At 37.4% G+C, this 126,817-nt stretch overlaps 7 protein-coding genes and 1 pseudogene across 14 annotated transcripts; 2 read left to right on the top strand and 6 right to left on the bottom strand.

The window, feature by feature from the left end:
* Positions 1-18,299: 18,299 nt before the first annotated feature.
* LOC130744896 (inactive poly [ADP-ribose] polymerase RCD1-like) lies at positions 18,300-21,916 on the bottom strand. The gene is made up of 6 exons (XM_057597056.1): positions 21,177-21,916; positions 20,846-21,099; positions 20,403-20,518; positions 18,745-18,888; positions 18,606-18,665; positions 18,300-18,347 (listed from the first exon to the last, which is right to left on the bottom strand). The coding sequence occupies exons 1-6, from the start codon at positions 21,914-21,916 to the stop codon at positions 18,300-18,302; spliced, it is 1,362 nt and encodes a 453-aa protein (XP_057453039.1).
* A 537-nt stretch (positions 21,917-22,453) lies between these two features.
* Positions 22,454-25,842, bottom strand: LOC130746713 (uncharacterized). 6 transcript variants are annotated; one of them, XM_057599424.1, is made up of 5 exons: positions 25,537-25,842; positions 25,383-25,475; positions 24,637-24,795; positions 23,991-24,468; positions 22,454-23,011 (listed from the first exon to the last, which is right to left on the bottom strand). In XM_057599424.1, the coding sequence occupies exons 3-5, from the start codon at positions 24,709-24,711 to the stop codon at positions 23,007-23,009; spliced, it is 558 nt and encodes a 185-aa protein (XP_057455407.1). In that variant the 5' UTR covers positions 24,712-24,795; positions 25,383-25,475; positions 25,537-25,842; the 3' UTR covers positions 22,454-23,006. The 6 variants fall into 6 exon arrangements, with proteins under 6 accessions (XP_057455407.1, XP_057455405.1, XP_057455408.1 ...); XM_057599422.1 differs by having other exon boundaries at positions 25,383-25,447; XM_057599425.1 differs by having other exon boundaries at positions 24,637-24,790; positions 25,383-25,447.
* A 9,454-nt stretch (positions 25,843-35,296) lies between these two features.
* LOC130744895 (inactive poly [ADP-ribose] polymerase RCD1-like) lies at positions 35,297-37,962 on the bottom strand. Its single transcript, XM_057597055.1, has 5 exons — positions 37,196-37,962; positions 36,751-36,992; positions 36,275-36,390; positions 35,561-35,656; positions 35,297-35,350 (listed from the first exon to the last, which is right to left on the bottom strand). Exons 1-5 carry the CDS (start codon positions 37,960-37,962, stop codon positions 35,297-35,299), a joined length of 1,275 nt encoding a protein of 424 aa, XP_057453038.1.
* An 11,727-nt stretch (positions 37,963-49,689) lies between these two features.
* On the top strand, positions 49,690-52,113 carry LOC130746712 (uncharacterized). 3 transcript variants are annotated; one of them, XM_057599419.1, is made up of 3 exons: positions 49,690-50,034; positions 50,181-50,271; positions 51,851-52,113. In XM_057599419.1, exons 1-3 carry the CDS (start codon positions 49,892-49,894, stop codon positions 51,920-51,922), a joined length of 306 nt encoding a protein of 101 aa, XP_057455402.1. In that variant the 5' UTR covers positions 49,690-49,891; the 3' UTR covers positions 51,923-52,113. The 3 variants fall into 3 exon arrangements, with proteins under 3 accessions (XP_057455402.1, XP_057455401.1, XP_057455400.1); XM_057599418.1 differs by having other exon boundaries at positions 51,709-52,113; XM_057599417.1 differs by having other exon boundaries at positions 51,691-52,113.
* Positions 52,114-59,709: 7,596 nt separating this feature from the next.
* Positions 59,710-60,924, bottom strand: LOC130744894 (uncharacterized). Its single transcript, XM_057597053.1, has one exon. It carries the CDS (start codon positions 60,922-60,924, stop codon positions 59,710-59,712), a length of 1,215 nt encoding a protein of 404 aa, XP_057453036.1.
* Positions 60,925-98,873: 37,949 nt separating this feature from the next.
* LOC130744892 (uncharacterized) lies at positions 98,874-101,249 on the bottom strand (annotated as a pseudogene).
* Positions 101,250-113,628: 12,379 nt separating this feature from the next.
* On the bottom strand, positions 113,629-115,504 carry LOC130746708 (xyloglucan endotransglucosylase protein 6-like). The gene is made up of 3 exons (XM_057599411.1): positions 115,176-115,504; positions 114,912-115,012; positions 113,629-114,389 (listed from the first exon to the last, which is right to left on the bottom strand). Exons 1-3 carry the CDS (start codon positions 115,489-115,491, stop codon positions 113,775-113,777), a joined length of 1,032 nt encoding a protein of 343 aa, XP_057455394.1. The 5' UTR covers positions 115,492-115,504; the 3' UTR covers positions 113,629-113,774.
* Positions 115,505-123,155: 7,651 nt separating this feature from the next.
* LOC130744890 (uncharacterized) lies at positions 123,156-124,112 on the top strand. The gene has a single exon (XM_057597052.1). The coding sequence runs from the start codon at positions 123,156-123,158 to the stop codon at positions 124,110-124,112; it is 957 nt and encodes a 318-aa protein (XP_057453035.1).
* Positions 124,113-126,817: the final 2,705 nt, after the last annotated feature.

The following is a 126,817-nucleotide window of genomic DNA, read 5'->3' as shown; positions in this document are numbered from 1 at the left end:
TAAATTTTAAATGTTTCAATTCTCTAATATTTGTATCACTTCTTCACATAACATTTTATTACTAAATTTAATTTAGAAATGGATTTGGTTATAACTTAAATATTTGATATGTTTATAAAAGTATCCCAAGAAAAATTAATTTTTCGTTTCCAAAAATATATTTAAAATACATAATTTATTTCTGCTTTTCAAAAAAACTTAATTTATTTCTAAAATTTTGAATTAATTAAAAATATTAATAGTGCAAAAAAGTGGAACAACACGTCATATTGAATAAAATAATAATCATATTAGTACCAACCTGTCCCGAATAATAGCTCAAGTGGTAAGAGCTTGAAACATAAAAGTTGAGTGAGGGGTGAAGAGTCCAAGGTTCGAACCCTAAACATTTTTTTTTTGAAAGTGAACCCTGAAGATGGAAGATTACTAGCAACTAAAAATTATCTATAAAAAAAATATTAGTACCAACCTCTGAATAAGCGGTAGTGGTAGGATTCTATGGATTTATTTTGACTGTGGCTTTCATTTAGCATCTGAACAAAACAAAAAAAACAATAGAAAAATAAGAAATGTCAATTTAAGAACGCTTAGTTAGTGAAACATGAATAAAAAAGTGAACCAAAGGTAAAGTGTTAAAAGCATAGCAATTATAAAAGATTTGTAAATTGGTCTGCAAAATTATTTTAGTTTGGGGTTCTGTTACCATAAGTTTTTGAGCCATCCCAAACTGTAAAAATAGGCACAAAACTTTGTAAGTTTAGTTGCTCATATTAGACCTCCATGGATCTAATTATCTAAACATATCTTGTACTAAATAGCAACAAGTTTCATAATGAAATAAAAATGTAGGAACACGTTAAAACAACTCACATTGAATAAAATGATACTCATAACAATACCAACCTCTAAATGAGAAGCAGCGGTAAAACTATATGGATTTATGTTGACTGGGTCCCTCATTTGTCATTTGAAAAAAATCACTAGAAAAATAAGAAATATCAATTTAAAAATGCCGAAAAACAGTGACGATCTCACGTGCACATTATGGAGGAAATGAATCCACCATGCTTCACATGCAATGATTTTGTTGATTCTAACAGCTGGAAAAATATGCAACCTTTCAATCACCCAAAAATAAGCAAAATAGCATAAAATGTAGTTTTTGTTTTCATTCACCAAAAAAATAAGCAAGCTTCAATGAAAATGAATAAATGAAAAAAATGGACACAAATCACCATAGGAGTAGAACTGAAAGATTCAATTGAAAACATGAAAAAATTTAAATCACCCATATATCAAGGTAAAAGATAAAGGAGAAGAAAGTAAACACCATAATAAAATAAAAAACATGACAGAGATGAGAGACCAACAATTGTGAGAGAGAAGCTGGTTGGTTAAGACTAAGCGGCATGGCAGAGTGAAAAAGGATACACGAAAAAAGGATGATTGAAAAATGCAATTTAAATTGTCACCCATAAAGCTGTGTGGCAGCTTTGACTATTAGAAGGATTGAAATTTGGAAAGATTATGAATAGTTATGAATTCTTTTTATGATAGGGGAAAGAGAAAAGAAATTAATTATGTCTAAAAAAAATTTACCATGAAATAGATGTCAAAATAGAACATTTTTATATTTACACCAAATCAGTCAGCAATCATTTTTTTATTAATTGCAGGGGAGGAAAGAAAAAGAAAATAAGTCTACGGCAGGCAATTGATATACTTGAAAGAAATTTATTATTTTAAGTAAAAATGAGGTCTGCTAGGGTTTGTGTCTTTCACCCTAGGTTTCTGCGCCGCCTTTGCCTTTTTCAGACATAGACCAATCATTGCACACGCTCTGCCGTCGTGTCTCTAGCTTTGCGAGTACGAGGTTTCTAATTCTGCTCTCGTTTTCTCTACGGCTGGGGGTTGTTTTCTCACGAAAATCGCCCTATCTAGCCTTCCTTTCTACCACTTTCTGCATCTGGCACTACACCCTTTTGCTACAACCATGGCCGAAATGGCACTTGATGATCTGATCCCAGATTTTGAGTTAGAAGGAGATGAGCTGGTGGCTCTGGATATTGGAGAGGCTGAGTTGGACCCATCCCTGGGGGTAGACGTCTGGTTGGTGGGTAGAGTTCTATCACCAAACAAGATCGAACCGCGTGTGTTCCGTAGCGTCATGAAGAGATACTGGGAATCACGTAACTGCTTGGAGATCTGCAACGTTGGGTATAATCTCTTCTCCATCAAGTTTGGTTCAACGCGAGATCGCGACCTGGTTCTCAGGGGAGGCCCATGGTTCTTCAGTCGACAGTTAATAGCGCTGAATACTTTTGATATCTCTGTCAACCCTACAACCATTCCCATCACTCGGGTACCTTTCTGGATCCAAGTGCATGGGCTGCCGTATACCCTCCGCACGGAGAAAATGGCACGGTCTATGGGTGAATCCCTTGGAGGCTTTATTGACTGGGACAGATACGAAACTAATAGGTATGGGGTGTGCTTGCGCGTCCGAGCATGGCTACAGATTGGTTCGCCTCTGCGCCGGGGTCAGATGGTCACGGCAAAAGGTCGCCCTTCCTTGAAGGTTGCCTTCAAGTATGAAAAGCTGATAAACTTTTGCTATCGCTGTGGCAAACTTGATCATGTTTTTAAGGACTGTGACATGCCGGAGAATGGACAACCTAACAGATTCGGCAACTGGCTTAGGGCAGAGGGAGAAGGAGAGAGACGTCACGGTGTTCGCCGTGAGGAAGCTGGTTGCGAAGGGGATGAAGAGCAGTTTGAAAAGGGGGAAAACGAGGCTCTCATTGATGGTGTAGATGAGGAGATAAACAAAGATGGCAGCAGCTCAAAAGCTTTTAGCACCGGTACTAGAACACAGGACAGAAGTAATATGGAGCGTGCCTTGGGTGGTGGATCACGAGTTGATGAGCGGGGCAAGGGCGTGAAACAGATAGCAACAGAGGGCCCCAATGACAAAAAGGCTTTTATTTTTGGAAGTCATACCAATGGTGATAAAACAGTGGCACAAGACTCAAGGTACAAGGCTAGAGGAGTGGTTATCAGAGAAGGAGCAGCGCATGAGAAGGGTACTAAAAGTAACACGACTCCAATGAAGCGCCCGAGTGGATCGTCTTCCTCCATCCTAGGGCCTTTGAGCACAGGTTTCTCACCACCTTTGAAGAAGACAAATACTGATGATGGATTGGGATTGGCGGCGGCTGCGGAGGAGCAGTCCCGCCCACCTCAATGAAGATCCTAGCGTGGAACTGTCGTGGGCTTGGGAACCTACAGACAGTTAGGGTCTTGAAAAGGCTCATCCACTCAAAAGATCCCGATGTGGTTTTTCTTATGGAAACAAAATTGTATACAGTTGAGGCCCTAAAACATAGGGGCATTTGTGGTTTGTCTAATATTTTTCCAGTGCAATGTGCAGGGACAGGTAAATCTAGAGCAGGAGGGTTGTGCCTATGGTGGCGTAGCGATGTCCAGTTGGAAGTTCTTAATGCATCTTTGCATCATTTTTTGTGCAGAATATTGCACCCGGACGAGCAGATCCCTATGACCATGATTTGTGTGTATGGCTTTCCAGATGTCAGGCGTAAAAAAGAAACTTGGAATCTTATTAAGCGTCTGATGCCAAGCACTCCTATGGCATGCGTGTGCATAGGCGACTTTAATGATATCCTATCACCCTTTGATAAATTGGGAGGGGATCCGCCTGATATGGGCCATATTCAGTGGGTTAATCAATTATGCTCTGACTGTGGTTTGTCTGATGTTGATTTTTCAGGAAAACGTTTCACTTGGGTTAATAATAGAACAGCTCCGGGAACTATTGAGGAGCGCCTTGATTTGGCTCTAGTAAATGAGGAGTGGAATGCTCTTTGGCCAGTGACTTCTTTAGTCCATTTCCAGAGGCACCAATCTGATCATAGCCCTATTCTCTTATCTTGTGGAGCTCGCAGAGGACGGAAAGAACTAAAGAGGACCCGCTTATTTAGATTTGAGGAGATGTGGCTGCGTGAAGGGGAGGAGTGTGCAGAAGTGGTTACGGAAAGTTGGTGCAATAGTGGAGAGGATCTCCTGTCCAGGCTTTCTTATGTTAGCTCTGCTCTTGATGGGTGGGGGAAAGCCAAGTTTGGTGACTTGCCTAAAAAGATTTCTGTTCAGCAAGCCTTACTCCAAGATCTCCAGAGGAAAACCCAAACGACACAAGTGCAGTTGGCTTCTCAGGAGGCGGCAAAGGAATTGGACTCTTTGTTAGAAGAGGAAGAGATATGGTGGAGCCAGAGATCTAGAGCAACTTGGCTTAAGCATGGGGACAGAAACTCGAAGTTCTTCCACCAAAAGGCGTGCCAGCGGCGGAAGAGAAACATGATTGAACTTATCCGAGATGATAGAGGAAGAAAGTTTGAGGATGACAAAGATATTTCGAGTGTCCTGATGGACTATTTTACTAATCTTTTTGCTACTTCCCACCCCTCAGGGGTGGAGGAGCTCTCCTCTCTGGTTGCAGGTAGAATCACACCAGCCCACTTGGGTACCCTTTCAGAGGCTTTTAGTAGGGAAGAGGTGGAGGAGGCGCTTTTTCAAATGCACCCTACTAAAGCTCCAGGTTTGGATGGGCTTCCAGCTCTTTTCTACCAGAAGTTTTGGCATGTTATTGGGAACGAGGTAGCGGACTTTTGCTTACAGATTCTTAATGGTGGCTTATCACCAGGTATTATTAATCATACTTTATTGGTTCTCATTCCCAAAATAAAGAAGTCTGAACATGCAACTCATTTTAGGCCAATCAGCTTGTGCAATGTTATCTTTAAAATAGTCACGAAGACTATTGCAAATAGACTTAAACTGATTCTGCCTGATTTAATTTGTCAAACTCAGAGTGCGTTTGTTCCCGGGCGCTTAATCACAGATAATGCCTTGATAGCATACGAATATTTTCACTATATGAAAAAGAAAATTACTAGCCGGAATGGCATTATGGCACTTAAACTAGACATGTCCAAAGCATATGACCGTATTGAATGGTCCTTTCTGGAGGCTGTGCTTACAAAGATGGGTTTCCCGATATCCTGGGTAAGCCTCATCATGAACTGTGTGACATCGGTGTCCTTTTCTATCATGTTAAACGGAAACCCTCAGCCTAGCTTTGTCCCTGAGAGGGGGATACGGCAAGGGGACCCGTTGTCACCATATCTGTTTATCCTTTGTGGAGAAGTTTTCTCGGCTTTAATTGAAAAATCAATTATATCTTCTGACCTGAGTGGTATTAAAATTAGTCGGCATGCTCCTGTCATTTCTCATTTGCTTTTTGCAGATGATAGTATTGTATTTGCTCGAGCTAGAGTGGAGGAGGCCCAATGTTTAAAGTCCATTCTGACATCTTATGAACGAGCTTCTGGGAAAATGATCAACCTTGACAAGTCTATGCTCTCGGTGAGCCGAAACGTACCTGAGAATTGTTTCTATGAGCTTAAGCAGCTATTGAATGTAAAGGCGGTTGAAGGCTATGACAAGTATCTGGGTCTACCTACCATCATTGGTAAGTCCAAGACTCAAATATTTAATTTTGTCAAGGAAAGGATTTGGAAGAAGCTTAAAGGGTGGAAGGAGAAATTCCTATCAAGGGCGGGTAGGGAGGTTTTGATAAAATCAGTAGTTCAGGCAATTCCATCTTATGTAATGTCTTGTTTTATCTTGCCTGACGGCTTGTGTGCAGATATTGACCGTATGATCTCAAAATTTTTCTGGGGCGGTGATCCAACTCGCCAAGGAATACATTGGACCAAGTGGGAAAACCTTTGTAAGGGAAAAATGGAAGGTGGCCTGGGATTCCGCGATTTTAAAGCTTTTAATCTGGCCTTGGTGGGCAAAAACTGGTGGCGTATCTATACAAATCCCGAGTGCTTAATGGCCCGTGTGTTCAAAGCAGTATACTTTAATAATTGTGACTTGCGGGGTGCCAAGAAAGGCTACCGTCCAAGCTATGCATGGACAAGTATTATGAAGACAAGTTGGGTCTTTGAAAGAGGTGGCATGTGGCGTATTGGCAATGGAGCTCAAGTGAATATTGTTACAGACAACTGGGTGCCGGGGGCTACCTCAATTATTTGTAGGCAGGACCTCCTTGAGGGTTTGGCTCTATCAAAAGTGGAGGATCTAGTGGACAGGGAGAGACTTTGTTGGAGGAAAGACTTGATTGAATATGTATTTAGTCCACGTACAGCAGCTTTGATACTTACTATTCCCTTGAGTTTGCATGGTGGCCGTGACTTATTTTACTGGCCAGGTAATTCTGATGGCAAGTATTCTTCCAAGGCAGGTTATTCCTTTGTGCGTGAGCTGCAATCCCGTGAGGTGCCATCCTCCTCAGCAGCTGCACGGCACGGTCCCAGGTTCTGGAAGCGTTTTTGGGCAACCTCAGCTTTGCCCCGTTGCAAAGAAACGTGCTGGCGTGCTGTTTCTGGTTTTCTGCCGCTGCGTGAGCGTCTCTTCCGTCGCCATGTTGATGTTGATCCTGGGTGTGGGCTATGTGCAGCCGTTAGTGAGACGGAGGACCACCTGTTCATGTCTTGTCCCTTCGCTCGCCAGGTTTGGTTTGCTTCCTCGATGTCCCTTCGCGTGGATTCTTTCCCCAACTTTGCAGAATTCTGGCTTGCGGTTTGTGAAATGGATGACAGTGAAAGCTTGGCTCTGGTTCAGACCTTTGTGTATGCTATCTGGGAAGCACGAAACCGGGTTGTGTTTCAGCAGGGAGAGACCTCTGTTGCGCTTGTTCTACGGCGAGTTGCAGATCTGCATGGTCACGTCCGAGAGCCAATGGAGGGCCAGCGAATGCGACAAGCACAACTCAAAGCCACTTGGTGTCGACCAGCTCGAGGTATCATCAAATGTAATTTCGATGCTTCTTTTCGTGATGGTGGAATTGCAGGCCTGGGCATGGTTGCCCGCAACTGTGATGGCGAGGTGATGGCTTCCGCTTGTTCATCCCCAGTTTCCATAAGCTCTCCTCTCCTAGCTGAAGCTTTGGGGTTGCGGTGGACAATGCAGCTAGCTACTGACTTGGGCTTTCGCCGAATTACTCTTGAAACAGATTGTTTGCAGCTTTTTAATACTTGGAGATCACAGGAGGAGGGACGCTCTTATTTGAGTTCCATTATTAGTGATTGTCGCATTTTAATTTCAGCATTTGACTATGTTTCAGTTTCTTTTGTTCGACGCACGGGTAATACTGTTGCGGATTTCCTAGCTAGGAACTCAGATACTTATGCCAATATGGTTTGGGTAGAAGAGGTTCCATTAGCAGTAGTTTCTTTGATTGATGCAGATGTAATGAACTCTTTGCCTTCTGGCTTTTAATAGATCTGATGTTGAATTTCAAAAAAAAAAAAAAAAAGAATCAAACCATTCTTTTAAAAAAAAAAACACAATCCTATGTTGGAAAGAAAGACAAACGCGTCCTGTACCAAAGCAAGGAGTCCACGGCAACATGGTGAAAATCTTTTTAATCATGCCCAAGTTCTTTTTACACTCACACTCTTGTGTTTTAGAGTTGCAGTTCAAAGATGAAACTACAACCCGAAAAGTGATCACTCTGTTTTTGCCTCTCTCTGAACCTAGTCAGCAATCATTTAAATTAGCGTCATTATTTAAAATTCAGATAATTGCAATTCCATTGTCCTGATTAATTTTATTTTATATAATAATATGAAATTTTTCAAAAAAAAATATTGGTGAAATTCACATTTAAGAATTCGTAAATATTTTTATCCAATAAATCAACTAATAGATTCAAAGAATTGGATAAGTTTGATCATTATAATTACTAATTAAAATTTGAATTTTTTGATTTGAAAAAAAATAATGTGAATAAATTTTCACATAATTATAACATATTTAAACATTTCTATTTTTAACCTATAACTAAAAAAAATCTATTTATAACTTATGAATTATTCAAATTATAAAATAAATAATTAAAATTAATTTAAAAATTATAGATTCTAAAAATTAAAGAAAATAAATATTTATTGGATTTGAAAATGTTCATTTTCTCATCATAATCATTTAAAAAAAAATACTAATTATATTTTAAATAATTACTTTAATGAACAAAAATTTAAAATTTAAATGTAAAATTAAGAAGAGCTTTCCCTCCAATATATTTTGAATTTTATATTTTAAGTTTGAATTTGAAAAATGTTTTATTATATTCATTGAATTCACGTATTAATTTATTTTTAGGCATTAATTTATTAGGGTCATTAATTTATTTTAAGGCATTACTTTAGGATGAATGTAGGCATTAAATTATTTTTAAATACATTGACTTTAGGTATTTATTGGGGTCATTAAGTTCAATTCAAAATGGTAAAATGTTTTGTAACGGTTTAGGTCTAAAATAAGAATTATTGTTTCGAAAGTCTGGAAATTATTTTTTAATTCAATTTATATTTAAAAATATTTGATTTCACAATAGATTTCCAATTTTATAATTTAACTTTTTTTATTGAAAATTTTAATGAGTTTAATGGATATGCACTGACAGTGTAAAATAGTTTTACACAGTCATCCAATCAAAGCATGCCACATAGGAGAGATAATTACATTTGACTTTAATTTTAATTAAAAGAATAAGATATTTAATTTTAATTAAGGTTATTCATAAATTTTAGGTATTAATTATAGTCATTAATTTAAATTGTTGGATATAATTTCTTCAAAAAATAATTATTTAAAGGATTTTTTATTTTTAACCTCCAAAATGTTATCAAAAGAATTAATCATATTTAATTTTAGAAAATTTTTTTTGATAGACAAATGTTAGTGGTTAGTTGTTAGTAAGTTAGAAAATCTCTTCAAATTGTCCTTCCAGAATTCGAACCCTGAACCTTCCTTTCCCCAACCATTATGTCCCCTAGCTCTTACCACTTGAGCTAACACTCGGGGACAATTTTAGAAAATAAACGACATTATTTTATTCGAAAAGCAACATTTTTTATTTTTTATGTTATTTTATTCGGAAAACAACATTATTTATGTTATTCTATGGAATTTTACTTTTTTTTTATAATATTTGTTATATTTTCAAGAATTTCAAGTAATATTTACATAAAATATTAAATTAAAATTGAAATTAAATATTGTAAATATGCATTAGGTTTTGTTATAGAAGGTTTAAAAGTTAAGATATTTAAATTTTAAAATATCAGATGATATTAAGTAGGGTGGGTCAAGGTCATATGTCATTCGTTCAAAAAAAAGGTCATACGTTGTAGCAAAAAAGTGGACGTAATTTTTTTTTGAGGAAAACTTGATGATTTGGGGTGTGACCTTCTTTTATATATATATATATATATATATATATATATATATATATATATATGTGTGTGTGTGTGTGTTTATAGTATATAATTATAATTATAATATAAATGGGTATATAGTCATCCTCTAGCAAATAGAATTCAATTAAAACTTCAATTCTAAATTCAATTTTAGGAAATAAAAATACAACTAGTTAATTCTTATCATTTTATACATATAGAAGTATTAAAAATATAGGCATAGATAACATAATTTAGTTAAAAATAAATACTCACTTAATTATAGTTCTTTTTCTAGGCAAATAGCTATATAATTACTTCATACCATTGTTGTAAGGCCCTAGACCTTATTTTTGTAATGCTTTGATGATGGATTGAATAAAATGAGATTTTGGTTAAGTTTGAGTTTTGACAGATTTTAGCTGTCATCTTGTGTGAATTTTTAGAGGGACTTAACGAGGAAAAACTTTCTTCATGAGAGTTGTAGCCCTTTACGTTAAGAAAATTCTCGAAGTGGAATCAGATCATTCCGATCTCTGTATCTCGAGATATTTGCGTTATAGTGACAGTGGTTCTGGCTGTACAGTACCAGCGAATTAATTGAGTTGTTTTTCGTTTAATTCCGATTTAGCATGTGTTTTTACGTAAATGGGCCTAGGTTTTTAATTGATTTCAGACCTGATTAAGAGCTGATTAATGGGTCAAGGTTGATTAGGCTTGGGCTTAAGTGAAGAGAAGAAAATCAAACCCTAGCCCACTAGGGTGTGTGGCTGTCGGTTTTGCATGGGAAATAGGGGGGAAAACCCTATTTTTCATCACCATTCAGAATTAGAAACCCCATACAACTTTCACGTGAGAACACAGAGAGAAAAGAGAGAGAAGCCGAGAGAGACAAGGAGGAGGCCGCCGCTCCTAGCCGCCATCACCGCCGCTCGAAGCTTGCGCGTAGGAGGGAGAGTTCGCGAGAGAGAGTGAGATCGCGAGGAGGAGGAGGAAGAGAGGGTCTTGGACAACAGCTTTTGATTCTTTCTTCATCACCCTACTTCTGATTTCATCACTCTTAATCAAGGTAAGGGCTGGTCCTAGGACTTGAGTAGTTTGTTAGGGACTTGTTGCTATGTTTGGTTGTGAAAAATCTTGATTTTTGAGGGTTTGCATGAGGGTTTGGGTTGAAGGTTTGCTTGCTGTACTTTATGATATGAGACCTATGTGATTTGCTTTTTATTGCTGGAACATAGCTTAAAGCCTTGGGCTGAAAGGGTTTATAACTTAAACTAGAGGTGGAAGTTTCGCTGCCAGTCTCCTGTACTGGACAGCGGACTTCAGAGCCCATTTTCAACTATTTCTGGTCGTCAAAGGAAAAAGTGATTAAAATTAAAGTTGTATATTTTCGAAATAGCTTTCCATACATATAAAAATCATAATTTTTGGTTTAGTAATGTGGTCTGGAGGTTGTTTTTAGTAACTGTTACACCTGCTGTTTTTTCCTGTTCCCGACAGTAAGCTTTAAGGCCTAATATCACCTAATTCTGGGACTCAAATGAACAAGTGTTTAACTAGAGAGTTGTATATATTTAAAATAGCTTTCCAGAAAGGTATCATACGTGATTTTTGGTTGAAAGATGCATTCTGTGGCTCTGTTTTTGTGAAAGTTGTTTCTGCTGTCAATATGTTGAGTTGCGAAAATGATTTGAAGTTTTGTTTAGGAACATGTGTTTAGGAGATGTTGTGAGTTATATGCTATTAAGCTTGATTTCATGAGCCTTGGTACTTGCCTTGTGGTGCTGTTGTGACATCATATGCGTGATTTTATGTATATGACTATTCTTAAATGACTTCACACTGTTTAATTGGTTATTTGTACAAAAAGGGTCGCTGACATCATATGCCTCTGTAGTGTTTGGTGTTTCACGTGTTTTGTTTTCTGTTTTGCACAGTAGGGAAAAAAAAGAAATAGGATTCCCCCCCTTTTGTTAGTGTGGCTAGGGTTTTCATAACCATAGCTCCCTCTTTTGCAATCCAAACACACTTGGCCCACTAAGCTTCCTCTTAATCTTCTGATTATGATCTTCTGAGCCCACTAATCAGCCCAATTAACACATTAAACAAGGCTTTAACCCAAAGTTTTAAACTAGAGTTCGCAAGGTCTGGACAGTTGGATTGTCCATTAAATCACGAATATCTGGAGCTACAGACATCGGATTAACGCGAAACCACTTGGATGATTTTCTTAACTTAAAGGGATACAACTCTCATAAAGGAAGTTTTCCTAAATGAGGTCGTTAAGACCCTCTAAAAATTCACACAAGTTGACAGGAAGAATCTGTCAACCTTCAAACTTAACTTAAAAATTCATTTTATTCAAAGTTTTGCATAAATGACACTAAGACAAGTCTAGGGCCTTACAATACCACCCCCCTTAAAATAGTTTCGCCCTCGAAACTTAAGGGTTTACAAATAAATCGGGATGTGACCCCCGCATCTTATCCTCTAACTCCCAAGTTGTGTCGCCGGTCGCTTGATTCCATACGACCTTCACTAAAGGCACCTCCTTGTTCCTCAGGCTCTTTATGCTTCGGTCGACGATCTTGATGGGTGGCATCTCTATCGTCAGATCATCCTTCAACTGAATATCGTCTGGCGCAATCACATGCGAACCATCCGCCATGTACTTCCGCAATTGCGACACATGAAGAACATCGTGGATGTTGGATAGGAACGGTGGTAAGGCGATCCTGTACGCCACCGGTCCAACTCGCTCCGTAATCTGGTACGGCCCAATAAACTTCGGAGTAAGCTTCTTGGACTTGATTGTCCTTCCGACACCTGTCATCGGGGTAACCCGCACGAAGACATGGTCTCCGGCTTGAAACTCTAGCTCCTTCCGCCGGTTGTCGGCGTAACTCTTTTGGCGACTCTGCGCGGTCCTCATCTTCTCTTGAATTCGTCTGACCTCCTCGGTGGTCTGTTGTACCAATTCCGGGCCAATCACCAAGTTTTCTCCATCTTGATGCCAGCACAAAGGCGTACGACACCTCTGACCGTACAAAGCTTCGTAAGGTGCCATACCTATGCTCGCATGGAAGCTATTGTTGTAGGTGAATTCGATCAATGGCAACATCTCATCCCAACTGCCTTTGTGGTCCAACACGCAAGCCCTTAGCAAATCTTCCAGCGACTGGATTGTCCTCTCTGTCTGTCCATCGGTTTGCGGATGGTAGGCAGAGCTCAATCTCAATTTAGTTCCAAGGGCCTACTGCAAAGCTCCCCAAAAGTGAGAGGTAAACCTCAGATCTCTGTCTGACATGATGCTGGTCGGCACACTATGCAAACGCACAACCTCGGCCACATAAATCTCCGCCAATTTCTCCACCTTGTACTTCAGGTTGATCGGGATAAAATGAGCGGTCTTTGTCAAACGATCAACAACAACCCAAATTGCATCGAATCTCCGTCGAGTTAAAGGTAGAGCTGTCACAAAATCCATGGAAATACTGTCCCATTTCCACTCTGAAACATCTAACGGTTGCAGCTTCCCTGCAGGTTTCTGATGCTCTACTTTCGCCTTTTGACAAGTCAAGCATGTAGAAACATACTCAGCGACTTGTTTCTTCATCCTAGGCCACCAGAAGTGAAGTTTCAAATCCTGATACATCTTGTTCATTCCGGGATGGATACTCAATCTACTCTTGTGCCCTTCATCCAAGATCAGTTTCCTCATTTCTGCATCGTTAGGCACACAAATTCGTCCCTTGCAACGTAAAATGTTGTCGTTTCCAATAAAGAATTCTGGTGCTTTTCCTTGAGTCACAAGGTTTCGCCACTCAGCTATCCCTTCATCAGTCTCTTGTCTAAACTTTATCTCTTCCAAAATTACTTTCCTATAATAATATATTTGGATTTTTTTTTAACTATTTGGATCCTTTTTTACTTTTAGAAATTATGGGTTTAAATAAATTTAGGATTTTTTTTAATTAATAAATTTCATCAATCTTTCCAAATATCATACACTTAATACTTTTTAAAATTTAGTTAATGAATTTTAGAGAAAAAAAAAATAAATTAAAAATTAAAAAAATCAAATAAAAAAGAAGTGATTTACTCCTTCTTTCCTATCCTTTCTGTATTCTTTATTTTTTGATTTTTTTCACGTGATCAATTGTTGGAGAACTCCCTCATTCTGCACTCTCTCCCTCTCCAACGCTAAAACTCCCTTCAGGCATTAAACACAGCTCTATTTCCATCATCTCTTTCCCCAATTCGATTTTTTCCTAACCTAATCAAGCACGCGTGATGCTTCTCCCCACTTATGTCGATCCCACTCCCCTTCTCGAGATGTTCTCTCACCGCCGCTACCTCTATCCAATCTCTTTCCCCAACTTCTCTACCACACGTTTTTTATCTCCAGTTACTAGTGTGCATTCACACTACCCTCCCTATTTATTGTTTTCGTTTTCCAGGTTTGTGTCTAAACCCTAACTCGAATTTTGCACATACAGCCCCATTTTCTCTCAATATAAGGATCTTCTTGGTTATTCAAGACTCAATCAGCCCTTGGTTTGTTTCTCTTTTTCCTCTTTTGCCTTCCCGTCGTTTTCCATGGCTGTGAATGTTGATGGCGTCTCAAACATTGATTCTTTCAAGAGACTTTGAATGTCCTTCACCCTCCAAGGGGTTGATCTATCAGGTATCTTCTTCATTGCTGATTCTGATTATGTTAATGTTGAGTTTTTCTTTTGCCTAGAACTGAATCTGGTCCCTTTTCCTTTTCCACAGGACCTTTATAATGGAGAGCCTCTCCAGGGTCTATCCTAGAGGGTAGAGAAGGAATGTCTTGTCCAAGGTTAATTGTATTGCAGATGCTTTATATATGATTTTATTCTATGTTTTTGTTAGTTTGTATTTTCAATCTGTGTTGAATTTGTTGTTTAGATTTCATTTTCTTTATTCATTATACTCTGAGATTGTGAAGACTATTTGTTACTTTCCAGCTGATTAGTTTTTGGAGCTTCTATTCTGTTTCTAAGAGTGCAGAAGCTTTAAATTTCATGTATTTGCATAAATCTTTTGCTACCAAGCTATACTGACTGTATGCTACGGCTATTTAAATTTCATATCGGACATTTGGGTCTTTCTTGGAATAATCGTTCTTTCTTAGTGTTTTTATGGCTGGAGAAAGTAAAGGTCATTTCCCTATTTCATTCTTATTCATTTGAGTAATTTCTTTATCATTTCTAGGAAGCAGGACTCAAGGAAGTTGGAAATACATCAGTAATAAGTTAACATAAGGAAGTTGGAAATACATCAGCAACAAGTCAACAATTTTTATAGGCAATAATAATTGAAAATTTCCTCAATCCATACTCTTCGACAGATTCATAACTGGTGGATGTACTTGGTTTTGACTGTTATGTGTCTTCTTTAAATTGTGCAACTTTTAGAATGGGTTGTTTTTTGCTACTTTCATATTAGTAAAACAGGAGATGTATAATCTGATTTGAAAAGGTATATGATAGGTGCTGACCAAGATAACCATTAATATTTCCTCCAAATTGAAGAGTTTATAAGAAATTTTGCATTTGTAGGCCATTTAGTGGAAGTCTAGAAAAATAATACCTCTGATTTTGAATGTCGCAGGTATGTGATTGCACTAAGCTTGGATTGGAATCTTGGATCTATAGTTATTTTAGATCTGAATATCTTAAACATTTCATATTTTCGGTTGCTTCTATAAAGCTTTTAGCACATTTCGTATATCAAATATCAAACATGTTTATTTGATATACTTGCTGGAATGGTTTCTTTTTATTATCAATGGTTATGTTCATTTTATTATTTTTAGTTTTATGCTTTTCTTTGTCTCAACTCTCAACTCAACTTGAATGGTTCAATTAATTTGTTCACCTGCAATGCCATTACTTGATAGTTTTTGTTTCGGGCATGACCCATTGATATAGATGTAGATATCTCTGTACAGTTTTTATTGATCTTAATTTAACCCTTTCTTTGTACTTTTCCATAACTCTGCTTACACTTTTGATTTTATTTTAAATAATATATGAGTGCTTCTTCAATAGTTTTTTTTTAATTTCAATTATTTATATTTTAGGCTATAATCTCAAGAACTTTGTTGTGAGCTAGAACTTTGTTGTGAGCCTCTGAAGTGCTGCATAAGTTTGAAGGTGAGGTCCCTGCAGGGTTTGGTAACCTGACAAATTTTCAATCTCTACATACTCTTATTGATGGAGTAGTTGGCTATAAATTTTTAATATAGTCTATGAAGGATTTCATCTTAGATGAAGAGACTTTAATCAAGTTCTATCATTGGAATCTTAGTCAATATTTTTTTTGTACAGGTACAATTTAGAACTAGACCATTGAAGGATCCCAGTTTATGGGAGTCAGTCCAGCTGAAATGCTTTTGCTGAGTGACACTGGAGCTTTGTAGTGTGTTTGGATCTGGTGTTGAAAATATGAAATTTAAATTGTTCTGTATAGGAGCTTGAATTATGGGTTTAGGACATTTTTCTACTTTGTTATCAGTTAAATGTTTAGAAAATAAAAAATTGACTTTTAATTCCTTGAGGCAATTAACTGTCCTTTCTCCTTCACTTGGATTCTTTTTGTCTCTTTTCTTAACTTTTTTAGAATTTGTTGATCGGTTAGAGACCATACCAATGTTGGGCTGCTATCCATTAAATTAAATTATGATTAACTTTTGGTTAAATGAAATATAAATTCATAAATGAAGGTAAAAGCTATTATCTATTTTCATTTTTTTCTAAAACCATCTGTTTTTTTTTTCATTTCTATTCAAGTTACAAGGTAAAAGAAATGCCCACGAGGAGTTATAGTTTACATGTTAATAATTTTATGTAAAAACTAATATAAAAATTAATTTATTAATTACTTATTTTATTCCAAAATGGTTATTGTTTGAGAAAATACACGTAGGTTAAGAGCTCAGTAACTGATAAAAAATTTGACTAAAAATCTCTATTTAAAGTTGAGTTTGGTCAAAGGAATAGAATGTTGATTATTGGTTATGTGATTTGTGAGAATTGTGATTGGTGTGGATAGGAGGTGGTAGGTTGGAGATACCATAATAAATGAGGCTATATAGATGTGATGAATAGTCTTGAAATAAATAACAATCATTTTGGCAAATATGTAAAAAGTTAAAAGTTAAAACAACAACCATTTTGGAACAGAGAGTATGCATTACTAATTTTTCTTAATTGTTAAAATAATTGTAGAATTAAATATGTACAAATATTTATAATGTACGATAGTTTGACGATGAAATTAGGAATCATTAATATTCAAAATATTTGTTCATGTATAAATTACAAGGTTTAAAGCCCCACGAGGCGGAATGAGCATGAAAAACTACATAAAATAAAATTCTACTTACCCTTTTTTTCTTTGTAAACTACTGAGACTAACATTTTTACATGTAAATAATTTCATTTTATATCTAATTCAAAGATTTGATTTAATATAATTCAGTTTCCTTCACTTTTCAAGCTAATTTTAGAAATTAATATATATAAAAATATGATAATTTGATAATGAAAAAATATAGTCCATTGATTAAAAAATGTTAATTTGATGATATTTATTTATGTATAAATTATAGGGTTACAAGCTGCACGGGAAGAAATGAACATGAAAATAATATTATGTGCAAATATGAAGATTTTGGCCAGTTAAATCCTTTATTTTGGAACCTTTATATTTTTTAAATGGTTGTATGAGTTTAAATTACTATAGTTGAGTGACTCAATTTATGTTTTTGAATTATCTATACTCTTATGATGATTGTACTTTTATTCTTAGCATCTCAAATTTTTTATTCTCATGTTCAAATATAATAGTAAAATTTGCCGTGCAACGCACAGGTAGGAAATTCTAGTATGTATTAGAATTTGTCGTGTTGATGTGAAACAACATTACAATCCATTTTAAGAGAAAAATACATTCTTATCTTATTTATTGGATAAATGTGCGTGTGTATTTAGATTTCTATTGAACTTAACTATAATTTACACTTAAAAAAACAAAATTTGATTTCTCTAATGATGTGTTAGGATGTGTGTTTTTCTATGTTTATTTGGGTTGAATCAACTCGTGTTAGCACTCACTTGCTACTTTTATGAAATATCAAGGAAGTATGATGAGTTTCACTAAAGATATTTGAACACCTATTATAAATTTTGTTAAATGGATTTAGTAATGGGTGAAGGCTATGATGGCATTGGTGCCATTACCAAATTTACAAATGAAATTATACATTTTTTCTTATATTAACTAAAACATTATATAAATGCCTCTTTAGAACCTGCCTTGAATTTACTGCTGTAACAGTAGAAAAGACAAAGGGAGGGAGTTATTGCGGCTCGGGTTTTATGAGTGGCTAGAGATTGATCGCGGGGGCTAGGTTCCGGCGAGAGCGCGAATTTGGTGAGAGGGCTAGTCTGGATGAAGTAGTGTTTGATTTAAATTGCGTATTTGTTGCGAAGCTTGGAACATATGTGCGAGATGTGTTGGTGGATAATCTATTTTTCCAACAAGGTTGAAGGTGGGTGGTTAGGTAGTCATCACAAGATTATTTCATTTTTTCCTTAAATGTACTTAACGAAAATTGAAAAAAGAAACCAAAAGATCAAACATTCAATTTTCCATACCAAATATATTTGTATTTCTTTAAGAAACCAGAGTAAGAGCGGTCAATTGAACTTTTAAATCATTTAATTTTGCCACACTTCAATTCCTATTAATCTGAGCCCAAAAAAAAGTATATGCCAATCACTTTTTTTTCTCAATCATAACACTTGAACTCTATATTGTATATAGAAAGAAGACTAAATTTATAAGAGAAAACAATATAACAAGTTCATGTTGATTGTCAAACAAAAAGTTGACAGTAATTGGCTCATGCAAAGTTCTTCAATTTCTCATAGATTGTTAGTCTCAGCCTTCATTTTGGTTTGAGGCTTCCAATTCGCGATTTGATGGTATCTGAAAGCAACAATATAAACATTTAAGAGGCATTATCAGATAACCCAGAAGACTACACGTAGTATTTTTCCATTCGTTTTTAAAATATATGAAAATTATAACATATCATACTTAACAAATAATTTCCTATGGGAAGTAGCTAGTATGACCATTACATAAGACAATGCACAAGCACAATAATTTAAAAAGTCAAATCAAATTTTTGTCAGAAAAATATTGTACCCGAAATTGAAGACTTATTATTGTAGCTCTTAATACGGTATCTCCTATTATTAATCTCAACTCCTTCACAAAATCATCACGGGAAATTTGTTTGGCCTGAAAAAAATGACATGATATATTAGAGACATTTCACCAATGAAGACAGACTTGAAAGAATAAGATCTATTGAAAATACCTTGTATAATTCATGATACGCTCTAATAAGACTCATATCACTAGAAGAAACTTTGTCACTTAAAGCACCAATAAGCATAGGAAAAGGCAGCCAAGGAGATTTTGGAATTTTTAGGCTGCTAGCAATCCTAATGGCAGTTATTCCCTGATGTATCGCACAATAGAAAAGAGTTCATAATGTATACATTAAATCTAAACATTATAGGATTTAAAACCAGTAGAAAAATCTAAATAGCACAAAGTCACTGCAAGAATTGTGCACCAACATTTGAATATGTTAATCACGCAACCAACCTCACACATAAATAGATACATTCCTTAGGGTGTGTTTGGTTAGAGAAGAAAGGGAGTGGAAAGAAAAGTGGAAGGAAAGAAAGAGAAATGAAAGAAGGGGAAAGGAAAGTGAGAGGATTATTTAAGTTGTTTGATTTGAGAGAAACGAAAGGAAAGAAAGTGAAATTTTTTCTTTTCTCATGATTGATTTGGTTGATAGGGAGAGGAAAGAAAGAAGATATAATTGTGAAATGACTTAAATACCCTTAATAAAATAAAATAAATATATTTTAAAGAAATTTTATTAAATAAATGATATTCTTTCATATTTTTATCTTCCAATAGAAGGCAAAAATAACAAAATATTAAATAAGAAAAATATTACTGACCATTGTAATCCGTATTATTTTATGAAAATTCAAACTATGCACATAATTTGAGAGCTGTAAGAAAAAAAAAACTATCGTAAATGCTTCTAGCATTTATATACGATATATAAATACATTGAAGAAAAAATATAGATCAACACTATACATTATATGCGATATATTATTAATATCATACATTAATATGTAAAAGATAGTAGATTGGATAGCCAATATCAAATCAAATCTCAGACATAATTAAGAAGAAAATAATCTCATCGTACCAAAAAGAAACAATAGCATCTAAGTTGATATTAATATTAGTAGTTTTTACACGTTAACAAGTCACTTTAATATGATATATGCAACCTTGACAAATGTTTCAAAAAAAAAACCTTGACAAAAAAAATTGGTACATAGAACTTGTTTAATTTTGAAACAGGGGCAAATTGATCTTTCCAATTAAATTCACAAAAAGTGTTCTTTCCCTCACCTTTAAAAGTGCAACCAATCAATGGAATTATGGAAAGAAAAGTTTTAGGGTAGTTTTCTTTCCATCAACAATCTTTCCATTTCCTTTCCACTAAACCAAACACACTGTTAAGGTTGAGAAGCAAAGAAAAGTTTTAGGGTAGTTTTCTTTCCATCAACAATCTTTCCATTTCCTTTCCACTAAACCAAACACACTATTAAGGTTGAGAAGCATTAGGTGTGTCCAGTAACATAAAAAAATGTTTATATAATCATATCCTTAAAAACTGGCGACATATTTTCCGGTTCCGCCCATAACTTCTTGCACAAAGTAAAAGTATATCGAGCTAGGAACTTTTGAATTTTTTGTGAAAAACAACCACATCATCTTTATCATAAAGAGAAATTAAAATTTGAAGAAAAAATATTTAAATACTAGGTAAAAATGTGAAAGCATTCTTAGATGAGAGAAGTAGCCTAAAATTTCGTATTAACATTGCATTTGAAATCATGAAAAAATATAAAATGAAAATTTCATCAAGTAACTTACACTTTCCACTGAAGAGGATGATTGTAACTTGTCACCGAAACTATGACTAGTTGAATTGGCCCCATAAGAATTGGCACCGTAAACATCATTCTTTCCCACAATTCCACAAAAATGGCCTGTAAATTAAACAAAACATCATGTATTACCATACATATTAGCAGCATGAATGACTGGTTGTTTCATTGAACCATAGTGAAATTACCCATCTGTTCAATGTATGAGAGCTCAATCACGAGGAGATAAAATTTTATGGACGAAATTCTTATTCCTTATACCAAAATCTTTTAGATTTTTTTTTTATCCAAATAGAGGCAATAAAAAACTAGTTTTCAATTGATAAACTCATTCAATACTAATTACATCATACCAAAGGAAAAATTATGTCAATAACAAATATACAAAAATAAAATATAAAAATAAACTAAAGGAACAATGTATATTACCTTCAAAATCTCTAGAGACCTTGAAACTGACAATAAATTCTGGATAGATGTGAGTGTTTATGTTCATACTCCACACTATATAGTATCTTGGGCATTGGATACTATCCACCCCATTATCATATTCAGGGCTACTGGGTTGAAACTGGGTAGTGTCAGGGGCAATGTCAGGACGAATAGGCTCCATGTTCCCCATTATGACACGATAAAGGACTAAGTGTCGAACACCATTTTTGTCAATGTCACAATAACGTGCACTGTAAATATGAAATTTTTTAATTCTTTTATTAGTATGTAAAAGATGTTATTTTTCAAAGATCATATAAAAACTAACCTGGCATATGGGCAAGTAACATCTGCAAGAAGAACACCGGCGCCATATGTGCATTTGGTTGTAGATAGCGCACAATGTCCAAGTCCAAGCTTCACCATTTTAGATAACTCTCCTTCAGAAAAAGGAAGCCAAGCATATCGAACATTAGCATCTTCATGGAATTCTTTTGTAATTTTAGCTTGAGTCCGAAATAGCTCAAATCGGGCTTGCAATGATGCACCCGAGTAGCGATATGTGTCAATTATCTCAAAATTAGTACTACCAAAACTAATCATTCCATTAAGGAACAACTCTTGTACAAAATCCAAATCCAATTTCCCGTGTACAGATTCACTGTGAGCATCTAAACCTAACTCACCAACATATGCGTAATTCATTTTATCCTTCCTATTTACAACTTTTACTTGAGCTTCCTCAACTAAAGCACGAGACTCTCCCCTGCACTCTCTCAACTTGGATTCATCGATCACATTCACTTTGATATCAATATGTAATTTCATACCCTCATGTTTGAATATATAAGATTCTTCATCCTGAGTAGAAAGTACTTCAGGGAAAAAGCAACCATGTGCCTCATCAATGAAAGCAATGGGTTGTTGAAAACCATTTTTCAAGTTCATCTCAAACATGTGTAAAAAATCTAACATTAGATCACGACCATTTAACTGTATTTCCACTATTGTCTTATTTATTTCCAAATTATTCGTAACCAATTCAACAACGTCTTTAGGATAGTCCATCCATTCACCCTTATTCACTACTAAAAAAAAGCTATTTAGCGACGGGCAAAATCCGTCGCTAAATAAGCAAAAATCCGTCGCTAATCATTTAGCGACGGATCTGCATCCGCCGTGCAAAAGGGCGTAGCTAAACAATTAACGACGGAATATGATATCCGTCGCTAATAGCGACGGCAATATATCGTCGCAAACGTATTACTTTTCCGTCGCTAATGCGTTTACATGATTAACGCATATTTCCGTCGCTATTAGCGACGGATTGTTCCGTCGCTATTTACGACGGAATACATATGACGTTGCTATTTGCGACGGATTGTTCCGTCGCTATTTAAGACGGAACATAGCTTTCTGTCGCTGTTTGCGACGGAATTGGCCGTCGCTAACTTCCTGTAAAGTTCCCTCTCTAATTTATAAATGTTAGAGAGGGACAAAATCCGTCGCTAATTTCCCACTGTGTACATGACAATTTTTTTTTTTAGCAGTTTTTTTTTCCCTGTGCAATAACAATTCAATTTGAATATTTTCCCCAAATAGAAGTAATTCAAAATATACTTTTGATTTGAAGTTTCATATTTAAGATCATGTTCATCAACCTACATAACCATAGTAGTGAATCCATACATAGTCATGGTAAAATGTCAAGTATAATTAAAAACATAGTATCAAATACATATATTCATCTAAATCAAATGCCATCCAAATCATCCTCTAATTCTTCATCATCTATGTTATGCTGATTTGTAGGTGATTGTTCAACAGAGCGTGAAGCCATGCTTTGAGGAAAGCTCTCCAAGAATCTGTCCAAGTTTGCAAATTTTTCATCATATGTCTCCATTTTTCCCTTTAGCTTCTTGTTCTCCTCTGTTAAAGTAGAAACAAGATTTCTCATTGTCTCATACTCTGAGGGTGAGAGCCAAGAGATGACGTGGCCTTAGAACCTTTGAACTTTACAGCCTCTGCACCTAATCCATAAATCCGCCCCTTCTTGTTCGCACCCCCAACAACCTCCAAGTAGATTTCATCATTTGATTTTTTGTGGGCACCATCTTCATTCTCCTGTGAGTCTCTTGCAGCAATTTGTGTTTCAAAATCAATCTTCACATAAGATTTAGATATTAGACATCATGAAAACTGAAAACTACAGCAGTAGGACAATTAGAAAAATCAGTAGAAAAATCAGTAGGGACAATTAGAAAAATCAGTAGGGAAAAATCAATGGTAAGTTTGTACTCAACAAATTATTGACATAAGGAAAAATCAGTAGGGAAAAATCTATTTAGAGTTAAGTTTGTACTCAACAAATTATTGAATAATCAATCAACATATTTCAAGTAAATTGCATCAGTCTCAAATTTACTTCTATGTTCATTATTTCTGTATAATAAGAAGATTTACAAAGGAACATACGACAGATATAATACTAGTAAATTATACCTAAAACAACATTTAACTATACACTAACAAAAATTGAAAAATCCTTGTCATCAGTCTAAACCAAATATCTTGGCAAACTTCATTACTACTTGGGAACATAGGTGACATAATCCAAGGATAGTACTGTGATTTCATGGAAGAAGTATGTCATGGACATTCTTGAAAAAACCAGTCTATTGAGAAGCTTATAGAAATAAGCTCAAACTAAGTTATACGTAGGTCAAAACAACTTATAAGCGCTTATTCATAAGCTAATGTAAGCAACATATTAAAGTAAGGTCAAAACAACTTATAAGTACGTCATAAGCTACTTACATAAGCTCTCTCAAACACTTAAGTAAGCATTTAAACTCTTTAAACTGTATTAAAAGAATGCTACAGTGTAAATGTATTCATCAAAGATCAATTAACTAGGGATCTAAGATATAATCAATTAAGTAGGGATTTAATATCTACTCATTAGTCATGCATATGATTGTTAGAGAGAATCATGTCAAGTAATCCCATCCTTTTATTTCAAGTATATAGTTGCACTTATACTGCTCCTACTTATACACAGCAAAGTCAATCAAAAGTTCAATGGGGAACAGATGAAACTAACAAAAAAATTGGGATGAAATATGACAGAGTTTGTTCTTACCCTTATTTGGCTGCCTCTTGTTGACTGTATAACTTCCAACATAACCTGGAGAACATTTGGCAGAAACATCTGAAGCTACGACGCCAAGTCCATAACCAAAGGGATCAAATCCATCTGGCTCAAAATTCGAAGACCGATAAATGGGGTCATCATTAACTGAACTGCTACTGTAAAATTCAGAAAAAGGTCCATCAAAACCACCATTTGGCGCAGAGTAAGATGATGTTAGGGGTATATCAACATCACTGCTTCTTCGATACCCTCCAATCCCCAAACCACTATTGTTGTTTTCACCTCTAAAGCCGAGGTTGCCATTACTGAGTGATACACCAACTCCAGTGTTGCTAATTGTGTTTCCTCTAACTGTCCCATCCCCTAATCCAATGTATGCAGTGGAATTGGCAGAACTTGTTCCATAACTTAGGCCACCACTCCCATACAAATTTTGAGTCCCAGAGCTGAATGTGAAAGCATATTTCTGGAAGAAGGTATCAGGTGTTTTCCATTATAAAATCTACTAGTTAAGAAAAAATAAAACAGAAAAAAGGGCAGTGTAATGATTATTTAACTGCAAGAACACTAATAACCATGTTAAGTAAAAATATGAGTAGAACATAAAAGCTAAAAGTATGTAGTTCTTTGCTACCTGTACAGTAAGAGATGACCAATTTCTAGGGAGATTAAGGGTCACAATGTCTTTGGTTTCTTCACCAAAAGCCATGTAACCACATAACCCAAAAAGAATGTACACAAGTGTTATCCCACTAAAAGTTTGAGCCAGCAATTTTGGAAATTTAGATCTATCCTGCATAGAATTCATCAACCCAATTCAATTGCTCCACTTGTAATAGGCTAAAACAGAACGAGCATAATAAAACATCAAGCAAACAAAGCAAAGCACACTCTCAGAAACCAAATGTAAAGCATTTTCCAATGCAAGATTCAAGTATACGAGAGTGGCAAAAACCTGGTTCACCCAAATAAAAACCCTTAGAAACCCTATCACTGTAATAGTATAGCACTCCTAACTAATAACTTGTGAATGCTGAATAGTTAAGAATCATATGCATTGCTAATACTGAATACTTGTCTGTTGTTTTATATAGAAACATTTTATCAAATATATACCCCTAACATATGTATTCTTAGAGACAGACATCAAGTGCATCTAGAGAGTATACTTAAAATAAACAAATCTTTAGAATAAGTTTAATGGCCTCATCACTTGTACTTATCTAGGCATCAAAAATCAACATTCGGTTGGTTTGGCAGATTCCAGATTAAGAAATTATCAAATAAGAAAGCAATTTAAATTCATTCCAGTGAAACATTCAACAAGAAAACATAATGCACACAACCAAAATTGTTCAAATTGTAGAAGGATTGAACAACCTAAACACAAGTATCCCTTGCGTGAGCTGCTTAATAAGCTGGAAGCTGGTATGGATGAGCTTGAACTGATAATACAGGATAGAAATCGAGATGCTGTTGGACCAAAACAAAAAGAGCTTCTTCAATATGCATAACCCTAAAAAATCGATCATACCTTTTGTTGCTCCTTAAGCTCTGGCGATGGAGGATGACGGTTCAGACTTTTCCCTTAAGCTTGTTAACTGGCGATGGAGGATGACGGTTTGCGAGCGACGAGCGGCGGACACGCGAAGGGAAACCCATTCACCACCGCATACTGTGGATTCGACCACTGACTCCGGCGGAGGATCTAGCGAGCGTGAGGAACGGTGGTTATGGTGAAAGGGAACGACAACGGTGGAGCTAGCGAGCATGAGGAACGGTGGTTTCAGTCGAGAGGTTCCATCGATTGCTTCAGTTGTCTGTGCTAGGGAGAATGAGATTGGTAAAGTGTCTTTTAACCTATTAGTCTTTATTAAGTCAAATATATTTATTTCAAAGCATAACAAACAAAATATCAAGTAGTTCAAATGGCTAAGTAATTCCCTTTGACAAGCAAGACCCAGGTTCGAATCCTGGAGAAAACAATTTAATTTTAAAAACAATATATTTAGCGACGGAAATTATGTTATTATTCCGTCGCTAAATTCTTACAAACTTTACCGAGGGAAATAGCGACGGGAGGTAAACAGCGACGTCGCTAATTTACAATATAAAATAATAAAATGAAATTAGCGAGGGAATTTGCGACGGAAAACCAGCGAGGGAAACAATCCGTCGCTAAAACCGTCGCTAAATTTTAAAATTGAATATTTATTTTCAAAACGTCTATCCATCGCTATCCGTCGCTAATGGCGACGGATTTTTTTCCGTCGCTAAAATCCGTCGGTAATTCACGTTTTTTTAGTAGTGATTATAGAACATCACACGTTCAGGTCTTCCTCTCTTCTTATAACACAAATAATACCTAAGAAATGATTGCCCACTGTAAGACCGAATAATTGTCATTTTGCTTTCATCATCATTCAATCTCATTTTGTTGACAATGTTGCTAATAGGTGATGCAAATAATGGATCTTGACACATCATTAGTTGCGAAGCTCCATTTAAACGTGAAACACAATGAGTAGCTTGTTTTTGCTTCAACGTAATTCTAGCTTCCATTTCTGCATAATAGATGAGTATTTATGAATGCAATCAAATACAAAATCTTAGATGCAATAGTCAAATAGAACACAAGATCATGAGCATGCTTAAGGACATTATGGCAGTGATAGGGAAGATAATGAGATCAAGAATATTTGGTAGTCCTTAGATGTTTCAAACTTTTGAGAACACTAGACTAATATCTAGGATCATGTACAAAATTGACATAATAGATAGTGAGAAGTTAATTAATAAGAGAAATTTCTGTAAAATTTTAGCCTTCCTTTTCAAAGATTCAAAGTAAAACTAATTTAATTACGTAATTTATAACCTTCCTTTTTAAAGTTTTTATATTGATTTTAAAATATTTCATGATTTTAGAATTATTGGAGGAAATCCCAGTATTAAATTTGAATTTAAATTTTAAATGTTTCAATTCTCTAATATTTGTATCATTTCTTCACATAACATTTTATTACTAAATTTAATTTAGAAATGGATTTGGTTATAACTTAAATATTTGATATGTTTATAAAAGTATCCCAAGAAAAATTAATTTTTCGTTTCCAAAAATATATTTAAAATACATAATTTATTTCTGCTTTTCAAAAAAACTTAATTTATTTCTAAAATTTTGAATTAATTAAAAATATTAATAGTGCAAAAAAGTGGAACAACACGTCATATTGAATAAAATAATAATCATATTAGTACCAACCTGTCCCCGAATAATAGCTCAAGTGGTAAGAGCTTGAAACATAAAAGTTGAGTGGGGGGTGAAGAGTCCAAGGTTCGAACCCTAAACATTTTTTTTTTGAAAGTGAACCCTGAAGATTACTAGCAACTAAAAATTATCTATAAAAAAAATATTAGTACCAACCTCTGAATAAGCGGTAGTGGTAGGATTCTATGGATTTATTTTGACTGTGGCTTTCATTTAGCATCTGAACAAAACAAAAAAAACAATAGAAAAATAAGAAATGTCAATTTAAGAACGCTTAGTTAGTGAAACATGAATAAAAAAGTGAACCAAAGGTAAAGTGTTAAAAGCATAGCAATTATAAAAGATTTGTAAATTGGTCTGCAAAATTATTTTAGTTTGGGGTTCTGTTACCATAAGTTTTTGAGCCATCCCAAACTGTAAAAATAGGCACAAAACTTTGTAAGTTTAGTTGCTCATATTAGACCTCCATGGATCTAATTATCTAAACATATCTTGTACTAAATAGCAACAAGTTTCATAATGAAATAAAAATGTAGGAACACGTTAAAACAACTCACATTGAATAAAAGGATACTCATAACAATACCAACCTCTAAATGAGAAGCAGCGGTAAAACTATATGGATTTATGTTGACTGGGTCCCTCATTTGTCATTTGAAAAAAATCACTAGAAAAATAAGAAATATCAATTTAAAAATGCCGAAAAACAGTGACGATCTCACGTGCACATTATGGAGGAAATGAATCCACCATGCTTCACATGCAATGATTTTGTTGATTCTAACAGCTGGAAAAATATGCAACCTTTCAATCACCCAAAAATAAGCAAAATAGCATAAAATGTAGTTTTTGTTTTCATTCACCAAAAAAATAAGCAAGCTTCAATGAAAATGAATAAATGAAAAAAATGGACACAAATCACCATAGGAGAAGAACTCAAAGATTCAATTGAAAACATGAAAAAATTTAAATCACCCATATATCAAGGTAAAAGATAAAGGAGAAGAAAGTAAACACCATAATAAAATAAAAAACATGACAGAGATGAGAGACCAACAATTGTGAGAGAGAAGCTGGTTGGGGAAGACTAAGCGGCATGGCAGAGTGAAAAAGGATACACGAAAAAAGGATGATTGAAAAATGCAATTTAAATTGTCACCCATAAAGCTTTGTGTGGCAGCTTTGACTATTAGAAGGATTGAAATTTGGAAAGATTATGAATAGTTATGAATTCTTTTTATGATAGGGGAAAGAGAAAAGAAATTAATTATGTCTAAAAAATTTTTACCATGAAATAGATGTAAAAATAGAACATTTTTATATTTACACCAAATCAGTCAGCAATCATTTTTTTGATTAATTGCAGGGGAGGAAAGAAAAAGAAAATAAGTCTACGGCAGGCAATTGATATACTTGAAAGAAATTTATTATTTTAAGTAAGAATCAAACCATTCTTTAAAAAAAAAAAACACAATCCTATGTTGGAAAGAAAGACAAACGCGTCCTGTACCAAAGCAAGGAGTCCACGGCAACATGGTGAAAATCTTTTTAATCATGCCCAAGTTCTTTTTACACTCACACTCTTGTGTTTTAGAGTTGCAGTTCAAAGATGAAACTACAACCCGAAAAGTAATCACTCTGTTTTTGCCTCTCTCTGAACCTAGTCAGCAATCATTTAAATTAGCGTCATTATTTAAAATTCAGATAATTGCAATTCCATTGTCCTGATTAATTTTATTTTATATAATAATATGAAATTTTTCAAAAAAAAATATTGGTGAAATTCACATTTAAGAATTCGTAAATATTTTTATCCAATAAATCAACTAATAGATTCAAAGAATTGGATAAGTTTGATCATTATAATTACTAATTAAAATTTGAATTTTTTGATTTGAAAAAAAATAATGTGAATAAATTTTCACATAATTATAACATATTTAAACATTTCTATTTTTAACCTATAACTAAAAAAAATCTATTTATAACTTATGAATTATTCAAATTATAAAATAAATAAATAAAATTAATTTAAAAATTATAGATTCTAAAAATTAAATAAAATAAATATTTATTGGATTTGAAAATGTTCATTTTCTCATCATAATCATTTAAAAAAAAATACTAATTATATTTTAAATAATTACTTTAATGAACAAAAATTTAAAATTTAAATGTAAAATTAAGAAGAGCTTTCCCTCCAATATATTTTGAATTTTATATTTTAAGTTTGAATTTGAAAAATGTTTTATTATATTCATTGAATTTACGTATTAATTTATTTTTAGGCATTAATTTATTGGGGTCATTAATTTATTTTAAGGCATTACTTTAGGATGAATGTAGGCATTAAATTATTTTTAAATACATTGACTTTAGGTATTTATTGGGGTCATTAAGTTCAATTCAAAATGGTAAAATGTTTTGTAACGGTTTAGGTCTAAAATAAGAATTATTGTTTCGAAAGTCTGGAAATTATTTTTTAATTCAATTTATATTTAAAAATATTTGATTTCACAATAGATTTCCAATTTTATAATTCAAATTTTTTTATTGAAAGTTTTAATTAAGGTTATTCATAAATTTTAGGAATTAATTATAGTCATTAATTTAAATTATAGGAAATAATTTCTTTAAAAAATAATTGTTTAAAGGATTTTTTATTTTTAACCTCCAAAATGTTATCAAAATAATTAATCTTATTTAATTTTAGAAAAATACACGACATTATTTTATTCGAAAAGCAACATTTGTGATTTTTTATGTTATTTTATTCGGAAAACAATATTATTTATGTTATTTTATTGAAATTTTACTTTCTTTTTATAATATTTGTTACATTTTCAAATTCCACGTAAGATTTACATAAAATATTAAAAATTGAAATTGAAATTAAATATTTTTAATATGTATTGGGGAAGGGGCGTCTTCTCCTTCGATGTCTCTATCATTGTAATATATAATTACTTCATATCATTGTAATACATAATTTACACTATTAAGTCTCTATTCACAAAAAAATAGGATAAATAATCTGAGCCAAAATAAAGTATCTACCTATCACTTTTTTTTTTCTTAATCATAAATACTTGAACTCTATACTGTATGCAAAGAAGACTATATTTTGTTCAGCTATTCCAACAAACATCGTGCAAGTTCTGTACGAAGTGCACCCATTTGGACTAGGGAAAAAAAAGCTGTAAGACCCAAGTTTTTAAGCTTAGAATAAGTGGAAGAGATTTCCATTCACGATTAGGTTTGACGTATTGAGAAGGGAAACCTGAACAAAAGTTTATTAAAGGAAATATATTTATGAAGGAGAAAGTTCAGGAAAAGTCAAAGGATTTTATCGAAGTCGATTTAAGTTATAGCACGATCGTTATACGCTTAACCTAGGTCAGAAACCCTAGTATATAGCTAATTTTCACTTTTAGGCACGACGGAAGTTAATTCCAAAAATCTTCATAGAAATGTTAGAACTCCTCTTTTTCCATATATCACAACCGTTTCGAGGCGAAACTCTAGGATCTACGCACGTCCGATTCCAATCATCGGAAGTTTGCCGAAACCGAAACCCTGGTATTTCAAAACCCTATAATTTCTCGACAATGAAGACTTTATCTATTCAGAGCTTCAAATGGATATTCTACACGCGTACACCCATTTCTCTTGATGATTTCAATCTTTCTTCAGAAGGAAGTTTTCCATTCCGACATTCGATGCAAAAAGCAACTTATCGGGTAAAATAGTTTTACACCGACTTTGCACCGACTATGCATTTGTTGCCAAAAATATAAGGAGACCTCATTTTAGTTTTGGAATTCTTTCGCCAAAACATATCTTAGAATTCATGAAGAATGACGCCGGAAAAATCAGATTCGCGAAACTTTCATTTCGCCGCGAATTTCCATCTTCTACATATAGCAAGAAAGGTGAGAAAATTTACAAGAACTCCTCCATTTCTCTCCCAAACCCGCGAGCTCCATTGAAGAGGAAGGAAGAAGAGTTTTTCTTCATCTCTTGCTTGATCGTTGATTAATCAGTTGCTGCTTCAAGGTTTCGAGGTATAGTCGCTAATCCTTACCTCTGATCGCTTTTTCCATAGCTTTTCTGTAGAGTTTTCTGAGCGGATAGTTTATGGGTTTTTGCAAAACTATCCTGAATCTTTCATTTCTGATTCTAAACCTCTTCTATATGTGCCCAAGATCACTTCTGCCGGATTAGATTTTCCGTTATGTCGCCGGAATTCCGCCGGAATCAATTTTAGCCTTAAATACCCATTTTTGGAGTTTTTGAGGTAAAGCTTCAACCTTTAGGCTAAAAACTATCGCCTTAGCTTAGTGCTAGTAGGATTAGTTGTCATAAACGTCGTTGGTGACGTCCCTGCAAAATTTTATTTTTGGGATTTCAGTTTTGAAATTTCTAAGTTAAAAATCATGACCAAAATACCCCTGCGACAGTTTTTGATCCGATAATTTTTCCGAGTTCAGAATACCCTTAGTTACGGCTTATGAAAGCATAGGAACCAAGTTTGATCGAAGAAAAATCGAGCCCCATAATTACCTAAAGTGGCCGAGCCCTATTAAGGGGGAGGAGGAAAATTTCCTTTTCCGAAAACTTGTCTTTCGCGCTAGATTATCGTACCTTAGAGTATAGATTACTTCGAGTAACCTTAGTAAGTATCGATAGCTTAGTTTTCGATAGATTCTAATAGTATTTCTGTGGTTTTGCTCTAAAGGTGATTTTGAGGAATTCCCAGAGGAGCAAGGCTTTGATTGTGAACAAGTGTTAGGAGATCGTCCTGGAGAATCTACAGGTGAGGGCTTCTCACTGAATCTCTAGTTAATGCTTAGGGTCGATGTTTCGACATTGTTTACTGTTTATGCACTGGAAATTGTGTGTGATTGGAAAATGTTTTCTGAGGCTTCGGCTGACAATGTAGATGATGCATCTACTGAATGTTTTTGATGAGTGAATGACATGCTAAGTGCTAATTGGGTAATTTAGGATGTGTGGTGCATGCCTTATATGCTAGGTGCTATGTGGTTATTGCTTAAGATATTGACATATGACATGTTGATTGATTATGATGAGTTAATTCTGCTTTTGCACTATAATCTGAGTTTCTGAACGGTGAGAAAAGCGGGCAGGTCATGCCGATTTTATTTTGAGAGTTTTGAGAAAGCTTGAAAGGACGAATGAGATTCGGGCCTTGTTGTGGTGTTGTATGGATCGAGACATTCTCTGGAGTCATTTGGGGATTAGGAGATCCCGAGAACTTATAGGATTCGCGATAAGACTAAAAGGATAATTATTTTGTAAAGAAAACTCATAAGACATTAAACAACCTCTAAATCTTTAAGTAATGGTAATAATCTCGGAAGGAAGCTTTGGATGCAAATCATAATTTTGGAAAACGAGAAGTGTCGTCGGATCCCAGCATTGAGAAAGTGGAGGGGCTTCGAGTATGTAGATGTTGTGGCGCTGTTGGAGCAGCGGTTGTTGTTGGGTGTATCTTCGACTTTGCGGCGCGAATCCGTATGTCCAAACCCGACGGGTTGGGCCGATTCGGCAATAATTGTTGACACGCGCGAATCCGTATATTCAATCCGATGGATTGGATCGATTCGGCGGTAGTCACTCAGGCACGCGTGAATCCGTATGTTCAATCCGAGGGATTGGATCGATTCAGCGATAACCTTTCGACTCGCGTGAATCCGTATGTTCAATCCGAGGGATTGGATCGATTCAGCGACAACTTTTCGACACGCGCGAATCTGTATATTCAATCCGATGGATTGGATCGATTCGGCGGTAGTCACTCAGGCACGCGTGAGTCCGTATGTTCAATCCGATGGATTGGATCGATTCAGCGATTGCCATTTTACCTCGCGTGAATCCGTATGTTCAATCCGAGGGATTGGATCGATTCAGCGATAACCTTTCGACTCGCGCGGATCCGTATGTTCAATCCGATGGATTGGATCGATTCGGCGATAGTCATTGGACACGCGCAATGTCCGTATGTTCGACTCTTTTGAGTGAACCGACTTGGCGTTGTCATTTGTTGCGTGTGCGAGTCCGTATGTTCAACCGAAGGGGTTGGATCGACTCGACATGCCTAATTGTGGGAGTTGCGTGTACGAGTCCGTATATTCAACCCAAGGGGTTGGATCGACTTGACATGCCTAATTGTTGGGCTATCCTGGGGATAAGTCCGGGAGACCGGTAGTTTCCGAGTATGTGATACTCTTTGCTTGTTGAGCAGTTGTGACCATCGGATTGAGATGAGTCGGATGATCCGGAGATCATCATGAGTTACTATGTTGATGTGAAGAAGTGTCTTTTCTCGCAGAATCGACTTTACCTTAGGGTAAGCTTTTAGAGACTTTAATTTACCTAGAACACGTGGCGACGTGTCGAGTGAGAGTCGGAGACGTTGTTTGACTAATCATCCTGCATTCATGCATACTGATTTAGTTGTCGAGTGTGATTGTTATTTGGTAATCCTATTTGGAACATGTTAATTGTTATTATTGCTGTTAAGTTCATTATGGAAAATGCAACCCTAGGATGTTATCCCTAGCTATAAGCCTAAGTGGCTATTCTCTTATCTATATTTATTGGTGCTATTATTTATGTAATTCTTTGGAGTTGACCCTCGCGTCTTCTGTGTGTGCTTTGGCGGACAAACGCCCTTTGTCAGATGTCTTTGGCGGACTGGTTCACGACGGTTCACCCTTCGGGGGAAACTAGAGTTGGGATGCTGGAACAGGAGCGCATCGCGATAGCGAGCGGAGGACGGATGGTGTACTTAGACTAGATCGTTCTGAATTCAGGTTCGGGCGACGATCATGCTAGCATGTAGGTTTTAGTGCTGGTGTGAGCTCCTCGAGATGGGATTAGTGTAGGAGTAGAGTCTTAGCTCTAAACGTCATTTGTTTTCTTTGGGGACAGGGTAGTTTCCCACCTATAGCTTTTTGTGTGGTTTCTTTACGGGAATCACAGAGAGTTGGTTGGACTTAGGAGGTCTTGCTACAGGCCGATGGGCCAGCTTATTCTCAGTTTTGAGGGATGGTGTTGCGGACACTTGACCTTTCTTTTGGATTAGACCTTTTGCCTACGGGCGTTCTTTCCTACTACTTTCCGTCACTGGAGGTTACTCGTGACGAGGTTGGGTACCTACAGCGGGGGTTGTAAATATATATTGGATAATAGTTTTATTGCTTTTCGCATTTGGGTTTTATTTAATTCAGTTTTGTCTTAGTTATTATTAAAAAAAAAATATATTCACGTTTTTCCGCATTAAGTTTACTTTCGGTTACTAAAGTGACGCCACCGAAATCGGGGTGTTACAAAAGCAATGGCAAATAACACACAAATGAATTTAAAATGAATGATGTTTCATTCACACCTCTCTTTGAGGTGGAGAGAGGTAGAATGAGGTGATGATAGAGTGTTTAAAAAATGAGATGTGTATATATCATTATTGATTTAAAATTAAAACCCTAACATATGGCGTCTAACGCATTAGAAACACATTTATTTCTAGTAAAGTTCCACACTACAAGTCTTTCCAAAAACAAAAAAAAATCAAAAAAATTCACATGCACTACAAGAAAAAGTGGTTTTAGCGAGGATTACCGAACCATCGGTAGTAAAGCACTTTATAGACAGCTCCATCAGAAAATGTTCTTTTTGAACAAAAAAATTATCGGTGGATTGTTTGAAAATTTAAGCTTGAAACTTAACGACAACGTAACTACATCTGTCGATAAGTAATTAAATGCATTCATTTTTAAAAAATAATTGCAAATATCTCTTTAACGAATTTTAAAATAAAACCTTAATATAAGGTGCCTAATACATGAGATACAAAACAAATAAAATTCTAGTTGCAAGCATTTGCCAGAGTTGTATAATGAAGAAATAGTTTTCCAGCGAAAAAACAATATAACAACTTCATGTTGATTGTCAAATAAAAAGTTGACAGTAATTGACTCATTTTTCAATTTCTCATAGATAGTTAATCTTGGCCTTGATTTTGGTTTGAGGCTTCCAATTCGCCATTTGATGGTATCTGAAAGCAACAAGTTAAACATTTAAGAGGCATTATCACATAATAGAACACTACACATAATATTTTTTCATTTATTTTTAAAATAAATAAAAATTATAGCATATTATACTTAAATTTTCTATGGGAAGTAGTATGACCATAACAAAAGACAATGCACAAGCACAATAATTTAAAAATTCAAATTTAATCTTTGTCAGAAAACATTTGTACCTGAAATTGAAGACTTGTTATTGTAGTTCTTAATACGGTATCTCCTACTATCAATTTCAGCTCCTTCACAAAATCGTCACGGGAAATTTGCTTGGCCTGAAGCAGAATAACATGATATATTAGAGACATTTCACCAATGAAGACAGGCATGAAAAAATGAAATCTATTGAAAATACCTTGTATAGCTCATAATGCGCTCTAATAAGACTCATATCACTAGAAGGAACTCTGAATATGTTAATCATGCACAAAGTCTCCCTACAAGTTGTGCACCAACATTTGAATATGTTAATCATGCAACCAACCTCACACATAAAACACTAGAGGAAAAAATAATAATTAGTAAAGTAATGATGACTTAAATAGATGCATTCTTTAAGGATGAGAAACATTAGGTGTGTCCAGTAACATAAACAAATGTCTATATAATCATATCCTTAAAAACTGGCAACAAATATATTTTCCGGTTCCGCCCATAACTTCTTACACAAAGCAAAAGTATATCAAGCTAGGAACTTTTGAATTTTTGTGAAAAAAAAAACCACATCATCTTTTATCATAAAGAGAAATTAAAATTTGAAGAAAATATATTTAAAATACTAGGTAAAAATGTGAAAGCATTCTTAGATGAAAGAAATAGCGAAAAAAATCGTACTAACATTGCCTTTGAAATCCTGGAAAAATAGAAAATGCAAATTTCATCAAGTAACTTACATTTTCCACTGACGAGGATGACTGTAACTTGTCACCGAAACTATGACTAGTTGAATTGGCCACAGAAGAATTGGCACCGTAAACATTGTTCTTTCCCACAATTCCATAAAAATGGCCTGTAAAACCAAGCATCACGTTTTACTATACATATTAGCAGCATGAGTGATCACTAGTAGTGTCATAGAACCATAGCTAGTGAAATATAATTATCAATCTGTTGAAGGTAAGAGAGCTCAATCACAAGGAGATAAAATTTTATGGATGAAATTCGGTTTCTTACCAAAATATTTTAGAATTTTTTTTATCCAAATAGAGACAATGAATATTAATCAAAAACTAGTTTTTATTTGATAAACTCAGTCAGTACTAATTAGATAATACCAAAATGTAGAACTTATTTACCTTAGGAAAAGTCATGTTAATAACAAACACAAAAATAAAATATGAAAATAAACTAAAGAAACAATGTATATTACCTTCAAAATCCCTAGAGGCCTTGAAACTAACAATAAATTCTGGATAGATGTGAGTATTTATGTTCATACTCCATACTATATAGTATCTTGGGCATTGGATGCTATCCACCCCATTGTCATATTCAGGGCTACTGGGTTGAAATTGATTAATGTCAGGATGAAGAAGCTCCATGTTCCCCATTATGACACGACAAAGGACTAAGTGTCGAACACCATTTTTATCAATATCACAATGACGTGCACTGTAAATATGAAAAAAAAATTAATTATTTTATTAGTATGTAAAGATGTTAAAGATCGACAAAACTAATTCATGTTCTACAGCGCTTTAAAAAAAACGTTTGACAGTACGGTCCATGATACAGCGCTTATGAAGCGTTGTAAAATTGAAAAAATAAGCGCTGTAAAATACAATTTCTTGCGTAGTGATCATATAAAAACTAACCTGGCATAAGGGCAAGTAACATCTGCAAGAAGAACACCGACGCCATATATGCATTTGGTTGTAGATAGCGCACAATGTCCAAGTCCACACATCACCATTTTAGATAATTCTTGTTCAGAAAAAGGAAGCCAAGCATATCGAATATTAGCATCTCCATGAAATTCTTTTGTGATTTTAGCTTGTGTCTGAAATAGCTCAAACCGGGCTTGCAATGATGCACCAGAGTAGTGGTATGTGTTAATTATCTCAAAATTGGTACTACCAAAACTATTCATTCCATTAAGGAACAACTCTTGTACAAAATCCAAATCCAATTTCTCGTGTACAGATTCACTGTGAGCATCTAAACCTAAATCACTGTGGCCAACATATTCTTCATCCTGAGTAGAAAGTACTTCCGGGAAAAAGCAACCATGTGTCTCATCAATGAAAGCAATGGGTCGTTGAAAACCATTTTTCAAGTCCATCTCACACATGTGTAAAAAATCTAGCATAAGATCATGACCATTTAACTGTATTTCCACTATTACCTTATTTGTTTCCAGATTATTCGTAACCAAGTCAACAACACTTTTAGGATAGGCAATCCATTCACCCTTATTATAGAACATCACACGTTGAGGTCTTCCTCTCTTTTTATAGCTCAAATAAAACCTAAGAAATGATTGCCCACTGTAAAACTCAACAATTGTCATTTTGCTTTCATAACTCATTTTGTTGACAATGTTGCTAGTAGGTGATGCAAATGATGGTTCTTGACATATCATTGGTTGCGAAGCTCCGTTTAGATGTGAAACACAATGAGTAGCTTATTGCTTTTGCATCAACGTAATTCTAGCTTCCATTTCTGCATAATAGATGAGTATTTATAAGTGCAATCAAATATAAAATATTAGATGCAGTAGTCAAATAGAACACTAGATCTTGAGCATGCTTAAAGACATTATGGCAGTGATAGTGAAAATAATGAGATCAAGAATATTTGGTAGAGAATGTTTAAAACTTTTGAGAGCATAAAACTAATATATAGGATCATGTACAGTTAAAATTGACCTAATAGATGGTGAGAAAGAAACTATAAGAAATTGTTTCTGAATGATAGCTCAAGTGGTAAGAGCTAGGGGACATATGAGTTGGGTCGGGAGGTCTAGGGATCAATCCTTGGAAGGCACAATTTATCTTTCCAATGTACCAAAAAAAAACTAGAAGAAATCACCCCCTAGGTGTTACCTATTCTTTTATTCATTTTGGCTTTCCAAAAAAATTAGTGAGAAGTTAATCAATAAGAGAAATTTATGTATCACAGAGCAGGTAATGTATACGTAAAAGGCATGCACATATAAAATACTATAAAATTATCATCTCCATGTGATTTGAAAAATTATACTGTCTAACTTATAATCTATACAAAAGAAGTACTAAAAAAATCCAAGGCGTATGGTAAATTTAACTTAAATTCCTTAAACATAAACAATTTCAATGAGGAGAAGATGAAGAATACCATGAAAGTTACTAGGACAAGAAGAACGCTTCTAAACCCGTGCAAAACAGTATGTGCGTTAGTTCAAGGTCTTGAAATCTTATAATATATAAAGCCCGTCCACCAAAGTGGGTCTCATTGCTACATAATTTCCACATTATTGCATTCTATTGGTGGTTGTCATTGAATTTCTAAATGACATTGTCTGATTGGTCCACATTATTTAATTTTCATTGGTCGAATTTAATGAATCAATAAATCAATAATTAAATAAATCAATAAATTAATCAATCCATTAATTAATTAATTAACTAATCATATGGAAATAACAGCCTGTTGGAAACGAATGAATTCAAAAGTTGACAGTCAAAGTTTTAGCATAAATATTTTCCTTAATTTCATTCACCATAAATGTTCTCCTTAATTTCATTAAGATACCAGCTGTTTTTTCTTTTTTATTTTTCCACACAGTTTCATTTAGTTACACGTTAAATCACCCTGGATTGCTCCTGAAATTAACTAATGTTTTACTTTCATGTATTTTCCAAATCTGTGGTCATATTGCTCCTTAATTAGCCCCAAATCTGATTCATCTTTTCGAAATCATTAAATAAATTTAAAGTTGACATTCAAAGTTTTTCCATAAATATTTTCCTTAATTTCAAATACCATAAATGTTGATACCTTCTGGGTATTTTCAAGTCAAAGCGGATAATAACATTATTAAAATACCAGTTGTTTTTCCTTTTTAATTTTTTCACACGGTTTCATTTATTTCTTGAATTTTATTAGTTACACGTTTAATCACCCTGGATTGCACCTGAAATTAACTAATGTTAATTAACCGTTACAATATCTTAATAATATATAAAGCTCATCCACCAAAGTGGGTCACATTGCTACATAATTTCCACATGTTTGCATTCTATTGGTGGTTGCCATTGAATTTCCAAATGGCATCGTTTGATTGGTCCACATTGTTTAATTTTCATTGGTCGAATTTAATGAATCAATAAATCAATAATTAAATAAATTAATCAATCCATTAATTAATTAATTAATAAATCATATGGAAATAACAACCTGTTGGAAACGATTGAATTCAAAAGTTGACAGTCAAAGTTTTAGCATAAATATTTTCCTTAATTTCATTCGCCATAAATGTTCTCCTTAATTTCATTAAGATACCAGCTATTTTTTCTTTTTTATTTTGCCACACGGTTTCATTTAGTTACACGTTTAATCACCCTGGATTGCTCCTGAAATTAACTAATGTTTTAATTTAATGTATTTTCCAAATCTGTGGTCATATTGCTCCTTAATTAGCCTCAAATCTGATTCATCTTTTCGAAATCACTGAATAAATTTAAAGTTGACATTCAAAGTTTTTCCATAAATATTTTTCTTAATTTCAAATACTATAAATGTTGATATCTTCAGAGTATTTTCAAGTCAAAGCGGTTAAAACCATTATTAAAATACCAGATGTTTTTTCTTTTTAATTTTTCCACACGGTTTCATTTATTTCTTGAATTTTATTAGTTACACGTTTAATCACCCTGGATTGCTCCTGAAATTAACTAATGTTTTACTTTCATGTATTTTTCAAATCTGTGGTCATATTGCTCCTTAATTAGCCCCAAATCTGATTCATCTTTTCGAAATCATTAAATAAATTTAAAGTTGACATTCAAAGTTTTTCCATAAATATTTTCCTTAATTTCAAATACCATAAATGTTGATACCTTATGAGTATTTTCAAGTCAAAGCGATTAATAACATTATTAAAATACCAACTGTTTTTCCTTTTTAATTTTTTCACACGGTTTCATTTATTTCTTGAATTTTATTAGCTACACGTTTAATCACCCTCGATTGCACCTGAAATTAACTAATGTTAATTAACCGTTACAATATCTTAATAATATATAAAGCTCATCCACCAAAGTGGGTCACATTGCTACATAATTTCCACATGTTTGCATTCTATTGGTGGTTGCCATTGAATTTCCAAATGGCATCGTTTGATTGGTCCACATTGTTTAATTTTCATTGGTCGAATTTTATGAATCAATAAATCAATAATTAAATAAATTAATAAATTAATCAATCCATTAATTAATTAATTAATAAATCATATGGAAATAACAGTTGGAAACGATTGAATTCAAAAGTTGACAGTCAAAGTTTTAGCATAAATATTTTCCTTAATTTCATTCGCCATATATGTTCTCCTTAATTTCATTAAGATACCAGCTGTTTTTCTTTTTTATTTTGCCACACAGTTTCATTTAGTTACACGTTTAATCACCCTGGATTGCTCTAAATTAACTAATGTTTTACTTTAATGTATTTTCTAAATCTGTGGTCATATTGCTCCTTAATTAGCCTCAAATCTGATTCATCTTTTTAAAATCACTGAATAAATTTAAAGTTGACATTCAAAGTTTTTCCATAAATATTTTCCTTAATTTCAAATACCATAAATGTTGATATCTTCAGAGTATTTTCAAGTCAAAGCGGTTAAAACCATTATTAAAATACCAGCTGTTTTTCCTTTTTAATTTTTCCACACGGTTTCATTTATTTCTTGAATTTTATTAGTTACACGTTTAATCACCCTGCATTGCTCCTGAAATTAACTAATGTTAATTAACCATTACAATATGAAAAAGGAAAAATGAATCATCATTAAGTAATAATTCAATGATTAGAAATTTTCAAGGAAAAAAGAATCATCATTGCTCCTGAAATTAATCAACGTTTTGAATTAATAATAACGTGTACCGTTTAACTTCAAAACTAATTTATTCATTGAATTTTATTACTTACCCGAAGAATTAACTAATTTAGACTTGAAAACTAATTTTCAAATTCAGACTTGAAAACTAATTTATTCATTGAATTTTATTACTTACACGAAGAGTCTACAAAAAATCTCCATCAAAAATTCAAATTTAAATTTTTCATTTTAAAAAATCCCGCCTTTCTCATGCTATATAAATCCACATGCTCTTAACATTTCAAACACCATAAAAATACATTCCCCGTACTATTCTTTTTTTTCCTTCATTATATTTGTTTTGATCATGGAGATGCAGAACTTTGTTGTTCTACATCATATGGGCAAGGTCTATTCTTTACCTTTTTTTTATGAAATGATATTATATATTTTGTATTGTCTGCGATATAATTAAAGTTTTCGTTTTAATTTGCAGGACTTTGGTTTGGTTAGTGAATATGATGTCATGAGGCTTAAACTTCATACTGCTAGGACATGGTACATTGTTGACCCTCTAGGAAAAACCTTAGTGTTGAAGTACGAAGTTCATGATGGTTTTGCTGCAATAACCGATGGATGGGCTGGCCCCCGTTCATTTTATAATTTCAATAATAATTGTTGGTTTCTTTTTTGTCAAATAAGAAAAGTCACATTTAATATCTCTATTTATACTGAAACTTTAGGCGAGATTAAGTACCACGGTTGGTCTGTTGTCACAAATCCTAAAAATATTATTTTTCTTTGTTCTTTAGTTCCTTTTACTGACAATAGAGACATTCCTTCTATATCAAAAACTGGTAGCGGTAAAACTTCCTGAAATTGTTGTCAAACTTTCGGCTTATGAGGCTTCGGGAGTCCAGTTCGTAAGTTCAAATCTCCCTTTCAATATTTATCGCCTCTCTATGTTTTTATTTTAAAGATTTCGTCCTTTTGATTGTTGGTTGACTAATAATGATAATCCATTATTTATAACGGGCCTTTCCATCCACCATTGCTCCATTCCTCTTGGAATTTGGGTCAGCCCCGATTATATTGCGCACACAAATTCGCAAAGATGTTTACTGCAATCTTGTGTCAACCAAAAGCGGTGAAATCAGACTTGGAGCTGATTGGAAGGATTTTTGTTACCTCATGCACGTCCGTGAAGGCGACTTTTGTTGTTTTAATTTTTCAAATATTATGTACCGAACCATTGGTTTGAAAGTTTACAATGGTAGTCACATTGTTTAGGTTTTGTATGAGATAATCATCTTTTATTCCTTACTATGCATGTACAATTTTCGAGTCTTATTATTGTAATATTTTTTTTCGTGCATCTTAATAATAGAAGTTTCTTTTTTTGCCCACATTGATGACTTTTGTTTAGTCATATTGATGACTTAAAAATGAGTTAAAAAAAAAGACTTAAAAAAATTAAATCAATAATATATGCTTTCTCTCTTCCTAATAAAAAGTGAGCAAATCAGTTTTGGATAACAACGAGATGCGCCAAAGTTGAACTGAAGCAGGAAGAAGAAAATAAAGGGCAATGGCTGGCATCACCAGCGTCCAATTCATTCTCTTATACACCACCACACAGTGGCGGATCCAGGACCCCAGGGTCAGGGGGTTCAAAAAATTTAAATAAACACATCGGTAAAAATCACAATATTGAATTCCACTTAGTCTTCAAAATCACAATCTTGAGCTACAAACTACAAAGTATGTCATAACAAATGGATTTCACAATATCAAATGATCAAACTGCAGTCTCAAAGGGAGGGTGAGGTGGGGGTGTTCAAACTGCAGTCTCACTGCGATTACCACCATTTCATGAGAGTTGAGAGATATGTAGGTACATGGTAGCTAAGCCACTTTTGCCTCAATTATTGTATAATAACACCACATAAAAAAACATTAAGCAAACTAAAGCATGCTGGTTCAACAGGTTTAACTTTGGAAGCATTTTAAATCACAGACATCACGGCAAACTAGACTAAGAGAGTTCATTTTAATCTTCACCAACTCAGGAACTCTTCACCTGTAGTAATTATGAGTGCAACCAAAGAATTCATGTATGAGGAAATCATTGAAAGCCAAAAATTATGTTAAAAATGAATACAGGTGCAGATTTAAGCCACCACAATAGATGATATTATCAATTCAATTCAATCTAGATCCTATAATATGACACAGACACATTTGCTCTGCTTTGCTACACTTGCTACTTCAATGCTGGTTGCAGATTTTAAATGGCACTCTAGAAGAAACCCATAAAAATTCTAATTGATTGTGCCTCAGCGAAAAATCCCAATCCAATCCACTATCCCCACAGCAGCAACACAAACTAATAAAAACCCTCCTTCAATACACCCACCACATAGTACCAGGTGTGTACTACGAACAACAAAAGCATAGGAAAAGTAGTAGTCACAAAAAGCAGGATGTTGGCAGCAGCATTCCCCTACTGATAGAGCCACAATGCACACATTAATTTAGAAACTTCACAGAACAGACATGATTCAAATAGGCATAGTGCAGTAGCTTCAAAGAAATCACAGAAGAGCTTAAGCAGAGTTAATTGTTCCTTGTTAAAGAGCTAGCAATGGAGAAGAACCTATAATTTCCTTCTTTTTGTGATATAAAGACTTCAATATTTCCAATAAAAATGTCAATTAAGCATTTGTAGTTGTAGACTCCCACTGTGCATCACACTCAATGTCGAGGGTTACTACAAAATTATTACCAGCCTAATGATAAACTTTGTAGAAACATGGAAGAGAATAATTGAATAAGTTTAGGGATAGGAGAAGAGAAAGGAAATCAATTTAGGGAAATCAAGCTTGAGAAAGGAGAAGAGAAAGAAAGGAAATCAATTAGGGAAATCAAGCTTGAGAAAAGAGAAGAGAAAGGAAATCAGTTTTGCCATTTAGGGTTAGGGAAATCAGTCATACCTTTAGTATGTAGAACCGCAGAGCCAGAGGGAGTGGGACGGCTGGACTGGTCTGGTGGTGCGGCGGCCGGCGTGGTGGTGGCCGGTGGTGGTGCGCGTTGATGACGGCCAGACCTAGGTGAGAGTGCTTGTGGTGTATCGTGTGAGAGAAATCAGAGAATGAGAGTGAAGGGCGTGAGAGAGAGAGAGGAGTTGGGGTCAGGGTGCAAATCCAAATTCTCAGGGGGTTCAAAAAAAATATTATAGGGGGGTAAGTGAGAATTGTTTTCTTTTCAGGGGGTTCAATTGAACCCCCTGGGCTGGCTGTGGGTCCGCCCCTGCCACCACACCCTCACCTTCGTCACCTTCACCTTCATCTCTCTTCTCTTCCTCTGATTCCAATCTCTTCGGTCACTTCCCCTTCTCTCACAATCCCTATTCTATCAAATTCGACCCTCTTACCATTCCCCCACACGCAATCGTCACCTCCCGGTACGGTGACGACGACCCTCGCCCTTCCAGCGATAACCCGTGCGCAAGGCCTAGGCTAACTCCGACGACGAACAAGCTCTGGACATATTTCTATGGGTCTCTCCGTACGGCTGAGTTCGTTCGTGCTTAACGATGATTGCTTTTTACCTTTGAAATTGAAATAGCTCAGCTGCCATGAGGCTCATTAATGAGAAGCACAATGTAGATATTTCATTATATATTATTGAATATATATTATTGTTCTTTTCATTATTTTTTACTCTTCTAAATCATGTAATGAGACCAATGGACATCTAAACGGTAAAAATATAATAAGTGTTGGTTTTTTTACTGAATATATACTATTTTTCTTTCATTATTCTTCACTCTTCTAGATCTTGAAAAGGGAATGAAGTTGAACACACTAAATTTATTAGTGTAACTAATTTTTTGGCAAGTCAATCTTTTGAAAACAAAATGGAATTAAAAGTTGTACAAAACTCGGTGCTATGTTAATGGTAAAGGTTGTTATCATTAACAATTATTTTAATTTGTTCTGAAAAAATTTGTTTTGTAGATTTAAGGGCAAGACCCAAAGGGTGAGCGGGTACTAGATGTTTATACAAAAAAAAAAAAGGTGGGCAAGACCCTTTGTAATTGTAAATTTTTTGAACGTAGAATTGAGACTTATATCATCATTTTAAACTCTGGAATGAACAAAAAAAAATTAAATGTCAACTCATTGAATATAGTCAACTACTCTCACTTATCTCGGGGAATTTGTTAACTACTACCTAATATAACATAGGATCAATTTTGAGCATTTTAATATAAATTCATATTTTATTTCATAAGTTTAAAAGTAAATATGTATATAAAAATACAAAATTTTGATACTAAGAATTTATGATATGCGGATTAGAATAAATTAACATATATCGTCAATATTTTTTATATTTAAGTTATATTGTAAAAACTTCTTACGGGGAGGAACATTTTGCATGAAAATAATTTCAAGTTGAAACTAATAGAAAATGTTTTAGTATAATTTTATTACTTTTATAGAACTACTTTAATTTAATTGTCAAAATTGAGATTTAACGGGGAAGAACATTTATATCAAAATATTTCCAAGTTGAAAATAACAAACAATAAATTTTGATATAATTTTAGAATTTTTTTCATAAGTTTAAACGTAAATATATATATAAAAATATGAAATTTTGTCAGGAATCAGAATAAATGAACATATATAACTTATATTTATTTATGTTTAAGTTACATATTAAAAAAAACTCATACGGGAGGAACATTTTGCATTAAAATTCTTTCAAGTTAAAACTAATAGAAAATGTTTTGTTTTAATTTTAGTACCTTTCCCATAGTTTTTAAATTAGTTAAGAGTAGATATACATAAGCATTATAATTTGATTGTGAATATAAGACTCCCACGAGGAATTGTAGAAAATATTTATTAATTATATAGTAAAAAGCTCCTACATGAGAAACATTTTACATGAAAATGATTTCCAGTTGAAACTAATTGAAAATGTTTTATTATAATTTCAGTACTTTTCTCATACTTTTTAAATGATTTAAGATTAAATATACAAACACATTTTAATTTGATTGTGAATATAGAGCTCTCACGGGGAATTAAATTGTGGCAGCTAATAATACAAGCGTTTCAATTGGAAAATAATAACAACTACTTTTTCCATACTTTTGAAATAATCTTAAGAGTAGATTTATAAATACATTGAAAATAGGGATTCCACGGGAAAGAACGTTTACATTAATATATTTCCAAGTAAAAATAATAAAAAAAAATTAATGTAATTTTTTTTCTTCATAAGTTTAGAAATAAATATATAAAAAATATGAAGTTTTGATCTAAATATTAGTCACACGAGAGAGAGAGAGAGAGAGAGAGAGAGAGAGAGAGAGAGAGAGAGAGAGAGAGAGAGAGAGAGAGAGAGAGAGAGAGAGAGAGAGAGAGAGAGAGAGAGAGAGAGAGAGAGAGAGAGAGAGAGAGAGAGAGAGAGAGAGAGAGAGAGAGAGAGAGAGAGAGAGAGAGAGAGAAGAGAGAGAGAGAGAGAGAGAGAGAGAGAGAGAGAGAGAGAGAGAGAGAAGAGAGATTGAAAATATATAGTCTATATTTGTTGATGTTTAGCTTACATATCAAAAAGTTGATACCATGAAGAACATTTAGCATGAAAATACCTTCAATATCTTCAAGATGAAACTAATAGAAAATGTTTTAATATAATTTTTAACCTTTTTTCTAGACTTTTTAAATATTTTTAGGAGTAGATATACAAAAGCATTGCAATTTGATTGTGAATATAGAATCTGGTGGGGAAGAACGTTTACATTAAAATATTTTCAATTAAAAAATAAGAAAAGAACAAATTTTATTATAATTTTACGGGTTAAGTGGGAGAGGTCCAGAGATCACTTCCTGGATGGTGCAATTTATCAGTCCGATGTACCAAAAAATATCACATCTTTTATATGTTATAAATTGTGTAGAATTATTTAGATATGGAAAAAACGAAATAAAAAAAATAAAAATCATGCAATTTATTATATATTCAATTTTTATATCATAATCATCTTAATTAAACATAGAATTATATATGTGTTTATTTATCATTTATATAAAAAATAATGAATATATTAAAAACAAATTTTAATATATTCAGAATTATACGTCGTGCTTTGCACGAGTTCCTGACTTTACGAACAAAATGAAAGACCCGCAATTCTTTCAAGATAGAGCAATATTGTTGCACCAGAACATGAATATTTGAGCTTCGACTCTACCTTTCGATATGATGAGAATTCTGAAATCCGAGGTGATGGGTTAACACATAATTTTTGAACGATACTAAAAGTTCAGGAACCCCAAACCATAAACTATTATTGAAAGTTGGTACTTAAATCACGGTTTTGAGAAATATAGACCAAGCAGCAGGTTTATGCAATGAAACCAGGTTAATTGTGGATGAACTTGGTGAACGTGTTATTGGTGCAACTGTTATCACGAGAACATATGCTAATGAAAAACTGTACATTTCAATAATGGACTTGGTTCTTTCTGATTCCAAATTTGCAATTAAATTTAGAAGAAGACAGTTTCAAACTGTAGTATAGAAGGAATTTAATTGAAATGTGAAGACTGGTTCATTCAGATTCCAAATTTGTCATTAACAAAAGTCAAGGACAAACATTGTCTCAGGTTAGACTCTTCCTTTCGAGGCCCGTCTTCACTCATGGTCAGTTATATGTAGCTCTCCCAAGGGTTTCTCAAGAACTGGTCTTAAACTTTGTATATTGGATGAGTCGAGCAAACAACAGACAACTACTTTAAATATAGTGTTTAAGGGGGGTTTTTGGAAATGTTTGACTATACAACACAATTTCATTTATTTATTCCATTTTTTCTTCATATATTATTAAACGGTTGACTTATACACGATTAACTTATTTATAATTTAAAAATTACATATATAAAAAAATTAATTTATCTATTAAAAAATTTCAACATAAAATTTCGTGCAGCGCACGAGTTATCTCACTAGTTGTAGTAATTAGTTTTAGGCATTGGGAAACATTTTCGTTTTAATATAGGCATATAGAGTTGATTTTAAAATAAATACCCACATGATTACAGTTCCATTTTTCAAAAAATTAAGATATTTATTTACTTATTAGTATTTTAACATACATAGCTATATTCCCAAAAAATTGGACATATATATATATATTTTTTGAAAGCTGAAAGGATATTTCCAATTCAATAGTGAAAGGGTCTAGGGAACAACCTCTCCCTAGTGAGGACATCACTCAGACAATCTGATTAGATGACCCAAGTTACAACAATACCACCAACACAGTGAGGAACCCATTACTTAATAGTACCAACACGGTCTTATGTACCATATAAATGGTCAATAGCTACGTTAATACAACCCTTATTACTCATTGTTAACTCCTATATCCTCAACATGTAACTCTGTCATCTCGACAGTTTCATCAACACAAATCCACAACGGATCCTCGCGGTTGCAACCAGTCTTTGCTAAGATGTTTGCCTCCACATTCCCTTCTCTGAAGATATGTTTAACTTCAACACAGTTCACCTCTTCCATCAAGAAGTCTATGTGGTTTAGCTCATTTATAAGCCTCCACGGCCTCCTTTCCCTTGTAGCAATCCAGCCCACTGCGACTGTGGAGTCGCTTTCAATGATGATGTTCCTAAAGAGAAATTCCTGGCAGAAGAGTAGAGCATTCAAAATCGCCCTTATCTCTGCTTCGAAAGCCCATCCATGACCGGCTTTGAGGGAGAAGAAGCCTAAGATCCTCTTGTTTTCGTTCCACAGAATCCCTCCCACTCCACTTGGGCCCGGGTTCCCTTTGGAAGCTCCATCGACATTGTATTTAAGTAGTCCTAATGATGGCGGTGACCAGGACCAAGCTCTAGGAGGTTTTGTCTTTGCAGCCAATCTGATGTCTCCAATGTTCTGTATAATGTGAAAAGAGTCGAACGGGCAGTCACTCCACAAGCTCTTTACCCACCATGATAGTTTAAGCATATGATCATCCCACACTTCATTGGAGTTCCAATCCTTTCCCCTGAAGATTTTTGCATTTCTGGCGTTCCATATTGACCAAACCAGAGCTAGTGGAATTAATTCCCAGATTTTGTGATCGGTTTTGTGTACCAAATTTGGCCATTCTTGAGCCATCTCAACCAGAGAACGTGGCATAGACCAGCATACACCTTCCCTTTCAAGAATCTTCTATTTCATAGTTATTCTTTGATGTCAATTAACCGTTCAACTAGGGTTAGCAGATATGAACCCTATCACCTTACTTCCGTGAATCGTCTTCTTCTACCTATCTCTGTGCTATCCTAGCAATAGCCTGCTCTGCTTCTTCCTTCCTGTATCACCATGGTTGGATTTTCACATACACCTGGAAGCTATACCATTCGAAAGTTCGCCTATTCCCCTGCACGATTCAATCCTCCATAGTTCATCTATCTCTATGACCTACGCGCGTGCAATCCTCCATAGTTCGTCTATCTCTATGACCTACGCCCTATTTCAAAATCCAGCTGTGGATTCTGCTTTCCAGGATGTGTGCCTAAACTCTAGATCACAAAGCCATCTCTTCATACTTCTTTACAGGTTGGTTGATTTGATACACTCCCAATACTATTGAATTTCCTATTCTCTATTCTATGTTCTATATATTACCTAAATACATAGCCTTTTAGTGCTTATAAATTGAACCCATTGTTGCTTGGTTCTTCATCCATTGTCTGTTCATCCAGATTCGATGACTCTCTGTCACTCTTTGCAAGTAGGATTGTTCTGGATTTGGGGGATTTGATTTTTCCAGCTCTGTCACTTTCGCTCATTCTGGTAAGGGACCTTTTGATTTCACCTTCTTTGTTATGTATTCTGTCTTCACCGCCATTTATACCTATTTTCCTAATTAATATGCTTTCAATCAATTTTTTTCTTGCTAATTCGCCAAACGAGGCAGATATTTACTTGAATCTGAGTGGTGTAGTCAATGGTTTCAGCTGTTATGTTATGCTCCATGCTGTTTGTGGGAGTTGACCAAATTGTTTTGACCCTGAATCCCTAATGAAAATGTACACAAATGTGTTGGCCAAGTGCTAGGGAAAATTTAATGTTTTCAGAAATAGCAGAGATCGTTGAAGGGATTTAATCTTTGTTTGGTAGAGAAGATTGTCATGTTAGGATCTATCTTTTTAAGTTAAATTGATGGAGCATCCTATGACATAAAGAAACACAATTATATTATGGACTGGTGGGGTTATTTAACCTGTAGCTTGATTTGATTTTGGTGGCTTGATGTTAGTGAGGGGTCATTGATATAATTCTACTTGAGTTGCATTATTCTCAAGCTTTTATTTGCTATAAATAAAATGGATCTTTTTTCTTCTGATTTTTTTTTCTTTCTTTCTTCTGCTTTCTCAAAAGTTACTACTTGGTGGAGTTACTGTCATTCTTCAACATGTATATGAAACCTTATGTATCATAGCAAATGCTCAATGTTCTTTAAAAAAAGCAACAATCTTTTTGTGTTGGCCTTTTTCTCTAGATATTGTTTGATTTCCCCAATGTCTTATTCTGCAAATGGTCCATTGCTTTTACTTGACTGTTTCTGCTCTGAACATTGTTCGTTCCTTTTACAGGAATTAGTACAACTCAGTTTGAAAGTAAAGATCAATTTTGGTGAAATTCTTCAACATTAGGCATTTAGAGTGACCTGCAACAATTTTTCTGTCAGTTTGCATCCTATAAGTAACCTGCAATCTCAAACTAAGAGAGTTTAGAATTTTTTAGATCAATATGAATTTCAGCGAGATTTGCGGGTCAGGGCTACGAGTATCACTGACTAGCTTGGCGCAGGGTGTTTTTAGTGTTGTCCTCTTAGAAGTTCTAGAGTTTTTCTGCATTTATTATAAAATTTGGTCCCACATATCTGCTCTGATGCTCTGATGGATTGATTGAAATTAGAATTTAGAAAAGAGTGGGGGTTTGTATTTTTGAGATATTGCAAGTAAGAAGCTTTGGAAGTTTTCATCTTATTTCTTGCTTGGGTTGTGAATAGTACTAGGAGCTGTTTGGGGCTCATGTTAATGGAACATGTCATGAATTCCCACTTTTGATTGTATGCAAACTGATGTTGTGAATATTACATAAGTTCCACACAATCCTTTTTTTAAACCTAAACTAAAGTCAAAGCGTTGGCCTTTATTTTTGGTCCATTTGGGATTTTGGGAATCATTACTATGATGAATTTTTTAGAAGTGTTCTTTATTTCAGGTTCATTTGCCATTTGACATTCAATATGTCATTTGGAACAAATGTGGGGGACATTGTTGTGTGGGAGGTCGGTTCAAGGGTGTGATTGATCTCCAGGAAGTTCAAATTTTGGGATCTAAGTGCATGTTCAATGCCTTTTCAGGTGAGATTACTGACAAGAAGATCTGAAACTGCTTTTCCAATCTGTTTCTCTTCCAAAGGATTGCACATATGATACAGCCAATACTCATGTAATTACTTTTTTTCCTTAGAGAGATAGATAGAATAGCTTATGGCTTTCTCTTTTTATTTTTTTTCTATTAACCTTTTTGTCTTAAATTTCCGGAGTTTGTGATGTAGCTTTGAATTATCAATAGACTGTGTTATAATTTGACAGTGAGTCAGTGAAATCATTGCTTACAAGGATGTCTATCAGTTCGTGTGTTAGCTTTGTAGAATGTCTTGATTTAGGAAAGCGGTTTCAATTTGTTTCCTTCAAGACAAATTGGGAGAAAAGCTAATAATTCTGCACATCTGATATCCCAATTGCTTTAGAAATCCAGGACAAAAGAATCCCAGGAATTAGTAACTGATTTCTGTATTAAAAGGCATATATATATGAGTGGAACATTAAAATTTGGGCAAAATTACACTGGCTTCTTGAGATTTATCATTATTGCACTGATTTTCCAAACAAAAAAAAGACATATGAGAGGTAAGGAAGATGTACTACTCTCACAATTGTTAAACATTTGCACATTCCTTACGGTCAAACATTTCACCTATCTTAAAACTAATTGCACTTATGAGTGGAATATTAGAATATGCCCTGTCCCCTTTTTTTACAGTAAAGACGGGTTTTTGTGAAGAGAGCTTTTGTAGCTCCAAAGGAGTTTCCAAAAAACAATTTCCGAACAGTAGGAGGATAAATTTGCAATGTAGTTTAATTAGGATTAGGAGATGTCTCATCTTGACTTTGGTAGCATTTGAAAAATTACTAACTCATTAGACTAAAACTTTGCCACTTAGTTTACATATGTTGGGTCATTTTATGCCTTGTGTTCTTTTAACCCATCTTGTCTTGAGTAAAAGTTACTTATGATTTGGTTATGTTGTTTACTCTCCTATAAAGCAACGAAATATATATATATATATATAGTTTTCTGATTAGTTTTGCTAACATGAAGCATTGAGGTATTATAATTGGCAGGGTCATACATGAAAATACATTTGGATTTAAAATACTGGGGAAAATATTTGCATATTAATTGTACAATTTTGAATATAGAAGATGTATCATATGAGAATGATGTTTTTATGTGAGAACATGAGAATAAATCATGACCATCAGATCTAATCATGAACGGTCAAGATTAAAACAATTTAATGATCACATGACAACTTACAAATGTATTGTGCTTGATCTGATCTGTTGAGTTTCTCCCAATATGGCAGATATATATGGGTTGTGCATCCAATTCCATTAGTAGTTTTTTTAGTTGTGTGAAATATTTAATTTGCTTATTTACGAATTAAACATTTAGAAGAACGGTCATGCATTCCTATAATTCATTGTCCTATTGTGTTTGTTTGATCCGGTCAAATTTCTTAGCAAACTGTTGGAAGGCTCTTCTTTAGCAAACTGTTGAAACGATGTTATAAGGGTTATGCCTACTAATGTAATTGTACCTACTGGTCATGTATTATCACTTGAACTAATGAAAGATCTTGTAATTGTTCTTTAATCATTTTGTGTTTTCTTGATTTTGCTTTCAGCTTTTGATTATTTTTTCCTTTGTTGATACAAGTTTGTTCTTTAAGTGGAGGAAAATCAAATGATCTGACTCCATCTTTTAAAGTTGAAATGCATTGCCCATTTGTAATATACTGTTTTCTAATTAACCGAATGGAAGAATAATGATATTTTACTTTGTTTTATTTGCATATAAGTTTCAATGTGATGGATTCATATTGATTTACTATTATTTCAAGAGGGTTGCTCTCAAATTTCTAGCACTCAGCAATCTCATGTTGAGGTAGTCTTTCATTCTTCCTCTGAGTGATTTTTTCTGCACTGCATAGATAATCAACTATTCAAACTAACATTAGATTATAGATTTACATTTTCATATCAGTATATTGGATGTCTTCATCTAAAAATTTCATGAAATAGAAATACGCAACCCAAAAATTATCATCTAATGCTTACTTAAGAGTTTCCTTATAATTAGATTCACCTTCTTTAAAAAGAAGAAATGAAATTTACAATTTACTATTCAATTGTTTAGTATTGATCACTAGGTTGCTTGAAGGGGCTGAATGTGATCACAAAAGTGCTCTCAATTTTCTTGCTCATCATTTATAACAAAATATGATTTCTCCCTTCTCTTCTAATTTATTTGCACATCCTGGTTCATTATTGTGGCTCCATATAACACCCAGTTATATTTACATACATTTGCTAAGTAAATTAACTTGTCTCATTTCTAAATATTGAGTTGTACAAAAATGATTCCTGGGATGCATTGATTAATCTCACACACAGCATTTCAAGTTTATAGTATAGTCTTTCAAAGACGATTTTTCATTTATGACTCGAGATACTGCATCTGCAAATAAACAATATTGCACTTTCCTCCGCTTAGAAGAAGTGTATGTTCTATTATATTCCTACAATATTGTGACTGTTTCACTTGATTAAGATCATCAACATGCAATTTTGTACAATATCTGTTTCTATGGGATCACCTATTGATACAATTCATAATGAGGAGAGTAGAGGTGCATCGAATGTTAGATGGCAGCATCCTACTTCAGGCATTTTAAAAGTTAATTTTGACGCTGCTTGTATGGATGAGAGGGGTGTTGGTTATGGTTTTGTTGCCAGGGATGAAGATGGTTCTCTTCTGGTAGCAGCATCCTATTATGCAGGTCCCTCTCTGGATCCCCTTGTAGCAGAGGCAGCTTGTATGAAATGGTCAATGGAATTGTGCAGGATGTTGGGTTTCCAATCTCTAGTGTTAGAGACTGATTGTCTACTGCTACATCAGATATGGACAGCAAGAACATTACCCAAATCCTATGCTGGCTCAATCATGGAGGATTGCAGGATGTTGGCTTCTGGTTTTCTGTTTAACTATGTGTCATGTAAAACGTCAATGTAATCCGGATGCAGATTGTATGTCTAAATTAGCTTATAGTATGCAAAATAATATGTGGATTGAGGATGGTCCTCTTGGTCTAAACTGTCTTAGCTGCAGAATTATGTATTCCTACTGTTATTAATTAATGAAATCTTCTGTTGTAATAAAAAAAATATTATCATGCCTTCATCAACTTATTGTCCTTCATGGAGCATCATGTTTGATTCATCTATTTGTATGCATAGTGTATATAACAAAGGCGCCAGGAAATTTTGTGTTCACAATACAGGGCCCTTGGGTATTCATTAAATGAATGAACCAAAAATGTTTTTTTTTGCTTATATATGTGACTGGAGGGTGTATAAATGAAGCTTTTTTTTTGCAGTGGATGTGTTTCTCTGCACAAATAATGGTGTAGGACTGCCATATATTTTAATTAACTGACATTGGTTTCAATAAAAGTACACGAATTTTGAGCTATTCAACAACGTATGCTCAATTAGTTGTTTATAAAATTCAAGTCAGAAAACCAAATAAAATCACGTATTAAGGCCCCGTGCATCGCACGGGTCTTAATCCTAGTATGATACCATAGTAGCCTTACCCTTTTGCATGTGAGGAAGAGATGATTCCCAGTTTCCAAACTGTCGCTACAGCTCTCACATAGTCCCTCATTCGCGCCTAGCACTCTTCTCTTTATAAGGTTTTGTTTTGAAGCAATTTTGTTATGGCATGCTTGCCAGAAGAGAAGACTTACCTTTGGGGGGACTACCTTTCTAGCTTGCTCTGAAACTGTGAATTCTGCCTCATGATGCAGATTTTCTTCAACCCACTTACACAACTCTTTCACTGTGAAGAGTCCATTTGGGTTCAGACACCAAATCAGCGAATCATGTTCCCTAGCAGATGGGTAAATTGCATTAATGAATGATTCAAATTCATCATACAACTCTTTTTCCCAGTCAAAAAATTGTCGTCTGAAATTAAGGTCCCATCTCCAAGAGCCCCTCAGGAACAGACCCATCTCTGCAATTGTCCTGTTCTTCTGTGTGCTCATTGCGTATAGCCGGGGAAAGCTCTGCCATAGGGGCCTTATGCTAGCCCACGAGTCTAGCCAGAACCGTGTATTCTCACCATTTCCCACCTTGCATAACACATGCTCCTTCCACCCCTTAGCTAGCATAGAGTCCTCTTTCAGCACCCCAATGATGTCTCTCATGATTTCAGACCAATTTCTTCCCTCTTCCATTGCTAGGTGTAACAATAGGTCTCTATTATTCAATTCATATTTCGCTGAGATAACTCTCCTCCACAGACTCTTTGGCTCTGTACCATATTTCCAAGCCCACTTGATTAGTAAGGCCCTATTTTTCCATCCAATGTAGCCCAAGTCCAAACCACCCAATGCTTTGGCTCTGCATATTAGTTCCCATGGTATCCACGTTACTTTTCTCTCTGTATATTTTTTCGACCTCCCCAATTATGCTCACCGGTGCACGAAATATGGCAAACCAAAAGATAGGAATTGAGTTCAGTGCTGCTTTCAACAGGACCAGCCTCCCACTCAACGACATATACTTGGCATTGTAGGACCGCCCCTTCTTCCTCAGCTTATCGAGCATTGGTTCCCAAAAGGTCACCCTCCTCGGGTTGCCTCCTAAAGGAGCCCCAAGGTAGGTAATTGGTAAGGACCCTATTGACCATCCGTAAACAAGTGCCTCTCTTTCCACCATAGATGCCTCCATGTTACAACCAATGAGCAATGATTTCCTCATATTCAGTTTTAGCCCGGCAGCATACATAAATGCAAAAAGAGTATAGCATAATCTTTGTAGCTGATCTCCATCATTCTCACAGAAGAATAGCGTGTCATCCGCGAATTGGAGATGATTTAGAGCAATATCATCTCCAATTCGAACGCCACTAAACAACTGATCCCCTAGCAATTGATTAAGCATGCACAACAAACCATTCACACAAATGTTGAAGAGTAGGGGCGAAAGCGGATCACCTTGTCTTAATCCCCTCTCAATGGCGAAGAAGTCCGAGGGGGATCCATTCACGAGAATGGAAATTGAGGCTGTCGTGATACAACATCTGATCCAACTTAGCCATTTTGGTCCAAAGTTCATTGCTTCCATGGTATCCAAGAGGAACTTCCATTCCACACTATCGTAAGCCTTGGCAAAATCTAATTTGAGAAGGAAGCCCCCTCCCTCCCTTTTGTTCAACAAATCCATCACTTCCGAAGCAATAAAGATACATTCAGAAATTTGTCGTCCTCGTGTGAAGGCAAATTGATTTTCAGAAATTATCTTCTTTGGACATATATTTGTCAGACAATAAATAGAATTCAAATAAAAAATAAATACTCACTTAATTATAGTTATACTTTTTGGAAATTAAGTTACTATTTAATTATTTCTTACCGATTTAATACAAATATGTATTCACGAAAAATAGGCATATATTTTTCATACAATAACTATAATTGAATTAAAAATAAAAAAACACACTCAATTGTAGTTTGATTTTATACGAATCCAATATAATTTCTCGTTATTTCTCTTTTGATTAATACATATAAATGTATTCACAAAAACAAGGCCATGTAGTTGTCAATTGTCATACGATAAGCCGAATTCAATTAAAATAAATACCAACTTCATTATCGTACATTTTTAGGCAATGAGGAAATTATTTAATCATTTCTTAAAGTCTTACATACTTTTTTATTCATAAAAATGGGCCTATAACTGTTATACAATAAAAAGAATTCAATTAACAAATAAATACCAACTTAATTATAGTTCCATATTGATGTATTCACAAAAAGAAGGCATAAAGTTGTCTTACAATAAAAAAATTAAATAATAAATAAATATCCACTTAAATATATTTCTCTTTTTTAGGTAATCAATATACTACTATTTAATTACTTCGTTTTCATATATAGAGCTCTATTCACACAAAAATTGTGTATAGTTGTCATATAGTAAATAAAATTCAATTAATGATAAATACCCACTTAATTATAGTTCCATTTTAGAGGAATTTCAAAAAAAAAAATATTTAGAGGACATCAAGATATGCCTTTGGTGATTTCAAAAAAAGATATGTATATTTGGTAACATTTGAAAAGTTAATCAATATATTATTTAATTACTTCTTATCATTTTAATGTGTGTGTATATATATATTTATTTATATTAAATATAAATGGGCCAATAGTCAAAATCCAATAAACAGAACTCAACTAAAACTAATTATAAATTCAATTTTAGGAAGTCAAAATACAACTAGTCCTGTAGTTAATTCTTATCATTATTTTACATAGAGGTGCATTCACAAAAAAATAGGCACAAATATAGGGATGGCAACAGGTAGGATCGGACACAGGTTTTACAATTATCGAACCCAAACCCAAATTTCAGAACCCAAACACAAACCCTTATAAGCGATAAAATGAAATACATGCCCAAACCCATTGGGTTTCGAATTTACCCGAAACTCAAACCCAAACACATTACTTACGTGAAATAGCAACCCGTCCCACAACTCGATTCGAAATCTTCTTTCATTAAAAAAAAAGTTAAATTCATTGAAAGAAATAAAATACTATTCATCATCCTCATCCATCACCAAAGTGAGACAACAATAGTTTAGAGCTTACTTTCTCAAACATACAAAAGTACAATTAATCATCAAACACTAATAACAAAGTTTATATATATATATATATATATATATGAGGATTTTTTTGTAATTTTATGTTTCGGGTATCTTTGAGTTTGGGTTCGGGCGGGTATGGGCACGGATTTAACTAATACCAAACCCAAATCCATTAATTATTACAGTAACAGGCAAAACTCAAACTCAAACTCAAATCCAGTCAACTCAAATGAGAAATTTAGGTCTTCTGTAAATTTACAAAAGTATTCATTTTGAATCAACACTTTTTAAATTTATGATAAAAATTTAGGTCAACAGTTAACTCCATATAATTTATGTTCAAAAAGAACTCCTTATAATTTAACACTGATGAATGTCATAAAATAAATAAATTTAAATTAAATTAAAGATTAACTTTTAAATTTCAAGCTTTTTACATTAAACTAAAATGTTACGGTTATTTTACGACAACAATGATTATTGATAATAACCGAAAAATATTATTAACCCGTGCAATACACGTGCAATGTCCGGGAAAATAGTTGTAACATATTTACATTTGGAATGTAATCTTATAATAAATTATTATTTTTACCGTAATTTATATTCAATTTAAAAATAAATGTGTTAAATTTGACATATGGATACAAAAGTATTCATTTTGAATCAACAGTTTTTAAATTTATGATACAAATATAAAATAGTTTTTAGTTTGAATGAGAAATTTAGGTCTTCTGTAAATTTAAGTTTGACTATATATGTTTGAGTTGGTGGAACTATTGTGTTTATTCCAACTGCTTTGTTTTTTTATTCTACTGCTTTTTTAATTGCAGTATTCTTTTATCATTCAATATATATGTACTTTTTAAAATTAACATATTATATACTACATTGTTTTATTGTGAGATTGAGAGGAAGCAAATAGACATGACCAAATCTTAATTTTACAAGTAACTTGCTACCTTTCTTTGAATCAAAAATAGTTCTTACTAATTTTAGCAATTTAATTATAATCTTGCAAAAGTAATATATGAATAAAAAACATATTTCTTAATCAAAAGGTGAAAGAATTTTTTTTGAACAATGCAATCAGAATTAAATTAAACCAAAGGCGCAGAGGCCAACAAATCCGCGTTTACAAGCGACACAAGGCCCGGTGGAACATCCTCCACCTAAACACAACGGCCAAAAGACACAGCATTACAAGCTAAAAAAAATCAACAACACAATTACCAGTACGACGAATAAAAGACAAATTAACAACATCAAAAAAACTAGATAAAGAACGAGCTTCCTGCACCAATGTGGCTAGGTAAGAGCGACCCACACCACCCTTCTTCCAAACTTCAAACAGCTGCAAACAATCCGTCTCCAAGCATACTGAACGAAAACCCAAATCAACCGCCAAAGACATAGCCCAACGAAGCCTCATCACCTCACCAACGGCCTCCGAGAGAGCATAGAAACTAGAAGCTGTAGCAGCAGCGAAAGCAGCCCCTTCCTCGTCGCGCACCACCATGCCAAACCCTGCTACTCCATCCTGGGACATAGCTGCATCAAAATTAACCTTATAGACACAACAACTCGGCCGTTGCCATGTCGAATGCATCACCGGAGCTCTCCGCAACTGAACTGAAGCTGCTCCTTCATCTGCTAGCAGCCCTTGAGCCCGCTGCAGCACCCGTCCCAGATCAAAAGGTTGTCCATCAAAGATCACTCGGTTGCGTGCCTCCCATAGAGCGTAGATCATAGCACAAACCCGCCCCACATCCTCTGCATCCATGGCCGACACTAAAGCTTGCATCGCATCTCCAAAAGAAGAGGACGAAGGATCCCAACAGACTCCAAGATTTGATGCAAACCAGCAACCTCTAACTGCCTCACACAACAACAAAACATGAGCCACAAACTCCTCATGATCAGCAGAAAACGGGCATTCCGTGGACACCTCCATCCCACAAGCTCTCAACAGGACACGAACCGGAAGAACAGACAAGCACGCTCTCCAAACCACCTCCTTGCAACGAGGTAGAGCATTGGAACCCCAAATTTTAGACCAGAAATCAGGAGGATAAAACACTTTAGAAGAAGATGATGCCACCCCAACATGCTGGTGCTTCGACACAAACCTATATCCAAGCTTTGTTGTGTAAAAACCATCCTGAGCCATGGGCCAGAATAAAACATCCTCTCCCCGGTTGGTAGCCAAAAGGATAGCTAGAATTGAAGCAACAATCAGTAGAGGAAAAATCATATCAAGTAAAGTCCGATTCCAACCACCATGGAGATAAGAAATCAAATGAGACACTTTCTGAATACCATAGTCATGAACAACACGCCAATTACAGTGCACTGGAGGTCTATTTGGAAGACAAGCATCTCGCCAGATATTAATCCTCTCACCATTCCCAACTTTCCACATACCACCCTCTTGGAAAATCCAACACACACCCCAAATACTAGACCAAGCATAGCTCGGGCATGAACCCCGCTTAGCATCAAGCAAATTACCCTTACAGAAGTACACCGCTTTGAACACCCTAGCAAGAAGTGAATCCGGGGATGTATAAATCCGCCACTAATTCTTTGCTACAAGAGCAGAGTTAAATAACTTGAAATCTCTGAAACCAAGCCCACCATCCCGCTTAGAGCGACATAACTTCCTCCATTTAAGCCAATGCTTACCACGACGGGAAACATCACCACCCCAAAAGAACCTAGACACCATCCCCTCAATTTGATCACACAAGCCATCTGGCAGAACAAAGCAGGACATCACATAAGAAGGAATTGCTTGCACAACTGCTTTAATAAGAACCTACGACCCGCTCTAGAGAGGGCCTTCTCCTTCCAACCTTTCAGCTTATTCCAAACTCTTTCCTTAACAAAGTTAAAAAATCTGCGTCTTAGACTTCCCTATGATAGTAGGTAATCCCAAGTACTTATCAAAGCTTTCTACTGCCTGAACACCCAAAAGCTGTTTAAGCTCATAAAATTTATTACCATGCACATTTCGGCTCACCGAAAGCATTGACTTGTCAAGGTTTATCATCTGACCAGAAGCTCGTTCATAGGACGAAATGATGCCCTTAATACATTCCGCTTCCCGCGGTTCTGCCCTCCCAAGTACTTATCATAGTGAATAAATTTAATTTTCTGGGTTTTTGTTATGGAAGAATGAAGATGGTGAAAGAATGTAAAAAATGATGATGAATAAATTTCCTTTCCTAGAGTTTTGTTGTTAAAGGATGAAAGTAATGATAAATAAAATCTTCGCATCTCTGATTCTCTGCAAAATCACTTTTTTCTCACCTGGAATCAAATTCACTAGAATTTTCAATTCTGGGTCGTGTTTGTGTTCTGGGAAGCCCTGAGTACGGACGACCAAGACAAGAACTGGGACGGATACCACCTGGGGGCAACCGCCATGACGGTGGTTAGATCCTGGACGGTCACCAAGAAGTGACGAGCACCCACCTGGGGCTTCCCTTCCAGGGCAATGATGTGAACCGATTACCCTCTAGGACGATCACCACCGGTGAGACGACAACAGGGTCGGTTAAGCAGGGGCTAGCGACCCGATCTACTGCCGCTGCTTCCCGTTGAGCTTGGGGAAGGGCCCCATGAACAGGTTCCAGAACCTCCCCAGCAACTCCCTACACAGTTGGGACGGAGTCATGTCGTGTTTCCTCGCTCAGTATTCTTCAGTGAGGAGCATCCCAAAATCGGAAGAGACCCTTGCCTTGGTTAAGCAGGGCGAGAAAGAGTCCCTGAAGGCTTTCGTCAATTGCTTCAACAAGGAAGCAGGAGAAATCCCAGACCTACTCCCCCAGGTCCGGCTGATCCTAGTAAGGACGGCTCTCCGACCTGGTCCTTTCTTAACCTCCCTGGACGGGAAAAAAGCAAAATCCCTTGAAGAATTCCAGATCCGATCAGAGAAATACATCAACATGGAGGAAGCGGCTACTCTAAGGTCTTCCAACCAGACACCCGCCCACAGGGCCCCCGAGAAAGCCAAAGACCCGGGCAAAGCGAAACTGGATCGAGAATCCTGCCGCAAGAACTCGGACGACAAGAAACCGAAGCGAAGGAAGTATGATAGCTACACTCCTCTGAACTCTTCCCTATCCCGTATTCTGAGGGAAAGGGCCTCTTCCGATCTCAGAGACAAACCCCCTCTGTTGCTCACGCGGGGGGACAAGCTGGACTCCAAGAGATTCTGTGAGTTCCAAGACAGCCCCGACCACAACACGGACGAGTGCCTGAACCTAAAGGACAAGGTCGAAGAACTGGTCAGGACCGGAAGACTATCAAAGTACGTCGCACTCTCCTCGGGAGACCTCCCTCGGTCGCGGTCCCCAACTCCTCCAAGGCACCGGGCTCGGACCCCGCCAAGGCAACTAGCTCGGACTCCAACCAGACACCAGCCCGAACCCCTCCTCGTCACAGGAGCCCCAATCGTCATAGGAACCCCGATCGCCGCAGGAGCTCCGGTCGTCGCACCAGCCCCGCCCGACGCAGAAGCCCCGACCGACGCAGAAGCCCTGACCGACACGGTCAAGACGAGGTGTAGAGACATCACGGGACTAACCCGGTCAGTGTTAACTCCATCGCAGGAGGCTGGGCCGCCGGAGGACCCACAAACAATAGCCGGAAAAGGAGTACTAGAGTAATTATGTCTGCTGCGGGGATACCTCGTCCGGGTTCCTCCAACCGCCCCGGCAGAAGGTAGCCATCAGTTTCACTGAGGATGACTATGGTGCGGACACTGGTGAAGAAGATGACCCGATTGTGGTTGAAGCCCTCATCGGAAACAGTAAGATCAGAAGAATCCTCATCAACACAGGTAATTCCGCTGATATTATGTTCTATGATGCTTATAAGAGCCTAGGCCTGTCTGTGAAGGACCTGATCCCCTACGACCACGACTTGATCGGGTTCACTGGGGAAAAAGTCCTTCCTTTAGGATATTTTGATACTTTCCTCTCTCTTAGAGACCCTGACATTTGCAGGACAGTGAAGGCTCGTTTCTTGCTGGTGGAATGCCCAACAGTGTACAACGCTATCCTCGGAAGGTCAAGCCTCAACATTTACCGAGCCATCATTTCCACCCACCACCTCATGCTTAAGTACCCCTGGGCCGGCAGTGTGGTCGCCGTACGCGGTAACCTAACTATGGCCAGGGGATGCTACAACTCCAGCTGCAGATTAGCTAGAGAAGACCGGAAGAGAAAGAAGTCCTGCCATGAAAAGCGAGACGAGAACTTCCAACTCCGAGGGGGTACTTTCATGACAGATCTCGACCTATGGGTGGACCAGTCCCGGGAGGATCAACGCCTCAAACCCGACGGAGAGTCTCATCCCCTCCAGGTCGGGCCCCGCTCAGAGAACGTTATGAAAATAGCCCACGACCTCCCGAAAGACCTGTCCACCCGACTAGAAAAACTACTCGAGGATAACGGAAAATTGTTCGCATGGTCATCCGCTGATATGCCGGGCATAGACCTAACATTTTGCAGCCCAAGCTAGCAGTAAACAGAAAGTTCAAGTCGGTTGCCCAGAAGAAGAGACAGATGAGCACTGAGAAGCAAGAAGTGTTCAAGCAACAGACCAGCGAGCTCCTTCAGGCCGGGATCATCCGAGAAGTCAAGTATACCACCTGGCTCTCTAATGTGGTCCTGGTGAAGAAGTCGAATGGGAAGTGACGCATGTGCGTCGACTACACCGACCTGAACAAGGCATGCCCAAAGGACCCCTTCCCCCTTCCCAGCATCGACGCATTGGTAGACAACTCCTCGGGGTACAAGTACCTGTCCCTCATGCACGCTTACTCCGGGTACAACCAGATTACTATGTACCGTGAAGACGAGGAGAAAACCGCTTTCATAACTGACCGAGGGACATACTGCTACACTATGCTCCCATTCGGTCTAAAGAACGCAGTTGACACCTACCAGAGGATGATGACCAAGGTTTTCGGGAACTTGGTGGGGAAATCCGTAGAAGTCTACATAGACGACATCATTGTGAAAACCCCTAAGGGCGGCGATCACGCCGCCGACCTCGCAGTCGTCTTCGAACAGCTGAAGAAGCACAACATGCGCCTTAACTCGGACAAGTGCACCTTCGGCGTCAAGAGCGAAAAAATCCTCGGATATATGCTAACGAACCGGGGAATCGAACTGAATCCGGATAAATGTCAGGGCATTATGAATATGAAGAGCCCCCGAACAGTCAAAGAAGTACAACAGCTGGCGGGCCGCATGGCCGCAATCGGCAGGTTCCTCCCCAAAGCCGCTCTGCGGGCCCTGCCTCTTTACAACCTACTAAAGAAGGGAGCGAACTTCGATTGGACCGAGGAGGCCGAAAAAGCCTTCTCCCAGCTGAAAGAAATCCTCACTTCCTCACCGATCTTGTCAAGCCCAAAGTAGGGGGAACCCCTGTACCTGTATCTGGCGGTGAGAGACAAAGCTGTGAGCTCGGTCCTGGAAAGAGAAGAATCCGGAGTCCAGCTACCAGTCTACTTCGTCAGCCGATCGCTGAAGGGAGCGGAGCTCCGATACCAAATGCTCGAAAAAATGGCTCTCACCCTCTTGACCACGGCTAGGCACCTCAGAAGGTACTTCCAGTGCCACCGCATCATCGTCCACACAGACCAGCCGGTCAGACAAGTACTACACAAACCGGACCTGGCTGGGCGCATGGTGGGCTGGTCCATCGAGTTGTCGGAACACGACATCCGATACGAACCCAGACGCGCTATCAAGGCACAAGTCTTAGCAGATTTCCTGGTGGAACTCACGGACGACGAGGAACCCCCCCCTAAGATCTCTTGGGTAATCCACGTCGACGGCTCGAGTAACAAGGAAGGGGGCGACACTAGAATCGTCCTCCAAAGCAATACAGGGATGGTGGTGGAACAGTCACTACGTTTCAATTTCCCGACCACCAACAACGAAGCCGAATACGAGGCCTGCATCGCCGGCCTAGTGACTGCCCGAGACCTGGGAGCGAAGAACCTACTCGTCTGCTGCGATTCCCTCTTGGTTGTCTCCCAGGCCAATGGCGAGCCCATGCCAAAGACCTCATTCTGGAGCAGTACCTCTCACACCTAAAGCGACTCGCTACAGCCTTCAGCAAGGTGGAATTCTGCCACGTCCCAAGAGCTCAGAACGACCGAGCGGACACCTTGGCCAAACCTTCCAGCACCGGGAAACCTGGGCTGAACAGAACTGTAATTCAGGGGGCCCATGCCCTGCCTTTCGTAGCAGACCCCAACCGTCTAACGGAACAGACAAACCTGAGCATTAGCCAAGACGAAGACTGAAGGACTCCTATCGTCAAGTACCTCACAACCGGTTGGTTGCCACCCAGCGGACTCGAGGCCAAGAAATTAACTAGATGCACGTCTTGGTACACCATCATCAACGATGACCTCTTCAAAAGGGGGTTCTCCACCCCTCTCCTCAAATGTTTGTCCAAGGAGAGCGCGAACTACGTCCTCGTAGAAATCCATGAGGCTAGCTGTAGGAATCACCCTGAAGGACGCTCACTAGCAAGAAAGGTGCTCCGAGCCGGATAATTCTGGCCCACAATGGAGAAGGACGCGGCCGAGCACGTCAGACAATGCGATCCGTGCCAAAGGCACGCCGACCTCCGACTAGCTCCCCCTGAGTGCATCTCATCTCTGGTGTCCCGCTGGCTTTTCCACCAATGGGGGATGGATCTCCTAGGGCCCTTCAACACCGCATTGGGGCAATTGAAGCACTTGGTAATCGCGGTGGACTACTTCACCAATTGGATTAAGGCAGAGCCCCTCGCCACAATCACCTCTGCCTGCATTCAACGCTTCTTTTACAGGAACGTCATCAGCAGATTTGGAGTGCCTAGGGTCCTGATTACCGACAATGGCACTCAGTTTACCTCCAAGGGATTCAGGGAATTGGTGAGTGGGTTGCATATCAAGCAGCACTTCACTTCAATCGAGCACCCCCAAACGAACGGACAGGCGGAAGCCGCAAACCGGGTCATACTCAGGGGACTCAGGAAGAGGCTGGACAGCGCTAAAGGAAACTGGGCGGAGTAGCTCGATCACGTCCTGTGGGCGTACCGCACCACCCCGCACTCAACTACCGGGGAGAGCCCTTTCTGCCTGACATTCGGGACTGAGGCGGTCATACCAGCGGAAATAGGGGAACCGAGCGCCCGCACCCTCGACTTTGACCCGGTGGCGAACAACCAACTCATCGAAGAGGACCTCGACCTCCTCACGAAAAGGAGAGTGATTGCTAATTGCCGAGAGCTAATTGCAAAGTAGCACGCTGCCATCCGCTACAACAAGAAGGTCGTCTCCTGTGCGTTCTCGCCCGGGGACTTAGTCCTCCGCAAGGCTAGCAACGGAGCTCGCGCGACCGAAAGAGGAAAGCTAGCTGCCAACTGGGAAGGCCCATACCGAGTCACTGAAGCAACCGACACTGGAGCCTACAAACTGGAAACGCTCTCCGGGGAAGAAATCCCGCGAACTTGGAACGCCGCCAACCTGAGTCGCTACTACAGCTAGCCCCGTCCGGCTGACGAAGACAGCTCAACCGTCCAGTACTTTCGAGTACCTTTTGCTGTTTCTAACTTTCTTTTTTCGAATCAAGGGTCTATACCCACTCTTCCCTCTTGTACGCAAAAGAAAACCTTATGCTTTTAAATGAAGAAACGAGAAGGAACGTTTTGTTTACATATCTCCCTTACGAGCACGGATCGACACGAACGATTATAATTAAAAGACCCACTGGACACGATAATTAAAAGACCCACCGGGCACGATAATTAAAAGGACCACCAGGCACAATAATTACAAGATCCACCGGACGCGATAATTAAAAAGTACTACCGGACACGCTAAGCAAAGACCCAACCGGACACGCGAAATAAGACATGACTATAAAATAAACCCAATAGAAAAGTTCATAACATTCCAAACGAAAATAGTTACTATTACAATTGTTCAAGAACTAAGCTATTACAATCGTTCAAAAGAGCAAACAAAACACTTAGACAAAATAACATAAATTTCCGCTCAGGGAGCTGCTTCCGGCGGGTAGGTCGGGGTGAAGTTCCCCTTGGCATCGAATGTTCCGATCTTTCCCCCCGAGACAACCTTCTTGTAGCCGACCGGTCCCACATTTAAACCCGGATTGACAACCGAAAGCTGGCTCACCGCATTGCTGAAGGATGCTTTGTTAATCTTCGACACGGTGACCCCTATCCTCTTCTTGTCAGCCTCCAGCGAGGCGACCTTCGCTTCAAGCTCGCTCTTCTCTTTCTTCAGAGTGGCAATCTGCTCGAGCTCCAGCAGGCGGGCAGCCTTCTCTTCTGCCAGTTCTTGCTCCGCCATCTTCAATCGCCCCCAAGTCCTTGAGGGTGGCCTCTCCGGTCATCACCTTCTTCCCCAATTGCTCCTTCTCAGCATTACCGACATCCAACGCCTTGTTCAACTCCTCAATCGCAGAGACACCCCCCTTCAGCTCCTCATTCATTCACTTGATCAACCGGTCAGCCTCCTCCTCCTTCGCCCTCAGGTCTTCCATTTCTGGCAACATAGACTGCTGGATATAGCGAACAACGGAGGAAATCTTGAGCGAGCTTCGCAAGGCGTAGTTCAAGTGATCATAGGGCTCTTGATCGCCCAGGTACGTCTGGTCGCTCTCAGTGAGCACCAGGTCATCGATATGCTCCAAGTGCTCCACACTGTTCGCCGCCTCGGGGCCCCACATCACAATGACCCTCCGGGGAGCCACCACTCAGCCTTGGAACTCTGACCGTCGGTCTGGTGACTGATGACCCGGGATTTAAGGCTATTTTCCTAGCTTATTTGCATGTAGTTTAGTATAATTTTTAGGATATTTCATTCATTTTAGGACACTTTAGGCTTATTTCATGCATTTTAATATTTTTATTAAGTTTTAGTATTTTTCTATATTTTATATTATTTTCTAGATATTATTAAGATTTATTTACTTTAATTTAGGAATAGATAAGTTTATTTTAAGTTTTTATCTTATTTTTATCTTCTATTAATTTTATTTTATTGTTATTTTAGGAGAAGATTGGAGAAGAGAGAGAAAATCAGAAAAAAAGGAAAAAGAAAAAGAAAATATGCAGTTGGAATGGAGCTGTTATCCAGTGCGCCACGTGTCCACGAGCTTAAGGTGTGCCCGCGCATCTGATCGCGCCACGTAGCTACTCAAGAGATCAACGTCCAGATGGGAGCGGGTGCACCGGTTTAGAGTGCACGTGAATACACAGGAACATAAGCTGCTGCAGAAAAGACAAGAAACGCATAGAATACGAAAATCACTATAAAATCAGTTTTTAACCTATTTTTTTAGGATCCTTTTCATCTTTTCTCTTCTTCTAAACCTAATAAACTCTTGAGAGACTCTTGGAGGCACTTGCTTGGTGGAGAGGAAGGTTAGGCCCTTGAGGGCCGATGTCAGGGCCATGGAGGAGGTGACAGCTTCTCCGGACGTCCATGGCTCCGTTCTATTTTGGGTTTTACTTTTCTCTTTACCTATTTTTGTGTTGACTCTCTTTTGGTATTTGGAATGACTTAATTTGATTTTCTTTCTTGTTCATTATACTTTTATGCAATTATAAGTATGAATTTTCATTATTTGGCGTATTTCTCTATGCTTAATGCTTCCATTGGTCGATTGATAATTTTAAGGGTTTATATTAATTCGTAAATAGATTGGGAAATTGATATGGGTTAATGTAGACTTAGTTCATATAAAGGGAAAAAATTCCTATGTCTTAGGTTATTAATTCTCTTTGCGCGTTCATGTATCTTTTGCCAATAGGATGTTTTTTAGGATTTGCATGACAATTGAGAAGTTGGTGTGAATTTAGTTAATGAGAGAAACCACCCTTGCATCAGTCATCTTAAGAAAGGCATGTCTTAGGCAGGGTTTAGGTTTTCTAGGTGACAATAGGAGACATTAACTCTTAGGTATGAATATCATGAGTTGGGAAAAAGATCTATACCGAGTGACAAGTCAGGATACTCACCTCTCTAGGATAGGATTATCTAGTAGTAACTATTAAGATTTCTTAAGTGACAGGCAGAGATTCTATCCACTAGGACATTAACTTCTTGGGTTAGGAACAGAGCTTGGGAATGTCTTATCGAGTAGGTATGTGATATAATGCTCCTTTTATGATCACCAGGGCTTAGGAGATTAAGGCTAGGTTCTTAATGCGTAGATTCGCTTAGCTAAGAAATTAGTGGGTGAATAACTATTATCCGCATCTTAAATGTGAATTTCATCTTATAAGAGTATATTGGTTGAGAATAAGTTGTAAGTCAAGTGAACTCATTTTTCAAATACATTTTCTTCTTTGTTTGCCTCCGTAAAACTTCTTTTATCGCTTTATTTATCTTTTTCCTTATTGAAATTTAAATAAAACACATATCATGGTTAAATTTTTCAAACAATGTCTAGCTAGTGAGATTAATACGTAGCAACACAATCCATGTGGAGACGACAAAACCCGATACTATACTGCGATTGAGTCTTGAAAGGGATTTGATAGTAGTTAGTGGAGGAAAACTTCTTCATTAAATATCCTTTCATCAGTGACCGGGTTGGTCGGGATCAACACAACGCCTTTTCGTAGCTGGGTCCCGAAGCACCTCCTCATGTCGGACGGGGACGGAATCACGGTTCCCCGAAGCGGACCCCTTGGAAGCGGAGCCAACCCCTCGAGTGGCCCCCAGCGGAGTCTTTGTGGGATCACCCTCAGGTCAGGGGAACGATCCAAACCCTTCTTCTTCGTCCCCCACCTGCTACTCGGAGTCAGGGCCCGGCTGACCATCTTCTCCCTGCCCTTCGTCTCTGGGAGTCTCATTTCCCTGATCCCCCTCATCGTTCGTTGATGCCTCGTCGGCCATTTGCAGCGCTTCCAGCAAGTCTCGGTCGATGTCCGCCATAGCACTTGCGCAACCGCAAAGATAAAGTTATAAACAAAGGAAATGGGATAATTAGCAAAAAGGAAAACAACAAAATAACCACTTACGCAGCTTTTTAGCGTTCCTCCGATCGCTAAAGGAACATAAATCGTAACAACGGAGGGGACGGACGGGGATTTTCTTTTCACCCTCGGGAATATAACGAATCGCTTCCGTTAAAAGACGTTTGAAGGCCACATCAGCCTCTGACAACGCACCTTCGTTCGTAAAACTGAACGAAGTCACCTTCTCCTCATAATGAGCAGCGTTCCAAGTCAATGGGAAGCGTGGACGCGTTCCCCCGCTCGACCCCCTCTCAAACCACCAATATGGGGGATGCGTAGTCGGCGCCACCCGAAAGAACTGATCCTTGAAGTCTTTATAGGAATTCGCTAACGCCTTGAAGACCGGGAATGTAAGACTCGGATAATCTATGCGATTAATTAACTAATTATTTATCGGTTCAATAGCGATAAGCGTTATTAAACTTAAGTTAACATGTTAATTGTGTCTTGCGGGTTTATATAAATGAGTGTATTATTAATATTATTATTATTTTCTAAACAAATAAATAATAGAAAAGAAAAATTGAAAGTTTAGAAGAAAAAAAAAAAGAATAAGAATCACGTAAGTGACTTAAAATAGAGAAAGAAAGAAGAATGCTGCCAGAAAGTTTAATATATATATCTTTATATAACTTGTTAACACTTCTACACTTGATCACTTAAATTTACTCAAAGTGATCATAAATTATATCATAGAGTTCCTAATAATTTTAACGATGATGATTCATCTTTCTAATATTTTTTCTATAACTCTATGAGTTAAATCCTACACTACCAAAATTATCTCATACGGATATTCACTCTCAATACCAGTAGTATATTATATAACTTAAATTCTTCAATCTATTCTTTGCGTGGCATTCAACCAGGTTCTTAAAGTTTTCCCAAGCATGACACTTAACTTTAAGTGCTGAGTCATTGTCTATTCTCTTGACAACACATAGCCTACAATCTATCACCACTTGACACCTCAAACCAAGGGCCCTCTAATCTAGCCACTCACAAATCCTTCTTGCTGTCGTTCATATCTTCTTCAGCATGATATTCCATTAATTTATTATCTTTTGAAGCCTCTAAAAGGCAAGATATGTAGTGATCTTTTGATATGGGCTCAGTTTGGAAGAGCTTATTTGAGCTTATCTGACAGCATAAGCTCTTATGTCAGTGTTTAGGAGAACTTATGCAAACAGCTTATGGCCTGCTTATTTTCATAAGCTACTCAGGACAGCTTATGAAAAACAGTTTATGCTTATATACAACTTATTTTTAATTTACTTCAATAAATTTTTAAAAATAGCTTATGAATAAGCGCTTATATCATAAGCGCTTCTAACCATAAGCGCTTAATTAAGCTGTTTTTCCAAACGGGGCCATGAACTCATTATCAGTGCAACACGCACATAGAGCTATATTCTCACTTCATATCGACATTATATAGCATTAGCTATTTGAGTAAATGCTATTTGAGTGAATTAGTTTTTGGTGAAAATTTTAGAGTGTATGTTTTGAGTGGGAGGAGATTCTTGAGTTTTGGAGCGGAAGTTAGGATCTTGAAGCTTAGCTTTACGAAAGCAAATAATTTTCTAAGATCTAAAAGATCACGAGGTTCGCAACTTCTATGCACTACTCACGAAGGTAAGGGTAACTCAGTATAGAAGTGTCCTTGAGCCTTACCTACTTTAATTTCACTGCATGTGTTTGAGATGAAAGTGTTTAATTTGATTGCGAAGTTCACTTGTTTTACTGTGATATATATTTGATTACACTTTCGTTTCTGAGGCTTCTGCTAAATGTTTTCTGGGCTTCAGCCATTGGTTATTGTTGAAATTATGAATAACATGTGGTTATTCTGAGTTGATTATTGGTTTGGAAATTGTCGTTGACTGACTTGGCATATAGGAAAATGGGCAATGAGGTGGGTGTGGTCCCACGTGATTGTCTCGTCTTTCGAGGCGTTATAAAGTGGCAATGAGGTGGGTGTGGTCCCACGAGATTGTCTCATCTTTCGAGATGTTCTAAAGTGGCGATGAGGTGGGTGTGGTCCCACGCGATTGTCCCGTCCATAGTGATGCTAAGTGGCGATCAGGAGGTGTGGTCCTATGATTGTCCCGTCTTGTGTGACGCTTAAGTGGCGATCAGGAGGTGTGGTCCTATGATTGTCCCGTCATGTATGACGCTATAAGTGGCGATGAGGAGGTGTGGTCCTATCATTGTCCCGTCTTGCGAGACGTGATTGATCGATCCATTTTTGCTAGCGGCATATAGTTGCATTATAGGGAACTAACATCTGACCCTATGTTGTCGAATTAAACGGTGATTTTAAATTACCATGTTTTGTAATTGAATTTCAATAACATGCTTTTCTCTTTTATACGTGATAATTGCATAGAGTTAACCCTTTCTGTTTGCTACTTGTTGTTTGGGCGCTTAACGCTATTAGGCGGTGAGGAGCTGATGACCCGGGTTTATATGATGTTTTTAGGGTTTTTACTTGTAGGTTTTGAGTCTTTTTCTTGTGTCTCATGTAGTGTTTCATGCATTCTCATGCATTTTTATCTTTTCTTGAGTCTTTGTTTTGTTTTGGTAATTTTGTAGTTTTATAGGGAGTTTTCTTGCATTTTAAGTTAAGTTTAGGACTTGCATGATTTTCTTTTGTTTTATGAAGGACCTCTTGTGCTAATGAGCTCTTTGAGCTTCTAGATTCTTCCATGACTTGTTGGTTAGGTTTGGAGAGCAGAAACTGAAGGTAATAGAAGGCCAAGAAGCATGGAATTGAAGGAGGACTTAAAGAGGATTGAAAGAGGAGTTACAGAAGCCAAAGAGTCTTTTCCAAGCGAGCTGGAGCGCCTAGGCGTTGGCAGGCGCTGGGTAGGCGCCAATTAGCTCCAGAGAGCATGTTTTCAGGATGGAATTGGCGCTCAGGCGCTCTGAATTGGCGCCTGAGCGCCCGGAACAGCCCAGACTCGGGAATTTTGCCTATAAATAGGATTTTAGTCATTTTCTTTTGGAATCTTTGATATCTTTTGATACTTTGTAAAATTCAGAGGTAGAGGATCATCTAGGAGAGTGAAAGAGGGCTTCCAAGCTTGTGTTCAAGGTTCTTAGCCAAGCATGGCTCTTGCCATGCTTGGCTAATCTCTCTTCTTTTACTTTGGTTTTCTTGTAAGACTTTTCCTTTTGAGTTATAATCTTAAGTTCTTTCCCACTTGTTCTTCTTCTTTCCTTGAATCCCATATCCATGCTTTATGTTTCAAGTTAGAACATGTGCTAGCTTTATGCTTTTCTATAATAGAACGGAAGTTTGTTATAGATTATGGACTTGTTATGGGATTACCTCTTCTATACTTGCTACTAGGAATAGAGGAAGGGTTGAGGTTTGTTGGCCTGAACTTTATAATCTTTATGCTTCAAACAAATGTTTTAAGTACACAAGGAATTGGGCTTATCTTTTGGTTTGAAAGAATTATCTATGCGAGGCATCGATAGGTAGTTGCTTAGGCTATAACATCAAGGAGAAATTTATGAGAACATGTGCTTAGAATGATGTGCTTGAATTGATTGGTTGAGCAAGAACCCAAAGTAAATCACTCTTTCTTTTCATTCTCTGTTTCATTTTTGAATTTATATTTTCTTTTTCCTTATTACTATTTCGTCATATGTTTGCCTCAATAAAACAAACCTTCAAACTCAAAGCTTGAACCGAATCTCTTCACTCACAATCCCTGTGGTTCGATATTTAAAACCGGGTGGATTCCGTACACTTGCGGATTTACCAACAGGAGCCTTCCGGCGATGCTTAGCCATGTACGAGATAGAGGAGAGATAGTAAGCGACGAAGTAGAGATGAAAGAAGTTGTTTAGTTTTCTCTTAGTAGGTTATGCTTTGAGTCTTCTTCATCTTCTGAAACTCTATTACTAAAACCATGTTTTCGCCACTGGTTAAGTGTGCGTACTTATTTTGGAACCATGCTTATGTTATTGTAAGTCACTATTATTATATAGGTGCCCACTAGGGTGGGCAAGTTTCATTTTGGTCCACCCATGGACCAAGGGTGTTTTTAGTAATTTCAAATAAATAAATATATATTTTTCATTCTGGTTTCATCTTCTCTCAAACACAGTTTTTGCCCCAAATCTGAAAGAAAACCAGATTTTTACTGCACACCACTCACGTATCAAAGAGAAAGAAAGAATTTTCTTGAACCCGTAAATCTGAATAATCCAAGTGATGAAGAAACTTCCAAACCAGACAAGAAGGTAAATTGATGTGCTTGTGTCATCCTCCATTGCTCCAAACCAGAAGAAGATAACATAGAACCACCACTACTATTTGCTCCACAGTACCAAAGAGCTGCCAATGTTGAAATTCAACTCTCCTAACACCTCCCAATTTTTTTTTTAGAATCAAATATATAATAAAAGATGGTTCTTGGCATAAAACTCATACAAACAGACAACAGCCGAAACAAACTCAAGAAGCATCAATACACAGTAAAGAAAAAGAACAGAAAAACAGATAAAGAAACTTGAAAAACCATTCGAGCCTTCAATCTTCAATCCACAAGGAGCCAGAATCTGCCTACTCTCATAACGTTGCAGAGGATCGGTTACATTTACCACCCACTTCCGGATGAGTTTCTTTGCTTGTCTAATCTTGCAAATCGAATGGAAAAACGCAGTGTTTTGTCGCCCTCTTTAATCCACTGCACTCTTGTTTTTTGTCTCCAACGATTCTCTTCCAATCTGTATTCATGTCAGAGGCCCTCTAAAATCCTCATCCTTCTCCTTCGTTTGGTGGTGGCGGCGTCACGAACCCAGCCACCGAACACCGCACCTCGACGAACCCAGATCTGGACAGCCGCATCTGAGGATTTCCATGGCAAGGGAAGAAACCAGAGGAGAAGGAGGGAGAAGATGTTAGGGTTGACAATTTACATTTTTGCCCTTTTATCATCTATTCAATCCTAACTATTCAATTAAAGAATATTTTAAAATTCTTTGATCTAATGGTGATTAAGCCTGGTCCATGGGTGGACCAAAAAGAAACTTGTCCACCCTAGTGGACACCTATTATATATTGGGAAAGGGGTGTTTAATTAAGGTTATGGTATGTTTACAAACCTATAGTGGAAGTATTTTATCAAACAAGTGACAGATGTATTCGCTTTAGCGATGAAGCGTTTAGTTCTTTTCCAAAAAAATTACTCTTGTATTTTGGGATTGTCAAATGTCCTTAGACTTGTCAGGTTACTAATGTGATTCCTCAGTTGAGGAATTGGGGCGTTACAGGGAACGTCGTCCTCAAGGTCACCATTACATACCCCCCATGCCCATGGGTATGGGCAACCACGAAGAGGTGGAAGAATAAAGGGATCGAGGGTGTCCGTCCAAAGAGGGCGCACGCAGCCTCGTAACCGCGCACAAAGCCTCATCCGCCCGGGTGAAGTTGCGAGGGGGCCACCATCATATGGTGAAGCACGTCGACCTGGAAATCGGTCAATGGCATTCGCACCTTCACCTTCTTCATGGTATAAATGTGGATATAGATACCGAAGGGGGGGGGGGGGTCTGAGGGAGCCTCTTGGAGGCCCCCAGGGCATATACGTCGTGGTCGAGCCCAATCTGCTTCTGTGACAGGTAATACTGTTTGCGGAAGTGCCCCTCGTCTTCGTTGGCATAACACGACTGGGTCTTTAAGATGTCCCGGCACCACTTGTCAAAAATGGCCAGGTCCCCCGTTAGGTGGGGATACTTCACCCGGTCGATTTTCCTCCGTTTCGGAGCATCCTTACCAGGCTTGGGCTTAGAACCCTCTCCGATCACTTTACCCTTCTTCTTCTGAGGACCGGCCATATCGGCACCTGCACAAGGGAACCCGCCGTATCAATGTCTAAACCAATTGAAAACGACTCAAAGGGGAAACCCGCTAGGATTCACCTTTGTCCCCGGCATGAAAGACAAACTCCACGCCGGCGGGATGGCCCATGGGCCGTCCCCACCAACGCGAGGGGGGAGGAGACCACTCCACCCCAAAAACTCGCAACTCAAAAGCAAACCCAAAAGAAAAAGAAGAAAGAAGAAAAAGAGAAGGAAAGAGCAACGAAAACTTACAGAAAAGTGTCGAAGAGACGAAAGACGACCACCATGCGTATAAGACGACCATCGCGAAAAGAACGCCTACCGGAGGAAAGAATCAAGTTCACAAGCGGATGAAGAAAGGATTCAAAATGTGAAAGACACAAGTGAACCTCTTTCTTCTCCTTATATAGGAGGCTAGGGGAAGGAGAAACGACGTTTCACCTGAAGGTATGAAAAACGGTAGAAAGGGGGGGGGTTTGAATAATGTTTTCAAAACAAAGCTTCCACCTTAAAGATTTTGACAAATCTTTCGAGACCTTAAGTGCTAAAGATAAGAGATAGAAAAGCACACAAGGATTTTATCCTGGTTCACTTGATAAATCACTCAAGCTAATCCAGTCCACCCGTTAAGGTGATTTCTTTCTTCTTAGAATGAAGGCAATCCACTAATCAGGTAAGAGTTACAACTGCACTTGAAACCTACAAGTGACTAACAATTACACTGACTTAGCTCACACTAAGATTCACTCTCTTAGTCTTCTCTAGGATCCGATCAACCTTGATCTCCTAAAGGAACTAAACAAACCGTTTATCAAAGGAATGTTTACAAGAGATTTGCTTCTGAAAAGCTAATAGTAAACACAATGAATTTCAGATGAAAGAATGCTTGAAGGTTTTTGAATGTAGCTTGTGCTTATGTAAATTCTTCCAACCGCATCTTTCAGACTTCAGCCTCTATTTATACTCCAAGGATTAGGGTTTGAACGCTGCATGGAAATGCTACCGTTGGAGGGCAGTTCTGGAAATTCCAGCTTCTGCTGTGGCTGAGAGCGTTAGGTAGGTCGTCAGGATGGTACAGTTGCTTTTGTACTTGGATAGTGACTTGTCCTTTAAACCTAGGAGACTTCTGATCAGGGGAATGCTTCATGTTGGAACTTGTGAAGCCGGTTGATCAGAGTCAGAGGGAAAGCACAGATCCTCTGACCGTTGTATCTTCTGATTCTGAACTCAGAGGGAAGTACAAGGTCTTCAGAGTTTCTTGCTTCTGGACATCAGAGATTCCACTATTCAGCTTCTGTATCTTCAGAGTCTTCTACACCATCAGAACATCTGAACCTTCAGTGTTTCTTGGTTATCAGAACTTCTGGATCTTCAGAGCTTCTAGTGACTGAGTCCACATCAGAGTTTGTGTAGCTTCAGAACTTCTGAAGCATTTCCACTGTTCATATTGAACATGGTCAATGCGAAAGCGTTGCTTGGGTCACTCTTTATACACAGTGCTTCTGATTTGTGTGAGATTGAGTAGAGGTCAGAGCCTGTAAATAGCACACTCAGAAAAACACGTTAGAGTACCATAATTGTTCATATCAAAAGGTTAACTTGTAATCATCAAAACATAGAGTTGTACTACTAGATCAAAACTTGATCTTACAATCTCCCCCTTTTTGATGATGACAAAACTAAGATTTTTGATGAACAATTCTTAAACATTAAACTGAATTCACTCAGAGTTTAGAGATATAGAATAAGACTTATCCTGATGTGAATAGTTTATCTTGCTCATTCTGAATTCAAGTCACTGCTTGATTCTGAGCTTAGCTCCCCCTGAATCTAATACTTGATGAAAACGTTAGAAAAGTCTAGATTCTGAGCTAAATAAAATAAGAGTTCAGAGTGAAAAACTTATGACATAGATGAATTAGAGTAATCAGAGCGCATAGGTAATCAGATTCAACGGACAAGGTATCAGAGTCTTGGGTATCAGAGTTAAACTAAAATCACTTCAGAAGAAGTGAAATGTATTCCTTGTATTTGCCCAGTGACACATCTATGGTCATAAAGGTGGAACTCTTAAATTCTCCAAAAAAAATAAGTCACACTAACACATCTTACACATCAAAAAACTAGGTTGTACTCCCCCTTTTTGTCATAAGCAAAAAGCTTGGGGTGTGAAAAACTTAGCTTGAAGTACAAGGTACTCCCCCTTAGAGAAGGTCTAAGTTTTAAGAAAATCAAAACGATGCATGAATCAGAGTTAGGCGAAATAAATAGAAGAGTTAATGCACAAGAAGAGCGTTCACCACCGGCCAAGGGAGTAAAGAAAGGGGTCAGTTACCAAGAACTGAACCTCGAGAAACTGTAGGAGCATTAACTTTCAGAGAGAAAGTGAAGCCTATATAAAGCGATGGAGAAAGAGGGTAAGCTTCACAACTCGATCAAGTCCATAATCAGAAATGGCTTCATACATGGTTGCACTAGAAGAGCTCAGAAGGAAGGCCTTTGAGGAGGACTTGTTCCTTAATATAAGGCATCCAGAGGGTACAAAAACCATATCGGAGCTGACGAGGGAACTGCTAGAAGAGGACCTGCGTCCAGAGTTGAGGAATGACTTAGAAGAATTCCTTGCCTTCTTGAAGGAAGTACAAGAACTCAGCCAGCTTGAACTGAAGCTGCTGGAAGAGAAAGAAGTCATAGAAAAGAAGCTCAAGACTTCAGAAGGAATTATGGAGAGGGATGAGCTGAAAGACAGTCTCAACAACATCCAGTATTCACTGGATCGTCTGGAGATGAATAGGTCAGAGCAGCGCCAGGAGTGCAGGAGAATGAGGAAGGATCCTCCATTCTAGACTTAGAAATGTATGATGTAAAAGAGAATGATTATGAATAAAAAAAAAATTTCAGACACAATGTGACAAATATATATATATATATATATAATTTCAGCTGTAGGTCCAAAGAAGCTCCACCATGAATGAAACCAATATATATATATATATATATATATATATATATATATATATATATATATAAAGATAAACAGAACTAACACAGCAAAAATAACTAGAGAAGCTAAAGGAAAATAACCAGAGTTTAAAATAAAACTAAGTTAAGCAAGCAAAACGAAGAGATCCTGAAGCTAAGGTTTATTAGTGCGACGTAGAAGTTCCATCATCATTTGCTTCATTTCTATCAGCATAGACTCATGAGTATCAAGACGTTGTTCCATGGTGTCGAGTCTGGACGAGCTGGACGGTGTAGAACTGGAAGGAACATTCTGAGCAGCTTGAGGAGCTGGAATGGAAGTAGAAGCAACAGGAGTAAAAACCACTGGTGCAAGTGCTTGGCATCTAAGTGCTTCAGCTTCAGCTTCAAGTCTTTCTGCCTCTAATCGAGCGAGTTCAGCTTGAGCTGCTTCTTGACGTGCAGCTTCTTCTGCTTGTTCTTTCTTGCGTCTGGCCTCTTCAATAGCGACAAGTAGCTTGTGTCTCTGTTGTTGTTCATGAAGAGCCACTCTTCTGGCAAACCTTTGCTTTGCAGCCTGGATCCTCTGATCTCTTTCAGCAATGAGAAAACTCATCATAGCAGGAACTTGAGCAACTAACCAAGTACTCAGATTATCCCATTCCTCAGCAACAGAGACAGGATTCTCACTCAGGTCAGTGTGACCTTGCATAGCATCAAAGAAGCTTCTTGATTAAACACATTGATGCACTCGGAGAGAGAGGTGGGTCTGAGGTGAGTGTAGGGAACTATGGAGAGGTATTGGTCTGGGGAGGTTGGGTGATTGCTGCTGTGAGCTTCAGAGACACCTTGGGGAGAGCCAATGTCACAGGTTTGGTCATGAGGTTCAGAGGTTCCAAGGTGAGGTTCAGAGGTTTCAACCAGAGGATTGGGTGATCTAACCGAAGAGTGGTTAGACACAGATTGTTCTGGGTCTGGTTGAATTGGCTCTTGTTGGATAGGGTCAGGTTGAGCTTGTTGAGCCAAAGGGTCTGCCTCATGTAAGGGATTGGCCAAGATAGGTTCATCTGGGTCAACTAGACGTTCAGGTCTAGGGCCAGGATATCTCCTAGGGCTTGGACAAGTGAGATAATATTCTTCTAAGGTAGACACCTTTTCTTTCCTAACTTCCATAAATTTACGAACGGATTCAGAGTTGTTGGAAGGGGATGAATCAGCAACATTGATTGGGAATGATACAAGAGTAAAGACACTTGATGAATCTGTATCAGTGATTCTGGCAGCCAGACGTTCTGAAGCTCTGGGGACAGAGTGATCAGAAGTTCTGGATTCAGGTTCTGGTTGGTTAAGTTCTGGTTGATCAGGGATGATGGTTTCAGAAAGTAATGGGTTGTATTGGATTGTAATAGGTGAGGTTGGATCAGAGGGTCCTGTAGGTTGGTTCTGAAGCATATTCCAGAGAGGTGCTTCATTTGGAGAGGGTTGGAAAAATGAGGACCTTGGGGAATTGGGTGGTGAGGTGGTTTGTGTGGCTGGTTGGGACTCTGGGATAGGAGTGAGTGGGTTGGAGGTATGTTTCAGCATAGCAGAGATAGGGAGTGCATCAAATGTATCTAAATCATCATCAGAAGCAATAGCAGACTTACTTGATGATCGTGCTGAAGACCGAGTCACTCTGACAGGGGTCTCAACCCTTCTGATCACTTGAGCAGCAGGTTCCACCCTTGTAGGATTTACCACAAGTCTGACTTGCTTCTTCTTCTTCTTGAGAGGAGAAGGACCACCATCATTATCACCATCATTACCATCATCTGGCTTACTGGTTTCATCATGTTTCCTCTTTGGCTGGTCAGCCTTCTTCTTCTTCTTCTGAGGACCATCAGATTTCTCAGAGGATTCTTCTAAGACCATCTTCCTCTGAACTTTCTTCTTGGTAGGAGAGGGAAACTCTGGAGCTGGCAGCAGTCTTCTGAAGAATTCATCGAGATCAATTTCATAGCCTTGAGCCCTTAGGTCTTCAACATAGCACCTAATAGCTTCAGGATTGTCTGCCTGTGTCCACAGAGGGTAGTCATTCAGAGGCACCCTTCTCCGTCTGATTTCAGAAGATGTGTCTTCATGAGCAGGGGCGATTTTCTTCTGAACCAAACCCATCTTCTTCAGAGAATTTGCAGTGAAGACATCACTGACAATGGTGGTCAGATCCTCTACGCATCCAGCATTGACCAGATCTTGCACCAGGTTGCTCTCAATGAAGAGATCTGATAGCAACCTCCCAAAAGGGATATACTTGATTGCTGACTTGATGGAGGCAGTAGTTCTGGACTTCTTGATACACTCCTTCAAGTAAGAGAACAGGAAGTAGGGGATGCAGATCTTCTTCTTGTCTTGGATGAAGAATAACATTGCCTTCTGGTTGAAGTTGATGTAATCTGGGGAACTGCCCTTTGGTCTCTGGTTGATGCAGTTGAGCAGAATCTTGTGCCAGATTCTGAGCTTGGGATGAAGGTCCAGTACCTTGTAATCAGTTTTGCCCGGTTTGTATGTGGTGTACAAGGCTTTGTTGATTGTATCCTTGGTGTTGGGTTTCAGCTTCGATTCTGTCAGTTGAAATCGATACCCATTTGCAGTTTCTGCACCCAGTAGGTTCACAAATGACTTCTCTATAATTATGATCCTCCTTCCAAGAATGTGGGATACCACCTGAGTGTCATCGCAGTCAGCATGCTTCCAGAATTCCTTGATCAATTTGTCATACACCGGTCCACGAAGCCTGTTGAAGTAATTCTCCCAGCCTTGAACACAGACTTCAGGACGAAGATCATACCCATTTGTAGCAAGATTGTCGAGGTCGAATCTCCATTCTGCCAGTACTTGAAGTTCCTCAGGAGCATACACACAATGAACGGCACAGCCCCGTTCTGCAATCGGAATAACTTGCTCTTGAGCTTGACCTTGACTAGGAGCTTCAGGACCCATTTGGCCTGTAGCTTGACCAACTACCATGTGAGGGAACCTCGTTGCTTCAGCGGCTTCATTTCTGGTTTGTCTCACCATGTTGAAAGCGGTTGAAGGTTTTGGGTAGAAGATGAAGGTTGAAGATGAATAGAGAGCGAGAGAGAGATCGTGGGTAAGCGGTTTTGAAAATAACAGAAGAGAGAGAATGTAAAACCGAAAGTGTAGGAGATCGTGTGTGTATAGTGGGTTTTGTCAAATAACCGTTGTTGATTCAAAAAGCATTTTAAGATCAACGGTTGAAAATTAAAGACATGATAGCAACAGTAAATACACATATCACACGCAGGAGAGAAGCACATCTACACATATCATGACAGACTGTCACAGGGGCACAAGGAACTATGCATCAGAGATACTGACACACGTGTTACTGTCTCAGCTTCAGAGTCAGCACCAATGGGTACATACACTGTGATGGAGTTACCTTCTGGACTAGACATCTTCTGATCAAGAAGTATCATAGTCAGAGGTTCTGATCCATCTTCACTCTGGACAAAAGTCCATGTTCAGATTTTTCAGAATAAAGTTGAATCTATCCTCTGCTAAGGGCTTTGTAAAGATATCTGCCCATTGATGGTCAGTATCAACAAACTTCAGAAGAAGTACGCCCTTTTGTACATAATCTCTAATAAAGTGATACTTTACCTCAATGTGCTTTGCCCTTGAATGTAAGATAGGATTCTTACTCAAAGATATTGCAGCAGTGTTGTCACAATAGATTGGGATATTGCTCTCAAGGATCTGATAATCCTCCAGCTGATGTTTCATCCAGAGCATCTGAGTGCTGCATATAGCTGTTGAGATATATTCTGCCTCTGCAGTGGATAGTGCAATGGTTGATTGCCTCTTGCTTGCCCATGAGACTAAATTGACAATTTCCAGAAGTGCTTTTTCTCTCTGTTCTATCTCCAGCATAATCAGCATCACAATAACCTGAAAGCTTATACTCTGATGTTTTCTTATACATCAAGCCAAGGTTAGTGGTGCCTTTCAGATACCTTAGGATCCTCTTAACAGCAGTTAAGTGGGTTTCCCTTGGATCTGATTGGAAACGAGCACATAAATGAACACTAAACAATATATCTGGCCTGGATGCAGTTAAGTAAAGGAGTGAACCTATCACACCACGATAGAGCTTCTGACATACTTTACCACTAGCATCTTCTTTCTCCAGGATGCATGTAGGATGCATTGGAGTCTTGGCCACTGTAGATTCCAGCATATTGAACTTCTTCATAAGTTCTTTAGTGTACTTGCTCTGATGGATATATGTTCCTTCTGGTGTTTGATCAACTTGTATTCCCAGAAAGTACTTGAGTTCTCCCATCATACTCATCTCAAATTCAGCCTGCATCATCTCAGAAAATTCTTTGCATAGAGATTGATTAGCAGAGCCAAATATAATATCATCAACATAAATTTGCACGATTAAGATATCATCTTTAAAAGTTTTGCAAAAGAGAGTTGTATCTACTTTACCCCTTACAAACTCATTCTCCAGGAGGATTGAGTTGAGTCTCTCATACCATGATCTGGGAGCTTGCTTCAGACCATAGAGTGATTTCTTCAATTTGAACACATGGTCTGGTTTCTTTTCATCTTCAAAACCTGGGGGTTGATGAACATAGACTTCCTCTGAAATATAACCATTTAGGAAGGCACTCTTCACGTCCATCTGATGTAGAACTATGTTGTGATTCACTGAGAAAGAGATCAACAGTCTGATTGCTTCTAGTCTTGTTACTGGAGCGAATGTTTCAGTGTAGTATATTCCTTCCTGCTGGCTGTAGCCTTGAGCAACTAGCCTCGCCTTGTTTCTGACTACATCTCCTTTCTCATTCAACTTGTTTCTGAACACCCATTTTGTTCCAATTACATGGACACTCTCAGGCTTCTTCACTAAGCTCCAAACATCGTTCTTGGAGAATTGATTCAATTCTTCTTCCATGGCCAGAATCCAATCCTTGTCCTGAAGAGCTTCATCTATGGACTTAGGTTCAATTAAGGATACCAATCCTTTCAGACTAAGCAAGGTCTCTTCAGAGGGTCTGAAGGCTGATCTGGTTCTGACTGGTTCGTCTTTGTTGCCTAGAATCAATTCCTTAGGATGAGCTGCAGTGATTCTGCTCTTCTTCAGAGTTTGTGAATCAGAGGGACCAGCTTCTTCTTCTGGTTCATCTTCCTCTGGCTCAGCTTCCTCTGGAACTTTGCCTTTGTCAGAAACATTTATGCTCATATCTGCAAACTTCTCAACTAGCTTTGACTGGTCAGAGTCAAGCTTATCGTCAAATCTGACATGAATAGACTCTTCAATAGTCTTAGCATCAGTATTATAAAATCTAAAACCTTTAGATCTTTCAGAATAACCAAGTAATAGGCATTTAGTAGACTTAGCATCAAATTTATGCAATCTATCCTTAGTATTAAGAACATAACAAACACAACCAAAAGGATGAAAATAAGAAATGTTGGGTTTTATGTTCTTCCACAATTCATAGGGAGTCTTATTCAGAATTGGTCTCACAGAGATTCTGTTCTGAATGTAACATGCTGTATTTACTGCCTCTGCCCAGAAGTGCTTAGCCATGCCAGTTTCTTGGAGCATGGTTCTAGCCATCTCCTGAAGAGTTCTGTTCTTCCTTTCAACAACACCATTTTGTTGAGGAGTTCTGGGATAAAAGAAATCATGTGCAATTCCATAGGAATCAAACAGACTCTCAAACTTGTCATTCTCAAACTCTCCACCATGGTCACTTCTGACACGCACAATTCTACAAGCCTTCTCGTTTTGCACTTGGGCTATGAAGGTAGAGAACACAGCATGAGACTCATCCTTGCGGGTTAGAAACTTTACCCATGTCCAGCGGCTATAGTCGTCAACGATGACCATCCCATATCTCTTGCCACCTATAGACTCAGTTTTCACTGGTCCAAAAAGGTCGATATGCAGAAGTTCCAACGGCCTTGAGGTTGAGACAACATTCTTTGCCTTGAAAGGGACTTTAGTGAATTTGCCTTTCTGACATGCTTCACAAAGAGCGTCTGAAGCGAACTTCAGATTAGGTAAGCCCCTGACAAGGTTTAGCTTGCTCAGCTGAGAAATCTTTCTCATACTGGCATGCCCTAACCGTCTATGCCATACCCACTGCTCTTCATTAACAGACAGAAGGCACTTCACATTCTGAGCCTCCAACTCTGATAATCTGATCTTATAAATGTTGTTCTTCCTCTTGCTGTTAAACAGAACAGAGCCATCGATCTGACTTACAGCCCGGCAGGACTTTTGATTGAATATAACATCATAACCCTTGTCAGCTAATTGACTTATAGACAATAAGTTATGAGTTAAGCCATCTACCAATAACACATTATCAATGCATGGACTACTATCTACACAAATAGTACCAGTACCAACAATTTTACCCTTTTCATTTCCTCCAAAGCCAACTTCGCCTCCAGGCTTAAGTTTTAGCTCTTGGAACATACGCCTTTCTCCCGTCATGTGACGCGAGCATCCACTGTCCAGATACCATGATTGGTGTTTCAGTGGAGCTATCAAGGATATCTGCAACATAGATAATCTTGTCCTTAGGTACCAACTTTCTGGGTCCTTTCTTGTTAGTTACCCCAGAGGTTCTGATCACCTTGGGTGTCTCAACATGATAATGTAAAGGAATTTTTGCATGATATTTAGACATGGAGAAAGATCCATTTTTAAGAGGGGCTTTAGCAACTTTAGCAGGTAAAAGATCAGGCAATATGGTACCAGAGGGATCAAAGCATTCATACAAAGATTTAGCTTTAGACACAGAGGGCTCATTTCTAATTGGTTTAGAATAGCCAATGCCATGCATTCCATTTCTGCTTACGCCATAGATCATTGAAGCCATTAAACTTCTATCTATGCTTTTAGCCGGGAATCTTTGAAAAGACTTTTCATACTTAGATTCATTTCTACAATCAGAGCCAACACAAGCAACTATTTCTTCTAACTTAGCAATCTGGTTCTTAAGCACAGAGTTAGAATTGATCAAAGCATGATTATCATTTTTCAACTCAGAAATAATTTTCTCATGTTCAGAAGGAGTTTTAGAAACAGCAGATAAGTTCTTTTTCAGCTTCTTATTCTTAGACAATAAAGAGTTATACTTATCCATGATATCTGACAAAGCGTGTTTCAGTTCAGAGGTTGAGAAAGAAGCGAATACCTCATTTTCATCGTCTGATTTGGAATCTCCTTCTGATTCTGAGTCAGAGTCAACAACATCCTTTGACTCTGCTCCTTTGTCTTTGACAATAGCCATGAGTCCTTGGACTTCACCATCAGAGTCAACATCCTCTGACTCTGATTCATCAAATGTCACCATCAGACTCTTCTTCGTCTTGAAGTGCTTCTTTGGCTTCTTGTCCTTCTTCAATTTTGGACAGTCACTTTTGTAGTGCCCAGATTCTTTGCACTCAAAGCATGTGACTTCCTTAATTGATGACTTCTTCTGGCCTGAGGATTCAGACTTTCCTTTTGCCTTTCCAGAGCCTTTGTACTTGCTCTGCCTGTGCTTCCAGATGCGGTTGAGTCTCTTGGAGATCAGAGTCAGCTCATCTTCATCAAAATCTTCTGATGCTTCTTCAGATTCTTCTGCTTCAGCTTGGAGAGCCTTTGACTTCTCAGCCTTAGCCTTTTCAGATTTGGATTTCAGGGCTATAGACTTTTTCCTCAGATCTTGCATCTCGGAACGCTTCAGCTCATGGCACTTCAGAATACTAATGAGTTCCTCTAAACTCATATTCTCAATATCTCTTGTGAGCTCTATTGATGTCACTAAAGGCATCCAGCTTTCAGGAAGACACCTGATGACCCTTATGACATGATCTTTTGTTGTGTAGCTCTTGTTGAGAGGTCTTATGCCAGCTACAAGCAACTGAAATCTGGAGAACATTTCTTCAATGGACTCATTTGGCTCCATGATGAAGGATTCATATTTTTGGATCAAAGACAGTGCCTTTGATTCTTTGACTTTCTTGTTTCCTTCATGAGACATCTTCAGAGATTCAAAAATGCCTTTTGCAAACTCACGATCTGTAATCTTCTGGTACTCTTCATAGGAAATAGCACTTAGAAGAATTGCTCTTGCTTTGTGATGTTGTGAGTACAGCTTCTTTTGATCTGCAGTCATCTCTGACCTTGGGATCTTCTTGCCATCTGCATCGACTGGACGCTCATAGCCATCCACAATAATATCCCAGAGATCTGCATCGAAACCCAGAAAGAAACTTTCCAGTCTATCTTTCCAATATTCGAACCTTTGACCGTCGAACATGGGAGGCTTTGCATTGTAACCATCTCTTTGAGTTTCACTGGTGGTGGCAGCCATTGTTTTTCACACCGGCCCGGATCACTGAACACTGTTAGGTGTGGTAATCAGAACTTGCGCTCTGATACCAATTGAAGGTATGAAAAACGGTAGAAAGGGGGGGTTTGAATAACGTTTTCAAAATAAAGCTTCCACCTTAAAGATTTTGACAAATCTTTCGAGACCTTAAGTGCTAAAGATAAGAGATAGAAAAGCACACAAGGATTTTATCCTGGTTCACTTGATAAATCACTCAAGCTAATCCAGTCCACCCGTTAAGGTGATTTCTTCCTTCTTAGAATGAAGGCAATCCACTAATCAGGTAAGAGTTACAACTCCACTTGAAACCTACAAGTGACTAACAATTACACTGACTTAGCTCACACTAAGATTCACTCTCTTAGTCTTCTCTAGGATCCGATCAACCTTGATCTCCTAAAGGAACTAAACAAACTGTTTATCAAAGGAATGTTTACAAGAGATTTGCTTCTGAAAAGCTAATAGTAAACACAATGAATTTCAGATGAAAGAATGCTTGAAGGTTTTTGAATGTAGCTTGTGCTTATATAAATTCTTCCAACCGCATCTTTCAGACTTCAGCCACTATTTATACTCCAAGGATTAGGGTTTGAACGCTGCATGGAAATGCTACCGTTGGAGGGCAGTTCTGGAAATTCCAGCTTCTGCTGTGGCTGAGAGCGTTAGGTAGGTCGTCAGGATGGTACAGTTGCTTTTGTACTTGGATAGTGACTTGACCTTTAAACCTAGGAGACTTCTGATCAGGGGAATGCTTCATGTTGGAACTTGTGAAGCCGGTTGATCAGAGTCAGAGGGAAAGCACAGATCCTCTGACCGTTGTATCTTCTGATTCTGAACTCAGAGGGAAGTACAAGGTCTTCAGAGTTTCTTGCTTCTGGACATCAGAGATTCCACTATTCAGCTTCTGTATCTTCAGAGTCTTCTACACCATCAGAACATCTGAACCTTCAGTGTTTCTTGGTTATCAGAACTTCTGGATCTTCAGAGCTTCTAGTGACTGAGTCCACATCAGAGTTTGTGTAGCTTCAGAACTTCTGAAGCATTTCCACTGTTCATATTGAACATGGTCAATGCAAAAGTGTTGCTTGGGTCACTCTTTATACACAGTGCTTCTGATTTGTGTGAGATTGAGTAGAGGTCAGAGCCTGTAAATAGCACACTCAGAAAAACACGTTAGAGTACCATAATTGTTCATATCAAAAGGTTAACTTGTAATCATCAAAACATAGAGTTGTACTACTAGATCAAAACTTGATCTTACATCACCAACCCTAGCGACCCTCATGATGACGCTTGGGGGAGCGGGAAAGACCCCTCCAATCTGCTCACACCACGTCAAAAAGGAAAACTGCGAAAGCGCGTGGGGAAGAAGGAAAGCTAAGCGGCACGACGTGTGCCCTACATTTTCAGTCGCATTAATTACGCCTGCGCCACGTCTTTTCACATTTCTTTCACTACTTCCCGCCGATTGGAACTCGACTCCTCCATGCCACCCCCGGCACTCCAGGTCCTAACCGGCCACTACTCAACTCGCACCACATCGTTCGCAGGCTTGGCTAACGCGCCAACTCGTCCAAGGAGGCACAAGCTCGCTCGGCTAAAGTGCCAACTCGTCCAAGGAGGCACGAACTCGCTCGGCTAAAGCGCCAACTCGTCCAAAAAGGCACGAACTCACTCGTCTAAAGCACCAACTCGTCCAAGGAGGCACCAACTCGACGATAGGGGTGAGCATCGGGTGGGTCGGTTCGGGTGAACAGTGTCGGGTTTAAACGGGTGAAAATCTCCATTTTTTTGAACCGATTTCGACCGTTGTCATCATCGGTTTCGTCGGGTTCGGGTGGCAAGGGTTATCGGGCGGTTCGGGTGGGTTGGGGCGGGTGGTTAACCAGAAAAAAAAATGCAAAGGAGTCGGCGATGGAGATTTGCTGGTAAGGGCGTAACGCGACAGATGGAGAGGAGCGGCAGCAGCTCAAAGAAGCTGGCCTCTTGAATCTGAAATTGAAGCAAATTGGAACGGCGATGGACGATTGAATGATGATGGAGATGAACAGCCAAGAAAGCATGGCGCGGTGGCATGGTGGGGATTGGGGCGGAGGTGGCCTGTTAAATGTTAATCTGGAACGGTGATGGAAGATTGTGAGGAGAGAAAGGGAAATGGAGCTTCGATTTGTTGGGGGTTGAGGAAAATGGTGGATGAAACTTGAGAGTAGGTGGCGGCCGCAACACATGCTGAGGAAGAAGGTTAAAGATGAATCTAGGGTTTTCAGAATTAGGGTTAATAAATAATAATAATTCTTTATAGCTTTTTTTTTTGCATTTTAGCTGAGATCAGGTATTTATTCTTTATTGGGCTGGGGTGATTTATGTCTGGGTCATGATTGTTGGGCCTCAATCAAACAAAAAATGAACACATAGTAAAGTTCTGATCAAATAAAAAAAAAACAAAACAACACTTCGGGTTGGGCCGGGTTCCGAGGGATTTTATTTTCCCACCCGGACCCGACCGGGTAAACCCGCGTGGACTCATCTTCTCCCACCCGCGGGTCTTGTCACCCGACCCGGTCCGCCCGTATTCTGTTTTTTTGACTCGGTTTTTTTCAGGCCGGGTCGAATTTGGCCTGTTGCTCAGCCCTAGTCGACGAGGACGGGTTTCCGGTGTTGTCTGGTTCGACAATAATTCTTGTCCCGCTTGAAATTCGTATTCACCTGGGACAGATGTTGTACACGATGTTGCACCAACGTGTACGACAACAATACACAACAATCAGAGTTAAATGTTTTTCGTTAACAACTAAACAGAAACATAAATAAAAGAACACAAGGGATTGTTAACCCAGTTCGGTGAACATCACCTACGTCTGGAGGATACCAATCCAGGAGTCAATTCACTATCAAATAATATCTCTCAGGTCTCATGAAAGTCCCTCCTATACCTAAGTACTCCCCCTTAGTATAGAGCCTCTTTTATGTCTACCACTATTACACAAGTGAATCTAGCTTAGCCTTTCTTCTCTAAGCTATGAGAAAACTTTCTCTAACCCCTAATGACCACTGCCACAGCGATCAAGACTTGTTTATCAATAAACAAGGTTGATGAGATTACAACTCAACTAAACAAATCAACTCAGTACTTTGATGAACACGAAAGCACTAAGTTGGTACAAAACTCACAAGAAGGACTCACACAATAAACCCTAGGGATGAAAACAACACGCTCAAAATCCTTGCGCAGCTAGGGTTACAAAACTTGAATAAATAGACATCCAGCGTAGAGACTTGGGTCTTGGATGGGCTTGATGTCTTGAGTCCATAACACATCTTCTGGAAAACGAATCTTCAGGGAATCATATCTTTCCAGAATCAAATCTGAACCAATTAAAAAAACATAACATATCTTTTATTTCAAACTTGGTTCATACGCTAACAACTTGTAACAACCTCAAGGTTAGCACACGCGATCATAACTGAATCCTTAAGCTTCAACAAAACGCACAGCTTCACTTAAGTCTTCTTGAACGCCAAACAACAATCAAACGTAACACAGAACCTTCAGCGTTTGATTGCACAATCTAGCAGAGACCACATGTTGCATCATCTGGTCGCACAATAATGTGTTGAGACAAAATGCAGCCAATTCACACATCACAAACACAGGAACAACAATCTCCCCCTTTGGCAAATTTTGGCTAAAACACATTCAAGGGGTCTTCAATAAATTAGCTTTTCAGAAACGGAGTTCTTCACCATAAGAGGCTTCAATGCACATACACATTTACAACATAGCACAGCGGAAAAGAGATTATCACTTTGCAGCACAAGCTTCTACATGGGGCTACCAGGAAATTAGCTAATTTAAACAATCAACATTGTAGATCTTCATACAGAATCTTCTTTAAGGTCTTCACAAAACACAAATAACTAATTCTCCCCCTTATTAGCACAATTTGACAAAGAGTGCAAGTGAGATCATAAAGCAAAGTCTTGATAAGGGGACAACCATATTGAATTGAACAGAAGACAGAAAATTCTAAAAATCACTGGATGTTGAGACATCTGGTTCATCACCTGTATCATAAACATCTCCTTCTTGTTCATCAGCAGCATCAGTGTTGTCATCAACTTTGCCTTTTCCCATAGTCAATTGCTTGATGAAGCGATCAACATTCCTCTTCCTTATAGTGCAGCTTGTGATAGTCTCTTGAAGAGTGTTGGAGACCTCCATTAACTCAGCAAGAACTGTCTCAGTTGGCTTGGAAGAACTTGCACCAGCATTATGAGACTTTGCAGTCATGCCAGCAACATCAGGAACATGAGTCCCAATCAGCAACCTGTTGTCAATAGTCAAAGGACTAGCCTTCACACTAGGTGACTCATCAGCAGAGAGGATATCAGGATGTTGACTCAAAATAATCTTAGAGATCATACAAGGAAAACCAATAGGAAGCTTCAAGGCATAGGAATCAACATGCCTCATTGTTTGATCAAAAACAAAAGTTCCAAAATCAATATGGGCATGAGTGCCAATCCGATATATCAGCTTTGCAAGCACAGAGGATGCATTAGAAGCATGCTTGGTGGGTGCCCAATTTGCAGCCCCAATGCGATTCAAAATGCATACTTCACACTTATATAAGCAGATGATAACAAACCTTTAGAGGGTCAGTGCGTGACTTGACCAGCAGTGATTTCAGCAGCAATCTTATCCAATGAGATCTCCTCACCAACAACATCAGTAGAGCTTCTGACCAAGTAACTATTGACAACCAAAGGAGAAAAATGAATGCATTTACCTCTGACAAAGACTTTGTGAAACTCTGGACTTCCAGAGATATTGCATTCCACAGAGATGTTGACAATGAATTCCTTCACCAGTTTGTCAAAACATCTTCCTAAACCAACCATTGTCTTCATCAACCCAACTTCTTCAAGTAACTCCATCACATCTTGGCAAGCAAGAACCTCAGCAGCCAACTCCCTTTCCTGAGCAATCCTACGCTTGTAAACATACTTCCACTTACCAACACGTTCTTCAAAGTGAAAGGTGACATTATCCATAGGAGCAGCAGGTACATTCTTTGGAATTCTTTTTCCAGCTCTTCTTTTCTTTGCAGATGGAACAATGTCAGGAACATTTGGTTCCACATCAGACTCTTCAGCATCTACATCAGCAGACAACTTCCTCTTTACACTCTTCTTCACAGGGGAGTCATCAATAACAATGACAGTCTTCTTTTTCTGCTTCTTACCAGAACCAGAAACAGCTTTCTTGTGAGAGGCAGAAGATCACGTGATATATTTTCTTGCTACCTGTTGAGTCTTCTTCCTTTCCAGCTTCTTGGTAACATATGAACCCACAACATTTGCAAGTAATTCATCTGATTCAGTTTCTTCATGCACTTCTTCCACAATCACTGCCTCTTCAGCAACAGGAGGAGTGACCATAGGGTCAGCCATTCTTTCTGACGAACCCACAGGAGTTTCCCTTTGAGGAGACTCTGGAACCACAGTGGGTTCCTTCACAGAACTGATATGCGTTTCATCAACAGGAAGAGGAACTTCCTCAGGTTGAGAACCACTTACATGTTCCTCAGCATTCGTGGATTGAGGATCAGGAATAGCAGTTTCTGGTGACGCGACATGAGGTTCCCCATCTGCATGTTGAGTGAATTTGATAGGGGTTTCAAGTACCTCAGCGATGATGCTAGCCACGAATACTTCCTCATTGATTAGGGTTGTGGGATTCTCTTCTGCTTCAGGAGTCACAGCAACATTGGGGAAAGATTCTTCAACAACAGGAGTCTTCTTTCTCTTGGAATAGGTGATTTTGGTGCGCTTCTTCTTCTTCTTGCTTCCGGTTGCAAGATTTGCATGTTGCGATGATGCACCATCACCGCGGTTCTTGACAGAAACAGAGGTTTTGCAAGATTGCGTGACCCTAGGGGATTTGGGTTTCTCAGATTTCAACCCCATTACCTTCACGCCATGAGCATTGGTCTCTGGTGTGATCATCTTAAAAAACTGTTGAGAGAACTTGAAATTTGCAAGAACTTGAGCAAGAAAACAGAGGTTTCTGAGAAAATCAAAAACAGTTAAGAGAATTATAGCAGTTGATACTCCACTAAGAAACAATAGCGTATTTATAGGGAAAAGGTGGGAGAAGGAAGTTATTTTCCTTGATTGCGCGTGCCTCAATAATGACTAGATAGCCGTTGGCACACAAATATCCCTTTAATTGCTATGCTTCCTCAAATAGACAGATTCCAAGTAACCCTCTTAATTTCTCAAACTGAATTGCATCAAGAGCTTTTGTGAAAATATCTGCCAACTGCTTCTCTGTAGATATATGTTATAACTTCACAATTTGATCTTCAACTAATTCTCTGATGAAGTGATGACGAATATCTATGTGTTTAGTTCTGTTGTGCTGTATATGATTTTTTGAAGTATTGATAGCACTCATATTGTCACAGAACAATGTCATGACATCTTGTTCGATATTGTACTCCTTGAGCATTTGCTTCATCCAAATTAGCTGAGTACAACTACTTCCAGCTTCTATATATTCTGCCTCAGCAGTGGAGAGAGATATGCAATTTTGCTTCTTACTAAACCAGGATATAAGATTGTTTCCAAGAAAGAAGCATCCTCCTGAAGTACTTTTTCTATCATCAGCACTTCCAGCCCAATCAGCATCACAATAACCAACTAGCATAGAGTCAGTGTGATGAGAGTATAGAATACCATAGTCACTAGTTCCATTGATGTACTTGATGATTCTTTTCACTTGAATCAAGTGACTTGTCTTAGGTTCTGATTGATACCTAGCACATACTCCAACAGCAAATGTGATATCAGGCATGCTTGCAGTTAGATACAAAAGACTTCCAATCATGCTTCTATAGAGACATTGATCTACACTAATTCCTTTCTCATCTTTAGTGAGCTTGATGAGAGTAGCAGCAGGTGTTCTCTTGTGTCCAGCCTTTTCAAGACCAAATTTCTTGACAATACTCTTTGCATACTTGCTTTGGGATATGAATAGAGTATTTTCCATCTGTTTAACTTGCAAACCAAGAAAGTAGGTCAGTTCTCCAACAAGACTCATTTCAAACTCAGACTTCATCTGTTCAACAAATTGATCCACCATCTGGTTCGACATTCCACCAAAAACTATGTCATCTACATAAATTTGAGCCACCATTAGATCATTTCCATTCTTCTTCACAAAGAGAGTATTGTCAATTCCTCCTTTGTGATAACCATTGTTGATCAGGAACTCAGTCAATCTTTCATACCAAGCTCTTGGAGCTTGTTTCAACCCATAGAGAGCCTTCTTGAGGCTGTAGACATGATCAGGATAGCTAGGATCCATAAAGCCTTTGGGTTGTTCTACATAGACTTCCTCATTTAAGTATCCATTTAAAAAAGGCACTTTTCACATCCATCTGGAATAGTCTGAATTTCAACAAGCATGCTACTCCAAGTAATAACCTGATGGATTCTAAACGCGCAACAGGAGCGAAGGTTTCATCAAAATCAATACCTTCAATTTGAGAGTAACCTTGAGCTACCAGTCTTGATTTATTTCTAGTTACTGTGCCACTTTCATCAGACTTATTTCTGAAGATCCATTTGGTTCCTACTACATTCACATTTTCAGGTCTAGAGACAAGCTCCTACACTTCATTCCTTCTGAATTGCCCCAGTTCTTCTTGCATAGATTGAATCCAGAATTCATCCGTGAGAGCTTCTTTTACATTCTTTGGTTCTAGTTTGGAAATGAAACAAGAATCAGAAATGAGTTCCCTTGATCTGGTTACTACACCTTCATCAAGTCTTCCTATAACATTTTCAATTGGGTGTATCTTTTGAATTCTGGTAGAAGGCCCTTTTGAAATAGTAGCAGGTTCTTCAGTGTTGTTAACTGATTCCTTGGGCGATACAATGTCCGGCACATCTGGAGTGACATCTGCAGTGGTACTTGGAGTGTCTACTGTGTCATCTTCAATTTCCTCTCTCTTGATAGGAGTGTCATCAACAATTACATTTGCAGATTCCATCATGATCTTTGTACGATTGTTGAAGACTCTGTAAGCTCTGTTGTTCAATGAGTAACCCAAGAAGATCCCTTCTTCACTCTTACGGTCCATCTTTCTTCTATATTCACGATCTGCCAATATATAGCACTTACTGCCAAATACATGAAAATATTTTACAGTGGGTTTCTTACCTTTCCATAACTCATAAAGAGTAAAAGTGCTTCCATTGCAAATGGTGACACGATTGTGAATGTAGCAAGAAGTGCTCATAGCCTCACCCCAAAAATGATATGGTAGACTTTTGGCATGTAACATGACTCTGGCTGATTCCCGTAAGGTTCTGTTCTTCCTTTCAACCACCCCATTTTGCTGTGGAGTAATAGGAGCAGAGAATTCATGTTTGATTCCTTCTGCAGCACAAAATTCAAGGAATTGTCCATTTTCAAATTCTTTACCATGATCACTTCTGATTTTTATGATGTCATTTCCTTTTTCTCTTTGAACACGAAGACAGAGATCTTTGAACACTTCAAAAGTTTCAGATTTTTCTCTAATGAAGTTAACCCATGTGAACCTTGAAAAGTCATCAACGCAAACAAAAACATACTTCTTTCCTCCTAAACTTTCAACCTGCATAGATCCCATCAGGTCCATATGAAGTAGGTCAAGAGCTTTGGAAGTTGTCAGATGTTGAATCGGATGGTGCGATATGCGAACTTGTTTTCCAATTTGGCATTCTCCACAAACTTTTCCTTCCTGAATCTTGAGTTTGGGCATCCCTCTAATTGCATCTTCAGTAATTATCTTCTTCATACTTTTCAGATTCAGATGACCTAGTTTTTTATGTCACAATTTAACTTCATCTTCTTTAGTTACAAGACATCTTGACACTAGAGATTTTTTCTGATCTGTCCACATATAGCAATTGTCCTTTGATCTTTCTCCTCTCATAACCACATCCCAGTTTTTATTTTTGACCACACACTCTGAGTCACAGAATACCACTTTCGGACCTTAATCACACAGTTGACTAATACTAATTAAGGTTAGCAGTCAATCCTTCCACTAATAACACCTTTTCAAGTTTTGGAGATCCTGAATCAGCAAGCTTACCAACCCCTTTGATTCTCCATTTTGCTCCATCTCCAAAAGTGACAAAGCTTTTAGAGTGTGGTTCCATGTCTTCAAGATAGCTTTTCACACATGTCATATGCTTGGAACACCCACTATCAAAGTACCAATCTTCCCTTGATGATGCACGAAGAGATGTGTATGCAATGAGTGCTTTAGCATCAACTCTTGGCTTCCACTTGCTCTTAACTGAAGTATACTTCTTCTTGGCATTTGGTTGAGCTTGGAATTGCGGATACCAATTGAAATTCGTATTCACCTGGGACAGATGTTGTACACGATGTTGCACCAACGTGTACGACAACAATACACAACAATCAGAGTTAAATGTTTTTCGTTAACAACTAAACATAAACATAAATAAAAGAACACAAGGGATTGTTAACCCAGTTCGGTGAACATCACCTATGTCTGGAGGATACCAATCCAGGAGTCAATTCACTATCAAAAAATAGCTCTCAGGTCTCATGAAAGTCCCTCCTATACCTAAGTACTCCCCCTTAGTATAGAGCCTCTTTTATGTCTAGCACTATTACACAAGTGAATCTAGCTTAGCCCTTCTCCTCAAAGCTATGAGAAAACTTTCTCTAACCCCTAATGACCACTGCCACAGCGATCAAGACTTGTTTATCAATAAACAAGGTTGATGAGATTACAACTCAACTAAACAAATTAACTCAGTACTTTGATGAACACGAAAGCACTAAGTTGGTACAAAACTCACAAGAAGGACTCACACAATAAACCCTAGGGATGAAAACAACACGCTCAAAATCCTTGCGCAGCTAGGGTTACAAAACTTGAATAAATAGACATCCAGCGTAGAGACTTGGGTCTTGGATGGGCTTGATGTCTTGAGTCCATAACACATCTTCTGGAAAACGAATCTTCAGGGAATCATATCTTTCCAGAATCAAATCTGAACCAATTAAAAAAACATAACATATCTCTTATTTCAAACTTGGTTCATACGCTAACAACTTGTAACAACCTCAAGGTTAGCACACGCGATCATAACTGAATCCTTAAGCTTTAACAAAACGCACAGCTTCACTTAAGTCTTCTTGAACGCACAAACAACAATCAAACGTAACACAGAACCTTCAGCGTTTGATTGCACAATCTAGCAGAGACCACATGTTGCATCATCTGGTCACACAATAATGTGTTGAGACAAAATGCAGCCAATTCACACATCACAAACACAGGAACAACACCGCTGAACCAGCGGTCCAGAACTGGGGGACTACTGTTCCGGGAACTCGGGTTAGCACCAATAACCTTCCACGGAAGCGACACCTGGTAACCCCTCCACGGGGATACCACCCTTAAGCTCACGCTCCACTAAGACAATGGATCAGAGCTGGGGGACTACTGTTCTGGGAAGCCCTGAGTACGGACGACCAGGACAAGAACCGGGACGGATACCACCTGGGGGCAACCACCCAGGACGGTGGTTAGATCCTGGACGATCACCGAGAAGGGACGAGCACCCACCTGGGGCTTCCTTTCCAGGGCAATGATTTGGACCGATTACCTTCTAGGACGATCACCACCGGTGAGACAACAACGGGTCGGTTACGCTCCGGGACGACCACGCCCATTTCCGCGCCTCCTCCGGAGCAGGCGGCCAGGCTCACCTCATAGTACAGAACTACAGCTGGCCCCCACTGCGTAGGAGTTGACCTAGGCCAACCACCCTACGGAACTAGGTTGGTTGTGTGCATATCCCGAGGTACCCTGAATCGTTAGATCGCTGCTTTGCGGCAGGAGAAGCAGAGAATCCAACGGCCCAGGGCGTACCAAGCAGTGACGGATCCAGGAAGTTTAAGTCGTGGGGGCAATATACACATAAAATTTATAGTACTGAAATTATAATATATTACTATTCAACATCTCAATAAACATCATATTTGTTCTCTACGATTTTTCATATTTTGGAAACATTGCACAATTTTTTCATTCTCCACACTATCAAATATTTCCCTTTCTATATAAGTAACTAAGCAATCATTCAACCATTCATCTCCCATACGATTTCGCATCCGATTCTTGATAATATGCATAGCAGAGAAAGCTCTTTCAACTGTTGCAGTTGCAACTGGTAGTATTAAAGCCAACTCCAATAGCAAATATACCAATGGATATACAAAATGCTTCTTGGTCTCCACAAGTTTTGTAGCAAGATCACTAATTCCACCCAATTCTGAAAATGCACTGTCAGAGCATATATCGATGAAATAATTTTGAAGTTGGCTATCAAGTGTCAAAAGCTCAATACGAGAAAAGTCTAAAGGATAGAATTGAGCCAAGCGAATCAAATTTTCCTTATCAAATGCAACAAATGAATCTCTTGGACTCAAGCAAGCTACACAAAGAAGCAACTCAGTATTCGCTTCTGTAAAACGGTTGTTCAACTCCTGAATTTGTCGATCAATCACTTGATAAAATAATTCAACTTGAAAATGATGCAAATTAGACACCTTCTCCATTTTGCGCCTTGATCTTCCTTGTTTTTGAAAGATATCCATCATATTAGGAATGACAACATTGTGCTTTTCACAAAATACCGAAACTTCATTGAGCAAAGAATGCCAACCATCATCTCTCATAACTTGCAACCTATGCTTTGAGACCGTAACCAATTTCATAGCATTTACAATATCTTGATCACATCTTTGTAATGCTTGAGATAACTCATTAGTAATCCCCAAAATATGTTGCATCAAGTGCAAGACAAAAACAAATTCAAAAGATTGCATAGAAATCAACAAACCACTTGCTTCTCCTTTTTGGTCCAAACTTGTGCCATCATCCTCAACAATTTCAAGAACATCAATCATTGAAGAGAACAAAGTAACTATATTAAGTAATGTACCATAATGTGAGCCCCATCTTGTATCCCCGGCCTTCTTGATAGTAATTTCTTGATTCAAGTCACGTCCACTTGAGATTTCTCCCTTTTGCAATGCTTCTTTCACCTTTGTAGCTTATTTGTCACGAAGAATATCTCGACGCTTACACGAAGCTCCAACATTAGACAAATTAGCAACCATACTAAAAAAAAATGCAATTTCAACATGCTTTTTTGCTACGGTAACAAGAGCCAATTGGAGTTGGTGAGCAAAGCAATGAATATAGAATGCACATCTATTCTCTTTCAATATCAAACTTTTGAGCCCATTAAATTCACCTTGCAAATTACTTGCTCCATCATATCCTTGTCCACGTAATCTTGACAAGCTTAACCCATATTTTTCAAACAATGAATCTAAAGCCAATTTCAATGATGAAGCATTAGTGTTGGAAACATGAACAAGACCAAGAATACGCTCTATAACTTGTCCTTTCTTATTCACATAACGCAAAGCCACAACCATTTGTTCCTTAACTGAGATCTCTCGAGACTCATCAACCAAAATAGCAAATAAATTATCTCCCAAATCATCAAGTATAGCTCTAGTAGTCTCATTAGCAGCGGCTCTAACAATATCTTTTTGTATACTAGGAGCTATTAGTTTGAGATTTTTAGGAGCATTCTTCAAAACTTGAGCAATAGTATCATTGTGTTTGGAAAGAAAATCTAGAAGCTCAAGAAAATTTCCCTTATTACTTGAAGACACCGACTCATCATTACCACGAAAAGCTAACCTTGGCGCAGTAAAAACCGAATGCAATCAATTACAACTGTCAAATGAATTTGGTAGTCTTCCTTAATTTGATGAGACTGTTTACACAAAGCAACATCAATGTGCTGTGCTTGTTTCATTAGAGCTTCACAATTTTTCCAAGCTTGATAGTGAGGACTATTTATGCCTCCAACATGATTTTGAAACCTATCACTCTTTTTCCAATTTGTAAAACCTTCGGTTATAAATGTATTCCCACTACCTTTATGTTCTTCAACATCAGATCTCATAAGATAACAACACAAACAAAATGCCCGCATCTTCTTTTTGACTATATTCTAACCAATTGCCATATTTTAAATATCAATCGGGGTTGAACCTACGAAGTGCACTTCCAAATTGTCTTTGTGGAAAACTAATCTCTTTTGGTTGACAAGGACCCTTTTGTAGATAATATCTCCTAATTTCATCTCTATCACGTGGGTGATAACATGAAATTCTTGGCCTTATACCAGGATCATTAGGAAGTTGTTCTGAATCAAAATCCAAAAATCTTTTCTTTGTGGATGGACCCGAAGTTTTTTCAAGAGCTTGAGATTGAGAAGACAATTGCTCCGAATCCGATGTTGATTTTCTTTTGTAAAATTTTTCCATTGATAGAGCCTAGAGTTAAGCCAACATAAACATAATTAAAACCACTTCTCCTAAAATGGCACAACCACTTTTCCTCAAGTAAAGGTGAAATTGTTTATATTATTTAATGGGTATGTGCTACTTGTTTCATTCTATTATCCAATAGGCAATAGGGGTTGCACTAATCTAAATAGAAAAGAAACAAAAAGTAGAAATGAAATCATATCATAGTTGGACAAATTTAAGCTTTTAGTGGCATGAGAAGTAATATTGTGTAGCTATGGGTGCATTTATTTTTTATGGTGGGGGCATTTAAATATAATATTAATAAATATGGTATAGTATGTAAGTTTTTTCAAAACTCACATGGGGTCATTTGCCCCACCCTTACTCCAACCAAATTCGTCACTGGAACCAAGTATGAGCCATGCATGACGTTGCATGGCTCCAACCCTAGCTTCACTACGTGTATATAAGGGGGGATCCTCCCCCTTGCTAAGGTAACTTACTCTCTTCACTTAACCTACTTTACCATTCATACCTTTACTTACTTCAGCATCGGAGTCCCTTGTAGGAGCCCCTCCCAGGATCGTCCAGCTTGAAGGCTCACCACCTCCCCTGCTTCCCTCCGCAACCCCACGCCCACGGGGTAGCTTGGTCCTCCAGATCAGTTTGTTTTCTTCAAAGATATGAGTTGAAGAAAAAGATGGGTTGTTGATGAAGATTTAGATGAATGATGAAGATGATATTCTAGGGGTTATGATAAAAGAAGATTAAGGATAAATGTTTGATTAAGAAAATATATTTTTAGAATGTTTTTTATTAAACACCTTGAAACCTGCTATAATGGGTTAAAAGCACATTGTGCAACCTTGCACATGCTTGTGCATAATAGTTTTTTCCGCAAACAAAAGTAAAATTATTGAAAATTGCAGCCTTGCACTACTTGGGCCTTGGGTTTTATAGAGGGTCGTTGTTTCGCAAGCATCACATAATATTATACTAACATACTTGCAATGGCAATTTAAAACTGTTTTATTGGGCTTCGGCCCACCACATTATAAAAAAACTGCTTTGAATTGAATTACAACTTGTTTTTCACATTCTTTGCTGCCTTGTCATTGATCCTGAAACCAGTCTAAATTTAGCTCTGAAATCAAGGGCTTTCTGATTTAAATTACACTACAGAATTACTTTACGATAGAGAAATAAATAACTTAACTTTTACTTCCTTTATTATTTTGTGACCATTTCAGAAGATTACGTTTTGGTGGAATTTGATGCTTCAAAAAAATTGGCTTTCATCTTCCCATTTATGTTACACTAGTACTTTTGACCCGTGCGATGCACGGGGATATTCATATTTATTATCACGTAAAATTTGTGTTATTTTTATTAAAGGATAATTTATGAATTAAAAGAAAAAATTAATTTTAGATAAAGAAAAACAAAAATATAAAAGTTTTTTTTCTCCCAGGATGAATATGCATACATGAATTATTGAAATAAAATAAGAAGAATTAAATTAACTCAATGAGTGTCGATCCCAGTTGTAATTGTTTAAAACTCTAGTTTAAGAGAACGAACCTCAGGAGTGACACTCTTGGAGAGACATTTTCTCTTCACCACATCCTAGTCGAAATTGCGATATCAATTTAATACACCAAATAAAAGTATTAAATTAAAATAGAACTTTTCTCTGAATTATTCTAATAATAATGTTCAATTACATAACATGTTTTTAATTTTCTCCATGTAGCATATTTTCCTTCCTATGGTATATTATAATTTATACACTCATATATTTAATCATTAAATATGTATTATTTTAAGATATATTTTACCCATAAAATTATTTAAATAACTGTAAATAAGAGTAAAAAGATAAAGAATCCTGGAAGATTATTTGTATTGTTAAAAAATAATTATTTTGAAATTATTTGAAAAAAATTAAGAATCCAGACTAATAAAAAAATACTAAAATTTTATTAGGGTATACTTTTCGTTTTTCCAACGATGCAAAAAAAAAGTATATTTTTTCTTCAACCATCAAGTTAATTTAACCACTCTTTATAATTAACCACAAACTAACTTACCATCTATCCAACTAATTAACGACTTACAAAAAATGATATAATTTATCGTTAAGCTCTCAAGGTATAATAAAATCTCCCTTTCAATTTATAAAAAAAAAAACCACTCTTAAATGAGGTTCATTCATCATGAATAACCCAATTAATATTGAATATAAGGGCATACATTGCAATGGTGGCTAGACAAACTAAGAAAGCTCAAACTTTCTGATGCAATAGCATGATGTTCATAGCATACCCTTAAATTAGGTATAGCGAGCAACACTTGGAACCATATCAAGATAGTTGAAGAAACAAATAAAGTCATTTACGACACTATTGTTGTCCTACTTCTTATAATCTTCCTTTTCTTCTTCCTCTTCCTTCTCTTTCCCCCTTTTCATCGTCTTCAATAGGAGTTGTACCACCTGGCTTAGGCCTTTCCCTTACCCACTTCTGTCATCATAAACTGAAGCAAAGCTTTATTAGTAGCATACAGTGCAAAAACACAAAAAATGCCATGAGTTATTCCAAGTTTCTTTTTAGTTCATGTCTCACGCAATGAACAACAACAACAGAGGACACTCCCGCTGAATCATAAACAACAACAACAAAACATGCCCTGAATATTTCACATTTACACCAAAATAGAACATAAACCCATGCACTCCCTCCCCTATTTTAACTAAAAACCAACACATAATGGCAGAGAGAGATTAATTTCCCGGTGAAGAGGAGGCGGAAGAGGCGAGCAGCAGCTTTGCAGAGGAGGCAGACGCGGTGTAAATTCGATGAACCGGACCAATTTGACCCTTAATGCATCATCAATCTATCTTACAATCTCACCTCTTTTGGGGGCTGGAATCAGCAAGAAAATTTTATATGAGTGAAGTGAATCCTCACTTAGTTTCCAATAGTACCTAAATTTAATACTGGTTGTGGTAATTCTATCATTATAGAAAGTAGGTACACATTGATAAAACTCACTAAACAAAATACTCTAAAAAGTATAAAAAGCAAGGGAAATAATTTAAAAAGTGCAACAAAGAAAACACTCACTCACCATCATCCATATCTTAGTTGCTTCACCCCAAGCATGCAAACTCTCCTCATAATCTTGCATACTTGCTATGGGAACTGTAGCAATAGTCTAATCTCAAATCAACAGTAATTAACACGCGACAGTGAAAGCCAAGATCCTCATAAACGATTATAACAGGAAATCAAGCTCAAGCTCAAATTTTTTCTACTTTCATCACTCAGGATTGACAAAAAAATAAAAAGGCCCCTCTTTTCAATCACATCTGAATATTAAGAGGTTCAAAAAACTGAAAAGAGTAATAATGCTACTTTACCAAAGGAAAAATTGTGTCCTTTATAAGAATGGGGAAAACTTGAGTCACAATATGGTTAAAGTTGTATTAATGCTCCATACATGAATGTTACTCTGAGCCATTTAAAAGCCAACCAAGCACCTTTCTTACTATCTGCTACGTCAGCCACCAATCTCTTTCCCATGAAATTCATAACCAATACATAACACCTCAATTAAAAATACTAAATAGGCATAAAGCTAATGAATAGTGGTTACATAAAAGATAATGATGACCCTTAAACACACTTAATGCTCCTTAATGCATAATAATTCATGACCATTCATTTTTGTAACTGTGAAACATTTATTGTCTAATTAAAAGTGATTTAATTTCTAACCGTAACTTCCATTTAAGTCGTTAAATATAATGTTCAAAACAGAAGCCTGATTAATATCAATAAAAAATTTAAAGGAAAAGAGAAAAAAAATTGATTTTCTTTATTCTTTAAGATATACACCCTCCGGTCACATATATAAGCAAAAAAGACATCTTAGGTTCATTCATTTAATGAATGTATCTAACCATTAATAATGACTAGATACATTCATTAAATGAATGAACCTAAAATGTCATTTTTGCTTATATATGTGACCGGAGGGTGTATGTATTATGAGCCTCTACAACACTGGAAGCATCCAAAGCATTCTTAGGGTCCAATGACATCCAAGTATAACCATGATTTGCGGTAGTCATCCTCATCTGGGAACTTTGAGCACCAAGTTGTATAAAATTGATTCATAGTTTAGAAAAAAAAATCTCAATATAAGTAAATAAATAAGATTTCAACTCAAGATACCATTAAATGTTTCTTTATCTGAAGCTCAAAAACAACCAATTTATACAGATACCTTAAGCCAATGGGACAAAAAACTATTGACTAATAACATCATTGCAACTGGCAGACCTATAAAGTTCTAGTAAAAAGGAAAAATTGCATAATATGGATCTGAAACTAATCACATGAATAAGTATGTTACCTAAATCTCATTTCTTTAACTAGGATCTTGGGACAAAATTGTTGGAACCCCCCATCCCTCCTCGGCATCAGAAATAGCTTCTCTGCCTCCATGATGCTGACAATCAAACAATGATAGTCATGATCTTGCATTGTCATGGGCATCTTTTTTCCAAGGTGTTCAACCATTAATTTCTAACTATTAGATACAGACAATTCCATATATATGACAATTTGGAGCTCAGGGGTCCCCAGTCCTTGTATCTTGTAACTGTCAAACATTTTGAAGGCAAGTTCAAATTTAAAGTGAGAAGAATTCATTCTTACTGAATGCACAACTTTACATATAAAACAAAGGCCATTTCAAAAAAGTCTAACCAAACCCCAAGCTAATGCATAATATTTAATCACAACAACTAACAACTGTAAAAGGAAAAACAAACCTACTTCAGTTGAATCCTCACATGTCTCAAAACTTCCTTCCACTTTTAAATTTGAATCCAGTGGTTCAGCCTCAATATGATTAACATTCGTTGGAACCTACTCTTGCTGCTCATCTTGCAACCCTGCCTACATGTAAGCAGACAGTTCATATCAACTGGATTAAGGTAAATAAGCATGTTATACAGAGGTAAAAAATCTTGGCATACTTTTTCTCCATGCCCTATCCCTATAAATCATAGCTGTAACTCTTCTTATGCAGTTCCCTTCCGCTACCGCCTTAGCCTCCTCCAACTCCATCTTCAAGCCATCCCTACAAAATTGAGCGTTGAACACAGGAAAAATATTCAAAATCGTTTGAGTAGAAATTTTAGGAAGAGATAAGTAAACCTCCACTCTAAGAAGAAACCCCCAAATCTCTCAAATTCAGGCTTCATCTCCACGGCCTTCACTCTCAAAATCGTGGTCGAAACCCATGTTTTATGTCAGATTTGTAAGATAATTGAATTCGTGAATATTATTGATGAATGGTACAATATTTATACAATGCATGGTTGACTAAATACATAAATGCTAGACCTAATTACAGAGTACTTACAGGGAATCAAATATGGAATAATCAACATATTCCTATTCTATCACACCCCCGCAGTCGAAGCGGGAGGTTCACTGACGCTGAGACTGGAGCAAAAATCATCAAATAGAACTCGAGGAAGGCCTTTAGTGAAGATGTCTGCAATCTGGTGACGAGAAGGAACATGAAGGATGCGTGCCTGACCACGTGCGACCTTCTCGCGAACAAAGTGAATGTCCATCTCAATGTGTTTAGTGCGCTGATGCTGAAAATGATTGCCGGATAGGTAGATGGCACTAACATTATCACAATAGACTAAAGGAGCTTGAGAAAGAGGAAAGTGAAGCTCCAAAAGCAGGTTGCATAGCCAACATGATTCGGAAACCACATTAGCAACGCCGCGGGACTCAGCCTCAACACTGGACCGGGAAAGCGTGGGTTGTCTCTTGGACGACCGGGAAATGAGGTTGTCGCCGAGAAACACACAGTAACCAGAAGTAGACCGACGGGTGTCGGGACATCCACCCCAATCTGCATCGGTGTATGAAATAAGCTTCTCGATAGGAGAAGGATAGAGATGCAATCCAAATTGTAAGGTGCCCTGAACATAACGTAGGATGCGCTTCAGTGCAAGCATATGCTCTGTGCGGGGGGGCATACATGTGAAGACACACCTGCTGAACAACATAAGAGATGTCAGGACGGGTGAATGTGAGATACTGCAAGGCCCCAGCAAGACTCCGATATAAAGTAGGATCATCACACGGAGAACCAGCAGAAGTACTTAGTTTCTGCTTGGTGTCAACTGGAGTGGCAGAAGGATTGCACGATGTCATACCGGCTCGAGCAATAATGTCACGGGCATATGTACTCTGACTGAGAAAAAGTCCACCTGCATGTATGGTGACGGCAATGCCCAAAAAGTAGCGCCATGGTCCCAGATCCTTCATAGCAAACTCAGAGGCAAGAAGAGCCATGATAGATGTGCGAAGGTCATGAGAGGAGCTGATGAGAATGATGTCATCAACATAAAGCAGGAGGTAAGCCATGTCAGAGCCTCGTCTATAGATGAAAAGAGAGTGATCAGAGGTGCTATGCCGAAATCCAATGGGGAGACATAATCTGCAAACCGCTGGTACCAAGCGTGTGGCGCTTGCTTTAACCCATAAAGAGATTTCCGCAAGCGACACACATAATCGGGATGAATGCGGTCACAGAAACCCTGAGGCTGATGCATGTAGACTGTCTCATGTAGATCACCATGGAGGAAAGCATTCTGAACATCTAGTTGGTGAATGGGCCTAGACCTGGATAAGGCAATGGTGATAACGGTGCGAATGGTCGCTGGTTTCACCACAGGACTGAAGGTCTCATCACAATCAACACCTGCAATCTGTGACCTGCCATCATCTACAAGACGAGCTTTATAACGCTCAAAACAACCATTAGCTTTCGTCTTATGACGAAAAATCCACATGCAGCGAATGATATTAACATTAGTAGGACGAGGTACCAAATCCCAAGTTTTATTTTTAATTAAAGCATCAAATTCAGACTGCATTGCAGATTTCCAATTTGGGTCTGAAAGAGCTAGCTTCGGGTTTTTGGGAAGAGGTGAGATGGTGGGATCATCAATGGTGACAGAAAGGTTGAAGAGCTTTCTGGGTTTGTAGATACCACGCATGCTGCGAGTGGTCATGGTACAGATAGGAGGGACAGGTTGAGTCGGCGACAGAGGTGAAGGAGAAGGTAGAAGGGAGTCAGAAGAGGAGGAAGAGGTCGTAGGTGGTTGTGGGGTGGTCACAACGAGAGGGACTGCAGGAGTAGGGGTAGGTGCAGGTAAGGTGGATGGATGAGTCCACTGGTGAATAATAGAGGGATGTATAGTATCTGAGAAGCAGTCATATGTTGAGGGAGGAGGGATAGTCATGGTGGCAAAGGGAACTGAGTCTCATCAAAGATGACATGTCGGGAGATAATGATTTTTCTGTGCGACAAATCAAAACACTTATAACCTCTGTGATGAAGTGGGTAGCCGAGGAAGACACACGGGGATGAGCGGGGTTGTAATTTGTTAATGGTGGTGGAGGGAACCAAAGGGTAACAAAGACAACCAAAAACACGCAGATGTGTGTAAGACAGGTCACGACGATACAGAAGTTGAGTAGGAGAGAGATTAGACAGAGTTTTCCGTGGAATGATATTAAGCAGATAGGTAGCCATTTGAAGGGCATGATGCCAAAAGGACGGAGGAACCGACGCATGAGTGAGAAGGGTACGAATCATGTTGTTAATGGTGCGTATTTTGCGCTCCGCCTTACCATTTTGAGATGATGTATGGGGGCAAGAGAAGCGAAAAATAAGACCATTAGCAGCACAATAATCATGAAAGGATTTATTGTCAAATTCGCGCCCATTATCACATTGAAGACATTTCACAGATTAAGAAAAATGCGTGCGGATTTGATTCGACAAAGAGGTGAACAAGTCAAAAACTTTAGATTTATTACTTAAAGGAAACGTCCACAGGAAATCTGTAAAATCATCCAAGAATAATACATAGTACCGATGACCGACGGAAGATAAAACAGGCGAAGTCCATAAATCACTATGTAAAATGTCAAAAGGCACACAAGACTCACAAACTGTGCTAGAATTTAAATGTTCAATGCTAATGAACTTATTACTACGAAGAGACTGCAAGGAAGAAGAACTTGGATGACCAAGACGACAATGCCAGAGACTCTGAGCTAGACCAGCAAATGGAAAGGATGGAGTGACTGGGTAGAGATCGCCTGAACTATGACATCTCATGAGTAGAATCCTCGTCTGAAAATCATGAACCGAGAAGCCATATGGGTCAAAACAAACAGAAACATTGTTATCACTGGTGAGTTGTCGCACTGAAATCAAGTTTTTAACAATATTAGGTGTGTGCAAGACATAAGAAAGGGTCAAGGGCGTGTGTTTATGGGAAGTGGGAAGGGTTGTATGTCCAGAACCCTAAATTGGAATACCCTGTCCGCTACCAACATACAGTTTCTGATTAAGATGACTCAAATTAGAATAAGACGTGAGATTACCTTGTGATGCTGCCACATGAGATAATGCTCCAGTGTCCATGTACCAGGTGCTGTCCGGAGGAGCAAGTGTCATGGTGTGCATGGCAGTGGTAATGTCAGTCGGCACGGGTGAGGCTGAAGCAGCATAAGCCTGAGGTCGCAGGCCCAGAATGCCAGGCTGCTGAGGAGGAGCAGACGGACGGGTCCACTGAGATGTAGGGTATGGGCACGGAGGCATGGCCCATGGAGGTGGGGCCCATCCCCAATGCTGGTACGGAAAGTACTGAGGCCAAGGTGGCATCGGAGGAGAGGAGCCCTGAGAGGTGCCACTACGGGATCCACCACCGTTGCCACGATTCCCACAACGACCCTTAGAGTTGTGGGATCGAGAACGGTTGGAGGACCGACGATCGGAACTCTGAGAAGAGGCATCGGAAGGACGCGACTGAGTAGCAACATATGCAACTGGAGGTTCAGCAGGTTTCATCTTAGCCATACCGGCTTCCTCCAAGGTAAGCATGGAGCGAGCCTGATGAAAGGAGGGGAGCGGATTGCTCTGACGAATCAAAGTAGCAACACCCTTATAAGCGTCAGTGAGGCCGGAGATGAGCTGCAAAACTAGACGGTGATTGTTCACAGGAGCACCGACATCACGGAGCTGGTCAGAAAGCGTCTTCAGACGCTGACAGTAGGAGGCGACAGTCGGAAATGCCTCCATGCGAACATTAGAGAACTCCTGCTCTAGAGTGACAGCACGAGCGTTCTGATTATCCCAGAAAATATCAACCAAACGAGTCCAAGCAGTGAGAGCGGTGGAGTCAGGCTCCATGATGGTAGTCATCAGATTAATGGAGATGGTGGCATAAATCCACTGAAGGACAGTGGAATCCAAAGTGATCCACAGCTCGTAGGTAGGGTCAGTGACAGGCGGAGGAGGCTTGTCCGCAACAGGGACAATGTGGTGCAAAACCCGGTGAGAACAGGCATGGATGCGGAAAAGCTCCGCCCAGGTGCCATAGCGATCAGTCTCCACGTCAAGCATAATAGGAATGTGATTCCTAATGTTCGTAAGCAAGCGCCGGGTGGAAATTAGGTTTAGCCGACGGGGCAGGAGGGGCCGCGATGGTGACTGCCGGAGAACTGGTGGCGGGCATGGAGGTGTCCGAGGAGGCTTGAGAAGACATGACGGCGAGATATCGGGCCAAGAGTAAAGGACAATAGGTTTTTTTTTTTTTGTAATCTGGCCTGGAACCGGATTCAAAAAATAAAGTAAACCGGTTCAGGGGGCGGGTCTGGCGAACCGGGTGTGTAGGGTGAACCGGGAGGGGGAGAAACAAGTGACTGGGCTGTCACGGTTGGCAAGTTGCACGGATTTGATGCGGGTGGGGCTGACCCGAGTTGCAGAGGGTCAAATCCGGTAGTTGCTGGCGGCGGCTGGCTGGGCGAGCGGCGGCCGGAATAAGGGAGGCTGGCGGCGGCCGGCAAGAGGCAGGCGGTGGCGCTGAGAGAGGAGGAAGGAGGAAGACGAGAGAGTGTGGGAGCAGCGGAGGGGAGGTGCGGCTGTGGAGTTGCACGCACGATGTGGAGCGGCGGCGCTTGAGGAGACGCGGCGGCGGTGGGCTGTGCGGCGGTGCGAGGAAGGCACGGCGGAGGCGGCCCTTGGAAGGGAGGGAGGCAGCAGCGACTATGAGAAGGAAAAATAGGAAAATTAGGTCAGATAAAAGAGAGATCTGAACCTGCTCTAGATACCATGTAAGATAACTGAATTCGTGAATATTATTGATGAATGGTACAATATTTATACAATGCATGGTTGACTAAATACATAAATGCTAGACCTAATTACAGAGTAATTACAGGGAATCAAATATGGAATAATCAACATATTCTTATTCTTATTCTATCAAGATTCTAAAGACCGGAGAAAACAAAATCACGTTCATACCCAAGATATAAACAAATCAAAGAAAAGAAAATGTTACCTTTAGGTTGTTCATGGGGAGGAATAGCTCCGGAAGCCATCACAATGGCGAAAACAAAAACACCAGGAGACGACTACGCCGATCTGACCTGGCTCAGGTGCAGGAGGCATCTCAACTGGGCGGAGGGACGATGATTTTGGTGCTGAAAGCGGCGGAAATGCATCTGAGCGAATTGGGTGCTCCGCAGGAATCATTCTCTCTGAAGTTGCGCACATCTAAAGGTTTTCATTGGTTCCCTTTCAGCATGCCTGATTATTGGAACCGAACAAAACCTAATTTCAGAGAACCCAGAAGTAAAGAATGCAGAAGAGGAAGGGTATCAAGTGATCCCAAATCAACTGTGACTAAAGACAAAAACTAAAAAGAAACATTAATGGTGGTGAATATCAAAAGTGAAGAAACAAAAGGCTGAATGAAAAGGCAAACATGACAAAAATAAAAAGAACCCTAAGATCCATAACAACCAAAAGAAGTTTTCCAAAACAGGCTCAGCACAATGAAAACTACAGAAAATCAAGTGGAAAGGAAAAACGGAGACTTCAAAAACCTGAAATTGAAAAAAGAAACCATATACTTCTCAATAGGTGTAATCAGGACTAACAATGTCAGTCCGCCGTTGGAAGAGCCACAGTTCAAAAAATCAATTTTAAATTATTTATCATATATTATCTCTCTTCCTCTAACACTACTGAAAACCCTATTCAACACTTTCCAACTCTATTTGCTTAGTTAGACCTCATATTCATAATACTGACATAAACAGCTTCTCAAACAAATAAAAAACATGAAACATAAAAAATCAAATTAACACAATAAAAACATAGAGAGAAAGAAAAGAGTTGAAGCGCCAGACCTGGACGATGATGACGTAAATAACATGCTCTGGTACAGATTAATCTGAAACAATAAAGATGGATAATCGAATATAAGTTAAAACGTTGAAAGATTAGGAATTCAGATGACAGAGAACAAAACATGCAATGGTAATGGGTGAAAGCTGAAATTAGCAAAACGAAAACAATAAACATGGAAAGAGAACCTTGGAAGGAAGACTGTCCATACCAAATCCTGATGATCGAAAGAGCGGTAGAAACCCTAAACCCCAGATCATTCCACTAATTTATGCAAGAAGCAAAGAACCCCCTAAAAAACAATAATCAGAGTCTCACAAAGCTCAGAAAGATGAAAGAAAAGAAAAGAAAAGAACCAAAACTTAAGAAAATGAGAACCTAGTAGATCGCAGGTCGCTCCACCACCGCCTGCAAGAATCAAACTAAAGCCCAGATGATTGAAACCCGCCTTCAATCTCATCTGCTTCGCCTCGTTCGTGATCTGCCTCGCTCGTGCTCTGTTCCGGTTCTGCTCACACGATAGAAGGAAAACGGAAGACATGAAAGGGATAACGTGCGACGCGATTAAAAGCGCTAGAAGAATGAAAACGGATGAAAAAGGAGAAACCATAACATCAGCCAAATACAAAAGAAGATCAAGATTGCTGGAGGATTTCGACGGCCAAGATTTGATCCATAAATAATAACTTATTGTGAATCAACGGCTGAGATTCAATCCAAGTGAAATAAAATAGATTTTTACCAAAATATCCATGGTCAAGCTTCATTGCCTTGGAAATTATTTGTTGATTGACAGATTTACCTCCAAGATTGCAAAAGCTCTCCCTTTATATAGTTTATAGATAGATAGATGTTCCATCCAACTCTATCTCAACTCTGTATTTTAATGCTCTTGGTCCCCCCTCCCAAAGCAACCCGTGAAGCTGCAGAGCATAAATTTGGCTTCAGCTGCCCAATTGTTTAGTTTGTTATCTTCCACACGATTCTATCTCAATTCTCCATATCTTAATCTTCTTTATCCCCAAATGTAATCCGTGAGATTGCACATAATGAGAGAGCATAAAAATTGGATTGCACTAGAAACAACTGAACAAAAAAAGAATTAACATAATGCATTAGCAAAAAAAAAATATGTTACATCGTGATTGAAACATGAAGCACATGTTCATTTCCTAGTTCTCTCAGTTCACTCATCATTGTCTTCCCCTTCCTAATCTCACACTCTTCTCACTACTAATGACGGTGGTGGACACACTCAGCAGGCGTGACCGGAAACCTAGCAGTGTCACTACAATAATCATACACCATATGGTTCGCCCTAACCCACAAGAGCTGGTGGCTCTGGTGCAAGCTCAGCTCCGACATCGTTGGCTCATCCCACCAATAACTCTTATCCTCACTGCTGCTACACCTCTTCGCATTCTCCGCCGCCGTCACCGGCACCGGACACTCACAAGCATTGATCTCAAAATCCTTGTAGGTAGCAACAAACGGTGCATGGCTCCAATCTGTCTTCACGCGCCCCCCTTGTGTAGCCCAATCATCAGCATTCCACAGCGAGCTGTACACCCCCATGGCTTGGTCCTTTGGGAATGGAATTCCCTTGTGTTCCAGATTCATGTGAACCCTGATTGGAGTCTCGTCGACAAGGAACACAACTTGGCGCTGGTTCCAGAAGATTGAGTAGGAGTGGAACTCCTTGGTGGGATCGAACCAGAGGTTGAGTCTCTGCTCTCTGTTACCAACTCCGTTCACATAAACGTTGGTCTGGACTGAGTAAGGTTCACCTGTGGTGTTTCCCAGAAACTCGAAATCGAATTCATTGTGATTTGCTCCCTCTGATGACATCTGCATCACAAATAATCAATCATCAAACTTCAAATTCAGTACTCTGTGTAGTTTTCACTCTATAATATAACTCAACTTATTTTAATCCAATTATATATCAATTAATGAGTTCTTAAACCGTGTATATAACCTTAAGCAACAACTATTTTAAAATGTGCACAAATATATAAAGTTGATAGATGTCATTCTAGTTACTGAGTTAATTGAATGTGGAAAAAAAGACAGTTAATGCAAGGATTAATTGGAGGCACGTTTTAAAAAAAGTAGGTAGGTGGGACTAAATTAAATGGCGTTATGGTACTAGTCAATTTATTAACCCTAATTGCTCTGTTATTAGTCTATTCATGGAAGCTACAGTTGTGAACGATCAATTCATTGAACTGAATATGCAAACTTTTTAACTATGGGGACCACAGGCATTATCTTCATGTCGTGAGTAATACTATAATTAAATTATGAACATTGCAAAATGTGAATCACAAGCAAATTAAGGGAAATTAATGTTAAATCCTCATCACTTACATAGAAAGCAGTAACAGTTCCAGCAGAGTCACCCTCCACAAGCTTAAGATTAAGGCTCACTCTACCAAACATGTACTTTTTCTTTGATTCAAATCCCGCACCTGCAACATTCACACATTTTTTGACATAAATAACACAAACAAACAATTTTTTTTGCAAGTATGTAAACACCAAAGTAGCATTTATTAAACTTGTTACAAAGGGCATTCAGATCTAACAAAAAATGTTGAAAATTAATATCAAGGAAACTGTTTAGTTAGTTACCAGAATATTTGTCAAGTTGGAGTTTGATTTGTTCTCCTTCATGGATGAAATGGTCAAGAGCCCAGCTAGACTGGAAGAGTTCATCAAACTTGGCAGAGGAAACCAACCCCACCATAACAAGACCAACAAAAAATGCCAAGATCCCAGACATGTTCACCATTGGTGTAGTAGCTGAAGAGAATGCAGAGAAATAACAAAAAGAAAGAGGGATTTGATTTATATGCAGAGTAGTAGCAGAGTGAACTGTAGAGTACTGAAGGTTCCACTCTGAAACTGTGTGAGGGCTCACAAGAAAAGAATGGGAGTGTTCAGTCATATTTATAGCACCCTTTCACACTTCACACTCAGTCACTCACTCACAATTTCCACGTAATGAAAGGGTGTGCCAGGTCACGTGACACGTAGGATTTCAAATTCCAAGGAATGAGGCAAACGAATTAAAATCGATGTGGGGTTAAAAAAATGTAGCCGTTACTGTGCTCAGTGTGCAAGCTGGCGAAAGCTGTTGGTAGCGAGTGGGGCACCACTGCTCTAATGGAATGATGGCAGATCATGTCCAATAAAGTAATGCCATGTGGGATAATACAGCTGGTGATTGTCACGCTACAGTTGTCATCGGCTGTATATGTGTTTAAAATATCTCCTGCTTTTCCTCGCAACCGTTGGATCCAACATCGTTTCAATCATGGAGAGGTTATCTGTAAAAAAATTGTGGTGTGAATGAAACTTGTATTTTAAAATTTTTTGAGTGCATGGAGTATTTACTTCCTTACTTCTTTCAAATTGAGTTCTTTAACCGAATCATAGTTCAATACTAATACCAAAGTTACAGCATAACTTGTAGATAGTTGAATTCCTTAACCGTCTAGTCCAGAGTTCGATTCCTGAGTGGTGGGTATGGAGAAGCATTTGTCAGTTGTGGGATACCATAGTTTTATATTGATAATTAATTACAACATGTCACGTAAGAGAAATAATAATTTTCATTTAAAATTTTAATTAAAATAAAAATATATTTTATGATTTGGTGGAATTCAATTGGGTGAATGTGTAAAATCTGTTTACATTAACGATGTACATCCTAATTCAAAAAATTATTAGGAGAAATCTACTTATATAACATGATTCTATAGTATCGTTCAAAAAAAAAACATGATTCTATAGTATTAAGGATTTAGTTTTATGACTATATCTTATAGAATTTTTTTTTTCTTTTTTAGAATGCCTACGAAAAAACTATCTACTACCTCCTCAATAATTTTGTCCATACACAATTTTAAATGATGAATCTTTCCACTCAAATCTAGAGATGGTGCAAAGGGGCCCATTAACTTTTTTCAATAACTTATACATGTAATTTTATATATAGTTTTTTGATACTTAATTTTATATATAGTTTGTAATCATAAAAAAAAATTGTGCACAGAAAAAATTCATTAAGCAAAAATTATCACGTATAAATTTTTTAACTAATACTACTAATACAGTATTTCAGTGAGTTGAATTAATACCATTTAATACTATTAAAGTTTTCGGTAACATTTTTCTTAAATTTAATAACCATAATCCTGGTGCAAAATCCACATTGCCTGGTGTCAAATTGGGTGAAACCGTGAAAGAGCCTATGTTAAGCATTTTGATTTGGGAGTGGTTCGAAAGTGGTAGTTGGTTCCTGGTCCTGTTTATCAGCTTTCTTGTGTCTCGCTTTTGCTTTTCTTTTGTTGACAGCATTTCCAGCTGGACTATGCAGTGTGCGCAGCACAATTATACAAAGGAAAATATTCTTTTTTTCTTTTACTTTTTACTCTTTTAAATCGACATTTCCCTCTCGAGGTTACTTATCCTCTCTTTGTTTCTTTTTAAAAATTATTATTTTAAAGGTTTTTGTTTTTATTATTTAATTTATCTATTATTAAAAAAATTAAAATGTATTGTAATTTTACTAATTATATATCTATTTTGATTAATTTATATGTTTACTATGAAATTGATTAATTAAAAATAAAACAATTTTTTTTGGTTTGAGATCCAACTAACATCTCTAAAATCTCATAAGTTAAGGCTCATATATGACAACCAAGTTTCAAATAACATAAAAGGAAGACCAAACTTTCACTAATATTTTAGTTTTTAGTTAAGTTGTTGGAACTATGGTTAAACAGTTAGAACTATTATTAAGATGTTATTGTTAAAAAATTAATATCATGTTTATCTTCCATTAACTTGGAAAATAATATTAGTTCAAGAGCATCTATATATTTCCTAACTTATCATTAATGAATATTGAAAATCACATGATATATGTATGTATTTAAATAGTGTACAGTCTATAATGGAATGACACTTAATTAACTACACCTATACGAGTAGGAGGAACTAATGCAACTTTACCATGAAATGTCATGGTTTGAAAACATTGACTCTAAATGTAATTAAGGATATATGAGAACCATTAATTTAACCTACACAAATTAGTATGTGTGTGTTTGGACTTTGGATACATTTTCAATCCACATAAACACATTTTTCAATGAAAAAGAAAACATCATTTTTAATTAAAACTCCAATTTCTCTATAAATTTGTGTCAAAAGTCACATCATCATAACATAAATGATGATAATGTATATCTAAATCCCATCAAAGTTGAGAAATAAGAGAAAAAGATACAAGTTAAGGCATCCAAGTAGATTAAAGAGTTCCAATATAAAGTCAATAAGCAAATTAAAAGATACAAGACGTATGTTATCATTCATTATCTTAAAAAATTGATGTTCTAATAAAAATCATGCAACTATCATTTTTTTATAAGCTAAAAAATATATTGAAAAGAAATATAAGGGTACTTCAACGCAACTATGATCATAAATGAATGATTCATATTTCCTTTTTATTGTCATCGTGTCTTGTGAATAATAGTGTTTAAATTTACAATAATTTTCCTCTTGTAATATAAAAATTATGATATTTATTAAGTGCTTATTCAATTATAACCACATATATACTTTTTCTAAACTAATGATATTATCTAATTCAACTTGATTGTGAGAAAGCCTTTTACAAGCATTTTAATATGTTGTGCTCCGCCATTGCGCTACCATTTTATATGGTCGAGCATCACTTTGTACCTCTACTCGGATAACCTTTTAGTGACCAGAATATTGGATCCACGAAATATCACGATTAAAAAAAGGTTTAAGAAAATAATGATGTCTGCTTTATTTCTTAATCCATATATATCAAAATTTTAGTAGATGGAAGGAATGAATGAGTAAATATTTTATGCCTTTGAGATCTGAGCACTGTGTTTATCGGGAATATTACACTGACATTTGTATTTTTTTAAAGATTACTATATAGTATAATAGTGTCATGATAGATCTTCATGTGAATGTTTTGCGATGGACAACTAAAATGAATGGAAATTTACAATTTTTCTGTAAACAAAAGTGGAAAGAGATCTTACTGGGAATGGGCAAGTGGGGCTGACAGATTGGGGTCGGGTTTTCACCAAACCATAGTTTTAATTTCTATTTCTATCAATTTACAAAGAAAGTCTTGTTCCCTCTCAACCCAGCTTCAATCCAGCAAATTTAATAAATGTGACACCACATCTTTAGTTTTAGTATTTCTTTTATTGCCTTTGTTTTGGATCTACACAGCAAAATTAATTAGGAGATGGGGTTATGAGCAAACGCAACAAATGATTATTGATTGTACATACGATTATAATGTTAATGCAGAATTTCAAAAACACTCTTGTGTATTCTTTTTTGACTTTATTCATCTTAATCATGTCGATCAAGTCCTATAAAGGCTCATTTGGTGGTCGGGATAGAATAAGAGGAGGATATAAATGATTGAATATGACATGATATGATAAGACCAGAATAAACTCTTATAGGGACATGATATTGATAGGTTATTATTTTTTTTTTGACAATATTGATAGGATATTGTAGGAACAATGAAAATTGTATCAAATTTTCGTTTGAAATAAAATGTCATAATATTCATAAACTGACAGGATATTTCTATCATATCTCCCCCCTCATGATAACTTTTACACATGATAGGATAATGGATATGATAGTGTTATCATGTCCTACTAGCGCAACAAATTAAACAACATATTACAACATGGTAAAATTATTGTTATCATACCATGTCTATTTATCTTGTCCACCAAACAGGCCCTAAATATACAGCTATATGGAGAATTTAGTCACCTATATGTTACACTCAATTAGAATAGAACCATGTCTCTTGAAACTTTAAGTGTATATTTAAATAAACAATGAAAAGTTAAGGTGAATCAAAATCATAGTAAAAAAACATTTTTTCTTAATTTTGTAGTTGTCCATTCAGATTTTGGTATTATTGTGACTTTTTAATTATCGTGCATTCAAATATGCATTAATGTAAGTCTCACTAATAAAAACAATTTGTAAATTTAGTTTTTTTTATATTATAAAGATAAATTGCATCATTCGGAGATGGATCCTTATATCTCTTTCATCTGATTCATATATCTCGTATCTCTTACCACTTGAGTTATCGTTAAGAACATTAAATTTAGATTTACAACAAGATAACTTATTGTTTTTTAATGAAAATACAATAACAAAATATGTTACTGACATTTGTGGCTTAAAATATATAAAAAAATTCCTCCGAGTTTGTTCGGATTTGAAGATATGATATATTTATTTTTAAATTAAAAAAATGAAGGTTGTAACGTGCTTGTACTTGGAAATGTAATGTAATCTTGGCTATTGTTACGTTCTTGCACTATTATACAATAATTGTACGGCTCTTAGTTTTGGTCCTCTTTTCGAAGGGGTAGGATCGCGCAAATCCAGAAAACACAATACTACTACTCTACTAGTAGTATCTTGTAACATGTGTGTACCTTATTATATTTATACTGCCTCCAGTATTTATAACAATCAATTTTAATTTTATGCTGCATTAATTAAATTATTTTAATAAAAACACTCGTAAATGAAGAACATATTTAATGGTAAAACTATATATTTCTTACTGTAGCTCTTATAAACATCTTGTGAAACACAAACACAAAGACTCAAATTAGAATGGTGCAGTAATATTTTTATAATATTTGACAGTTAATAACCTTAATTATAACATGACTTTTGTGAACTCAAATGTTGAATTAAATTACTAGTCACTTTAATTATTTGTTGTTCAAATATTATAATCTTAAACAACAATAATTTCTAATTAAGTGTTGAGATTTACATACATTTCAATATAATTTATTATTATTATTATTGGAGAGACCGAGCTCAATATAAAATGTTTTCAAATTAAGGTAAAATTTTATTGATATATAATCGATATGTATCTAATAGTGGATTTTATGATATAATCTTCGAGGGTGCGTAACCTTATTTTGAGCTTTTTGGAGGTTAAGTTAAGCTGTTTGAGCGACATTTAAGCTTTCATATCAAATTTTCGCTTTGTTTGCAGGAGATCAGGTTCTAGGTTGAGCGGTGAAGCCAACGTCGTCCCGCCGCCGTCGCCATCGCTTCCAACGCCTCAGATCCCAAATTGCTAGGGTTTGTTTGGATTTCTTTATTGGGCTGAGTTTTTGGGCTTATTGGTGATGGGCTTGGTGGCTTTGGGCTTGCAAGTTGTCTCTTTTTTAAATCTCCTTTAGCTAACTGTGTTTAGATGTACAAAAGAGTCATGTGCTTAAGTGTAATAGAACTTTCTTGTAAGTTTACTGTGTACATCAGCTAGTAGGCCTAATTGTATTGCTTGAGAATTTGTATGGGCTCTGTAGAAAAGGCTGAATGTTTGGCTCTTGTAGCCTTGTACTGAGTATGGCCCTTTCCATCTAATGAAACTATTCCCTTTGACAAAAAAAAACAGTTTTTTGAAAAGAAAAAAAACTTTCCATCTAATGAAACTATTCCCTTTGACAAAAAAAAACAGTTTTTTGAAAAGAAAAAAAATTATGAGGTCCCTATATATAAACTCTTTGAAATGTCTAACTAATTCGTACAAGAAAAATGCTAATGATTGACTCTCATAAGTTAATAGTGACGAATCTAGACATTTTATATTGTGAAGACAATATATATAATAAATTTATAAAAAAAACATATTACTATTAGAAGTTTTAAAACATTTCATAATTGTTCTCTACGAGTTTTTATATTAATACAATTTTTTCATTCTTAATACTATTAAATACACCCCTCTCTATATATAAGTAATTAAACCATTGTTTAACTATTCATCCCTCATACAATTTCACATTCGATTGGGGTTATATTATTAACCATCGATCCCGTAGAAAAAAATAACCCTCAAGCTGTAAGTGTTGAACCTAAAATTAAGGGAGAGATAGAATGATTTGGACTGATGATAATATGTGGGAAACAAAATGGTAGTGCAACAACTTCACATTTGTTTTTATAAGCCAAAAAATATATTGAAATAAAATGTACTTCAACCCAATACAAAGATAAATGGACATTAGTTTTAACACCCCCTCAATTAATCTCCCACCCTCCTTTATGCACCAAAATATCTGAAATACCCTTTAAAATTTAATTTCATTCCAAACATATCCATTTTCCTATCTTATCACTACCATCATTTTTTTTTATCACCACCCTTCACTTTTACTCTCATCTCATAGTTTTCTTCGTTGCCACTTTTCACACTTAATATATGTGAAAACATTTCATACATTGTAAGTGTGAACCGATGTATGTTTGTTCTCTCTTCACCTTCTTCCTTTCGTTTTAAGTATTTCACATTTAACAGTTGGTTCCTTCACACTCTTGAGGGTGAAATTTGAAAATATTTCACACTCTTGAGTGTGAAATGAAAATATAAAAAAATTAATTTTTTTTAAATAAAATTATTAACAGTTCAATAACTCACACTCTTGAGTGTGAAATTTAAAAATGTTTCACACATTTGAGTGTGAAATTTAATTATTAAAAACTAAATATTTAAAATTAAAAATAAAATTCTTAACACTTGGTTCTTTCACACTCTTGAGTGTGAAATTTGAAAAGATTTCACACTCTTGAGTGTGAAATGAAAATTATAAAAAAAAAATTAAAAAATTATTAACAGTTCAATAACTCACACTCTTGAGTGTGAAATTTGAAAATGTTTCACACATTTGAGTGTGAAATTTAATTATTAAAAACTAAATAGTTAAAATTAAAAATAAAATTCTTAACACTTGATTCTTTCACACTCTTGAGTGTGAAATTTGAAATTTAATTATTAAAAACTAAATATTTAAAATTAAAAATAAAATTCTTAACACTTGATTCTTTCACACTCTTGAGTGTGAAATTTGAAAAGATTTCACACTCTTGAGTGTGAAATGTGTGAAATGAAAATTATAAAAAAAACAAAAAAAAATTAAAAAATTATTAACAGTTCAATAACTCACACTCTTGAGTGTGAAATTTGAAAATGTTTCACACACTTGAGTGTGAAATCTAATTCTAAAGAAACGAAAAATTTAAAATTGAAAATAAAGTTCATTCACACTACTAATCTTGAGTGCGAAACTGAATTGTGTTTCACACCCTTGAGTGTGAAACACAATTGTGCGAATTGAGTATTTTTATTCTCTCTTCACCTTCTTCCTTTCGTTTTAAGTGTTTCACACTTAGTGAATGTGAAATATTTTCACACATATTGAGTGTGAAAATGTTTCACACTTAGTATGTGTGAAAATACTCTCACACTTTGACTATCTCTTTATAAGAGAGGGTATTAAGGGAATTTAGAAAATAAAAGAGGGTGTGAGATTAATAAGGAGGTGTTAAAACTAATGCCCAAGATAAAGTTGCAAAAGAAGCTATAGAACAACATATAAAATTACATCTCAAAATGGCGTGTGAGGGAAATTTTTAAGCCATTCACTACAATATTATATTTCTCATTTACTTGAATTATATATTTCTTTTGTATTGAACTACATGGAAACATTCTGGAGCAGCTCGGGTTTACCTCGGTGCAAAGAGCTTGCTTGGCGCGCATCTTCTGGCTATCTTCCCGTGAGGACAGCGTTGGTGCGGCGTGGTGTGGATGTAGAGGTTGATTGCCCCTTATGCGGTATGGAACCGGAAACGGTTGATCATTTGTGGATCCGGTGTGCGGTTACTCGAGCTTTCTGGTTTGGTAGCCCTCTTGCGCTACGGCTTGACAGGTTTGACACTTTGCATGATTTCCTGAGTTATTTTATTGATTCAGCTGAGGAGGATGCCATCTCTTTGTGGCAAGCGACATCCTATGCTTTATGGGAGGCTCGGAATCGTGTTGTCTTTGAGGGACGTGCGTTCTCGGTCCCCTTGGTGGTGCAGCGTGCGCAGGACCTGGGTCAGTTGTTGCCGGCGAGTGGGACAAAGGTGCGGAATGCTCCTTCCATGGTGGCAGTTTGGCAGCGGCCTACGCGTGGGGTGATCAAAATTAATTTTGATGCTTCTTTCAGGTCTGCTTCTGATATCGGGGCAGGTATGGTGGCCAGGGATCATGAGGGTTTTGTTTTAGCATCAGCAGCTGCGTTTCCTTTAGCGGCCTCTTCTCCGTTGTTGGCCGAAGCTGCTGCTTTGCGTTGGGCTATGGTTCTAGCCATTCAGCTTGGTTTCCGTCGTGTTTGTTTTGAAACAGATTGCTTGCAACTGTTTCAACGATGGACCAAGCCTCCGGATGGTGCTTCTTATTTAGTTTCTATTATTAATGATTGTTTTGTTCTTTCCCGTTCTTTTGATGTAATAGACCTTTCTTTTGTTCGCCGTTCTGGCAATGCGGTGGCGGATTTACTTGCTAGGAAGGCTTCCTCATTCGCCGGTTTAGTGTGGATTGAGGAAGTCCCTTCTGAAGCGAATTCATTTATTTCTACGGACCTTTTGGCCTCCGTGCCAGTCCAAGTTTAATGTTATTCAGACATATTTCAAAAAAAAAAAACTACATGGAAACATAGATCGTATAATATGCAAACTTAATTAATGAATGAAGATCGCAACATTATCAAAAATAACATAAACATTGAAATTCTTTCCTCGTAAAGTATATCATCTACAACAAAAGGATTCTAGTTTGCTACTTCTTTCCACTTAATCTAATACCACCTTTCAAATTCTCCCAGATTGATTCTTCCGAAGACAGAGTCTCACCACGACCATTATTAATATATACCTAGACAAGCATCCTGGTAAGAAATAGAGGCTACATTGTTAAAAAAATTGTACAAGATTTTTATGATTTCTCTGTTATTTTAATTTCTTTTTAAGCGTTGAGTGGGATTGACAACTCAAAGTTTCAAGTATTGATGGTTTCGTGTTGCAGAATATTAGTGATCAGAAAGTGTGTATAAAATCACCACTGTTATGGGTGATGTAGAACGCGAAAAGAAAAATCACTGAATAGATTAATAGTTACTGAGACGAGAGTGTGCAAGCAGACCAGGCCGTACGTTGCTCTTCTTTTGGACTTTTCTTGTGCAGGATGTATGATGAACGGTGATGGCGTGAACTAATTATATAATGCGAACATTCACTTTCGAAGCCGTCTTTATGGTAAACCTAAGAATTTTTTTTGCATTATCTTCTCTTAAAAAAAAATTATAGGTATATTCGTGAAGAAATAATTCTATTTAACTAAGAAATATTTACATTTTAATGTGTGTAACTCTTTCAGGGAACATTTTTTCACCCACAAGACTTAAATTTGAGATTTTACTAAAAGAATTACTCAAACTAATCTCTTGAAATGGAAATATAAAAATGATTGGTGGATCACTCTATGGTGACAAACACTCCAAACACTTATTTTTGTGGCGGTTTCAAACCTCCACAAAACGCGTTTTTTATTTTTTATTTCACATTTTTCACTTTATAGCGGTTAGTGAGTGACAATTAAATGATTATAAGTCCCGGGGATGTAGCATTTAACATTATTTAATTTATATGCACCTTAAATAGTTTTTCTCTATTCACTTTTCTTCCTATGTGACCATTTTTTTTTTATGACATTTGACAAAAATTAATAGTACATGCATGACATGTTAACGTCTTTCGCTTTTCCTATTTTTTTTATTACATATGGTCTAGGTGGAGTTTTTTTGACGTGGTCCATCAATTGTAACACTTTTTTTTTATGGTAATACGTACAATTTTAGTATATACATTGAAGAAATAGTTATAAGGGCTAGCTACCTAGCTTAAGTGATAAGAGATATGAGACATAAGAGTTGACGAGAATGAAAAGTGAAAGGTCCAAGGTTGAAACCATGAGTAAAAACTAATTAATTAACATTTACCTATAAAAAAAATGCAAACGGTTATATTTTAGGCTTTTGTTAATCTGAAGTTGTTTAAAAAAAATCTTTTTTTTTGAAAATTGTTTTAAAAAAAATTAATCTGAAGTAGTTGTTTGGTGAAAATTTTCACCAAAAACACCAGAAAAAATTCTGAAGTAGTTGTTGTGATCGAAGTTAGATTGTTTTTGTCTAGTTTGACTTCACATGGGCCAACGATTGTTTCTACTCGGAGTGAATTTTCATTGGGCTTATTGAATTGCCTCCAGAATATGTCCTGAGTTTGTTGACTTGTTCCATGTATTGAGTCCTATGGCTTCCAGAATTTATTTATGGGAATTAATGAAATAGGGATGTTTGACAAAAAAAAACAGTGATATAGGTCTACTTCTCTTTTCTGTTGAAAAAAATTAAAAAACTCGTTTATCCTTATTTTCAAAATTTTCTTTAAAAAAAAAATTCTTATTTACAGATTTGAAAACTAAAATCTCAAAACAACATAGAAATATTTTCTATTTTTAGTTTTCAAATTAAAGTTTTCTTAACATTGCAAAATACCTCTGGCTGGTGTTTTGGACGGACTGGGTGGTTGCTGGCGTTGCTATTTTTTTATCTCGTTTGAAGAGGGTTGTAAATCCATGTCATTTTCTCATTAATCAATATATATTTTGCTTTTGAAAAAAAATTACAAAACACCTTTTGATAAAAAAAACTTTTGAACTACAAATTTAAATTTTATTTTTAAGACAGTGTTTGACCCGACTTTTTTTTATCTTAAAAGTTACTTTTAAATAAAAGTAAAAAAATATAATAGCTCTTAGAAAAAGTAAAAGTTGTTTGTCATTTTTTTATAACTTAAAAGCTATTTGTTGGTTAGTAAATCCACAACACTAGGTGGTTGAAGCGACATGATGGTAGAGAGCCAGGTAGCACTAGTGTTGGAGATCGGTATTACCTATTGACAGTGATCGCGGTGGTAGTGGTTGTTACCGGTGGGGTGGTGGCAGTGGTGGTGATGGTGCAGGTGGTGAATGAAGTGTTGACGGCAATGATAGTGGTGGTGGTGGTGGTCTTGGTGGTAACAACGATGGTGACGGTGAATAGTTGTCTTCTAGAATCATGCACCACAATCAGATATTGAAATACTTTCTTACTTGGAAAAAAAAAAGAAGCATAATGAGTGAAAATGAAGTGAAAAAGAAAAAAAAAAATTCAACTGAATATCAAAACTCTTAAAATATACATTTTACCTCATCTTTAAAATATGAGAGATTCCACTAATTGTTTCTCAGGTAGGGACACTTTGTCTTACTCCACCTCAAT

Source organism: Lotus japonicus, chromosome 3 (assembly GCF_012489685.1).
Source record: "Lotus japonicus ecotype B-129 chromosome 3, LjGifu_v1.2".
In the NCBI taxonomy this organism is placed as follows: Eukaryota; Viridiplantae; Streptophyta; class Magnoliopsida; order Fabales; family Fabaceae; genus Lotus; species Lotus japonicus.
This window is presented reverse-complemented; position numbering and strand designations above follow the sequence as displayed.

Excerpts from the sequence above, each read along its gene's own strand:
- LOC130744896 (XM_057597056.1), bottom strand. The coding sequence starts at position 21,916 with ATGGACTATCCTAAAGACGTTGTTGAATTGGTTACGAATAATTTGGAA. Across the intron at positions 20,519-20,845 it reads GGTCTCTAGAGATTTTGAAG|GCCATTTTTGTGGAATTGTG; the intron begins GTAATATACATT and ends TTTAATTTACAG. Across the intron at positions 18,666-18,744 it reads CGTATCATGAATTATACAAG|GCCAAACAAATTTCCCGTGA; the intron begins GTATTTTCAATA and ends CATTTTTTTCAG.
- LOC130746713 (XM_057599424.1), bottom strand. The coding sequence starts at position 24,711 with ATGGCTTTTGGTGAAGAAACCAAAGACATTGTGACCCTTAATCTCCCT. Across the intron at positions 24,469-24,636 it reads GGTCATCTCTTACTGTACAG|AAATATGCTTTCACATTCAG; the intron begins GTAGCAAAGAAC and ends ACCTTCTTCCAG.
- LOC130744895 (XM_057597055.1), bottom strand. The coding sequence starts at position 37,962 with ATGATATGTCAAGAACCATCATTTGCATCACCTACTAGCAACATTGTC. Across the intron at positions 36,391-36,750 it reads GGCCTCTAGGGATTTTGAAG|GCCATTTTTATGGAATTGTG; the intron begins GTAATATACATT and ends TTGGTTTTACAG. Across the intron at positions 35,351-35,560 it reads TAACAAGTCTTCAATTTCAG|ATACCATCAAATGGCGAATT; the intron begins GTACAAATGTTT and ends TGTTGCTTTCAG.
- LOC130746712 (XM_057599417.1), top strand. The coding sequence starts at position 49,892 with ATGACCTACGCGCGTGCAATCCTCCATAGTTCGTCTATCTCTATGACC. Across the intron at positions 50,035-50,180 it reads CTCTTCATACTTCTTTACAG|ATTCGATGACTCTCTGTCAC; the intron begins GTTGGTTGATTT and ends CTGTTCATCCAG. Across the intron at positions 50,272-51,690 it reads TGTCACTTTCGCTCATTCTG|AAGTGTTCTTTATTTCAGGT; the intron begins GTAAGGGACCTT and ends TGAATTTTTTAG.
- LOC130744894 (XM_057597053.1), bottom strand. The coding sequence starts at position 60,924 with ATGTGGAAAGTTGGGAATGGTGAGAGGATTAATATCTGGCGAGATGCT.
- LOC130746708 (XM_057599411.1), bottom strand. The coding sequence starts at position 115,491 with ATGACTGAACACTCCCATTCTTTTCTTGTGAGCCCTCACACAGTTTCA. Across the intron at positions 115,013-115,175 it reads CCAACTTGACAAATATTCTG|GTGCGGGATTTGAATCAAAG; the intron begins GTAACTAACTAA and ends TGAATGTTGCAG. Across the intron at positions 114,390-114,911 it reads GAACTGTTACTGCTTTCTAT|ATGTCATCAGAGGGAGCAAA; the intron begins GTAAGTGATGAG and ends TTTGTGATGCAG.
- LOC130744890 (XM_057597052.1), top strand. The coding sequence starts at position 123,156 with ATGGAAACATTCTGGAGCAGCTCGGGTTTACCTCGGTGCAAAGAGCTT.